The following is a 144,179-nucleotide window of genomic DNA, read 5'->3' on the forward strand; positions in this document are numbered from 1 at the left end:
AATGGTGGGCTGGCAGAGAAGCTTCTGGGGCTCCCAGCAGCCTGACAACCCCTCCAGAGGGCGGACCCACCTTCCTTCTGATAAAGGAGAAGCTGTTCTCCTGGAAGATCATAAAGCCATGAGACAGAAAGCACCTGGAAACTGACGTCAGGTGTCACATTGTTCCTCCAACAGAGGCTGAGGAAGTAAAGCAAAGAAGAACCAGGTGTGGGAAGCAGGGAACAAAATATCTTGGGATACACTTCAGGCCATTCAAGTGTCCATGAATAACTTTCACTCCTCATGAGAGTTCTACTTTCGCAGGGGTTGGGAAAGAATGATTGGATTTGGTGCCGTGAATAATCATCTAGTAATAGGTACCTTCTCCACGAGGGGCTTTCCCACTGGCTCTGCAACCTAGGCTCCGTCCTCCTCATCCTGACAGGAGCTCTCAGGATCATAGCCGAATGTTTGCAGGAGATAAGTGGCCAGCTGGCTGGTCTACTGACCCAAAGCCCATCACAGAAGACCTTCGTCCCAACCGTCCAGGCCAGCCCGCCACCCCAGCCCACAGGCAGCCTTCTCACCCCTCCATCCAGCTGCTCAGAGACATCCTCTTTCCAAGCTTTCCCTCCGGGGTGCATGGCAGTGAGCTTCTGACATTTAGAGCCTGGGAAACCAATGTTGATGGTTTCAAGATTCAAGAATTTCATCTGTGTTTACCTGTGTCCCTACTATTCTCATTTCCTGAACAGGAACCCATGAATACAGGCAGCCTCAGTCTTTCGTGAGAAAGAACAGAGACACAAAGGAACAAATCACTAGTTTGTGTCTTGAAAGATATACCGCCACGTAACATACCCCAATTTCAGCATCCCTGCAGCTAAAAGTGGTGCTGCCTTCCCTTCACATGATAGCCAGCTCAGTTCCTGGATGTCCTCGCGTGACTTAGCCTCAGCCACACCCACCATTTCCTATCACCCCCACGAACAGAACCTGCTCACCTCCAATCTCACTCTGCCACACCGTGTCTCCTTTAAAATTTTTAAATAATGGTCCTTAGACATTTCCCTGGAAAAATACCATTTTTGGCAAATAAAACTTCCCCCAAAATGTTGGCTAAATAAACACAAACAACTGAAAAGTCACTCAAGTATATAGGTCAGTAAGCAAATTGCAACTGAAAAAAAAAATTCAATGAGAAGATATCCTGATCAAAAACATGTTATTATTCAAAAGGATGCCTGGGAGTCCTTTTTCTACATCAGCCTCACTTTATAAAGGAACTCAGGTGATACAAGGGAAAAGTGTGCTCATTAACAGAACCCAAATCAAGGCCAATGTAATTATTCAGGTACCAACTCTGAACACCCAGCACTGCCTCGATAAGCATCTGTTAACCAATGGAAAGACTTGCAATGAAATGACTTTTAGCTGCAGAAATTTCTGACTTGCATAACTAGATAAGAAAGATTAAATTTAATTAATTTTAGCATAAAATGGAAGGACCATGTCCTGATTCCCTTAGATATTAAGGCAGCCATTTTCTAAGATAATTGATTAAGACTACCATATGCAGCTTTCTATGTTTTTCTCAACAAATAACATTCCTGTCTGTCTTTCCAACTACCTGACTAGCCCTCAGTAATGGCTTAAATATATTCTGATAAAAGTTACCTGATATTACTGTAAATAAATATATTTGTGGCCAAAAACTCTGACATGAGTTTTTTTTTTTAATAATGGCTACATTTTAGAAGCTGAGAATTAAATGATAATGAGATTCAAATTTCACATCATAATTACAAGGGTTTATTTTTTTTTCCCATTTCAACTTGGATCTTTACTAAAATAATACAGAATGTATTTCATATTGAAGTACAGTTGACTTATAACATTATGTTAACTTCAGCTATACAGCATTTTTGAAGATTATACTCCCTTATAGGTGACTTTTTTTTTTCCAAAGAGCAAAACATGGCCTTTACACTGTATTAGTTATTATAAGTAATCTAGAAACACTTTAAAGCATACAGGAGGATGGAGGGAGGTAATATGCAAACATGCCATTTTATATGAGCATTTAGGAATTTGGAGTCCTGGAACCAAATATCCTCAGATACCAAGAGATGACTGTACAATCAATCCCCCAAAGTTCCATTTAAATCTATTCTCCATTATCACCCCACCAAAGGGCCCCCAGTGCGGATTTTCAAGTTTTCTTCCAGACATTGATTCTCACCGGCCCACCTCTCCACCAGAGGCATCATGGCTTCTGACCTGGGATGAGGTTCTGCATTTACCGAAACACAATTCAAAGTAATCTTTGAAAAGGTTCTGGAATACCACAGCTGCCCAGTTGAGGAAGCGCTCCAGGAGGAGTTGCTTGTTGGGCTTCAGGCAGCAGGAGACACAGTACTCGTAGGCGCTACAGCAGCCATTGGACAAGCAGCCGCCACAGCAGTACTGATTACGGAGAAGGAAATGGCAATCCACTGCAGTGTTCTTGCCTGGAGAATCCCAGGGATGGAGGAGCCTGGTGGCTGCCATCTATGGGATCTCACAGAGTCGGACACGACTGACGCGACTTAGCAGCAGCAGCAGCAGCAGCATAGGTGATTACAAGATAATGTCTATAATTCCCTGTGCTGTACAGTCAGTCCTTATTGCTTACCTATTTTATACACGGTCGTTTGTACCTGTTAATTCCATACTCTTAACTTGCCCAGTCCCCTTCCCTCTTCTCTTTAGTAAGCACAAGTTTGTTTTGTATATCTGTGAGTCATACAGAACATTTTTAGTCAATGCTATTTGATTTCTTAGAACTCTAGCAACTGGAAATTTTTTTTAGCAGAATAAGATTTCCCTGTGTTTGAGAAAGCCACAGACATCATACGTGTCTGCAACTGCAAGAGGCATAATTATGTTGATTGCTTTACTAGTATTTTGTTTCCATGGATTTTCTTTCTTTTTTTTTCTTATTTACTGAAGGAGTGATTAAGACTCCAGGTTTTGCTCCCGTATATCAGACAGTTCTCTCCATGGGTTTGGCTTTGTTTTATTTCTGTTTTGTTTTGCATTGCTTTTCATAAAGAAGAAAGTAAATGAAACTTTTAAGACAGAGCTTTCTTCCTTTCACTGAAATAGAACATGCTGGTACTGAACTTTTGGAAATTTCCCTTCATGATCTATTACGCAATAAGCCACCAAGAGTGAAAGTTCCAGGACTCTCTGCAGACGTAGTCCCTGGGACTCGGCGCTCCTGGGCAACTCTAAGCAAGGCCTTGTGACTCACACTGTGCCCAGAGGAAGGGGTTTCCTTATCTCTCATTTCTCTCTCTTTTTCTTAGTATAACTTGAGTTTTAAGTAAACCACATTTCCAAACTGTATAAAATCAGCAGGTGCATAATAAAGGTCTCATTTGAAAGAGACATTTAGTCATTTGGGAAGACTGGTTAACCTTAACATCACTACCTATTTACAACCCCTTCTCTGCCAATATCACACAGTCTGTGATTCACAATTGAGCAAAGCTACACCTGAAACTGGTGACAAATACTGAACATGTTGTCTAGTCTTTCTTAAAAAGAAAAAAAAAGGAAAATTTAAATTAGGTTAAAAAAATAAAAAGGTTTATCTTTTCCATTGTAACTTAATGGCCCTCTATATTCTAGGATGAAAAGGCATCTAGCGAAGGGATCATTTTGATTTTCTTTGATCAGTTATTTCAGACTGGTTCAAATTAGTTTACTTGCATTAATTTTTCTAAGACAAAGCAGCCTCTGATGACTGGATTACAGCCTAATTAGACCTACCCCTAGCTTCCCCTTGAGGGCAACATGGGTGGTGGGTCCCTGATTCACAGCCAGGCCCAATTTCTCCAGGATGGCTTCCTCACTGACTTTTTATTTTACTTCTAGATAACAAATATTCATGGGCTTCCCTGGTGGCTCAAACACTAAAGAATCCACCTGTCAATGCAGAAGACCCAGGTTCAATCCCTAGGTCAGGAAGATCCCTGGAGAAGGGAATGGCAATCCACTCCTGTATTCTTGCCTGAAGAATCCCATGGACAGAGGAGACTGGTGGGTTACAGTCCACAGGGTAGCAAAGAATCAGACACGACTGAGTAACTACACTTTCATTTTCAACAAATATTCATCTGGGGAGGTGCAGTGCTTTTGTGTGTCCTTATCTGCAATTTGTAATATATTCCACCAAGAGCAAAAACAGTCATTTACTGAAGTGAGGCCTGGCATGAAATCTGCGGAACCTGCAGGAGAAGCCGGGGGTTTGATGTGACCAGTGCACTTTTACTGTCACCCTGTGGGAGGCGCTGTGGGGGCTCGTGAGCACATGAGGGAACAGAAGCTTGGTGTGGCAGATCCCAGAGGGTCGAAAGGGACTGTTTGTGTTTAAAGGGTAGCCAAAAAAAAAAAAAAATCACTGTCATTTAAACACTGATAATGCCCTCTTGTGATTACCCAGGGGAAATAGCGCTAAAATCGAGAGCAGCCATATTCTTCCATCACAAACTTAAAACTTTCAAAGTCATAGCCATCATCAGTTATCGAATATTTTATTGACCAGATTTTTTTTTAATCTTCAATTTACTGTTTGTATTCTTCTTTCACAGCTGAACAGACGACAGAAGACGTGGAATCCTAGATGGATGATAATAAAACCATCTTGGGATCAAAGTCATACTAAATAAGTCCAGAGGCAAGATGTGCACACATAAATGTGTCCCGTTCAGTTGGTCATTAGAAAATGCTGAAAATATGATCTAGTCACCTTAAAGAAATAATGCAAGACATAAAATTCACTAGAGCCTTTTAACCCTAGCTGAGGTAGGACACAAAATGGCAAGTTAAGGACAGCCCGGTGTTTTTTTTCCCTAGCTTATAAAACTGCCAACAAGCATCACAAAGTTTGGAAGCTAATTTCAGACCAAATGTCTGGATGCTGGGGATGGACCAAGGATGCTGCAGGTGGAGGGAGAAGCGTGGCCTGAGCACAGGCAGTGGGGGATGAACTGGAAACAGTAAGGAAACCAGCTAAGAGTCAGTCTAGGAGTCAGTCCTCCATCTGCCAGGAGCTGGCGTTGCACACAGCATCAGTGATCAAGTCTCAGTCCTGGAGAAACCTCTGTCCGCCCACCCATCACCCACCCCTCAGCCCCTGACCATATCCGCCTCCTGCTCTATAGGTCTCACTGACAGGAGGGAAATCCCAACATTTTTGAAACATTCATCCTCATCATCACTTGCTGATAATCATCAATAGCTTAAATAAATATAGAAACTCTCCCTTAGAGCCAACAGACATAAAATAATACTGGATCACAGTTATTTGATGTGTTGACTGTCATCCCCCTGTAGTTCAGGCTTGGGTCATACATTGTCTAAAGGACTGAAGTAGAAATTGAAGCCGGCATCTCCAGAATGGAAGGGACACCCTGCCATCATCTGATTGAACACATTCAGTATTTCCAAGGGATATGTTATGGAATACACGATCTGGAACACTGCCATGACTTTCTTTTTGGTTTCATTGTCAAAAATAACGTCAGATGGACTTCAGCCACCAAGATTAAAGGACCTTGTATGTTCCATGAGCAGCGCTGTTGAAATCTGCTAACGTAAAGCAGGCCATGAACATTTTTGAAGTGCTATTTTTTTTTTGCAGTTAATTTATTCGCTGCAATATGTGCCAACACACACCCTTGCAGTTCCAACATGAAAAATGAAAGAAAGATGCAACATTCCAGGCACGTCGCTGGGGCCGAGTGAGAAGGCAGATGAAAGAAACACATCAAAAAGGAAGCACATTTCTAATCAGCCTCTGAAGAGAACACAGGATGGAGTGTATACAGTTGGTCCATACACACACACACACACACACACACACACACACAGCCGGTGCTTAGTATTTATACAGATATACAGTTGGTATTTAATAAATGTGTGTAACCAGGCATGCTTAGTATAGATTTATGTATACAGTTGGTACTTAATGTGTATACATGTATAAAGTGAGAGCTTTACCTCCAAACACTGAGGGCCCCAACAGCCCGCATGTAAACCCTGTAAGAACTGAGATGTGGGCTAGTCTGTGAAGAATGGCCAGCAGTTGTTTTTGTTGTTTTCACTGTTGAGAAACAGGAGTGAGGAAATAAAATCACGGATGGACCACACAGGTAAAGCACTCATACTTAATCCTATAGTAGAGAACTTTCGTCATTTGTACTGACTCTCCACGCACTGAACACACCTTGAACTTGCCTCTTCTGTCTTCAGAACAATGAGGATCTTTGCAAAGAGCACACACTTCCCACTATGTGGGACTTCTGGCTCAGAGATGCCCCGATCAGCATGTCCTTCATCCTTGGTCTTCCCCTCTGCATCCCTTACAGTCTTACAGTCCTAGGCATCAGCAATTTGGCTTTCCAAAAGCTGAAGATGACCGTGAAAAGCAAGGAGACCATGAAGGTTAACGAAATTGGTAAATAATGGGCCAGAAAGATGAACACTACTTTCAATTGGGTTTGATCTCTCAAAATGATGAGGAGAAAGAGAAAGAAAAAGCAAAGTGACTAATTTTGTCTTTGAATAGCTCAAAGATTTAAGACTGGAGTAGGTACTGAAGTTGTATCAAATCACTTAGCACTCAATTAAAACAATGAGGAAAAAAAAAAAATCTGCTCCTATTGATACACAGCCCACTTGGTTTCAAGTGGGTAAAGCAGCATTTCTGACACATAGGGAGCAGAATTCTGAGGTCTGGTCACAAGAACCTGTGGCTGGAAATTCCTGGTCACCAGCTGCCACCAGTGACCTCTTAAACCACATAGGCCAGCTGGTCCCACCAGTCGGGGCTTCACATACCTGTGGAAGTTCAGCAAGGAACACAGGCCAGGGCAGGATCAGCACCAGTGCCCTTGCCCAGGCCTCTGCTGGGAGCTGAAGAGCTCATCTGATGTCTGTATTGTTTTCTGAAATGGCTTCCTCCGTTTGCTGCCAAAGGCAGAATCTTCAGACTCTCATTATTTTTGTGACTGCTTCACTCCACCCTTCTCTTAGATCAGAACTTTGAGCTGTTGATGGAACACAATGTCTTCTAAGACGAGTTAAATTTGGAGCCTTAAGACCATGGTCAAACCAGTCAAAACACACCAACTCATCGGCATTACTTTTGTACATTGTCCTCCGCAACTTTGAAAATCCAGGTTGATCCTAACTGACTTGTCATACCAACTGAAGTCAGAAAATGTAGGGGCTTTCATGTTTCAAGGTTGTTTTCTGTGGGGACATGATCAGCACCAGTCATGTCTTCTCATCCTAGACATTCTTATTCATCTCCTATATGTTCTGAAATCATTTGGACCACATACCTGAGTTTGACATCCTTTCGCTGTTGAACAGGTTGAATGACAATTGTGAACTACAAGGTTTTATTAATAGTTACATAAGTATTAATGGGCTTCCCTGGTGGCTCAGTGGTGAAGAATCCACCTGCATGAGAGAGACCTGGGTTCGATCCTTGGTTGTGAAGATCCCATGATGAAGGAAAAGGCAACCCTCTACAGCATTCTTGCCTGGGGAATCCCATGGACAGAGGGGCCTCTGCTTAAGGTATCAAAACACAGCATCATCACAAACAACAGGTGCTTTGCAGGATGGAACTCTTTGAAGAGTCCATCATCATAATCTCATTATTGTATTTTCCTCTATTATTCATTCATTTTTATCTCCTCAATACTGGTCAGATGTTAATTCAGAAACAGATATGAGTCTGAAGTCTGTCTAGAGTTTACTATGTCCTGATGAAAATACTTAACTTGTGACAATTTTGTGCAACTCCTATTTCCAAACATGAGAATTCAATCATTTCCAAAATTGTTCCCAAATCCACAGCTCAGGTGGTGATATTCAGAGAAAATGTGCCATTTCAACCCAATCGCTTGCATTAAGCTACACATCAGGGTATCAAATAAGCAGCTGAAAATGCTTCCTAGGTTCAGCGGGAATTTCATTTCCTCCAAATTTCTCCTCCTGTGTCAGCGATGACGGTGGTGTTTTAGGTCATGTCTAGTTCTAAGGTGAGATGTCTCTGTTTCCCACTTCCATGAGCTGAGATGGCTCTGGCTGGGAGCTTGCCTGCTGCCACTGTTCCTGAAGTGATGGTGACAGTGGTGACTGACAATAAGATACTAATGCCACTTGGGTAGCTCCTATGGGATGGGTGTGTGGTGTGGGCCAGGTGGCCCCTCTGGATGGACATACTTGTCCCCCTGTCCTTCAGGAGCACGGGCAGTTGAGCCAGAATGGCTCTGACCCCCAGGACTCATCTCACCCAAGGTTCCTGTCTTTGCCTGGGGAGAGCTGGATCTGACGACTGTTCCAAAGGGGATGCAAAGGCCTGGCACCCAGCTTCAACTCATGAGATCCTGCAGGGCCTCAGCCCCCAGCTCCTCCCAGGGTTACTACCAAGGACTGGAAGGCATTAGAGTCCAGCTTTTCTGGCAGCCCAGTCCTGCTCCTCACTGCCTCCCATCTGTGATCTTGAGAGTGCACTCACCCCCAAAATCTTCATCTCAGAGTGCTTGCAGGAGCCCGGTCCTTCCTGGACCCTCTGACCACAGCATATGCATCCTGTTCCCAGTGCAGCTTCCTCTCATAGATGAAGAGTCAGACGTGATTGAGAGACAAGAGAAATGAGACTTGAATAGTGTAGGAGACCAACATCAGGGCACGGGTTCAAATCGAGGAAACTTGAATCCACAGTTTTCAGTCCTGCCATGTCCTGGCAATGCCCACCTCAGTCTCCAGGGGAGACTTAGAATCTTTCTCACATTTATCATTCATAAATCCACTTATGGTTCCCAGAGAACTGTTGTATTAAAAAATTAATAACCCACTTAAAGAAGTAAACAACATTCATCAACAGCCACAGAGTGGTCGATCACTACGTTTCTCCCAATTTAACTGATCTTCTATAAAATGTATGCAAGAGTGATCAGATTTTTCTGTAAAATCTGAGCACCCAAAAAGCACAGGTTCCGAATCTCTGGAATAGTCTTTGTTTGAGAGGCCAGCGTGGCAGGGAAGCTGTAGCTCTGGGATCAATCAGCATGGCTACTTCCCAGGCCTTGGTGCCTGGCTCCCGGCCAAGCTTCCTAAACTCCATGTCTTGATTTTCTAACAGGGACAGTCATATCAAATACCTCTCAGTGCCACTGTAGGGATTAAAGTAGATATGTGTTCATCTTTTATTGAGCTTCCCTAGAGGCTCTGCAGTAAAGAATCTGCCTGCAATGCAGAAAATGCAAGCTGATCCCAGAATCAGGAAGATCCCCTGGAGGAGGGAACAGCAATCCACTCCAGTATTCTTGCCTGGATAGTTCCATGGAAAGAGGAGCCTGGCAGGCTATAGTCCATGGCACTGCAAAGATTTGAACATGATTTGGAGATTAAACAACAACAGTCACCCTTAGGTGTCCTTGATGCATCTGTGGTGGGTAAAGAAACGGATCAGTGTTCCATACATGCTTTTTAAAACCATTGATTCAAACTTCTAAGAAGTAAGACAGATGACCAATCATAACCATGTCTGTTGTTAGTAAGTGTTGAGGTATGCCGTGGTGAGTCCTAGATGCGCCCTCAAAAGTTTAACTCAATCAGAAAGCCATCAGAAGGCAGAAGTCTCTCAGGTGTGGGGTCGGTGGGGGGGATCCCAGCCAGCCTCCTTTGAACCACACAGAGAGAATTCCCATCAGGATGCCCCCCTTGTAAGCAAGGTCATGTCACTAAAGAGTAGCAATCAACTCTGGATGTGTCAGCTACAGCAAATAACTTCCACTCCAGGAAGCAAAATAAAATCTCATGGGCTTCCCTTTTGGCTCAGCTGGTAAAGAATCTGTCTGCAATGCAGGAGACCTAGGTTCGATCCCTGGGTTGGGAAAATCCCCTGGAGAAGGGAAAGACTACCCACTCTAGTATTCTGGCCTGGAGAATTCCATGGACTGTATTGTCCATGGGGTCACAAAGAGTCGGACACAACTGAACGACTTTTTCACTTTCACTTTCCATGATTTGTCTTCTATTTTGACCAATCCTCAGTAAAGTCCCGCAGGAAAATGGATGTATAGGTGTGGAGGAGGGCAGAAACTCAGGGTGTGGGGCGGGGAGCTGGGGGAGAGCAGGCAGGCTGTGCATTTTTTATCTGTTTCTGAGCCTTGTCTGGAGCAGGAGATATTCTTAGATCTTTTCCTTGAGGTGGAAGAAAAAGACTGAGAATCTCCTAGAAATAATTTTAGGTAACCACAGCTATTTTTATCTCAATGTTCAGGAGCTAGTGTTTAATTTAAGGACAGAAATGAAAACAGTATTTAAAAAAAAAAAGAAATGTCAGTTGTATGTTTTGATTTCTTTTTAGTTCTCTCTCCAGAGGCAAGATTTGCTTAGTCACAGAAGCCAGAGATGTCTTCTTAAAAGGAGTTTAAATCTGTAGCAGAACATTATTAAGAAAAGTTAAACCCATTGTCAAATGAAAATGAAATCTACAATGATAAAGCTAGAGTTAGCGTTTAAGAAATGGAAACCAGATGCAAGCTAACCAAATGCCATCTGTAATCCTTAGTGATATAAAAGGGGGTTCTGAACCTTTCAGGCCAGGGATGGGATTCTGTGGAATTCCAGATGACCTCGGGTTCACAGGGTAGCATCTGGAAGATGATCCCCACGTGAATCTGGAAGGTCTCTGACAAGGCAGGGGCGGGGTGGGGGGATCAGGATAGGAGTGTCCATGCCTGGGCAGGGGCCCACAACCTAAGGCTTCTGCTCTAGGTCTGCTCTGCTTTAGGAAAATGCAAGTCACTTCTCTAAGGAGAGGAATGTCATGGATGAGTCACTCAGTCTTGTCTAACTCTTTGCAGCCCCATGGACTGGAGCCCACCAGGCTCCTCTGTCCATGGGATTTTCCAGGCAAGAATACTGGAGTGAGTTGCCATGCCCTTCTCCAAGGGATCTTCCTGACCCAGGGATTGAACCTGAATCTCCTGAGTCTCCTGCATTGGTAGGCAGATTCTTTACCACTGTGCCACTTGGGAAGCAAACACCTATCCGTGTTCCTTTTAGAGGTCACATAGGTTCACTGCACACACACCCAATAGCAGAGCCCGGGCCCACATCTGATCAGAGCAGCGCGGGGACCTCCCTCCATCTGCAGGAAAACCCCACATCTTAACATTGCTCCTCTCTCCTTCCCTGGGGACATCAACCCTCCAGGCGCTATTTGTTGCTTGTGTCTGTGTGTGTGTGTGTGTATTAATGATACAGAGGAGATAGAAGTGGAGATAAAAGTATGAGAAAGAGAGTTCATCATTATTTTTCTTTGGTTTCCAGTCACCATTTCAAGTGCCAGTATAGTCTCCAAAACCCAGCATCATTATGGGAGGCAGAGTACATGTCCACCTTTGGGGCGTCCTGTACCAGATGAACAAGACCTGAGAACAATGTGTTGCCTTCAAACACAACCTTTCTCTTCTTCACACAACACGTAAGTTAGATGCTTAGCATTTGGTGCAAAAATTAAGAAAATCAAATATTCTGGGCTTCCCTGGTGGTCCAGTGGTTAAGAACCCACCTGCCAGTGCAGAAGATACGGATTTGATCCCTGCTCTGGGAAGATCCTACATAACTTTCACTGGGCAACTGAGTCAACGTGCCACAGCTGCTAAGACCACGCTCTGGAGCAACGACTGAAGCCCTCGTACCCTAGGGCCCACGCTCCACTACGAGAGAAGCCACTGCGATGAGAAGCCCTCACATCGCAACTAGAGAGTAGTCCCTAGTCCCCGTAACTAGAGAAAACCCTCGTGTAGCAGTGAAGACTCAGCACGGCCAAACAAATATTTCTAAAATCTCCTTTCAAGTTTCTTTAAGACCTAAGATACCTAAAAGTATAATTCCGTAAACATCCCTGAGCATCTAAATATCTAACATCTTAACGTCTGTCTGCAATGAGGGAGACCTGGGTTCGATCCCTGGGTTGGGAAAATCCCCTGGAGAAGGAAATGGCAACCCACTCTGGTATTCTTGCCTGGAGAATCCCATGGACAGAGGAGCCTGGTGGGCTGCAGTCCACCAGGTCGCAAAGAGTAGGACACGACTGAGCAACTTCAGTCTTTCACTTTGATTAAAAAAAAAGATAAGTGCTGCCAGTAACAATGAACTTGCTAATTGTTTTGGGTTCAAGAATTTGGACTGCTATTGTTATTTGTGGTTTTTTAATTAAGACAAAGATCAGCAGCTTTGCTCATCAGATTTAGATGGCAGTGAGATTTTTAGTTCTGGCATCATTGGCTTAGGAAATAGCATCATAGACAAGCTCTCTGTTCTCAACTTATTTACATTTTACTCTGCATTATATGTGTTTTTTTCTTACAAGTAAAATATCAACAACTTCCCAAAGATAGCCCCCGAAGTTGAAAAGGACTATGATTTCATAAATGATTAGACTATAGTCAAGTTATCTCGCTGTTTTGGTTTCTTCCCTATGGCTTAATTACACACCACAAATCTTTTGCAGAAGCAGTCTATTAACTAAACATGTAGAGATCAGCTCCACACAAAAACATGCCTCAGTGTGTGTTTTCTTAATCTGTCTCAGCAGAGGGTATGTATGGCAATAAAATGGTGTGGTCTTTGAATTTGAGCAGTACTGGCTTGTCGTTTAGTCACTAAGTTGTGTCCAACTCTTTGTGACCCATGGGCTGTAGCCCACCAGGCTCCTCTGCCCATGGGATTTTCCAGGCAAAGACAATGGAGTGAATTGCCATTTCCCTCCAGCCTCATGTTAATAGAGCATCATGTTTACTTTTGGGGAAGATGAACATATATTTCCAGGGGATGGGGTGGGTCTGATTTTTCCCAGAGGCAGGAGAGAGGTTGGCACCGTCACGCTCCTGGTGATGCTGTCCCCAAGGCCACTGACCAGCAGACTGTGAGGGGTCGTCCTCTCTCTTACCTCTGCTTTCTAAACTCCAGAGTCACAGTAAGCCAGAGCACCCCTAAGACTCCTGTAGTTCTTCATGTTGCGAACTGCAGTAGGAGGTGGTCTGCACAGAAAGGGAAGTTGATGGAATGCATCATCACCCACACTTCTGATTACTTTGACGGGAGGTGGTGATGACTCCCTCCTCTTGTTCTTGCAGGATCTCTGAGAGGAGTATATGTTTCTCTCCGTCGGGGACCTCTGTCCAACTCCTGAAATGCAGCCCTGAGAACCGAGCTTCCTCACCTGGGAACCTCCTGGGCTCAACAGAGTTCCCGCTTGACTATCGTGTGACAGTTTGTTAAATGTTCTCACCCTTGTTTATTTTCATGGTTTCGAGGGAGACAAACAGAACCACTCACTCTTCCAATCTTCTTCATGGCTTTTCCTATTACGTATATTCAATAAGCAATTAAAATTCCATAAAAACACTTTCCTTCTGCAAACCAAGTTTTCATATTTCCACGGCTTTTTAAAAATTGTATACCCATTGCTTTTGTACATGAGTACTCTTTTAAAGGATGTGTCATGAAAACTATGTACTGTAGCCCTTACTTAAATATCTGTTTGATGGTGATGTCAAAGGAGAAAGAGTGCCACCATGTTGAAAAACATCACTGATAACTTTTGGACAAGGAAAATGAAAAAAAAAAAAGAAAGTTGTAAAAGAAAATGGCATCTGAAGTGGATTTCTGAGGAAAAAAAATTCATAAAGATAGTTACGACTAACAGTTAAAGAAGTGGTACAAATGCTATTGTAATATTAAAGTGACATTGATTTGAGCAATTCTAGGCTTCAGTGCAATACTACTGACTAAGTGTTCACCCTGCTCTTTATTTCTGTGAAGTTTCTAAAAGTTTCTAAAAACTACTTAATTTCTAAGGGAAGATGAAGCCACGTGATTTGGACATGAAAAATGAAGAAAGCAGTATTAACTGTCTGAAATATCTTTAACTTAGGGGAAATCTGACACTGTACCTCTGGGAAAATATGTTTCACGTATTACAGGGTCATCGTTTGGTCTGTCCCAATTCAGGCACCAATGCTTTTTAAAAGCAGAGTGCGGTGAGGCAGCTCTGGTTGGAAGGAGGCAGGGAGGAGGGATTTTCTCTACGTGTCCTTGAACAGGCGACTGAGACGCATTTGTCTCCATTTCTGCATTCATAATGTCAGAAATAAAACACGCTTCTAAAACTACTAAAGGACCCCTGGTAGAAAGGTGAAGAGACCCACTGGCGTCTTTATGGAGCAGTACATCCGAGTATTAAGGACTACAGAGAAAAAGGCCATTGCCAGAGAATAGATGGTTGCAAATGAAACAGCAAATTACATGCAAATTTAAAATTAAATGTAATGTCATTCTACCAGACCCTCTGAAAATCTATGCCTTGGGTATTTGAACCTGGAGGGCACACTCATTTTGCGAGTATATAAATTTCTTTAAAGCTATAGTTATTTATAAATTATTGGTTGTACACTTTAAAATTTTACAATTTAAGCTCAGTGGGTTAAGTGACAAGACAGGAAACCTTGGGAGGAAAGTGAGTTACTTACTGTCAAGGTGTCCAAGTTCATGTTGGAAGATCTACTGGAATTTTACTTTAAATATGAGGCAACAAAGTCATGGAGTTGGCCCTTAACTGGGATGAAATCTTTTAAATTTATATTATCTATAAAGTGAACCACTGTCTCAGAATCAGAAATACAGGGGCTAATAGATGGTTTAGTTGATTTAATTTTCAAGTTTTTGATACATACTCCTTTCTTTGAAAGGACTAGTATGACTTAAGTCACTTTTATTTTAAAACATTTAACAATTTCCTTCATCTTGAGCGTGTCAGGTTCTCACACTTAGAAAATAAAAATTTTAAAGTGTGTGCATTTTTCTAAGATGACGTTGGTTTTAAACAGAGCCCCCAGTCTCTACCTCTGCTTCCGTCAAGACTTAGGGGGCTGTCCACTGCCCTTGAACGTGGGCTCTGCAACTGCCTGATGGAATATAGTAGAGGGGACACTGCAGGTTCTCTGTCCATGCTCTGATGAACTATCTTTTTCTCCAAGAAACCCCTGAGGCCCCCCAGAAAGCTAAGCAAAGCCCTGAGCCCTCAGCCTAGCCAAGCTCCCAGCCAACACCGCGCTCCAGCCAGCCATGTTGGTGCACCATCTTAACAGTGGTCTCTCCAGGGTCACCTCCCCAAATAAGTTCCTGTTCCTGATCTGAACCATTAGGTGTGGAGGTGATTTGTTCTTCAGTCGTAGGTAACCAGGGCAGATCTGGGGACCTGGCCACAGGGTGCTGCCCTAACAAATGCCTAAAAATGGGCATTGGCTTTGGAACAACAGCAGGTAGATGCCACAAGGGCCTGGAGAAGAATTTTTGTAAAATCCTGAAACGCTTCGACATACCAGAAGTGAAGGCCCCCTGCCCTGTGTGCCCTTTCCTACGTATTTTCTAGTAAACAACTTCACTCCCTGCTGGGGTGCAAGTGGGACACGTTACAGTCAGTCGGATGGTGGGGAGTTCATGAGAAAGCTGGGTTTCATGGGAAAGCTGCATTTTCATTCCTTCCGTTTGTAAAAGTTTGTTCTCTCCCTTTTGTTTCCAAGTTCCCAAAATATAAGCGCAGAAAGTCACTTTCAAAGTCTGTAAAAGGAGAAGCGGGAAGCTTTGCCTTCCCCCATCTGACTCACTTGTCTCTCTTCCCCACCTGGATTTCTTGATCTTGCCAGACCCCATCCCTTGCCCTCCAGGATTTGTGAAAGCCTCACCTTTCGCTTCCTGTCAGAATTCAAAAGCTGGGGCAGGCAAGCTCGTTCCGGACCACATTCAGGGCAGTTCAGAGACGCCTGCACAGCTAATGAGATGTCGCAGCCCCATAGGGGCTGGGGGCTCGGGGCAGAGCCGGCTTCAGGGGGAGCTGCAGACGTGACACTGAGCGCTCCCCATGGTGAGCGACCGAGGGGATGAAAGAAGCCCTTCCCGCCTGGCCTAGATTTCAGATGTCTCTGTTCAAACCGGAACGCTAAGGCCTGGCAGGCAGCTAGCACTTTTTCCCTTTTAAGAAATAAAAATGGATCCAGCAAAGGGGGAATCCAAAAATAGGAGTCGGTCATCTAATCAGAAAGATACCCCACCAGCCTGGTGGGGTTCATGTGTAGATGGTGTGCTGGCAGTATTTTTCTTTTTTTTTTTTAAGGAAAAAGAGAAAGAAAAGGTTCTTTTATTGTGTGTTTGGTTCATTTGTTCAGAAGCTCCTTAAAAAGAGATAGCGCTTTGTGTGTTTTAAAATTCACCCAGTATTATTTGAGAGAAAAATCAGCAAGAAACTTTTTCTGCAAAAAAGATGTTTAATTTTATACTCTGAGCAACAGCACCAGCAATGACTAAAGTAACCAGCACCAGATGAAGAAATGATAAACCAATTTGTTTTACAGAGAGTCCAAATGCAGGTTAAATGTGCAGAACCAACCACTCCTTAACTGCCAAAGGGCCTTTCAGCATTTAAGATGTTTTTCTAATTTTTTTTTTTTTTACTCAGAGCATAATTTCATGCAATTTTTATGCAAAGTTCCCTGCATGTTTATTTCCTGAGTTGCCTTCCTCATTCAGGATACTGTGGAATGAAAGCCCTGCGTAGTCAACACTCAGTGTGGAAGACGTTACAGGCAGACAACAAGACATTACACTCAGACTTGTAACACGGACCCTTGCCAGAAGCCATGCACCGTGCAAGCACTTTATATCTGTTACCTGATTTATCCTTCACAGCCAACCAAGAACAGGCACCTTGGGTAACATCCTGACTTTACAGATGAGCAACCTGAGATGGAGAACATCTCTGTCCCTCCCCGAGGACCCAGAGTCAGAAGAGGAAGGGTGAGGGTCCCACTCAGGGAGTCTCTGCAGGGTGTCCCCACCCTGCCCACCCTGTCTCTCCTCCTTCATGATGGTCAGGGTCTTTCTTTCCCTTCATGGCCAAATTCTCTACCTCTCTCCACTCTGTATTCCATAAAGAATCCAACGAATTCTTTCAAAAAAAATTCCTGAACTTCAGCCGCTGAGTAGTGTCTTCTCCATGGTAAGCGCCATACAGACAGGCATTTTGCCTCCTTTTTTTCTAATTGATCTCTGCCACCCTCCTGGTACACAGATGCTAAAATGTATTTGTTAATGTTGGCTTGAGGAGGGGCTGTCTTAGCCTTTCAGATCTAGTCCTTAACCTAGTTCACCTTGTAGATCAGTACATTTGATTTAAACACTCATTCTTAGTGATGTGAAAAGGAAATCTTATTGATTTGGGGACTTTTTAAAAAGGTTTAGGTTTCTACAAAGGTGGTAGAAATCTGTGTAAACAAGAACCTTAAGGTTTATAAATGCATCCTTTTCAATTAAATGAAAGAAATTTTACTCAAAGCTATTCTTCCCTACTTTTAATAGATTACATAACTTCTTTAGATTTGGAAGATAAAATTCCAAATCTGATCGATACTCTCCTGTCTGTATCTAATATTTGAAACGCTGGAGCGTTTTCATCATTATTTTGTTGTTGTTTTGACTGGAATATACAATAAAAGTAGAAGAGAATGAAGGAAGAAAATTTCCAAGTTACCATATATAACAGGAACATGAAGATGACATATAGCTGCTCCCCGCAGCCCACATCCTGGTCCTCAGCCACTTAGAACACGGACTGCCCACATGTTTTCATGTAAATTTTCTTACCCTTATTGGAAGGAAATAAACATGCAGGGAACTTTGCATAAAAATTGCATAGTTAAATTGCTTCAGTTCAGTTCAGTCGCTCAGTCGTGTCCGACTCTTTGCGACCCCATGAATCGCAGCACGCCAGGCCTCCCTGTCCATCACCGACTCCCGGAGTTCACTCAGACTCACGTCCATCGAGTCAGTGATGCCATCCAGCCATCTCATCCTCTGTTTTCCCCTTCTCCTCCTGCCCCCAATCCCTCCCAGCATCAGAGTCTTTTCCAATGAGTCAACTCTTCACATGAGGGGACCAAAGTACTGGAGTTTCAGCTTTAGCATCATTCCTTCCAAAGAAATCCCAGGGCTGATCTCCTTCAGAATGGACTGGTTGGATCTCCTTGCAGTCCAAGGGACTCTCAAGAGTCTTGTCCAACACCAGTTCAAAAGCATCAATTCTTTGGCGCTCAGCTTTCTTCATAGTCCAGCTCTCACATCCATACATGACCACTGCATTGAGTCTAGACACATTCATTTTCTCTTTACCTGGGGATATCTAAGAGAAATCAACCAAATGGCTAACTTTAACATCAGTTGTTATGGCAATAACTGTAAACAAAAGTTTAGCTACTTTCTAAAGAACAGGTTGAGATCTTTTTTTTTTTAACTAGTGAGGTCTGTTAATAAGGCGAGGAGAAGACTCTTCCATGAGCTGGTAGCCAGGAACTGTCAGTGTATTTGTAGCTCAAACATCTGCCAGGGCATGATTAAATGTGTGATTGGAATGTTTTTAGAGTCTTTTGCTAGGTGTCAAGAGAGATGAGTCCAAAATTCTTACAATTCTAAGACCAAGTGGCAACTCTGAAAAGTTTCCTCTTGCACTCATATTTTTCTGGACAATTTATTTCAGGACCCATGGGCCTCTTAAGGTCTAATAACTTGCTCTCTATGACTCAAAAAGCTTCTTCCAACAGTCAGCTTCATAGGTCCTGGGCCTGCTCATGGCATTCTGTTCTTCCCAGAATCTTGTACACAGACACAAACAAATTCTCTTCCATTATTTTTTCCATTATATTTTTCATTATTTTTGTCCATCAGCCTAGCACCTTGTCTATATCAATTGTTCTCTCCTCTATAGAGACTGATGGTGTCCCTTAATTTCCTTTTTCCTGTTGTTCCGTAGAAACAGAAACCCTGGATTTTGTCTTTCACAAATGACTGCCCAGAATAGATCCTCTATTTTGAAACTAAATCAAAAGTGTCATGTGACAGCTTCCAGGAAATGTCCTTTCTGCTTTCTCTTTGAATCTCTCTTTATCCTGTTACTTGGACATGGATGGGATGACAGGCACTCCACCTGCCTTTTGGGGCCTTGCGGATGAGGGCTACACCTCAGGGATGGCTCTAGATGTCTCGGGACTTTGTGGAACTGAGATGCCCAGCTAGGTCTGGGTCACTATCTCCTGGTTTTTATGTGTCGGAATGCTCCATGAATGCCAGCTTCTGGGGCTACAAGAGGAAGGCTTGATGTTGTGGTTCAAAATGCCATGCTATGGAGCAACATCCACCTGTGTGGCTGGTGTTCCCTGGATCTCAGATGGCGCATGGAGAAGAGGGTGCCAAGGGCAGGTCCAAGAACCAAAGACAGAGAGGCAGCTGTCGATTGCATTCAGTCCAGCCCAGGTTCAGGTCAGTGCAGCAAGTTTACATAAAGTTGAAATGGGGCCATGAATTTATTTTTTTTTCTCTTTAAAACTCTTTTTTCCTGCCGGTATTTAACATTCACTGGCACTCATTCATTCTGTTTCTACAAACATGTTCATTATGCGCCTCCTCCTTGCAAATGTATTGTTGCATCTATCTTTAGCATCTAAGCTTTCAAGTTAGCCCTCAGCCTTTTTATCTCTGTGAACTCTTTCAAAGTCAATATTAACATAGAAAGCATCAGTTAATCAAATTGTCTTCTCTTTTTTCTTTTGACCCTGCATTTGATGTATAAAATCTTTCCAGATGAATAGTAACATTTTGTTTTATTAGAGATTAACATCCACTACTGTTTTCAGAGAACGTTCCAACATCTTTCCACATCAACTTGCTTTTAAATTAGCCCTGGAGACTTCAAACTCCAAGGCTCTCAGCAAAGGGCATGTGAAACAGTCTGAGCAGCTGCCACCAAGTAAGGGCTCCGTTTGATGTGGACTTGTTACTGGATGAGCGCATCAAAGCTCTCCCAAACGCCTGCTGGCCTGGGATCCAGGAGCAGAACTGTCCTGGGAGAAACCATAGGGAGACAGAAATCACTCCTGGTTGAAACCATGGGCAACACAATCTCCTTCGTGGAGGAGCCAATGTGTCTGTCATCTGTGCTTCTGGGGACTCGTCCTGACTTGACAACTACCCTTCTCGAGCACACCTCCTAATTTCCACTCAGGCAGCAGAGAGTCTGGTCTTTTAGTAAGAGGGAAGACCAGCACGAGAGCGGAAGTGTGCGTCACTATTTTTAACTTTCATATTTTAAATATGGGATTGTGTGTTTTTGTAGAGATGACAGAGGATGGTGACGGAGACCCTAACTTTGGTGAGGGGCAGAGGTTTGACAAAGCCCTTTCTTAACACAATGACACCCGCTGCGTTCTGGACCATACCAGGGCTCACACATTTAAGATACTTTCCCAATAAACTCCACAGACCCCAGAGGCAGAGAGATGGTAAAGTCACCTTCCAGCTTCCCTCCTTTTGCAGACAGGGAATCTGGGCCCCTGACCAGCAATGGTCTCATCCAGAGTCGGGCAGAGTCCCAATGTAATTGGGTCCCAGGCTGCATCTTCCAGAATCTATCACTAGGATGTGTAAACCCCAAGCCTTTGACACACAATAGGAATGCAAGTCTGGCTGTGATGAAGGGGTCTGTTCCTTACAGACTCTCCAGAGAGTCAGCTCCCTCTGTCACTGGGGCCCCAGGATCAAGGTCAGCCAGTGTGATGTCACAGTAGTTCTGTGAAACTGGTTAAGCCAGGGTTGGCCAGGCTCAATAGGTCAGTTCTTTGCTACTTCATAATATTTTATTTTACTTGATTATACTATACTTTACTTTATTTTATCTTGCATATTTTCTTTTCCTTTGCATTTTTACTGTATTTTACTTTTTAATTTTATTTTACGTTTTTATGGTATTGTATTTTATTGTGCTTTGTCTTTTTTACTTTAGTTTATCTGACTTCTATTTTCCTTTAAACAGTGATGGACCCCATCCCTACATGGGTGCACTGAGGTCTTCCTGCAGGCCCTGGGCTGGACTCTGACTTGCACCAGGAGAGTCGCTGCAGCTGGACAGGCCTCAGGTTAAGTTTCACAGGAGAGAATGTCCTCCAGTTAAGTGATAGCTGAGTGAATCAAGCCAAAGTCCAGCATAGCAAACCTGCCTTTTCAGGGAAAAGAAACAAGTTATGAAGATAACTTTCCCCACAGATCTGCTGGGAGCTGCAGACCTGGCTTCCTAAGATGCAGTGAGAGGTGACCTGTGACAGCGTGTGCAAAGGGGAAGCTGGGGACACACTGCTCTCTAGGAGCAGACGGAGTGGGTGCAGCCTGGGAGGAAGCTGAGGCCCCAGAGTGGGCTCCAGCTGCTCTCCAGATGCTGGAGGGGGCAGCGGGACCAGGCAAGTAGGAAACTGGGGTGATGGGCAGAAGCAGCGGGACCCAGGACCAAGGCAGGGACCCAGACATGAGGCCAAGGGGGAGTCAGGAGAGTGGGGCAGAGGATTTCATTCCTGTCAGGCCCCTTGTGATACCCCAGCCTAGAGAAACCCACGTACAGCCCACAGAGGGCAGGAAACTGCAGACCTCAGGCTGAACTCCAAGGGGGTGAGGAGTAATGGTAAACTGTAAACTGGCCTGTCATCCCCCGTCACCAGAATCATCTAGAGAAATGAAGAGACACAAGCATCCAGAGTACTGCAGCCTGGCCTTCTGGGCATCGCTCTCTGCAGCGCCACCATCGTTGGGGGCGGGGGGTGACTGTTGAGCCCCTGGTCCCTCATCTGTAAACTATGGTCCCTCATCTATGAACCTTGATCCCTCACTTATGAACCCCAGTACTTCAATAGGAACCCTGGTCCCTCATCTGTGAACCCTGGTCCCTCATGTGTGAACCCTGGTCCCTCAACTGTGAGCCCTGGTCCCTCATCTGTGAACGCTGGTCCCTCATCTGTGAACTCTGGTCCCTCATCTGTGAACCTTGGTCCCTAACCTATAAACCCTGGTCCCTCACTTATGAACCCTGGTCCCTCAGTGGGAACCCTGGTCCCACATCTGTGAACCCTGGTCCCTCATCTGTGAACGCTGGTCCCTCATCTGTGAACTCTGGTCCCTCATCTGTGAACCTTGGTCCCTAACCTATAAACCCTGGTCCCTCACTTATGAACCCTGGTCCCTCAGTGGGAACCCTGGTCCCACATCTGTGAACCCTGGTCCCTCATCTGTGAACCCTGGTCCCTCATCTCTGAGCCCTGGTCCCTCATCTGTGAACTCTGGTCCCTCATCTGTGAACCTTGGTCCCTAACCTATGAACCCTGGTCCCTCACCTGGGAACCCTTGTCCCTCACCTGTAAGCCTCGGTCCCTCACTTGTGAACTTTGGTCCCTAAACTATGAACCTTGGTCCTTCATCTGTGAACCTTGGTCCCTAACCTACGAACCCTGGTCCCTCGCCTCGGAACCCTTGTCCCTCACCTGTGAGTCTTGGTCCCTCATCTGTGAACCTTGGTCCCTAACCTGTGAATCCTGGTCCTTCACCTATAAACCCTGTTCTCTCACCTGGGAACCCTGGTCCCTTATCTGTAAACCCTAGTCCCTCATCTGTGAGCCCTGGTTCCTCAACCTGGGAGCCCTGGTCCCTCATCTGTGAGCCTTGGTCCCTCACCTGTGAACCCTGGTCCCTAACCTATGAACCCCTGGTCCCTCACTTATGGACCCTGGTCCCTCAGCAGGAACCCTGGTCCCTCATCTGTGAACCTTGGTCCCTAACTTATGAACACTGGTCCTTCATCTGTGAACCTTGGTCCCTTACCTATGAATTCGGATCCCTCACAGGTGAACTCTGGTCCCTCACCTGTGAAGTTAGGTAATAGCAGCTCCACTTCACAGGATGGGGTCAGGATGCAATGGGTCAACACACAGAGAGCTGGGACACAGCCGGTGTTCCATGAATAAGAGATGACAGACAGGTGTGTGGGTCTGAGGATGACAAGAAGAAGGGAGTCCCAGGGAAGACACAAACCACAGAGGATATTTACTCACTGCCTGTCAGCAGTGACATGAAACCCTCAGCCTCCCAAATAAAGATGTTTGTGGTCTTTTCCACCTCACCTTAAAGCCAGAAAACAGGCTGGACACTTGCTAAGCCATCACCGTTGTTACCACTGCATGTGTAGCTTTGATGAGCTGTGTCAGGGTGCAGACCTCGAGAAAAACAGGACAGGAGTAGGGTCAGTTGGTGACGAACCATGGTCCAGAAAAGCCACGCCTAGGATGGACACATAGGAAGGGTGGCCATAGACGGCACATAGACAGCCGCTGAGTAGAGGGCAGGTGAGTGACGACGTCAAAGCAGGTTGAGTTAGCCTGCGGCTGGGAAGGTGGCCTGCTGGCTGTCAGGATGTGCACCTGCAGGGACGACTCTAGTCCCTGAATGCTGATCCAGGTCTGTGTCATGGAAAGTGTGACCTCATTCATACTTCTGTGGGTCACAGTCTATGTCTCGACATGGTGGCCCTGAGGGATGGTGTGGGGCCTTGGGACCCTGATCTAAGACAGCATAGTGCTGGCCGCCTTAGCCACAACTCAAGCCACTCTCCTCCTCCCAGAGTCTGGAAGCGTCTGGTCCCTTCTGCCCTGATTAAGTCAGAGCTGTCCGAAGGAAGCAACCACTCATGAAGCCGTGCAGGTCAGCCTGCACGTGTGGAGCAAGCCTTGGGCCCTCAGTCCTTGTCCTGGGCCACAGTTTCAGGGCCTGGCTCCTAAGTGTCTGACCCCGGTCCTAGAACCTGGGTCCTGCACCATGAATTCTGTGCCCTGGGCCTGGGTTCTGGAACTTTCTCTTTCTGGCAGTTAAGGGGTCTCAAAGCAAATGGCTTTCTCAAGTCCCCAGAAGCCTGGACTAACTCCTGCTTCATGAAAAGGAGACCACTCTCTCCCTTCTCAAAGAAAAGAGCCTCCTCAGGACTGCAAGGCACTGCCCCCGGGGCCTTTTTTCTCCCCCTGAGGGCCACCTGGGACCCCAGGTCCCCGTGGGTGCAGTCACACGACAGCCCTCAGCACCAGTGCTACAAGCAGCAACTCGGGGGCCCCAGGATTGACCTGAACGAGTATCACCGAACTGATTTTAAAAGAAAACGCTTGATCTTTTTACCCATAGATTGTGATTGATGCAGTGTGCACACAGCCACCTGTATCTTGAAATTTTCAAGGTCCCCTTCCCCCCATTCTTCCCCCCAGCATCAGATGTTAAATGGTTATGGGGCTCTGAAAAAGCCCCTGGGTAGCAGTCACTTGGAGTGAGGAACCACTCAGCAGTGACGACAAAGGGATTTCATAAATGCCTAGATGAGCCTAACGGGATTTCAGTCATCAAATATCACGGTTTGTGTATTTTCCACATTATGGTGGGAACACTCAAGAGCCAGCTTCTCCCCCATTCTGTTCCTGTTAGAATTTTATTCTCAGAGTAAATTTACATCAGTTCCACTTGTGCCATGGCCCAGGTTGTGTCTGCACTTTCATTATAAACCGTGTTTACTGAAGGTTTACAACTTGGCTGCAAAAACCAATTGGCACCAAAACGGGACACTTGGCATGAACTGTTTGGCATCAGCATTGCCCGGAAGCAGTTTTTCTATCTAAATCTGAGAAAAACAGGCTAGGTCATTTTCAAGTTATTTGTGTTATTCATCCATAAATAAAATGAAGCCTGACAGCTTCAAAGCATTGTTTGCTTTGCACTCCTCAAAAATAGACTCGATCCAAGAAAAGTAACATTTGGTAAACAAATACTCCATGATGGACTGTAAAAAAATGAGGGGGGGGAAAAATGTAGGCTGGAGTACATTAACTAGAAAGGGAAAATGGAAGTGTTTCAAAAGTCTCTCTGTGTCAGGGAGTAGGAACTAGGAGAGACATTATTAGATGATCTATGGGTTCTGGAGCTCATTGAGATGCCCAGGGACTCCAAATTAAAAGGGTAAACAAACCAAAGACAGGCTTTCAAATGAAACAAAAATCTGTGAAAAATAGACACAGAGCAACTCAGCATTCAAGGTAACTAAATGTCTGATGAGCAGGCAAGCAACCAAGAAACAAATGGTTTTTAACTGTGTTTTCTAAGAGCAGTGGGCTTTAAAAAAAAAAAAGAAAAGAAAAGAAAAAAATGGAAAAGATGATAGAAAGAAGATGTAAGGACTTCCCTGGAAGTCCAATGGTCAAGACTTCTTTTTTTAATGAAGGGGGTGCCCGTTCAATCCTAGGTTGGGGAGCTAGGGCTGCCTCAAGGCCATGCCTTGCTCCTATGCCTCAAGGCCAAAAAACCGAAACATAAACCCGAAGCAATATTATAACAAATTCAGTAAAAAACTTAAAAAAAAAAAAAAGAAGATGTGAATGACACCTGAAAATGTACTGACTTTAAAAAACAAACATCTATTGTTTGATATCAAGGTCTGAGGTCCCTACGCCCACCTGTGTGTTGTCCAAAAAGTTTAAAATTCAGTTTGTGGGCTTTGAATTCCAGCACCCACAACCAACTCTCTATAGGGGGACATACTGGCCTAGCCCTGTCTCTGAAGAAAGCCTCTGGCAAATTTAAAAGTCAACCTTGACGTCAAGTGAGTGCTGACAACACTGGCTTTGCACTCCGTGCATGTGAGCACAGGGAACTTTCACTCTTGCTGGTCTATCGGGGGAGAAATACAACTAAGCCAAGTCAAACAGAAAGCGAAAAATAAGTCGCAGAGGAAAGAATGCAGATCAGGGAAGAGGACAGCAGAACCTGGGGCTCTGTCTGGAACCACAGCTCTTTGCGGTGTCCCTGAGGGCAAAGATGCTTTGCTTTGAGGGGCCATGACTTTCACATGGGTTTTCAGCTGCTATTACTCCTCAGATCAGATGCAGGAAGATCCAGGGGGTATTTTTGGAAAGAAAATTGGCTTTAGGCAGACTGGGAGTAGAGAGAGAATTCTATCGTTAGACAGGGGAGAGTTTTGACTTTACCCAAAGGACATCTTTTGGCCATCACCTGAGCTGTAGGATCAGTGAGTCCAATCCAACATGCTCACTCAGGCTACAGACACTCCTGGGACACACTCCAACACTATTGGTCCCTAGAACCATCAAATTAACCAGAGAATCTCTGGGCCACACTCACTGTCTTCTGTAGCAGACACGCCTGGCACTCTCTACTTCAGAAGTCTATGAAATCATTCATTTGCCGTAACATCTAGATTGTTCCCAAAGCAGTAATGGGGCATAGAGGATTCCAACTCATTCTGGGATTTGCAAACAACTTTCTGTTCCATGGAGAGCTCACCCTCCTCACTGAGGAAACAAATGTGTGTATTAATAAACACACAGAATCTCCCGATTTACTCTCCCCAGGAAGACATGAAAGATCCAGGGAGTGTTATCTGGGCCCCAGAGGCCAGAAACAAAACAAATTTCTAGCAGGAAACAGGCCTCCAGGAGACTAGAGGGTGAAACTCTAAGTGTTCTCTCAGAATTCGCGATTATTGGGACTTCCTTGGTGGCCCAGTAGCTAAGACTCTGAGCTCCCAGTGCAGAAAGCCTGGGTTTGATTCCCATTTGCTGCAACTAAAAGTTTGCATGCCACAACTACAGATCCTGCAGGCTGCAACTAAGACCTGACACAGACAAATAAATTTAGAAAAACAAAAAAGAGTTTGCCATTATTTCTCCCTATGTTCCTTAAAGGGGCATCATTGGCCTCACCTGACTGGTTCTACCAGCTAATTCCTTGAGACCTGGGATGTATTTTATTTTTGTATTCTCTGGCTTCCCAGGTGACTCAGTGGTAAAGAATGCCTGTAATGCAGGAGACACAGTTTCAATCCCTGGGTCGGGAAGATCCCCTGGAGAAGGAAATGGCAACCCACTACCAGTATTCTTGCCTGGAAAATCCCATGGAAAGAGGAGGCTGGTGGCTAAAGTCCATGGGTTGCAAAAGAGTCAGACACGACTGAGTGCCTTAGCACACGCAAGACAGCTGGGTATCCCCAGGACAGCTCCCAAGCACTTCAGTGGCCATAATCACAGGGATGGAGCAGTTGGCCTGGGACGGATGATGTGACCTTATGAGTGTTTATACTTATCCACAGGGAGAGAGGTCTTTTGGCTTTAAGACTGAAGGAAAATCTGGAGTTTGCAGCCAGATGGTTTTAAAGTGCACGTGTCCCGTATCTACGGAGCTGGGGCCAAGTGAAAAGGGCTTGTTGGCAGGGCACGATCAGAGAGCAGGGACCATCTCTAAAACAGCACCCTCTTTAGTTGAGTCTTCTAAACCTCTGGGAGCTGACAGCTGGAGAAGTAGCCCCCTTTCAACCTTGGATTTGGGCTGCTAAATGGTGAGTGATGGAAACTCCAGCAGAAGTAAGTGTAGGCATGGACATATAGTGTGCACAAAGATTCCGCAATTCAATATAAAAGTTGTAACTGGGGGAAGATGCTGTATTTTTCCTTCAGCCTAGGTGGATTCAAGAGCAAAGCTCAGCGCACTCTCCGAGCAGGATGGGCCCCCACCCCTCGTCATCCTTGCGGCAGACAGTGGGGTTCCGGGGCCCCCAAGAGGACAGTATATGTGCCTTCAGTTCCTCACACTCCACCCCAGGGCCGGGTGCAGCCCTTTGGCCCTTGGCTTTTGCCCAAATGTGTGCTCCTTGTCCACACTTGAAATCAGAGTGTGGGAAACACGCTGTGACAGATGAAGCCAGCCCAGCATCCACGCTCCAAAGGGACCTACGTGGTCCTTTTGTCCACGCTTCCTCAGCACCTTCTGGGGCATCCTGGGAAGTGAAAGGGAAACTAAGGGCCTGCATGAATTCTTGGAACTGAGCTGACAACAGAGAAGAGAAGAAACACAAAGTGGGAAGGGCTGGAGTTTCGCTTTCAGAAAGAACTGGGTTATTCCTACCTCTGTACTTGCCAGACTGTGAATTTGCGCTTGTCAGCTTAAACAACCAGAGCCTTGGCCATCTCAGCCACAAGATAAGGGGACTCGTCCTGACGTGGAGGGGACTCCACAAAGAGGAAGGGTCGGAAGCAGTGTCCGCATGCCCAGCACCTGGAGGAACTAGGCAGGACCCCCTTCTCTCCGCACCCAGCGACTCCATCAGCAAGTTCATCCTGATGGACCCTCACTGCCCCCCTCCCAGGCCTCACAGGCTCCTGTCTATACCACGCCCAGGTGCTCGCACCGCCTCCCTGCTTCCCCTCCAGTGCCCAGAACCAGTTCCCACAACATCCCTGTGGTCCCACAGCATCAGCCCCTTCACCCTCCCTGCCCTCAGCCCAGGTGGCTTCCTGACACTCTGAAGATAAAGGGGCAGGACTCCCCCATCCACTGCCCTCTGCACCCTCCTCAGCCCACCCTGGTTTTCTTCCCCGTTTCTTCCACACCAGGCACCACCTCCTCTGCCCCTGGCTCCTGGGCTGTTGCCCCCATGTGCAGTGCTGCCCTCCAGACCTTCCTTGCCTGGATCCTCCTGATTGTTCTCATGTATGATATCACCTCTTTGGAGAAATCTTAACTTTTCAAGCTATTGGAACCTGGTCACCTTCCAAAACCCTCTGTTCACTTTCTCAGAAACCCTCACCCGAATTCTGTGGCTCCCTCACCCATTTGTTTCTGTCTCAGTCCGCTCTAGCTGCTGTGACAAATAGCACTGAGTGGACCTCACAGACAACAGACATAGATTTCACATGGCTCTGGAACTGTACAAAAAAGATCTTCACGACCCAGATAATCATGATGATGTGATCACTAATCTAGAGCCAGACATCTTGGAAAGTGAAGTCAAGTGGGCCTTAGAAAGCATCACTACGAACAAAGCTAGTGGAGGTGATGGAATTCCAGTTGAGCTGTTTCAAATCCTGAAAGATGATGCTGTGAAAGTGCTGCACTCAATATGCCAGCAAATTTGGAAAACTCAGCAGTGGCCACAGGACTGGAAAAGGTCAGTTTTCATTCCAACCCCAAAGAAAGGCAATGCCAAAGAATGCTCAAACTACCACACAATTGCTCTCATCTCACATGCTGGTAACGTAATGCTCAAAATTCTCCAAGCCAGGCTTCAGCAATACGTGAACTATGAACTCCCTGATGTTCAAGCTGGTTTTAGAAAAGGCAGAGGAACCAGAGATCAAAATGCCAACATCCGCTGGATCATGGAAAATGCAAGAGAGTTCCAGAAAAACATCTATTTCTGCTTTATTGACTATGCCAAAGCCTTTGACTGTGGGCATCACAATAAACTGTGGAAAATTCTGAAAGAGATGGAAATATCAGACCACCTAACCTGCCTCTTGAGAAATCTGTATGCAGGTCAAGAAGCAACAGTTAGAACTGGACATGGAACAACAGACTGGCTCCAAATAGGAAAAGGAGTACGTCAAGGCTGTATATTGTCACCCTGCTTATTTAACTTGTATGCAGAGTACATCATGAGAAACGCTGGACTGGAAGAAACACAAGCTGGAATCAAGATTGCTGGGAGAAATATCAATAACCTCAGATATGCAGATAACACTACACTTATGGCAGAAAGTGAAGAGGAACTAAAAAGCCTCTTGATAAAAGTGAAAGGAGAGCAAAAAAGTTGGCTTAAAGCTCAACATTCAGAAAACGAAGATCATAGCATCCAGTCCCATCACTTCATGGGTAGAAATAGTGTCAGACTTTATTTTTGGGGGCTCCAAAATCACTGCAGATGATGATTGCAGCCATGAAATTAAAAGACGCTTACTCTTTGGAAGGAAAGTTATGAGCAACCTAGATAGTACATTCAAAAGCAGAGACATTACTTGGCCGACTAAGGTCCGTAAGGTCCGTCTAGTCAAGGCTATGGTTTTTCCTGTGGTCATGTATGGATATGAGAGTTGGACTGTGAAGAAGGCTGAGCACCGAAGAATTGATGCTTTTAAACTGTGGTGTTGGAGAAGACTCTTGAGAGTCCCTTGGACTGCAAGGAGATCTAACTAGTCCATTCTGAAGGAGGTCAACCCTGGAATTTCTTTGGAAGGAATGATGCTAAAGCTGAAACTCCAGTACTTTGGCCACCTCATGCGAAGAGCTGACTCATTGGAAAAGACTCTGATGCTGGGAGGGATTGGGGGCAGGAGGAGAAGGGGACGACAGAGGATGAGATGGCTGGATGGCATCACTGACTCAATGGACGTGAGTTTGAGTGAACTCGGGAGATGGTGATGGACAGGGAGGCCTGGTGTGCTGCGGTTCATGGGGTCACAAAGAGTCGGACACAACTGAGAGACTGAACTGAACTGAACTGAACTGGAAGCTAAAAGTCTGAGATCAAGGTGACATCTGCCTCCTTGTCCAGTGAGGACTCTTCCTGGTTCACAGATGGTGTCTTCTGTGTCCTCACCTGGAGGAAGGGCTGAGGAAGGGGTGTGCTCTCCTTTATAAGGTCACTGATCCATCCTGGGGGCTCCACCCTCATAGCCTCATCACCTCCCAAAGGCCCCACCACCTGACACCATCACCTTGGGGGTTAAGAGTCAACATATGCATTTGGGGGGCCACAGACAGTCTATAGCAGTGTCTATATCAATCCCCCAAGAATGTAAGCTCTTAGAAGTGCAGGACCACTGAACATCTCCAGAGGATGCTATTCCCTGGAATCCTGGGAAAGCAGTGCCCCATGGAGGTGTGACGGCCTGCTGGACCCCATCCTTAGTCGCTGGTGCAGTCTGGGTCCATCAAAGCCACTGGACATGTTGGAGGGTTGAACTGATTATAAGACAATTGCATTCCTATGTTGTAAAATCATAATGCCAACTGACTTACTGAGAACAGGGAGGTTTAGGAGAAGTCAAGTCTGCCGGTGGCTGCAGGATGGGGCTCGGGTGGCCCAGCCTCGCAGACACACAGACACCAGTGAAGGGATTTATAGGTGGTTTAGGCATGCGTTCTGGCTGAATCACATTTTTATGCCTTTATAAATTGCTTTATTCCTTTTCAGTAAGAGCATTACTGATGTGAAGAGGTCAGTTAACATTTTTAGTTATGTTTGATTGCATTTTAGGGGAAAATTATAACTTACAGTCGAATTTGCAAAGTTGGGAGTTTTCAAAGGTCGGGGACGACGTGGCCAAGAAACATGAAGGCGACACCAGGCCTGAGATGGTCTACTGGCTGCTGTAAGGAGAGTGTCTAGTCTGCCGTGCATGTTCTATCTCATCCCGGATGCCCAGCCTCACCTTCGCACAGACGGCCGGCAGGTGGGGGTCTCAGCTCAACCCTGAGATATACTGGAGCCTCACGGCAGAGGGGGCTTGAGGCTGCAGGACTGACCTACAGGCGGGACCCCTTCCCCACATCTCAGGATACAGAGAGTGTCACAGGCTCGATGGGCACCAATGCCCAAATGGCTCAGGCTGTGAACGCCTTGGGTCTCATTTCCTGGTAAAAGAATCTGACTGTGTGGGTGGGTGATCAACAAATAAAGTAAAATTTAAAAAGTAAGACCTGTTCCATCTTTGTCCTATGCTTGTTGAGAGGATTAAAGAAGAGGGAATTCAAAGGGAAATAAACGTATCCAAAAATGTATTTAGAAATGGAGGGGGGGGTTGATGTTGATTTATGAATTTACTTGAATATCTTGTCCATCAAGGCACAGTCACCCTGACAAGTCACTCACAGGTGTCTCCATGAGTGCGACACAGAAGGGAAGATAATGAATAGCCGTCTCTTTAATCCTATTGTATCTACAGTCTCTAGGGCTTCCCAGGTGATGCCACTGGTGAAGAACCTGCCCGCCAATGCAGAAGATGTAAGAGATGTGGGGTTGATCCCTGGGTTGGGAAGATTCCCTGAAAGAGAAAATGGCAACCAACTCCAGTGTCCTCGCCCCATGGACAAAGGGGCCTGGTGGGCTACAGTCCCTGGGGTGGCAAAGAGTTGGACACAACTTAGAAACTAAGCAACAACGACAACAACAAGCCACAGTCTAATGTTTTAGAAATTTTGCTATGAAGACAGAGAAAAATCCTGCCACACGCAGTCCTGTCTGAGCGGGGTCAGGCTCCACTTGATAAACACGGTTCATGGTACTTAATCCCACGCCCAGAAATTCTTTGACAAGAGAAGCCATTGGTGAAAATCACTTGCAGCAGAACAGGAGCGTCACCCACCTTCGGGTAAAGCTGGTTAGTTTGTTCTAACACAATATTTGCTTATAACAAAATATAAAATACATGCACTCTTCAGAGTTTGAGAACCGTGTGAGGTATGCTCAGCATTTCGAAAGAGAAACTTCAATAACACTTTCAATGAATAAACATTTTGCTTTTCCTCGTAGAAGGACTGAGTTATGGATCATTCCCCTAACAATCTTTCCCATTCACTTATCCAGTTGCCAGGAAGCACGTCTATTCAGAAAGCCCCTGCTTTGCATGTATGCAGAGCAGATAGCCCCCAGTTACTCCCAATGCTGTTTGCCTATGCTGTGTAGAGCTCCGCTCTGGCAGCCTGATAATAGCAGAGTTTCAGAAGCTTAGGTATATTCTCGGACTGACCCAGTTCACTCAATCACTCTCCAGATACAATGTGGAGCTATTGAAGGGTCCGGACCCTGGTGGATTGAAGCCTTTGTCCTAATTTCAGGATGTCTTTGTCCCGACAACAATGGGTGACATCCCACATAATGCAGGGCCATTTGTACCACTGCTGCCCAAACTTCCTGTTTGGAATGGGGCAGGGAGGTTTCTGAAAAGCCTGGCTGGGGAGAGAGAAAGGAGCCACACAATGCCAGATTTCCAGGACCTTGTCTCGTGGAAGATGAAGGCAAATTTATGCATGGTGTTGGCTGCTTCGTTGTGCCCGTCTCTCTGAGACGTCATGGACCGTAGCCTTCCAGGCTCCTCTGTCCAGGGGATTCTCCAGGCACAAATATCAGAGGAGATTGCCATTCCCTTCTCCCAGGGATCTTCCCGACCCAGGGATCAAATTCAGGTCTCCTGCATTGCAGGCAGATTTTTTACCCATCTGAGCCACTGGGGAAGCCCTTACAGAAATGACAACATCCCACGGGATGGCCAATACGGCTAAAACTGAACGTACACATCTGTGAACTCACCAGGCTGCAGCAGAGCTGGAGGTGGTCGTGAGCTGTTCTCTCAGTTATCCAAGCACCCGCCAGCTCTCCAGAGACACAAAGTCAGGTCTCCCTCAAAGACCATTATTTACCGAAAGACAAGGGAGGGTCTCCTCGAATTCTTGGAAATACCTTTTTGCAGTTTAAATAATTTTGGCATATTCTAGGGCTCTCATCCTAACTGCACTATTTCCAAAGAAAAGGGTGAAACCTGTCAAATGAAGGAAAAAGGCAATGTATCTTCTTAACAAAGTGTCTGTCACTGAAGAACCATGCAAGTCAGGACATTTGCTATGAGACCCCACAGAGATGCCACATTCACACACACACACTAATGCACACACACCAAATCCACCGCTCACCCACACAGCCTGAGCCCACAGAGGGGCATGGCAGGAGGCGGGTGGACCATTGGCTGTAAAAGTCTCAAGTCCCAGTCTTGACACACAAGCCTGAGGTCCTGAGCGAGCAGCTGGACCTTCCGGGCCTCTGCCTCTTCCTGGGACAGGACAGCACCTTGCACTGTGGTCCAAGGACCCAGAATTCATCATGGTTCTGCCCACTGGAAGAGGACCAAAGAGACATTTCTCCACCCTAATCTCCTTGGACTCCTGGACTGCGTTTAAGTAACAGTTTTGTGACATCTGAGTATTTCCAACAGAGCTTTCCAAAAGAGCTTTCCAACAGTCTAAAACCTTTTGAAGGGAGATGTTTATACTACGGCCGTATTCGTTTCTGAGAAGGGTCTCGGTTTCATATGGAAAGCAAGTAGGCCTTATTTGTGGCTTGTTGATGCAATACAAAGAGGTGAAGAAACTATTTGGTAACTTTAAAAAATAATAATACATTTAAGATAAGCATCTAAGAACATGCTAATGGTATAAAATGGACTTTCTTATTTGCTAATAACAATACTAGCTCACAATTACTGAGCAGTTAAATTGGGAAAGGCACAGATCTCCACTTTATATGCAACATTATTTGTCATTCCTTAGAGGGACACAGAGAAGGCAATGGCACCCCACTCCAGTACTCTTGCCTGGAAAATCCCATGGATGGAGGAGCCTGGTGGGTTACAGTCCATGGGGTCGCACAGAGTCAGACACAACTGAAGTGACTTAATAGCAGCAGCAACAGAGGGACAAGCCATTAACTTCTTGATATAACAAATGAGAAAACTGAATCAAATGAGCTAGTAGACCCTTGATCTTGGACAAGAGAGAAGGTTAGATGTGGGTTAGCAGCAGATACTCAGGTGAAAAGTTTTGCTTATGAGGAAATTCCATATAATACTTACGTCACTGATGTGACATCATAAGGTAAGGAGTGAGTCTCTTTGAGTGAACACATCTCTCAGCCTCACCTGGATAGACAGGTAGATGAAAACCTGACTCTATCACATGGTTTGTGGCGAGTGTCTGTGTCCTTCTTCACTGCCATTCTGTCACCTCGCCATTTCAGAACCAACAGTATCCTGGTGACCTTGAGCTGGTGATTAACCTAACTGTTCCTCAAAATGGGCTCATAATAACAGCATCCACTGGAGTGGGTACCACAAGGACCAGCTGAACTGAGTTGATGCCTTCAAAGCCCTTCAAGCACAGAAGGTCTCAATAACTAATAGCCTATACAGTGACAGGGTATGAAAAATCAAAGACACCACTTTGCTGACAAAGGTTGGTATAGTCAAAGCTTTGTTTTTTCCAGTAGTCGTGTACAGATGTAGGAGGCTGAGAGCCAAAGAACAGATGCTTTCAAATTGCGGTGCTGGGGAAGACTCTTAAGAGTTCCTTGGACTGCAAGGAGATCAAACCAGTCAATTCTAAAGAAAATCAACTCTGAATATTCATTGGAAGGACTGATGCTGAAGCTGAAACTCCAATACTTTGGTCACCTGATGTGAAGAGCTGACTTATTGGAAAAGACCCTGATTCTGGGAAAGATCGAAGGTGGGAGGAGAAGGGGACGACAGAGAATGAGTTGGTTGGATGGCATCACCATCATCAGTGGACATGAATCTGAGCAAACTCTGGGACATAGTGAAGGACAGGAAAGCCTGGCATGCTATAGTCCATGGGGTCACAGAGAGTGATACACAACTTAGCAACTGAATAACAACAACATGCATTGATCATGGATGATCACTCCTTCATCTGTTGTGAATGGATAAAGAAGCCCAGAACTCAGTGCTGAGTAAACGGTGAGCTATGACACCATCACACTCCAAGCCCTGCAGGATCTGGCTACCCCCTCCTGCCCCCATCTCCAACGCAAACCGTTGTCAGTCTCTCCTGGACTGCTTTGAATTCCTCTTCCTCCCTGTCGCTCTCCATGGAGGGAAATGTGGTCAAAACCAGCTTCCACACACTGGAGGGCAGGCCGTCTGCTCCATCTGCCCAGCCCCAGCAAACCTAGCCCCTCGGCCACTCAGTGTTTTGTCACTTTCTCTGGAAACACCAGGGTGTCTGTCTTCTTTTCCATTGTTTGCACCTAACAAATCCTGTCTTTTCTTGGACTTGCACTGTGAGGATTTCATCCAAAGTACATCTGTGTGCATTCCATCAGTAAAATTGTATTTTAAGATGTTCCCAAATTTTTTAAAGAACATGTGTCCCCTGGGTACTAACCAGCCGGCAGCAGGCTGGGGCTGGAGATACAAAGGGAAATAAGAAGAGACCCTTCAGTGTGCAGTCTTCCCTGCCTGGCATGGGAAACAGACATCTTCGTGGACAATTGAAATGAAGGGACTCCTGTGACTGCAAACAAGTGTTCAGGGAGTGCTGTCTGGGAAGGTGGTGTCATCCTGGGGCATTGCGACCCCACTGATGCCCACAAGCTGGTTCACTGCTGCACAGAGAACACAGAGATGAAGGTCAAACCCCCCCCCCCCTCCTTTCCCCCATCTTCTGTGAACCCTAGGCCTTGAGCCAGGTAAGCCTGACCTTGAGGAGAAGGCTTGGGAGGAGAACTGGGAGAGAATGACTCTATCTCCTTCTCCTGCACAAAAAAGGTTTTTCCCGGTGAAGAAAGGTCAGAGCAGACCCCTCAACTCCAACAGCATTTCTTCAATCACAGCCCTGTCTCCCTGGACTAAAGAACCCAGGATCCAGGCCTGGAACAATCCCACCAGACAGGTGCATGGTCCCCTCAGGCCCCCTGCAGACCCCCACCTGCATTTGCTCGGCACCTCCGTGAACGGGGGTTGTACCAGAGAAGCCCTGCTCAGATTGTCATTTCCAGCTCCCTGAGCAGAAGGCAGCATGCGAGCCATCAGGAGAGGTGGAGAAGGTCATAAAGGTACCGTCTACATGAGGCCACTCATGTAAGGAAAGAAGAACGTACGTGCTCAGGGACAGAGGCATATGACCGCTTGATGTGTCTTGTTACCTAAAATTTCTAAGAGTTCCCATTGTTGGCCCAGAGAAAAGAGACCAAGAGTCTGTAACACGACCTATAATCCCTGCTCCTGGCCATCCACCCTGACCAACTCCTGAAGAACAGACAGAGGCAAAGTTTGGGGGCACAGGGAGGGGACTATGTGGTTCTAAACTTAGAAGTCAGATGGGGGAGCAAATGCTCCCCAGTTACAAAGGATTAGAACTTCATGGCCAGACTGATTGATCAGTCACTCAGTCAGGTCTAACTCTTTGTGACCCAGTGAACTGCAGCAAGCCAGGCTCTTCTGTCCTCCACTATCTCCCAGAGTTTTCTCATTTTCATGTCTGTTGAGTCAGTGATGCCATCCAACCATCTCATCGTCAGTCACCTTCTTCTCCTCCTGCCCTCAACCCTTCCTAGCATCAGGGTCTTTTCCAATGAGTTGGATCTTCACATCAGGTGGCCAAAGTAATGGAGGTTCAGCATCAGTTCTTCCAATGAATATTCAGGACTGATTTCTTTTAGAATTACCTGATTTTTTCTCCTTGCACTCTTAAGTGTCTTCTCCAACACCATAGTTCAAAAGCATCAAATCAAAGTCAGAGTTCATCTTTAATACATGCATTCGGTGTCAAATTCATACACACCACAATGTTCACAGCTGACTTTAGAACTGAGTTGGGAGAGAAAGCGATTCAGGGAAATGCCCAGGGTGATCCTCCCCAGTCTTCTGAGCTGGTCAGGGTGACATTGTTCCATATTTGAAACAACTTGAGGTCCTGAGAGATGCACAGGTTCACATTCACATGGGGGTGTTTCTCCCTCCCTCCATCAAGAAACTGTGGACCCAGCACTTTCTGTGCAAGATTTCCCCAGCTAGTGGAAGGCGTGTGATGTAAACACGCCCACAAGGGAAGAATGATCTTTTCCTGGCAATCTGTGTACACTGCTGAAAAATGCCTGTCTGTGATCAAATTATTAATGCTTCTACATCAAACCAAAGTTCCCTGCTCATACCCCGGGGTGAATATTGGATGCCATTTTTTTTCTGCTTGGCATTTTGATAGAATTGTGCAATAACATCCAAACGAGTCCGTGTTTACATAGGCCAGGTGACAAGCGGCATGTGTGGAATTACAGCATTTAGGAAGGAATATTAGAAACATCAAAAGCATAATGAAAGCTGTATATTGAAACATAATTTTTCTTCTGCAGTTTTATATGTCATTGACAAAAGGCAGGCAGGAGAAATGACTGTAATGGTGGAAGCAACTCCAGACTCCACTCTCTGCAAAAACATTCCTCTTATGGACAAAGTCAACAATGAACCAAGAAATGGCCAGAGAACCAGGTAAAGGAAAGCGTAATTACAAAGCTACTGTAACTAGTGTTGTAGAACTCATTTCTAAGTTAATATGCACACTCCCGTGTGAAGGTACATCAGACTACAATTTTAAACCAAGCTGACCCCTCAAAGACTAACTAATTAGCAATCTGAACCAAAATAATTACAGTCCCTGTGTTCTGGCCGGATTCTTTGGTCCTGGACTCAGACTGTACACCATCAGAGGGCGTGACCTCACATTCCTTAGGAGACTGGCTTTCTGGACCACATAGGTTTTAAGACAGATGGAGAGAAAGACAGACTGGATCTGGAGTAATCTACCTTCAGCTCTGGTTTTCGTAAGTCACTGTGGAACTCTTGTTTGATCTCTGGATGTGAGGGTAAGTGACATCATTCTGCAAATATGGGAGCAATTCTTAAGCTGAGACTGCAACACATCAAATGATCTGAAGGACCAATTGGGTCGACAGGAAGCTTAAGATGACAGGAAGCTTAAGATGATCTCTCTATCTTGTTGCTGCTTTACTCCCTCTTTTTTTCCTGCTTTTGCCGAAGAGAATTAGTCTCATTATTATGAGGAAATTATCCCATTATGGCCATTTTGGTCAAAGCTGAAGCCTCTGAGGCTACAAAGCTCCCCTAACAATGTCCACTTCCAAGATATGTGGTCACTGAATCACGCCCGTCCCCACACCATAGAGGATGGTCCCCACTTTGCTGTTTGTCCTTGCAAAGTTATTGTCTACTAAGCTCAAGTTATCAGTGAAAGCTGAATCAGAGGCTGGAGCCCATTCATCCACTGCTAAGAAATCCAGGAGAAAAATATTTGCTGAGAAGGGTTATTAGTTATTTCAAACTAGCAGAAATCCATGCCCTGCCCTTTGAGTACTCAGAAGTTAACTGGGGACCAGGGCCAAAGGCCTCTGCAGCAACATGATAGTTCAATCTTTTAAGACTTTGTTTCTGCTTCTGTTTTGTTATGAACAATGGAAGACAGGAATCAGGGAAAATAAGCAAAGAAGGGACTTTCCATCAAAAGGGTTTTTAGAAAAGACTCAGGAGTGCCCCTTTCCCCCAATGCTTACTGTGTGCTCAGTCATTTCAGTCGTGTGACTCTTTGCGACGCATGGACTGTAGCCCATCAGGCTCCTCTGTCCATGGGATTCTCCAGGCAAGAATACTGGAGTGGGTTGCCATGCCCTCCTCCAGGGATCTTCCTGACTCACGGGTCAAATCCACATCTCCTGTGTCTCCTGCACTGCAAGCAGATTCTTGGCCACTGAGCCACCACGATATACCTAATAGCCCCTGCCTTTCAAAAACACTAATGAGAAACCTCCTGAAAGGCCCCAGTGGCTTGTTGGGCTTGTTGAATACACTTGAGCTTCTGACGGTGGTACAATGCACAGATCCCTAAATTCATAGAAAGGATTCCATTGAAAGTTTAAAAGTTCCATGTTATGGACAAGAATACAAACTGCAAACATAAGTCAAGATAACTTCATGGCAAATAGATAGGGAGAAAGTGACAGATTCTATTTTCTTGGGCTCCAAAAATTACTGCAGATAGTGACTGTAGCCATGAAATTAAAAGACACTAGCTCCTTGGAAGGAAAGCTATGACAAATATAGACAGTGTATTCGGAGAAGGCAATGGCAACCCACTCCAGGACTCTTGCCTGGAAAATCCCATGGGTGGAGGAGCCTGGTAGGCTGCAGTCCATGCGGTCGCTAAGAGTCAGACACAACTGAGTGACTTCACTTTCACTTTTCACTTTCATGCATTGGAGAAGGAAATGGCAAGTGTTCTTGCCTGGAGAATCCCAGGGACAGTGGAGCCTGGTGGGCTGCCATCTATGGCATCGCAGAGAGTCAGACACGCTGAAGCGACTTAGCAGCAGCAGTAGCAGCAGACAGTATATTAAAAAGCAGAGACATCAGTTTGCTGACAAAGGTCTATCTAGTCAAAGTTATGGTTTTTCCAGAAGTCAGGAGTGAATATGAGAGTTGGACCATAAAGAAAGCTGAGTGCCAAAGAACTGATGCTTTCTAATTGTGGTGCTAGAGAAGACTCCTGAGAGTCCCTCGGACTATAAGGAGATCAAACTAGTCAATCCTAAAGGAAATCAGTCTTGAATATTCATTGGAAGGACTGATGCTGAAACTGACGCTTCAATACTTTGGCCACCTGCTGTAAAGAACCAACTCATTGGAAAAGACCCTGATGTTGGGAAACACTGAGGACAGGAGGAGAAGGGGATGACAGAGGTTGAGATAGTTGGATGGCATCATCGACTCAATGGACATGAGTCTGAGCAAGCTCTGGGAGGTAGTGAAGGACAGAGAGGAGCCTGGTATGTTGCAGTCCATGGGGTTGAAAAGAGTCGGACAAGACTGAGTGAGAGAACAACAACTGGGAAAGAGAAATCAAAACAGATTAAAAATGTTACAAAATTGAGGAACACCACAAACTTCACAAATTCCAGAAGAATCCATTATGTTTGACTCATTAATGACCTGATGACTCTAACATCACTCTATCAATTTTCTTTTTGACTTATCTCTTCTCAAATTGCCTCTCCATGGCAATAATTTTATAATATAATTTCCTGGAGATGGTAGGAAGACAATCTTGTCTTCCCTCTAGCAAGAGTTAACAAAGCTATTGTTGCTGTTGTTGTTTTTTAAACAGCCTTAGCTTAGAAAAGTTCTTTTCAGCTTTACAACTCCTAATTGATAATGTCAGGTAAATAATTTACATTTCTTGTCAAATTCTGGAGAACCTCTATCAACATCTTTAACCTATAATCTGTAAAAACTTCAGGGCATTTTATGTTTTCTTACAGAATAATTAATTGTACACAATACTCACTGCTTCTTATAGAAACTTACCTCTTCCTTTTAGTGAATGATGGCTTTCAGTCTGAATGAAAAATTTTTATACATCTTACTTCTCAGCCTGAGAATGATTTCTGTCGACATTACTGCTTGTTACTGATTGTTCTTGGTTCATATTCTGTTGATTGTTGTCTGAATTTTCCCTCTCAGTTTTTTTGTAAATAAGTTTAAATATATCCTTTAAATAATGTGCTGTGCTGTGCTCGGTCGTATCTGAATCTTTGTGGCCCCATAGACTGTAGCCCACCTGGCTCTTCTGTCCATGGGATTCTCCAGGCAAGAATACTGGAGGGGGTTACTGTGCCCTCCTCCAGGGGATCTTCCCAACCCAGAGATTAAAACCCATGTCTCTTGCATCGGCTGCATTGGTCGGCGGGGTCTTTACCACTAACGCCACCTGGGAAGACCAACCTTTAAATAAAGGTACTCTTCAAATTCAGAAGTCTGGAATTTTCAATTTGATTGAAATGTTCTCAAATGGCATCTCAAGTGGCTCTTAAAATCGCATATCCCCACCTAACTTGCCCTCAGCCAGGTCTCAGACATTCCCACAGCATCTGACACAGCAGAGAGGCAGCCTGGAGACCCCAAGGCGAGGAGTGGGGAGGGTCAGCGTCTAAACCTGTGCAGTGACACCCTTTCTGGAAACGTTCACAACACGCACCCCTGTGAGCTCACATGGGGCCGGAAGCCTCTTCAGCTTCGTGGAAAGTCCACCTGGGCACAGGTCACCTCTCACGAAACACAGGAAAATTTAAATTACAACAATGGATTCTGCTGCCTGGAGATGAAAAAGGCTAGAGAAACACCACCAGGCTCTCCATTAAAATTCTAGACCCTCACAACACCTTTTAAAACCTATGGCTAATCCAGCAAACTGCCATGCAGTCATCAGAATAGGATTTTGCATAGCGTCTCAGCAGTTCTGCAAGTGTCTTGCCTCCAACACTTTCCAAAGGTGCATTACTAATGGTTTAAAGCAAATACACATATTTCAATCGTTCCTGGATTCACCCAGTTGTTCATCCTTTGTGCCTTCCTCTGGGTCAGGCACTAGATTCCAGCAGATGGAAGCAAAGCAGGACAGGCTCCTTGAGGGGTCAGGCTCCAGCCAGGCTGACAGGGAGGGCCACATGGACAGCACTCAGAGTAAGTGCCTGGAGAACCAAGTGCAGCAAAGTCACGTGGACCTGAGGCCTGGAGGGGGCAGACGGGGTGGGGCTGGTGACAGCCCTGGGCCAACTCGTCAAGAGGTCAAAAGTAAGATATCTGAGCCAGTGCTAGCAAAGTAAGACAAAGGTCATTGAAGAATGCCATGCGTGGGGAAGAAGCAGACAATAAATGGGAACCCTAGAGGAGGACTGATGGCATTCAGTTAGCATTCATTAAAATACATGTGTATTGGGTAACTTGCCCCAGGTCACTTTTTTGATTCGTTGAGTCCACTCTGGAGCCAGATACATTTAATCTGTGAGAGTCATTGCAGTTCACTGTCAGCTTGGCCACTAGGCTACCCTTCTGCCTGGGGGATGGGTGAGCAAAGCCATTCACTGTCTCTTACTTCAGTTAGGCCCAAAAGTAGGGAAAACAGCCGAGAGAAAGATAGCGAATGAATGACATGGAGATAAGAAGTGAGATAAAACACACAATGAAGAAATGGGTCACAGTGCAGATGGAGGGTTAGTGCTGAGAGGATTAAACAACAACTGACAAGCTGCCCCTAGCTACCATCCCAGGCCATTTCATAGTGGCTCAGACGGTAAAGCGTCTGCCTACAATGTGGGAGACCCGGGTTCAAGCCCTGGGTTGGGAAGATTCTTTGGAGAAGGAAATGGTAACCCACTTCAGTACTCTTGTCTGGAAAATCCTATGGATGGAGGAGCCTGGTAGGCTACCGTCTATAGGGTTGCAAAGAGTCGGACACGACTGAGCGACTTCACTTTCATCTTTAGAAGCCGGTGGCAGCGGCCAGTTCTGTCACTTATATTTCCCTTATTTTTTGTCCTATCTGACAACTCTGAGAATAATTTCACTGGTGAACAAGAGTCAACAGACCATGTTTTGTTTTAACAAAGATACTGTTTTTGTCTAATTCTCTGCCATTGTAATCAGTCACCACTAGGAACATCTTCACATTTAGTCTAGATCTGAATATGTATAATCGACATAAAGCTCGGCCTTTCCTATGACTTCAAATCATTTTATGGTCATTCCTTATGCAATCTGAACTTTCAGGGATGATAAGCTTGTGGCTCAGCTGGTAAAGAATCCACTAACAATTTGGGAGACCTGCATTTGATCCCTGGGTTGCAAAGATCCCCTGGAGAAGGGAAAGGCTACCCACTCCATTATTCTGGCCTGGAGAATTCCATGGACTATATCCATGGGGTCACAAAGAGTCGGACACGACTGAGTGACTTTCACTTTCACTTCAACCCTGAAAGCCAGTGGGTGGAGGCTGGAAACTGGGCTCTCAGACCCTTTAAAGGAGACAGTCAGACAAAGTAAGGGCTTGATCCCTGGGTGGAAATACTTTCAGATGATGAGAGCTCAATTAGAGGAGACTGAATGAATCCCAACATTTTCAGGGCAAGAAAGGACCCTCACAAGAGCATTATTTCTCTTAGAAAAATTGAGACAGAAGCCAAAAAGAGAGTTCAGATGGATGGTCTGTTCTCTTCTGTAGGATATTTGGTGAGTATGGATTCAGTTTTCAGAAAGATATGTGTAAGCACTGATGAAGCTACCCCATGTCTGTGATTCTGTTCAAAACCATTGTCCCGAAATGAATCAGGTCACACATGGGGAGGAGGGGAGCACACAAATCAATTTTCTCCTTCAATGCAAATGACTTTTGCAAATTTTTTTTTTAATATTTGAAACTCATTCATGTATGTATATATTCTATTCTAGAAAAATCCTTTTAAAAACTTTGAGAAACAAGACTTCCCTGGTGGTTCAGTGGTTAAGACTTTGCCTTCCACTGCAGGGGATGTGGGTTCAATCCCTGGTTTGGGAGCTTGGATTCCATATGTCTTGTGGCCAAAAAACTGAAACATAAAACAAACAATATTGTAACGAATTCAATGAAAATTTAGAAAATGGTCTACATTAAAAAAATTTAAACCTCTTTAAAAAAGAAAAAAAAAATTTTTTTTGCAAGATGGGAGAAGGGGTGCTGTAAATTGGAAGGTTGGAGCCCTGGACTGCCTCTGGGCCACACCACTGACCAAACTTATGGTCTCAGGTAAGCTCTTAGCCCCCGTGAGTCTCCCGTCTATAAAAGGAAGATGATACAATATCCCTTTTAGAGCTGGCCTGAGATTCGAGACAGTTCATACACATGAAAAGTGCAGAAAAGTCCTGTGTTAAGTGTCACCTGCTAGACCTTGACAGAATGACATCTGTGAACACAAGCCTCTGTCAGGTGAGAAGCAATACCACCTTGCTGCTGGAAAGACAGAGAGCAAGCCCACGTGATAGTAATGGGGAAAGGGAAGTGAATGTAATCTTATACTATCATAATATGCTGCTAATGATTCACCATTAGCAGTCTGGATTATTACCAAAACCCCCGAAGTTAAGATGTCAGGAATAAAATGCTATGTGGAATAGAGAGTGTAAATCCAAATGCCTACACGGTCCAAAAAAGTCACATAGAGAGAGAAATGGAGGCTGAGAGTAAGAAAAACAGACACAGAAGCACAATAATGATGGGCAGAAAGCACCTGGCCTCAGTGGACGTCAACTGTAGGGAATGCTGGAGACTGTGGAAAAATGAGGAGAGCGGTTCCTCTAGAAAAAGGCAGTGATACTTATCTCTGGCCAGTTGTGGTATCAGAAAAAAGTGGCTCTTACCTGGCTAGGCTTCCATCATCTCCAGCAGAAGATGGGAATCTAGGTGTGTAAAGAAAATCTTCCCATTTTTTTAATGTTTGCTCATATTCTTCCCACTAAAAGCACCATGTAGGTCAAACTGGGACCCAGAAAACAGGTAACTTTGGGTTTCCTTACCTATTTCACCCTTTGAAAGGAAAAGACAAGAGGCAGAGAGAGGAGGCCTTGGACGTTGGGTATGTCCTTGTTGATGTCAAGTTTCACTACAACTCACTATTTGGCTAATGTGGAATGTGGATGTTATCAAAGACGGCAGTCACAAGAAAAATGAAAGCTGAGTCATGGTCAGGTCATTGGTGGGAAATGACCGCTGAGATCATCCATCCTCAAGTGAAACTGACCTATTTTATTTTTTTTCCCTCCTGCCAAACATTCCTGAGATCAGCGTAGGTGCCTGAAGATGAAACCAAAAGAGCCCCCTCTGGCCAGAGAGCCCTTGATAACAGGAGAGGTGGGGCTGGCAAATGCCCCAGGGGGGACCAGGTGGTGGGAAGGTGAAGCTCATCCCAGCCAGACCAGCTGAGCCCAGGAAAGGGTGCCTGGTGCTTCAGAACAGACGTCCCCGGAGAAACTTGAGGCCAAACGAGCTTGACTCATTGACGAAGTTTTGACAGCAACATTTTTATGGTATCTTAGATAACTCACAAAAAGGATAATGTGTACAAAAATAAACACCACCATGTTAGAGAGAGGGAAAAAAAAAACAAACCCAGAAACAAAGACACCCTTTGATCCTGGAAAGAGATCCTTATTAGCCTGTTTGATGAGAATCTGTATTCCTCACACTAGTAGCAACCAAACAAGCCAGAAATCCAGAGCTGAATAAAGTTACAGAAAATTGAATGTATCAACCTGTTTTATTTTAAAATTGAACATACGACTGGGATTGTGTGCCATGTGTGCACTAAGGGTGGGAGAGGTGGTTCAATAATCAGAGCTGTTATTTCCAACTTTGCATTAGTTGCAGACTTTTGGGGGTTGTTTTTGGTATCATGCTTTAAAAAAATCCATTTTGATTGAATCAAAATAATCAAGTCGGTTGAGATTACTAGTCAGCTGGTAATTTTCTTCTTACCCAGTTTTAATGAGATCAGCTATGAATGAAGCAGTACAATGGAAATTTGGATATTTACTTCTGATATCAAAAGAAACTCAGTATTTCAGATTCCAAATATAGATTGACAATTGCAAGGATTAATGGAAACATATAATTAAGGGAAATTTATGTCTATCTGTACTTTTTCTGGGCTCCCCTGGTGATTCAGCAGTAAAGAATCCATCTGCCAATGCAGGAGACTTGAGTTCAATCCCTGGGTCAGGAAGATTCCCTAGAGAAAGTGAAGTCACTCAGTCGTGTCCGACTCTTTACGACCCCATGGACTGTAGCCTGCCAGACTCCTCTGTCCATGAGATTTTCCAGGCAAGAATACTGGAGTAGGTACCATTTCCTTCTCCAGGGGATCTTCCAGACTCAAGGATCGAACCCGTGTCTCCCACACTGCAGGCATACTCTTTACCACCAGGGAAGCCCAAGAGAAGGAAATGGCAACTCACTCCTGTATTCTTGCCTAAAAAATTCCATGGACAGAGGAGTCTGGCGGGCTACCATCCATGGGATCACAAAAAACTCTGACATGACTTAGTGACTAAACAGCAACAATATTTTTCCACCCACATTTTCCTAGACTCCATCCCTTGGTCCATCCGTAAAATTGCTGATGGCCATGCAGCTCAGTTTGTCAACATCCTGGTGCACACTAAGCAGATTTCAGTACCTTTGGTCCCGAATCAGGGTAACCATGCCAGGAGATAAGCACCCTGGAAAACGGCTCCCTATCTTGGAGCTCCAATTCATTCCTTATTTAATTCACACTTATGTACAGAGGTCAATGTGCCAGGTGCAAGGATAGGCACACAGACCAAAGCTTGCCAGTCATGACCTTGCCCATAGGGACCCTTCCCCCCTCCCCAACCCCAGCCCAGCCCTCTGACAGTGTGTAAAAACAAAAGTGAAATCACTAAGTCTGTCCAACTCTTTGCAACCCCATGGACTTTAGCCCACCAGACTCCTCCATCCATGGAATTTTCTAGACACAAGTACTGGAGTGGGTTGCCATTTCCTTCTCCAGGGGATCTCCCTAACCCAGGGATCAAGCCCAGGTCTCCCGCATTGCAGGTAGATGCTTTACTGTCTGAGCCACCAGGGAATCCCATGTAAGTAGTCTGTAAATAGCTGCTTAATTCACTGGAGAACTGGCCCTGAGGTCAAGAATGATGATTTTCATCTCCATAGTGACCACTGACCATGAATATTTGAGGTATAAATGAATCCGTAGTGTCAGGAGTGGAAGGGAGGCGGGCAGGGAAGTCTGGGGACACACATCTGTGTCTGGGGCCACCTCGGGCTCTGAGGTTCATCCCTCTCAACGCTGAACTGCCGTGGTCCTCACTGACCCCAGACACTGGCATGCGAGACTCAGTGTTGCCAGGGAATTCTCCTTGGAGAGAGGGGTAGATTTCTTCTAATCTACTACTTTCCCCACCTGCCTTGAATTCACAGGAGCCTCAGGAAATGTCCAGAAATTTGAGATGATGCATAGAATTACATGAGAAACCCAGCAAATCCCTTTGAGCATGTGATAATTGTCTGGTAAGAAGGGCTACTCAGCCTGCAACAGAAGGTGTTTTGGTAAATCAACCGTTCTCCAATAGAAAATTTAAAAGTTTTGACTAATCAAAAAAAAAAAAAAAGTGTTTCACAGTCTGTCTGGCTGAACCAGGACAGGACAGGACACCCCCAGCATGAGGTAAGGCTTCATGGAATTTACTGATAAGCAGAGTGGGGCCTGTCCCTCCCACCCCTGCAGGGATCATTGTTCATTAACTGGTAGAAAAAAAGTCCTTTTATTCCCCTAGTCATGTGGCTCCAGGAGGAACTTTCATCATCTCTTCTTACTCCTCATTTGCTGCTGGAGTTCATCATTAGCAGGAGCTAGCCCTGCTTGCAGTTTTAATCACTCTGTCTCTGTCTTGGGTTTCAAGCTCTGCACAGTTCACCCGTGGCTTGGAGTTCCCTGTGACGTCAGTAATAACTGACTTGTTGATCGGTGCTCCCAGACGCTGATCTGAAAGCAGGGGTTTGAAAGAAAGGACTTCAGAAATCATTACCCTCCTTCGAGCACAATTAGTGATAGGAAAACCCACAGCGAGAGCTAGAGAGACAAGGGAAAGTCCTTGTGAATCCTAGGGAGGGGAGAAATCCCTAGGAAGGTCAGAAAATGCCTCCTTGAAGGCCAGATCAGTATCTCTGCCTGTCATCAGGGTTCCTCTTTAGCTGACATGAACTTCGGTTTGGTTAAAACCTCCATAGCAAGTTAGTTAGGATAATAGAGTCCAGTTCTTTTCACCTTAACCAAAACATTACCTCATTTGCAAAGAACTCCCATTAACCATTTAGACCCTGAGGTCAAATCCTTTTTCTAGGTCTCTGGAAGTTTCTTGCTTTCACAGCAGTTCAGAAAGTGACCCCCTATCTCCAGAGAGGCAGCTGAAAGGGTCACCTACCTGATCAGTAAGAGAAAGGAATATGAGCTCCTGAAAACTTCTGCAAAGTGAGAGGAGCTATCATTTTAGAAAAATACCAACACTGAATTATGCGAGATAAATATGAAAGAAAACAATCAGCAAGTATTTCAAGAAAAAAAGAGAATGCCTAAAAAGACTGACTCATTTGAAAAGACCCTGATGCTGGGAAAGATTGAAGGCAGGAGGAGAAGGGGACAACAGAGGATGAGACGGTTGGACGGCATCACCGACTCGATGGATGTGAATTTGAGTAAACTCCAGGAGTTCACGATGGACAGGGAGGCCTGGCGTGCTGCAGTCCATGGGGTCACAGAGAGTCAGACACAACTGAGTGACTGAACTGAAACTGGAGAAGACTTTTCCTCAGAGTTGATGTTTAAAAGAAGGAAAACAGTTAAGCATCCATCTCTAACACAAGCTACCAACAGGACCATTACTTGGGGGGGTGGACAGGGCATCCAGGTGACCCAGAAGCACAGTCTCACACTAGGTCACCATCTCTTCTCTCCTGCAACAAAGCTGAGCTCACACTTCCTCTTCACCAAGGAAGCTTCATGCTAAATAAGTCCAGTTCCGTGTCAGCCTGGGTGGGGAAGAAAGGCTCTGCTCTTAGGGGGCGGGGTGGGGGGGTGACCATCCCAAACAGGGGATTACGGCCCCAGAAGGAGTCAGGCCTGTAGGAAACACAGGACATGAGTGCCTGAAGGCCCTGACTCGGGCAGCGTGGACAAGATGAGACCCTGGACAGGAGGCAGAGAGCAAGGGACCACCGGTGTCAACGTTCACACTCCAAGACAGGATAGAGGCAAGTGAGGATGGAAACAGTCAGGAGTAAGGACTGACCCTGAGCTGCACTTGACCCCAGTGCAAGTCCTCAGAGATCTTCTGGAGAATGAAACGCACCACTGCTGAGGGCAGCAGGGCCCAGCCTGGGAGCAAGAGTGTCCTTCAGAGTCACAAGGCCAGCATGCACTGAGTCTGCATGGGTGGGAGGAAGTATTTCCTGACCCTTAAAAACCGAAAGCAGTTGTATAATATAGAAATAAAAGACTCTGTATGATCCAGAACATTCAACTGCAAATACTCTTTAATAAAAATGACTTGGTACTTTGGGCCACGTGAACTTGAAAGAGAGCTAGAGGGTAAGAAATCCTTCTTTTTAAGAGTTTTGTGGTCCTCCATTTAAAATTACCATGTTTCTAAGTCCAGGGCACTCAAGGTTTTTAGTGTGAAAACCTAGCTCACATGTGACCTGTTGTGAGTGGTGAAGACTATAACCGCCGAGAACTGGGGTTTCCTTGTGATTTCTTTTTTTCACTCACTCACTCACTCACTCCTGTAACTTCGTCGATCTGTATCTACACATCTTTAAGCATCATTCCTCAGCCTCTCCCCTCAATGTCACTCTGTGCTTTCCTACACAGAGATTTCCCTTTGCCGTCTTTGAACAGCTTTCCCAGGACTTCAGCCTCCTCTCCTTCCTATTTGGCTTCTCCTGCATCTTATCCTTTAGGTCAGAACCAGTGTTATCTCAGAGGCAGAGACTACACTGCACCAGATGTGTGTTCCTGTTACTCGCTTATCTGTCTCCTCCCTAGAGCTGGGCAGCTTACCTTTGTCCTGGTCATAAACCCTCAGTCACTCCCATCACCCGTGCCATGTGATCCCATAGCTTCTGCTCCAAGCAGCCTTGGAAACGACTTTATCAATGGTCAGAAACAGCACCCCAACCCCTCCCAGTGTGTACTGTCCAGGCCAGCCACACCTTGTTTAGGGCACTTCCTTTACTGTGCTTTGTAGACCCAAGTATTTTGCAAACTGGAGGTATGCAGCAACCCTGTGTGGAGCAAGTCCATTGCTGCCATTTTTTCCAACAGTGGTTGCTTACTTCCTGTCTCTGGGTCACATTTTGGTAATGCGTGCACTATTTGCCATATTTTTCCATAATTCTTATATTTGCTATGGTGATTTGTGATCGATGACCTTTGATGTTACTATTGCAATTGCTTTGGCATCTTTAGCAAGAGTACTTTTAAGGTATGTACATTGTTTTTTCAGACATAATGCTGCTGCACACTTAATCAATGATAGTATAGTATAACCATGAGTTTTACATGCACTTGGAAACCAGAAAACTTTGTGGCTTGCTTTATTGTGATATTCGCTTTATTTCAGCGGTCTGGCACTGAGCCCAAAATATCTCTGACGTGTGCCTACATCTGGAATTTCCCCGAATTAGAATAGCCTCTGATCTTTATCTGATTTGCATGCCTATTAGAACCACATTTCAAAATTTCAGCAATTTTTATTAAGAAATATCAGCGATTTCTTTGTAAGACAATCCTAAATCAAAGGTCACTTGAGTACACAGCGAGAAGAGAGCCATCCACAAGGCAGGAAGGGGGTCCTCACCAGATACTGAATCTGCCAGCGCCTTCACCTTAGACTTGCAGCCTCCAGAACTATAAGAAAATAAACTTGTCGTTTAAGCCACCTATTCTGCAGCTATTCTGTTATGACAGCCAGAGCTGATGAAAACAGTTGGTCACATGCTTACTACTGAGGTTATGTTGACAAAGTTAAACCCAGAGTTTAAGAATTATTTCATACCAAAACATCTGGAATTATCTAAAAGTCCTGGTCTTCCCAGCCCTTTCTGCTAGTACCTGACCCATTACTAAGCTCCCTCTAGAATCTGAGATCTTAACCTGACTTAGAAGCTTCAGATCAGCTACATGTTTGCCAAGATTACAGAATCAAAGTGTAAGAAGTTTATAATCAGCTTCAGCCAAATGGGAAGCTACTCATAAAAGCACATTCTATGACTAATAGTCTCCATGGCAGTTACAGGAAACATTATTCACTTTCTAATCACCACTAGCGCGTCTTGGTCACTGGGCAGAAGGCAGTGCTCTAGTCACCCTGTGTACGTGATCTTGCTCCTTCCCACAGTGGCCTTTGCCATCAGGTACCAAGATCCCTGCTGCCAAGATGACCACATCTTACGAGGCACAGAGAGGCGAGTGAGTCTCTCAAAGTCAAGTAGTTCAGCAAGGGTTGAGCTGGAGTATGAACCCAAGATATCCAACCGTTGAGTCCTGGGGCTTAATCATATTCCTCGGATGCTACTTCTGTCTGTTGTCAGTGAGTCACCCCCAGGTTATTCTGCCACGGCTTTGGGGCATCTTTGGCAAACCTGATAACCATCTTGAAGTGTTCATGTACAGGGAAAATCTTCTGAGCTTCACCTTGCATAAATAAACTGCAGAAAAGCCCCACAAAATCATGGAGACTTTGCTTGTGCATCCCCCTTCACATTTGCACAAAACATAGAAGAACAGCTTCATGGTCTCAGCAAGTGAGAACTATCCATCCGACTGAATGTGTGGCCCTGGTGATTTGGAATGGTGGATTGACTTCACTAAACCAACTATTTGCTAAGTTTCCCTTTTCCTTTGTTCTGTGCAAACACCAGTTCAGTGTTAGTGCTTTATAGCACAACCAGAGATGCAATAGGACAAGATGAATGTTTAATTTTAATTAATATAGCCAATAGAAAAACATGCATGCATTTCTCATGGAAATAAATACATTTGCTTGCACCTGTTTCATAGGCTCAGGTTTTTTGTTTCTTTCTTTTTTTTTTTCCTCCACAATTTTTTATTTGGAAAACAGTTTTTTTGTAAATCATGATCATCTATAACAACATTCTATTAACAGAGAATCATGAGAATGGTTATCTGTTTGAATTGAACATTCAAATTATAGTCATTATAGACTTTCAGAGAATATTTGCATTGTTTCCTTCTACTGGACTGTCAGATTTTTCTACAGCATTTGAAACCATCATTTATAAAAGGACATATCTATATGTACATATAACAACATGTGCAGAAGAAGCTGGGGAGAGCTTATGCTACTTCAGTGTTGTTTGTTAGATACAATGAGATGAGAGTCAAGAGTAATAGAACTATGTAATACTTACTGAACATTGTTATGTGCCATGTGCTACTCTAAGACCGTAACTGTTGTGACCTCACGTGCCCCTCACCATGCGAGGATGACACCATTGTCACCCACATTTTTTACATACTAGTTTATCATTGACAATCAAGGAATTTTCCATGGTAAGCAAGCACTATTGGAAAACTGGCTACCTCATTTTCCAAAGAAAACTAATTTTGTTATAATTCTATTGCTATTTTTGAGGAGGGCAAGTAGACTCATTGTGATTCACTATGAGGTTGGTGCCAGTGGAGTGAATGTATTTAATACAAATAAAAATGAAAATAATCTTATGTTTGCATGGACTTATTAGAAACTGCTATCCCTTTGATTCTTGGAAGCTTATACAATCCTCCACAATGAGATCATAAGTAAAGAAAACCCAAGTGACAAAATCCCCTAGAAAGCCCTGGATTCTTTTTTAGACCGTTCAAATACAATTTCCTTTTAAAATATCTCAGAAAAGAGCAAGTTGCCATTCAAAGGTTTCCATGAAAGAAATACTGCTATTAAGATATAACAATTAAAACACCAACAAGTTTCAGAAGTATAAGAGAACAGAAAACCAAGCACAGTTTCGTCTGAGAAAACCTAACTGGATTTGTTATACTGTCTACACAACAAAAGGAAATGAAAACATACTTTCTTAGAGAATTCCAAAACATTCAGTATATTGTATTTTCTGATAATTATGATATACAGCCAGAATCTCTAGTTGTTTGTAGATGAGTCATTGAACTTCTAGTTGGCATATTAAACTATTTCTGATGATCAGTTCAAATTCTATTACACATTTTTCCTAATACAACTGAATCATTTTGATCCTTGGACTCATTGCTGTTCATTCACTAAGGTGTGTCTGACTCTTTTCGAACCCATGGACTGCAGCACACCAGGCTTCCCTGTCCTTCACTATCTCCCAGAGTTTGCTCAAACTCATGTCCATTGAGTCAGTGATGCCATCCTACCGTCTCATCCTCTGTCTCCCCCTTCTCCTCCTGCCCTCAATCATAGGAGAGTCAAATCAGCTGATTTGAATAGATGCCCTTCTGCATCTATCCGGATTTGCCCTGCATCCAAAAGGAAGAGGAGTACCACATTTCGTCTCTGAGACGGACCCAAGAGATTTCAGCCAGCCCAGTCTCTCCATCTCACAAAGAAGTCATGTGCTATGTGTGTGCTACGTCACTGCAGTCATGTCAGACTCTTTGTGACTCTACAGACTGTAGCCTGCCAGGCTCCTCTGTCCATGGGATTTTCCAAACAACAATATTGGAGTGGATCACCATGCGTTCCTCCAGGGGATCTTCCTGATCCAAGGATCAAACCCACAAGGAGGCCAAGTTCAACGAAACTGGATGGTCTGGATCTTGTATTGGAACAGGAACCCCAAATACATCAAGGTAGTTTGGGCACCCACTCTTACAGGAACTGGCCCCTAATTGGGGTCTTAATAAATCTGAGGAAAACTCTGATTTGGGGACTGTAAAATGTGGTCCCTGGACCAGTGCCTTTGGCCTTACCCAAGAATTTGTCAGCCACACAAAAACGCAGTCCCCATGCAGACTTGTGAACCCAAATCCACGTCTCAGCAAGGTCCTGGGTACTTGTTTGTACACGAGAGGCTGAGAAACACTGGAGAAACCACACTTCAAGGGTGGCGAGGAGGAAAGGACCTCTTCTCAGGGGCTTTCCACATAATAAGGCTGCTGCCTGTGGGGGCATCTTTGGGAGGTCTGAATGCCAACCTCCCCTGGGCCGAAGAGTTAAAGCTGCCTGCTGCAAGAGGGCAGGAGCCAGCCCAGTGAAAGCTGAAGAAGCTTGATCAGGGCAGAATGTCCACAGACACATCTCCTTGCAGCACTACAGGGGAATCGGGCTCTTTCTGACCCCAAACTCCAAATTATCAAAAAAAAAAAAAAGAGGAAATGTCAGTAAATCACAATGACCACCTCTTAGCCTAGTCACCATCTTGCTTGTTTGTATCTCCAACCTCCCAACAATGCTGCACACTGGGTATTATTTTCCTGATTTTATAGATGAGGAAACGGAGGCTCAGAGGAGTTGAAATCACAGGCTTCAAATCCTGCAGCTTGGATGTCGGAGCTGAGTTGGGCTAGCTCGGAGTCTGGCCACCCCCAGCTCTCCACCCAGGGTGCAGTGAGTCTCAAGTTTGACATCAGCTTCTGTCATTATTAGGGGCTTTCCAGGGGGCTCAGATGGTAAAGAATCTGCCTGCAATTCTGGAGACCTGTGTTTGCTTCCTGGGTTGGGAAGATCCCCTGGAGAAGGGAATGGCAACCCACTCCAGTGTTCTTGTCTGGAGAATCCCAAGGACAGAGAAATCTGGGGCGCTACAGTCCATGGGGTCATAGAGAGTTGGACAGGACTGAATCGACTAATACTTCTCTGTCATTATGGATGACACATTTCCACACAAGGGAGCAAACCAACTCAACTTTGCAAATGACTAGATTATACCCCTATCTCAGGGCCCTTCCGGCTAAAATTGAGATGGCTTAATTAGGTCCCATTCGTTTATTTTTGTTTTTAGTTTCATTATTCTAGGAGGAGGGTCAAAAAAGATCTTGCTGCGATTCATGTCAAAGACCTTTCTTCCTCTGTTTTCCTCTTAAGGTTTTATAATATCTGGACTTACATTTAGACGTAGGTACCCTGCCACGTGTAAAACAGACAGCTAGTGGGAAGCGGCTGTTTCAGGGAGCCCAGCTCGGGGCTCTGTGATGACCTGGAGGGGTGGGCTGGGCTGGGAGTGGGAGGGAGGCTCCAGAGGGAGGGGTACAGGCATACTTAGAGCTGATTCCCTTTCTTGTACAGCAGGAACTAACACAATACTGTAAAGCAACTCCACCCCAATTAAAAAAATCTTTTTAGATTGAGATGGGAACTCATTTAAATGTGTTCTTCAAGGAAGACATATTCAAAAGGAGAGTGAAGAGCAGGCTTCTGAAACACCATGCTAAATGAGGCAGAGCTCAGAGCACTAAGATGCAGACGTGCGCAGCCCAGCAGCCTTTTACAAACATCTAACAGGACGTCGGACACGACTGAGCTACTAAACTGAATTGTACAGGACATGGCGGCTACAGGACTGTTAATGCAGCTCCCTTAAGTTGGGTAAACAAGAGCAACCTTCCCCGTTCCTCCACCCTGCAGATGGGCCACCTTCTCCTTCAAGTGCCCTGAGGCCCTCTCTGAGGAGGCAGACAATTCACCCAACTCAAGCAAACTGGATAAGCTGGGAGCTGGGGGTGGCCACAGTTCCATTTCTGAAAGAGTCCAAATGACTTGCGTCTTAGAGAAGAAGTTAAGGGTAATGATGAACCAGTTTAAAAGCAAAGATCCAAAACCTACTAACTTTTCTCTTTGGTTTCAATCAAAGAGAACGGAAGCCATAAATTTCCCTTGAAGTCTGTTTCATAGTTGTTCCTGAGGGGCTGTAAAATAAAAAGGCAAAAATGGGTAGAAATTACTTAAAATGCAAAAATGGCAAAAGGAAATATTGCTGTGGGTGACTTATAAATGACTTTAGAGATTTAGGGAAGCTGAATTATCCAGGCCAACTGAAAAACAGTCACTTTAATCTGAAGATGGGTAAACTCCTGTATATTGTTCACATATTGAAACACTCTCTTATTAAATTATAGTGTTTTATAACTGGTGAATAAAATTGGTATCATGTTTGCTATGCAGAATTCCCACTATTTTTCAAACAGATATGTATTTTAATATGAAATTGAAATTTAATATCAAAAGCACTAAACAATAAAACCAACCCACCTAGCTTCAAATCCTCCTTATATTATTTTTTGAATTTTGTATCTAATAACATTGCACAATAACAGTGAAACAAGATTAACACTGTGATAGTATTTGTTTAGGAAACCAAGAGTGTTGCTATGGAAACAGTCGTTCTGCATAACTATGGAAACAGTGACAGTGTGGTAAATAATGACACTGAAAAGAGAACTATGTAAACTTAACATAAGAATTCTAAAAAGAATAGAGAATGAGGAGGTGGAGGGAGGAGGAATTATATTTCTTTGAAAAAAAAAAAAACCATAGTTCTATTTTTGTCTTCTGGTAGGACTTTTAAGCTAAGTTTTCAAAAGCTTCATTTGACCTCCTCGATCCATTAGTTTCTCTCATATTAACTGACAAAATCTAACTTTATGTTTTTATTTTGTTTTCTGTAACCTATTTATACTTCGTAAGAAAATTCACTAAAAAGTGTCTTTGATTCAATTTCACTTTGATAACATTTTATAGACCAAGTTACTTTTCATAAAAATGTTAAAAAGAAAGGAAATCACAGAAAGCATGTTTAATTTATTATACTTGGAGATTCTAAAATCAGAGAAGGCAATGGCACCCCACTCCAGTACTCTTGCCTGGAAAATCCCATGGACGGAGGAGCCTGGTGGGCTGCAGTCCATGGGGTCGCTAAGAGTCAGACACGACTGAGCGACTTCACTTTCACTTTTCACTTTCATGCACTGGAGAAGGAAATGGCAACCCACTCGTGTTCTTGCCTGGAGAATCCCAGGGACGGGGGAGCCTGGTGGGCTGCCGTCTCTGGGGTCGCACAGTGTCCGACATGACTTTTTTCTAAACATATGAATGTCTGAAACCATGCATGGGAATGCACATTATTCTTGGTTGACTTGCAGCTCATTCCCCGCCTATATTGTGTCCCACTAGAAGGAAATGATTATGTCTTACTCACCTCTGCAGTTCCCCGGATATCAACTAGACAGCCAGGTGACCAGGAAATACCCACACACTGTGGAATGAGTGTGTATGCCATTATAGAAGCAATCGAATATAAAGTAAAACAATATAATGCCCTAAAACAGCAAAAGGCAGGATGATGCCAACTTCCTGGAGTGATTCCATGAGTCTGCCCAGTTACAAAGGTGAGAGGCTGACCTGATCTCACTGAAAAGGTAATGATAGTAACTCAAAGACCACTAAACAAGGGAAGCAACTTCAAGAACGGAAGGAAGCTGAAGCTCAGCCATTAAAAGCAGGTGAAACGTACACAGTCTGTTTTTACCGGGCAAAACCCAAGACTCACGGGGTGTCCTGAGATTTCATTATCTCATGGGTTTGCCACCACCATGAAAGGTGAGACAGAGACGGACATAGCCATCCCTTTGGATCTGAGAGCTGTGTTTATTCCTAAACTGTTGTTCCCTAAGTCTTATGAGAATTTAAGTTCATGTTCAAGCACTCCTATATATCCTGGCATTTTTTTTATAACTCTAGAATAATGATTTTTTAAATTTGGAATTCTGTCATTTTTGATCTAAATTACTTCCTTACTCCAAACACAGACACAGTATTAGTTAGGACTTCTTTGGATTTGTGGGGCGAGGGGGGAAGGATGGCATAGCAGTGTTACCCCTACTTTGTTCTTTACAGTTTAAAGAACTGGAAAAAGCAATATAAAAATGCAATTGTTAGTTAAGTGCTGGTATAACCACTTAATAGAGCATTGCATATTCGTTCAATATTTTTCCAGGTTCTTCAAAAACACAGAAAAGGCCTTGGATATATGATAAGTAAAAGAAGTCACATATAATAGTGTATATGTACACAGCATATTGACAACCTCTTCCCAGAAAAGAGGGCCGTACGTATACTTGATTATCTTTTCTGGCCTGCTGTTCTGTATTTTCTAATATTGTATTTTCCAATATTACAATTGGAAATATTATAATATTATTACAATAATATCACAGTAATACAATACTATATTTTCTAATATTCCTTTATGCATATGGGTTACTTATTTTTTAAGGATAAAATAAATATAATCATTTCACAACTTGTACATAAACCATACCATCATGCCATGTGCCTTAAATACACACAATTTTTATCTGTCAGTTATATTTCAATGAAGCTGAAAAAAATGTCACTTTTTCCTGAGACAAATGGTGAGCAGTAGCACAGTATGCACCATGAGAAATGGTGTCTGTCCTTCATTTGTATCGAACCTGTATTTCTACTGAGCTGCAGACAAGTTTTGAGAGGCTGAGTGTGTATTACCAAAATGGGGACCTACGTATTGGGGAAAAACAATAATAATTTATTGTTGGCCTTCTAGACAGTACAAGCTGTCTCAGACAGACAGCTGTACATTGGCTTTTATTAATTTGAAGAGCTCTACAAGCAAAGTAAGCAGATTGTTCTTTTATCAGTTCTCTATCCAATTACTCCAAGGCTCGTTTTTAAATGTGACACCAACCTTTCCTTTTGTACTTTAATTACTGCAATAACATCATAGAATTGCTCACTTTTAATTTTTAATTCAATGAATGATATCCTTAATAAGCACACATGGCCTAGATAAACCTCCTCTGTTCTGATTGGTGCAGGGAGAGATGTGTAAGAAAGCATTGGGAGGTGGTTAATGTCAACACAGGGCTCAATAGCTTACAGCAAACCAAGGGTTGAAAGAAGGGTGAGTTAACTTGCAGTGCATTTCCCAAGTATAGAATATCCAAGAAGAAATCTTGCCAGGCAGTAGGGATGAATAATTATTTTTAGTAGCGCATTGCAATTTTGAAGTTTCAGAATGAGTCAAATTTCCATTGTGGTTTTAAGCAATGGCCTCTGTCTCACTGTCTCTAATATTTAAACTTATATTTCAGGAATTTCCTCAGAAGAAAGTAAAATTATGATGGGGTTTTATTCTGCACCATAAAAGTAGAGTTTTCATGAGCTGTTGAAAAGAAGGTACAGTTATGATATGTCATAGCAAATATGAGCACACAGTTATGCCTACTAATAGAAAATAAGAGAAAAAACTCACAAAACAGGCCAAAGCTATATTTAAAGACAACTCAACTCAATGATTAAATAAAGTTTCTTTTCACTTTCACTAGTGATTGAACATTGATAATGAAGTTGAATTTCATAAGCTCTACAAATGGCAAGAAATGTTTCCATCTTTAAGTATAAAATCCAATTTTTCTTTAATGATTTTAAATGATAAAGTCATTCCTAGGCAATAAGGACCTTGCCATAGGCATGTCCTATGTGTTGACTTTTAACAGCAATTATAGATTTCTATGGAAGTAGCAAAATTACATTTTGCAGTTTTGCTTTTCTGTTGTTGCTTGAAATGGTACGTAAAGAAACACACACCCTCCTGAAAATTTTGAGCCTGGTGATGACCTTCTCCTCCCTGACACCACTTGAGACTCTCACTTACCAGGGGGTCATTTCCACCAGGCTGAGTCTCCTGGGATAGCCAGTGAGAACACAGGACATTATTAGTCAGAAAAGAGATGGGGTCTTGGCTTTTGGTCTTTCTTTTCTTAAGATTTTTTTTTTTTTTTTTTGGATGCAGACCATTTTTAAAGTTTTTATTGAATTTGCTTCTGTTTTGGTATTTTGGCCACAAGGCATGTGGAATCTTAGCTTCCTAGCCAGGCATGGATCCCATACCTCCTGCATTGAAAGGTGAAGTCTTAACCATTGGATCACCAGGGAAGTCCCTTGACTTTTGTTCCCAGCGTCCATCCCCCCGGCTACCGGCTCTGGGTTCTTCCTCTAGATTCATTGGCACCCTTCCTCTTTCTTTCACTCTAAGCAGTGGGACTTTTTGGAGGTTTCAGTCTCTGTTTCTCTCAGTCCTCTGATTTCTGATAGCATTTAGAGTTTGAATGACTCTAGGGCCTTCCCCCGAGGATGTGCCTGTGGTTGCTCAGTGTTTCAGGGGGATCACTCACTAAGTTCACTGTAAGCGCCTGATGGGTGTGGATTACGTCAGACATGGTTTTGACTCTCTGGGTGTCCAGCGTGTTTGTCTGCTGGGGCTACCATAATAAAGAAGCACACGTCGCTCGGCATCAGCAACTGACATCTAGTGTCTCATGGCTCTGGAGCAGCCCCGGATCTGGGTGTCAGGAGGTGATTCTTTCTGAAGGTTGCACAGGAGAGTCTATTCCAGGTGTCCCTCCTGGTGCAGGTGCTGTCGTGGCAACCTCTGCCATCCCTCGGCCTGTAGACGCATCCTCCTGTGCTGTCCCATGGCCTTCTCCCCCTGTGTACGTCCTTGTCCTAATTTCCTCTTTTTAGAAAGACACTGGTCTTGTTGGATTAGGACCCTCCCCACGACCTCATTAACTTAACCTCCCCCTGCCAACCCCATGAGACCCTATCTCCAAATCAGGTCACATTCTTAGATAGTGGGGTTAGGATTTAACACAGGAATTTGACACAGTTCAACCCATAAACGGAGGAGCCTGATGGGCTACTGTCCATGGAGTCACCAAAAGTCAGACAAGACTGAGCTGCTAAGCACAGCCCAGCCCATCACATCTAAGTGAAGCCTGCAAATGACTGAGCTCACACTCGCAGAGCCCTCAGCATGATCAAAACGCTGACATTTTAGGCTGAAAGGCAAGAGAGAAAACTTGTTTTCAGCAACGTTGAAAATTCTAGCTTGTCTACATGTTTGGTTTGTAAGTTTGGGGGACTTAATCAAGCATCTTTCTTGTTTCCCCTCATCCCCTCACTCAGGATGACAAAAGCAGAAATCATGACCTTCGATTTCACATTCATCTGTTTGACTCAAAGAGAAGACAGATGTTCCTTTCTCTGTTTTCATTTTTAAATCTCACAGCCCATCTTAATTGGTCATTCTAGCAAAACCAACACTAGATCTGAAGTCAGGAGAATTCACTTCTACTTCTTTTTCCTACTCAAAGTCATCATGAGAGGCAGAATAAAATCAAGTCCTTTTTTTTTTTATCCAATTTATTTTATCTAAGAGTTAATGAGTTCACCTGGGTTTAAGGAGATTTGTAATGGATATTCAAATCCTTGCTATTATTATTTTTATTATAATGTTGGATTATTAATACCAAGCTAAAAATGTCACTGGATATGCAAAATGAAGTGAGAAGTACCATTTGGCTTTTAAGAAGTACATTCTAGAAACAGTCCATTAGGGAAATAATCTCAGGTTATAGCCAGCTCTCAAAAGGCCTGGGAAATAAGGTTTTAAAATCAAGGCACTTGCAGCCCATTATGACAACTGAATTGGTAAAACATACTAAAATTGCAGCATAATAAGTGCTCCTCAGAGAATACTGACAAATTGTATTAATAGTGTATTTCCCAAAAAGTGAAAAAAATCAGAGTCGGTTGAGGCTGAAATGACCACTGTCCAACAACATTAACGAGGATGGATGCAGCATCTGCAAATGTTGCAAAAAATAGGCTGGAGGGGATGCTCAGTCCTAGAGTGAGGGTTACCCAATGGCCATGCACTGACCTTCCAAACAAGTGGCAAATGTGCCGAGTCATCACCCAGGGCTCTGCTCACAGCCTCAGGAGCATGAGAGCAGGCCCTCTCCTGTCTGCAAGAAGGCAGGCTCCAGGTGTCTGCAGGGGTCAGTGAGATGTGGGTCAAGGGCAAGAAGAAACCAGAAATCCTCACCTGGAAGCCTGGAGACAAAGTAGGCCTAGGACAGACACAGCCAGGCAGGCAGGGAGAGCCGAGGTGAACACTTGTGCACAGGGAAGGCTGCGGTCATGCTACCTCTGGGATATACAGTGCTCCCGCTCAGACAGACACAGTGCTCCCGCTCAGACAGACACAGTGCTCCCGCTCAAGCAGAGGCAGTGCTCCTGCTCAGACAGATGCTGACAGCTGAGGATCACAGCTCTGTCAGCCCACAGAAGTGGGAGATGTGGGTGTGGGTGAGTACCAGAGGGATGGAAAAGGAAAATAAAGTGAAGTGAGCATGACTATCTGCATTCACAAGCATGTTTCCTCTGGCTCGGACATGAAGTCCTCTGAGCACCTGCGTGTGTATGAAATCCAACTATACAGAATCCCGAATGTACTTCCTTCATTTTTACCTTCATTTTTTCATTGAGTCACACAGTTTCAAATTCAAATATAGAAAGAAAAAGAATTAAGAAATTTCTCTTTTGGAAAGGTTTTGGGATTGAATTTCAGACACAAAATGACTTCAGAGTCACATTTCAACTTCTGTTTGTTTGTTTTTGCTAGAAGTCAACATTCCCTCAGTGAATCACCAACTACCACTAAGAACCATGCAAAGACTGGGCTTCAAACAAAGGTCATTAATTCCCAAGTCCTGAAGGTTGGGAGGGCTCTAAAACACCCACAAGAGAGTTCCAAACTGTTTTGAGCAAGCGAGACATCCCTGGCCCAGGATGCAAATTTTCTGGAATATTCTTAACAAGTCTGAAGATTCAGGCAAAAGATGTCATAAGACTTAGAAATTTAGCCTTTGGCAAATCTATCACTCCATTAATTCAATTAATTGTAGCTGGCATTTGTATTATCCACTGAATTGCTGGGTTTTTTGGATGATTGTTTTGATTGTTCAAATAAAAGTAAAAAAATAAGTACTCTGTGGCTTTTATTTGCTCAGAGTAAAGTTCAAAATTGCTCATCAGACTGTTCATATCAAAATAGAATTTTAAACCCAATTGTTTCCTTCCCCATGGCTTATGACAGTGGAAAGCTTGGGCAAATACTCTCATGAATTAACCTGTGGAACTTTGCTCTCATCAGTGTGCAAGATGACAAATAGGTGGTTCCTTTAGTGATATAATCACCTTTTTCTTCTCTGTGTTCAATGAAACCCCCAAAAGAAAAAATCATTATTAAGGATTCTTTTAGGGAATAATAATAGAGTGGAAGTGACAAATAGATTCAAAGGTTTAGATCTGAGAGTCTGCCTGAAGAACTATGGACGGAGGTTTGTGACATTGGACAGGAGGCAGAAATCAAGACCATCCCCAAGAAAAAGAAATGCAAAAAGGCAAAATGGCTATCTGAGGATGCCTTACAAACAGCTGTGAAAAGAAGAGAAGTGAAAGGCAAAGGAGAAAAGGAAAGATATACCCATTTGAATCTGGAGTTCCAAAGAATAGCAAGGAGAGATAAGAAAGGCTTCTTCAGTGATCAATGCAAAGAAATAGAGGAAAACAATAGAATGGGAAAGACTAGAGATCTCTTCAAGAAAATCAGAGATACCAAGGGAATATTTTATGCAAAGATGGGCACAATAAAGGACAAAAATGGCATGGACCTACGAGAAGCAGAAGATATTAAGAAGGGGTGGCAAGTATACATAGAAGAACTATACAAAAAAGATCTTCATGACCCAGATAATCACTATGGTGTGATCACTCACCTAGAGCCACACATCCTGGAATGTGAAGTCACGTGGGCCTTAGGAAGCATCACTGCAAACAAAACTAGTGGAGGTGATGGAATTCCAGTTGAGCTATTTCAAATCCTGGAAGATGATGCTGTGAAAGTGCTGTACTCAATATGCCAGCAAATTTGGAAAACTCAGCAGTGGCCACAGGACTGGAAAAGGTCAGTTTTCATTCCAATCCCAAAGAAAGGCAATGCCAAAGAATGTTCAGACTACCACACAATTGCACTCATCTCACAGGCTAGCAAAGTAATGCTCAAAATTCTCCAAGCCAGGCTTCACTTGTACATGAACCATGAACTTCCAGATGTGCAAGCTGAATTTAGAAAAGGCAGAGGAACCAGAGATCAAATTGCCAACAACCGTTGGATCATCGAATAAGGAAGAGAGTTCCATAAAAATGTTTACTTCTGCTTTATTGACTATGCCAAAGCCTTTGACTGTGTGGATCACAACAAACTGTGCTTAAAGAGAGACTGAGAAATATCACTTCCAATTTTTTTTTTTCCTTTTAGTGGCATTTCCCTAAGCAGTATGACCAACCTAGATAGCATATTAAAAAGCAGAGACATTGCTTTGCCAACAAAGGTCCATCCAGTCAAAGCTATGGTTTTTCCAGTGGTCATGCATGGATGTGAGAGTTGGACTATAAAGAAAGCTGAGCACCAAAGAATTGATGCTTTTGAATTGCGGTGTTGGAGAAGACTCTTGAAAGTCCCTTGGACTGCAAGGCGATCAAATCAGTCCATCCTAAAGAAAATTAGTCCTCAATATTCATTGGAAGGACTGATGTTGAAGCTGAAACTCTAACAGTTTGGCCACCTGATGCAAAGAACTGACTGTTTGGAAAAGCCCCTGATGCTGGGAAAGATCTAAGGCAGGAGAAAGGGACGACAGAGGATGAGATGATTGAATAGCATCATCAACTCGACGGACATAAGTTTGTGTAAGTTCTGGAGTTGGTGATTGACAGGGAAGCCTGTTGTGCTGCAGTCCATGGGTTGCAAAGAGTCAGGCATGACTGAGTGACTGAACTGAACTGAACTTGAGCTCAGGGGACAGAATACCACTGGACATCCTGGCTTCCATCCCTGACCTACCATTTATTTCAGTCCTGTGATTGGAGGTTGATATAACTTCCCTGTATCTGGTTGCATCATCAATGAAGTGGGGAAAGTAAAACAACATTCCCTTGCTTGGCTATTGGGAGAAGTCAGCTGAGTACCAGATGCATAAGCACAGTGTCCGGCACATAGGAGCCCTAGATTCATGTTAAGTGGTTTTATCCTTTTGCTTTAGATCAATCAGTTATGTCTTTTAATCATGAAAAGAGTTTTCTATTAATGCATTTACTTAGGACCTTTTAGAACATAGGTCATTGTAGGCTTGTGACCGCCATAACAATTGACTGTTCCATCAACCTCAGAATGAGTTTTCTTGGGGTATAAATTCAGTTAATTTGCTTGCAGGCCTCTGTGCAAAGAAGAAAAGCATTTGCTCTGGAATAAGGCAACTCTGGCATCAACTCTCCATCTACTGCCAACCAGAGAGGCAATATTCCACAGATCAGAGAATTTCTCAATTTCTTTCTCATCCTGGGTCCACAGGATCCTTGGGTCCAAGTAACTGAGGATAGGATAGAATTTGCTCATAAGGTTATTGTATGGATGAATTTTGAAACTGTCACCCCCAGAACATAAAGAGCTCTCAACAAATGTCAATTGATAATTTTTTATTATTAAATATTTCTCTCTACTCAAGACCTTGACCAAAAGATACATTTTCTGTGATGCTTCCTCCAAAAACCTACATTGATTCCTTGAGTGTTTACTTCTGAAATGACTCTGTGTTTTGATGCATTTAGAATATCATTCAGTTGCAAGTTACAGAGAGTGCAATTAATAGAGGCATTTACGATTGAGGCTATATTTAACTCGCATAAAAATAAGTACCGAGGAGGAGAGTTCACAGCTAATGAAGCTTCACAGTTAATATCTTCAAGGATCAGCTTCCTCCTCTCATTTCTGACCCCTCCTCCCTGCCCTCTAGGGTTATTCTCATGGTTCTAGGATGCCTGAAGCTGACATGGCAGAAGTTTTTAAAGCAATTATCTAAATAATCAATCCAACAGCCTGAGCAATGTTTTGCCCTGTGTTGTGGAGGAGGAGACTGTGGCCAAAACCACTGAGTTGATTAAGTCTTTGCTTCTCCTACCTGTGCTTTGCGGAGATGCAGCTGACAGCATTGGTCAGGTGGGGCTCAGGCAAGTCACACAGCCACCAACTTGTGATGTGGCCTTTTCACTCAGATGTCATAATTTAAAGTAAAAGCGGCAGAGCAGTTTTTTAAAATATATTTGCAAAGTATAGATACTGATAACATCACAGATTATACATTCCTGAACATGAGTGTTGATTAAGCAAATGTCCCCCAAATATCGTCTGAACTAAAACTGATTTTTACACGTAAATAGAAAAGGTAACTCATGATTCCGTGACGTACATCTAGCATGTTAAATTAAGCAGAGGGTCGTTTTAGGTTAGAAGAGTGAATGAAAAATCCTTTGGGATTATTTTTTGACACACAGTCTTGCTGTGCAAAGAATTAAAAAGTAATAATCCCTTGGAGCTTCAGTTCTTGTGGCTTGACTTTCTGATCAAGTCCAAGGTATCATCATTAATTGAAAATCCTGCACCACTTAAATCGAGTGGTCCGGAGTAAAGAGTTTAGCATATTTCACCCAGAGCGAAAAAGGGAACACAAAGTAGAAAGGAGTCATTTCTGGTTCAAGGAATTTTCCCCATTTTCTACAAAACAGAGATTGAATAATTATAAAGAGAATAGCATGAAGGCACTCTGATCTAGTATCAGATAATTTAATGGATTGTAATATGATTGATAAAATGGCCTTCGTTCAAAGACAATTAAGCCAGCTTTTAGTAGACTCTGGTGTCCTGGGCCCCGTTCTGTGTCCACATGCAGACTAAAGGGCAGGGCTGAGGTAACCCTCTCTGTCTAGATCATTCCAGGAGAAAAAGAAACTGCACATTAATATCACCAAATAGAAAGAAATTTTGTGCACAATTATCCCCATGTTTCTTTGCCAATTCTGAAACCAAAGTAAAAACAAACTATTGCAACATATCAGGTCCAGTTTAGCTCATCATCTCTCAGACTAGTTAATCAATCAGCAAATATTACACTTTATAGTGTGAGAAATGTACTTGGCTAGTACCCAAGGGGTGCAAATCATGATACGGCCTGTTACTGGAGTCTTGAGCTTGGAGCTTCTAATCCAGGTGGAAGGCAGGAACGCTGTAGAAGGCCCAGAGCACTGCCCAGCAGAGGGCAGGTGGGGAGGGCAGGGCTGGCCCCTTGGAGGGAGAGGCCCTCCGTGTGCAGGTGGGCAAATGGGCTTTGTCCCTGTCAGCTCGTCTGGCTTAGCTGAGTCCTACAGTCCAGGTGGCATAAACAATAGGACTTTGTCTCTCAGGGTTTTGGAGGCTGGAGGCCTGGCCGAGTGCCGGTGAGCCGTCTCTTCTGGCTTGCAGATAGCTGCCTCCTCACTGTGTCCTCATTCACAGACAGGAGAGAGACAGAGGGAGGGAGACAGACAGACAGAATGGGAGGTGGGAAACGAAGTTCTCTGCTCTCTTACCCTGAGGACTCTAACCCTATCACGAGAAAATCTCTCTGGTCACCTCATTTAAACTTCGCCACCTGCATAGAGGTCATTGTTCAGTCACTCAGTCATGGCCGACTCTTTGCAACCCCATGAATGGCAGCATGCCAGGCTTCCCTGTCTATCACCAACTCCCAGAGCTTGCTCAAACTCATGTCCATCCAATCGGTGATGCCATCCAACCATCTCATCCTCTGTCGTCCCCTTCTCCTCCTGCCTTCAATCTTTCTCAGCATCAGGGTCTTTTCCAATGAGTCAGCCCTTTGCATGAGGTGGCCAACAGATTGGAATTTCACCTTCAGCATCAGTCCTTCCAATGACTATTCAGGGCTGATTTCCTTTAGGATGGACTGGTTTGATCTTCTTGCTGTCCAAGGGACTCCCTACCCCCAAACACAGGCATCTCGGTGTCTGGGCTCCAGGAAGATGCTCTCAGTCAAGAGAATCCTGAGGAGGACCCACCTGGACCAGCACCTCATATCACCTGAGCCCCAACCCAGCTTCTCGGCTCAGTGACCACACGAGGAGGCACCAACCTGTTCCTGGGCTCGGCTTTGATGGTCTCTTCTAAATAATTTATCTATTTGTGCTCCGATGAGCTCTTATAGGAAGGCAGATCAAAACAGAGTTGTCCAGTTTGTGAAACAGATGAGGGGAGGGAAAATGAGGAAGCTTAGCGTCTACCTGGTGCACTAACTGTCCTGGGGATCAACGCACTGCCTCGGCAGAGTCTCAGATTCCAGATAGGGAGTAAGAGCGCCATGATTTGTCAACAAGGAAGGAAGACATGCAAAGTGACAATTCTCTTCTGGGCCCTGAAGTATATTTGAAATTACTCCCCCCACACACGCCCAAAACGCACACACCATCCTGTTAATATTTAGACCGAAGTTCACCCGAAGAAGTCATTGCAAAGCATAGAAAACACCTTTAAAAAAGAAAGTAGAGTCCCATGGATTTCCAGAGACTTAAAAATTCCAATGGCCTTTTATCAAGAAACCAGAGTGAAGATCACTAAGACAAGCTCTTGCCCTGAATGCCCATGTTGACCTCCTGCAACCTGACCTCTGCCATGGGAAGGTATGCGGAGTCCCGCTGCCAGGGGTGGTGGCAGGCCTTGTGATGACCCAACGGTACCCTGTTGGGAAGTGGTTGGCTGATGTTCTGGAATGTCATCTGTGGCTGTTCAATGAATTCTTTCCTCCGGGCAAACAAGCTGGCTCTAGAAGTACTCTACACGTGGCCATTTATTCCCATTAGCAACCCCAAACAAGCCAGTGGCCTTTCCCAAACGGCAGGGAAGCCTAGGTTATTTTTAAATGCACTCAGTTTAATGTTTCATAATTCGTGATTTCCCAACGACAAAAAGAATTAATGGCACAGCTGTTAGAGTTACAAGAGAATTCAGAAGAAGGAACGCCAAGTAGGGAGAGAGGCAACAGAGAACAAGTGACATGTTATTACAATATAAATGAGTGAAAATAATGAAATCCTAGTTAGACGAGCCTGTTTCCACTGCTGCAAAGTCCACATGGCATTAACAGACACACACTAGTACATACAGAACAGGTAAACAACAAGGACCTCCTGTATAGGGCAGAGAACTGGATTCGGTATCTCGTAACAGGCTGTAATGGAAAAGAATGGGGACAAGTAGCCAATGACTAGATAGACAGATGTATAACTGAATCAATCTGCAGTGCACCTGAAACATTGCAAATCAATTATACTTTAATTTATACTTTATTAGTTTATACTTAAAAAAAAAAAGTCCTCGTAAAATTTAACCTGAGAAATGAGCTACGACTTTGGGTGATATTCAGAGGATTGTGTTGATCTAATGTTTTTCTCCCAACAAGGTTCTCGGATGTTAAAAAATAAATATACTCCAAACAGGCTTGGAGGAATGTGTTTGTAAAGGCAGCCTGATTGTAAAACAGATAAAAGAGCTAAAGACAGCCAGTCAAGGAGAAGGAGTGCTTTCCCAAGATGTCAGTGGCCTCTGAGTCAGTTCAAGTCCACCCACCTTGGCTAGAAATCCCCCAGCCCCGTGAATCTAGACTGTCCATCAATATGGAGGGGGTACCCCACACTTCCCACACAGATGTCCCCCAGATGTCCAGAGTAACAGCTGTAATGTCACCAGCAAACATGTCTGGTGGAAAATAAAAAGGAAAGTTGATGTTGATTCTACATTTCAGTTGATGGGAAAATTTCCATCGTCTTTACTCCTGATTCCGCCACAGGAATTCTTTCTTATGAGTAGCATCTGAAATCAGCAATGGTTAAGGATAAAAATCGGAGAAGGCAACAGCACCCCACTCCAGTACTCTTGCCTGGAAAATCCCATAGATGGAAGAGCCTGGTGGGCTGCAGTCCATGGGATCTCGAAGAGTTGGACACAACTGAGCGACTTCACTTTCACTTTTCACTTTCATGCATTGAAGAAGGAAATTGCAATCCACTCCAGTGTTCTTGCCTGGAGAATCCCAGGAACGGGGGAGCCTGGCGGGCTGCCATCTATGGGGTCTCACAGAGTCAGACACGACTGAAGCGACTTAGCAGTAGCAAGGATAAAAATGGACCTGACTTTTGACATTATTTCATAAAGAAATTTGCTTTTTCATTGTCCTCGTTGCTGACAAGACAGTGTTACAGGTCAGTTTTGCTTTGAAAAAACTCGCCACATATTACCTGAAGGAATCATGACTTACCTGGGGGATTGTTGTTTCTCGGACAATCCCTTTCATCTGTAAATGAGGAAATGAGTCAGCTTTACTAAGTGCTACCTCATCACTAGCACTCTGTCATTCATCAGGGATGGGAATGCATTTTGTTACTCACAGAAGCCTGGATCACCAAGCGTACAGGTCACTGTGGAAATCTGCTCTTCAAACAATGACAGGTTCTGTTGTCAGAGATCTTAACAGTCCCTCTGATTGGAACAGTGCCTGGCTGGTCACAAGACAGCATGACTCATTACCGCTCCGCAACTTTAGCTGTACACAAGGCTAAAAGAATAAACCACCTCCCTGATGTCACCTCTTTTCTATGTATCTTTAACATAGTTTAGATAGAGGTTGTTGAGTAAGACGCAAAGCTTTCAGATGAGAATGCATCTGAAATACTTAGGGAGAGAAAACACCAGACATGGCCCAGGAATTCTGGGTGTGTGGTCTTTGCTGATACACAGCCGTCCACAAGGTTTCAAGACCTAAAAACTAGTCACCTGGTTGGTCAAAGTTTAACTCAATTGAAATATTTCAGGCTTAAGTAACCATTCAAGAATGTCGAGTTTCCAGTACAGACTGAGGTACTTTCTCATTTCCAGTCACTGGGTACCTACAAACTTCATATATAGAGACTTCCTAAATGTGCTTCAATGTCAAGGAATGTGCGAACAGTGGTTGTATGTGAATGGTGAGGATGATCAGTAACTTCTTGTCTTCTATTCTTTCCCATTTCTTTAAAGAGCAGGAATTTCTTTCATGGTGACAAAAATTAGACAGAAAAAAAAAAAAAGCTTCACGTTTCCTCAGAGGTGGCTCCTTGAGACAAAAAACACAAAAGCTAAAACAAACAAAAGAAGTAAATTGACGACTACCTCATGTCTTTTATTACAATGTCAGCAAAACTGCAATGACCAAAAATGAGATCACTGTTTACCTCATTACACTAGCGGTCCCTGAAGAGCAAGAGTGAGAGGGGTCCTACATCCATTCGCTGTTGTAATGCTGGCAGCAACCTCTTCGAAGAAGCTGGATCACTCATTCTGGTAAAAGTCAGCCAAGAAGAATGTGTACAAGTCACTGGACAGCCAAGATGAAGGAAGTATTTTTAATTAAGCTGATGACACCACTACTTCTTCAGGGTGGCTTTATTTAGAAAATGAGAGAACAGCAGAGAAAGGGGTGTTGCATTAGGATGGGTTTGGTATCACGTGGAAAAGTTATGTTTCTTTCACACTTAGCCAAGCATTGTTTAACTTCCCTTTTTTCTTCTTTTTTCCAGCATTGCCTGTTTGTGTCTTAAGAAAATATAGAAGCTTTGTCAGATGCTCACAAGGAAGTCCAGAATTGTAATAAGATAGCACTGCCCACTATCAGAGGACATCCTGAGCCATCTCTGAGGTTCTTCCTCTGTATCTCGAGGGTGAGTGTCCCGAGCTCCTGATGTCTGTGACCACGTCTGTTCTCCCTGCCATGTGCCTCACAGCTTCCTGAGCTAATGGTTATTTATCCTCAGCTTTCAGCTGCCATCTTTACGTCCACAGAGTAGAATGGATGGTTTTAACCTTGAGTAATTACCAGAAAAGAAACCTTTGCAACCAAAGACTGGCATCAAGAGAGGCCAGGACCGTTCATATTGACTGCATAAAAAACAATAGAAGGGCCCCAAAACAATAATTAAATGTATATTGACAAATATGTCCGTTGTTTCCTGTGTATTCTCTCCTTCCACAGAGATTCCAAGAGTTAAAGATGACCAGATAAAAGTGTTTTTCAATAAAGACAAAATTTAGATTACTCTGAAGCCTAGAAAAGTGGTGCCAAAAGCCTAAACCTTATCTTAAACTTGTAAAAACTGAAGTTTTAAGGGGTCAAAATGACAAATATAAAGTCGCCTTTTTTAACATCTTGTTTAAAATGTGTCTATTATTTAAGACTAACATAACAAGGTATTTCCCATAATTTAATGACTAAGTTTTATTTTATACAAGCTGCAAAGGCCTCTTAAGATACATTCCTCTCCTCTGGGTGCTCATTAGTTGGTAACTTCATTTCCTGAAGCCCCCTTACATCCTATTAATGGTTCATCCTGAACTTGCTCCTCCAAAGCCAACTGTGTACACAGAGTATTTTATCTTCTGTAAAACAGAGGATAAACTCACTCAAACTACAGTGGCTGTGACTATCCCCTCTTCCAAGTGTGTTAATGTTTTGAAAAGAACATACCAATGAAAAATAAAAGAGCATCATGAACAGAAGTAGGCGGCTCCTTCCACAGCCCCAGAAATTTAAACACAGACTTAGCCAGTTTCTTCTGTTCTGTGAATACACACACACACACACACACACACACACACACACACCCCTAATTAACAATTGAACAAATGAGTTTTTTCAGGTTAGTAATTTTACATAGATATGAAATTCTTACACAGTTAGAAAATTTTAATTACATGTATTGAGCATTCAGTAGCTTTCCCCCACCAAATGGAGCAAACTCACTGAAAATCACTGAAAACATAAAACTCCTAGTGGCCACACTGACCAGTAAAACCGGCCGGTTAAAATAAGGTGCTGGTAGGAATTATCATCATTAGCAAGAGCACTTTTCTGCCTTTATTGCCCAGCAGTAAAACTATCCACCCTCCTTGTTTTATCACAAACTTCAATCCCCTCCTCCCTGACCACTCCCATCAGAGTCTTTTATTTCATAAGTGCTAATAGTTTTAATAAAAATTTAATAAAAGCATATAACTACAAGCCATTTCAAGTCTTGTTCAATTTTTTTGTATTGAATAAATCGAAGTGTATGCTCAGTCACTTCAGTCATGTCCAGCTCTTTGCAGCCCTGTGGACTGTAGCCCACCAGGCTCCTCTGTCCATGGGATTCTCCAGGCAAGAATACTGGAGTGAGTCACCGTGCCCTCCTCCAGGGGATCTTCCTGACCCAGGGATCAAACCTGGGTCTTCCACATTGCAAGCAGATTCTTTACCCACTGAGCCACCTGGGAAGACCACCGAGTAAATAAAAGCAGGATATTGAATGAAGATTTGCAGATATTTATATATATGTGTGGATCACAATAAACTGTGGAAAATTCTGAAAGAGATGGGAATACCAGACCACCTGACCTGCCTCTTGAGAAACCTATATGCAGGTCAGGAAGCAACAGTTAGAACTGGACATGGAATGACAGACTGGTTCCAAATAGGAAAAGGAGGACGTCAAGGCTGTATATTGTCACCCTGCTTATTTAGCTTCTATGCAGAATACATCATGAGAAATGTTGGGCTGGAAGAAGCACAAGCTGGAATCAAGACTGCCGGGAGAAATATCAATAACCTCAGATATGCAGATGACACCACCCTTATGGCGGAAAATGAAGAGGAACTAAAGAGCCTCTTGATGAAAGTGAAAGAGGAGAGCGAAAAAGTTGGCTTGAAGCTCAACATTCAGAAAATGAAGATCATGGCATCTGGTCCCATCGCTTCATGGGAAATAGATGGGGAAAGAGTGGAAACAGTGTCAGACTTTATTTTGGGGGGGGTCCAAAATCACTGCAGATGGTGAATGCAGCTATGAAATTAAAAGACGCTTACTCCTTGGAAGGGAAGTTATGACCAACCTAGATAGCAAATTCAAAAGCAGAGACATTACTTTGCCAACAAAGGTCCATCTAGTCAAGGCTGTGGTTTTTCCAGTAGTCATGTATGGATGTGAGAGTTGGACTGTGAAGAAAGCTGAGCACCGAAGAATTGATGCTTTTGAACTGTAATGTTGGAGAAGACTCTTGAGAGTCCCTTGGACTGCAAGGAGATGCAACCAGTCCATTCTAAAGGAGATCAGTCCTCGATGTTCTTTGGAAAGAATGATGCTAAAGCTGAAAGTCCAGTACTTTGGCCACCTCATGTGAAGAGTTGACTCATTGGGAAAGACTCTGATGTTGGGAGGGATTGGGGGCAGGAGGAGAAAGGGACAACAGAGGATGAGATGGCTGGATGACATCACCGACTTAATAGACATGAGTTTGAGTAAACTCCAGGAGTTGGTGATGGACAAGGAGGCCTGGCATGCTGCGATACACAACTGAGCGACTGAAATGAACTGAACTGATACATGTACTTCCAGTTGACACTTGGGTTCCATAGTCTCAAAGCATTTGTCATGTGCTATATATATGAATAAGTGAGAAATTTTAGAAAGGAAAAAGAAAGGAAAGAAGGAAGAAATTCACTCCCCACCCAAACAAGTAAGAGAGAGAGGTTAACCACTACAGGGAATGCCAGATAACAAATTTCAATAAAGTAAACAACCAGTGTATTTCAGAGAAGGTCCTGATATGATTTAGTTCATTTTTACTCATCAGGGAATAGTTTGAACATGTCAATTTGAAGTGAAATTATTTAGAATGTCCATGACAACTTTTCTAGATTCAGGCTGCCTTATATTTTTATAGTTATTATTTCATTTAGTATGGAAGAAAGAAGAGAAATGTGTGTGTGTGTATGATTGTAAAACTATATATATATAAACTATATGTATAATGTAAAACTATTTATAATTTTACATTTTTATACTCACGCAGAGAGAGACAGAGAGGCAAAGAGGACAGAGTCTGGGCTGTAGGGTTATTTCTTCTCTTGATTTAAAGATAATATTATCAGTATCTTTATTTCAAGAAAGACCATTCTCTCATGTTACAACACCCATTAAATATTGTGTAATTATTTGAGACGTCGGATGATTATTGATCTCCTTCCAAACATCCTAACCTCAAGAGCAAACCCAGCTGCAGAGGCAATGATCCAATTTCAGAGTCTCCTATACGGCTGAATCTTCTCTAGTTATTTCTAGACTGAATCACCACCGTTGACCCCAGGCAAAACGGTAAGTTTTCAATTTTGAGTGTCCATTGATGTTTTCAAAGGCAGGTTAGCAGAGAGAAAAATAGGCTTAATGATCATATACAAAGTTTGAGGTATTTTCTCAAATATAGTTCTATTTCAGGAATTAGAAGTTCCTACTAATTTCCAATGAGCCATAGCACCTGATAATGTAACATTTTGTAAAGCAGAAATCACAGTAATTGGTTATTTGGCATATCTAAGATAACCTCCAGCCCCAGCAAATTGACACCTACAGCTAGCACAGTAGCAGACTGGGGTTATTCTAGTGAGTGTTTTGTTTACCCAGATATGTCCCAAGAAATGAAAGAGAAAGAAGAAAAAGCAACTAGAATGAAGTAACTCTCAAGGGATTGATTGCACACAAAAAGTGTGTCAAAATTTCTGAGTAAAACAGTTACTACACTATTCTAAGCTTTATAAATCTGCCTAATGTACTGAATAATTCCACTTTAAAAAAAAACACCATCAAAGAAGCAATAAAAGAACAGATATTTTTCAAATGATATTCCAACATCGCTGGAGGTCATGTCATATGGCTTCAAGCCAGTGACCATTTTGGATGAAAATATTCAGACAATTCTGTATCCACAGTCATTCTGAGGAGATGATATTTGCAAACAAAATTTTAAATGCAAGTTCTATAGTACCTTTAACAAAATCATGTAGGGAACTTGTAAAAAAGCAGATACCTGGGTCTTTTCCCCAAATTTAGTCAAGTTTATCTCTATGCACACTCAAAACTCCCCTGGTGATTGGTAGTGTGAGAACCTAAGGAGTTTCTGGAGTAAGTCATAACAGTTCTAAGTTCATATACTTCCCTTTTGAGACAAAAGTGTGTGTGTGTGTGTGTGTGTGTACTTATTCTCTAAAAATGTTATGTATGCATATGCCAAAAGTGAATAATTTTAATCTTAATCTTTGTGGATTTTTAAATAACACAGTATTACTGTGCTTAGTTGCTCAGTGATGTCAAAGGCTTTGAAACCCCATGAACTGTTGCCCACCAGGCTCCTCTGTCCATGGAATTCTCCAGACAAGAATACTAGAGTGGTTGCTATGCCCTCCTCCAGGGGATCTTCCCAACCCAGGGATTGAAGCCAGGTCTCTTACATTGCAGGCAGATTCTTTACCGTCTGAGCGACCAGGGAAACCCACACATTATGACAATTTAACTTAAATAATACAATGTCGTGATTCAGAGAAGGAAATGGCAATCCACTCCAGTATTCTTGCCTAGAGAATTCCGTGGACAAAGGAGCCTGGTGAGCTGCTGTCCATGGGGTCGCACAAAGTCAGACATAACTGAAGCGACTTAGCATGCCTGCATGCATTGGAGAAAGAAATGGCAACCCACTCCAATATTCTTGCCTGGAGAATCCCAAGGATGGAGGAGCCTGGGTGGGCTGCCGTCTATGGGGTAGCACAGAGTCGGACACAACTGCAGCGACTTAACAGCAGCAGCAGCATGTCATGACTGGGGCTTCCCTGGTGGCTCAGAGGTAAGGAATCTGCCTTCAGTGCAGGAGTTGCTGAAAACGCACATTTGAACTCTGGGTCAGGAAGATCCCCTGGAGAAGGAATTGGCTATCCACTCCAATATTCTTGCCTGTAAAATCCCATGGACAGAGGAGCCTGGAGGGCTACAGTCCACAGGTTCCCAAAGAGTCAGACAGGACTAAAGCAACTTAGCACATACACACTTATGTCATGATTACTGTGCACACACACAAAGATAGATAGATATAGAGATTTGATATAAATATAGATAATGATAATTTTCAGATTACAAGCTTTCTGGAGGGGGATGTCACTTCTGTCTTACCACCTGTTCCCAACAACTAGCAAAATGCCTGGCACTTGGCTGGGAATCGTTGAGCATCTTGAAGTGAATAATAATGTACAAAGAATGCTGTTATATATTCCAGCCGGTCCCACAGGGAGATTGCATTGCCCTGGAACCAGCACAGAGCAAGACCCAGGAAGCCCACCCTCCCACACCCTCCTTCATGGACTCTCTGGGTGACTGGCCATGTGCTCTAGCTCCTTGGTGGCCAGAGCACCATGGACTGTCCCAGGGGTCATCCAGCCAGGGTCACCATTTCACTGAGGGTTCCTTTTAGGTGTCTGATAAGAGCCTGATAAGAGCTCAATGGACCTCAGGTCTTCATTTGTTTTTGAACCAGATCAGATTGCCACGGGGTCAGTCCCCTGGACTTGGGCCTGACCCTCCAGGACAGTGACCACTCGGCCAGTTCCTCTCTGCAGGGAGCCAAGTTCCAGACTGTGCCTGTATGACTCAGAGCAGAGGAGACTCAGCCATGGATAACTAAGTGTCCTCCCCAAGATCTACAGTTAAAGACACAGAACCTACACTGTGATCCTGGCTAGAACGTGTTTCCAGCACAACAGTACACTTAAGTTTATTTTTCAAAAATCAGCAGTACTTCTCACCATAACCAGCAGCTAGTGGGCCCTCTCAGTGAACGATTGTGTGGTATCACCCCTCCACTCCAGGTCCCCTGAGCGTCACAGACAGAACCAGTGCCTTCAGAGTCTCCCTGGTGGAATTCACGGCCCAAACACCACGGCCCAAACATCCATGTCCAACTCTTTGCAACCCCATGGACTGTAGCCTGACAGGTTCCTCTGTCCATGGGATTCTCCAGGCAAGAATACTGGAGTGGGTCGTCATTCCCTTCTCCAGTGGATCTTTCCAACCCAGGGATTGAGCCCAGGTCTCCTGCATTGCAGAGAGATTCTTCACTATCTGAAACAACAGGGAATATATATATATATATATATATATATATATATATATATATATATATATATAAAGTTTTCTTCATCAGTCATCTGTTGATGGACACTAAGGTTAAGTTTCCATGCCTTGGCTATTGTAAATAATGTTACAATAAACACGAGGATGCAGATACCTTTTCAAGTAATGTTTTCATTTTCCTTGTGTAAATACCAAGCAGTAAAATTGATGGGTTATGTGGTAGTTCTATTTTTAATTTTTTGAGAAACCTCCATGCTACTTCCACGGTGGCTGCATTAATTTTCATCTCCACTAACTGTTTATAAGGGTTCCCTTTTCTCCACATCCTTGCCAACATGTCTTATTCGTTGTCTTTTTGCTGATAACTGTTCTGACAGGTGTGAGTTGATAACCTCTAGGTTTTGATTCTCAGACACTCATCTTTTTTTTTTTTGTCAGAAGCAGACCCAGAAGTAACCTAATCTACAATTATTTTTCCTCTTTCTCCATTCAAATACTCAAATACATCTTTTTAAGCATATGGTCTAGTCGGTCCCTTAATTTTCGTATGAAAACATCAATTTTGTCTGACATTTTGATTCACATAAAAACAAAGAGTTCTTATTTGCAAAAGAGAATTTGGGCTTACTGATTATTGCCAGATCAAATCATTGTAATTCTGTTGGCTGATATTAAAAACACTGGGAATTCCAGAAGGATATGGAGTCATTTTAATCCTCTAGAGATTATAAATCATGCTCTGGTTGGAGTGTATCAGAAAGCTATACACTAGAGAAATATCATTTAAACCTGCCCTTTCTTTACTAAATTACCCTTGATATTATTTGTTGCCTATATTGATGCATGAAAAATAACATGCAGTTCACTGACAGGTAAATGGAAAATAAAATGTGGTATATTAATACACCAAAATATCATTTGCACAGCAGTGCAAATAAGTACACTACAAAACACTCAGCAGCATGGATAATTATCAAAAACATGATGTTGAACAGATAAAGCAAGGAGCAGAAGAACACAAATACACCAATTCCATTTAGATTCAGAAACTCTCAAAAGTAAATAATATGTTGTTTATGGATGAGTGTGAAAGAAGAGTATAAATCAAACCAGGAAAGCAATAAGTACAAAATTTTAGCAAGTTTAATACTATGCTGTCAGAGAAGGGTTAGAAGGTCTCAGAATTATTGGTAATGTCATTTAATGTATAGAGAGGTTCTTTATTAGTATCTTCTTGCCTTTCATATTTCATGTCTGTCAGTCAGTCAGTCAGTTCAGTCGCTCAGTCGTGTCCGACTCTTTGCAACCCCATGAATTGCAGCACACCAGGCCTCCCTGTCCATCACCAACTCCCGGAGTTCACTCAAACTCATGTCCATTGAGTCAGTGATGCCATCCAGCCATCTCATCCTCTGTTGTCCCCTTCTCTTCCTGCCCCCAATCCCTCCCAACATCAGAGTCTTTTCCAATGAGTCAACTCTTCACATGAGGTGGCCAAAGTACTGGACTTCCAGCTTTAGCATCATTCCTTCCAAAGAACATCGAGGACTGATCTCCTTTAGAATGGACTGGTTGGACCTTCTTGCAGTCCAAGGGACTCTCATGAGTCTTCTCCAATACCACAGTTCAAAAACATCAACTCTTTGGCATTCAGCTTTCTTCACAGTCCACAGCTTTCTCTCACATCCATATGTGACTACTGGAAAAACCATAGCCTTGACTAGATGGACCTTTGTTGGCAAAGTAATGTCTCTACTTTTGAATATGCTATCCAGATTGGTCACAAATTTTCTTCCAAGGAGTAAACATCTTTTAATTTCATGGCTGCAATCACCATCACCGTGATGTCTGTAGGAACATGTATAAAACTTGTGTATATGTAATGTTTTATAACAAACGAGAGTACCAAGGTGGCCCCCCAAAATCTGCCCCTGTATGGACACATGGCGGTGTGCTGTGTACTCAGTCACTCAGTCGTGTCTGACTCTTGTGACTCCATGGACTGTAGCCCACCAGGCTCCTCTGTCCCTGGGATTTTCCAGGCATGAATACTGGAGTAGATTGCCATTTCCTACTCCAGGAGATCTTCCTAACCCAGGGATCAAACCTGCATCTCTTGCGTCTCCTGCATTGGCAGGCAGATTCTTTACCACTGAGCCACCCAGGAAGCTATAGGGGTGTGGTGGGGACCCCGCTTTCAGGAGGCCTGTTGGAAATTCTCCTCACAGCTCTTAGAACCAGGAAAAGTTTGTGATTTGACTGAGCAACTGGTTTGTTTTAAACTTTTGAACTCTTGTAATGAAGCTAATTGCTTCTTTGTTCTAATCAAAGGGAAGTTCAGAATCCAATTTACAGTCCATCATGATGAGCTGAGCAGGGTCAGGCTCCGAGCGTGTGATGCTGACCTAACTTCCCTGGGCCGTCTGCCTTCTCCTTCACTGTCTCAGCAACCCCCATGAATCTGACACTCTGGGACCTCCTGTCTTCTGGAATACAACCTCAGTGGTCTCCTCTTCCCCACTGTTCTTCCCCTCCCTCTCCTCATACCCTTCTTCTTCAAGGTCGAATTATCTCAGGCTCTTTAGAAGCTCTGGGATAGTTGTCAGATAGGCTGGGGGAGGGGCACCAGCAGATTCTGCTGTTGAAGGTAGGTGTGGCCTTGGCTGAGCTTAACTCAGATGAGATTCAGTTCAGTTCAGCAAATGAGATTAGCAATAGCTTTCAGAGTCTCTGACTCCCACTCACCTGCTTGGTGGCTTGCATGTCCATTTCTGCTGCTTTTCTCTAAAGTGCAAGTCTAATTATGCCATTTCTTTGTTTATAACCTTGCAGAGTCCCCACCCCCACCCCTACCCCCATCCCATCTCCTCCAAGGTGTCAGCCTGGCCTGGACACCTTTCTTCCTGCTGGCCTCTGGGTTGAAGACTGCCAGTAAAGCACAGATCCAACCACGTGGATGCTGCCCCACTGCCCTGACCTCCCAGACAGCTCCCAGGTCTCCCCTGGAGGCTCCATCCGGGGCATCCTCACCCCAGAGGAAGATGTGACTCTCAGCCCTGTCCACCCCCAGGCCCGCTAAGTGTCCCTTTTCTAGCCTCTTCACCAGGTAGTGTTAACACTTAGTTTCCATTTCAACTCCCCTGGATGAATCTTACTCTGTTTTTATCTCAAATAGGCAGGCCATTTTAAGCACGCACATCCACACTGAAGGAAGAAATGCAGTACAATATCCAGATCGGCAGCATTTTAATTTTCAGTCCATTAGGGTAGATACTGCCAAAATTGCATTAATGCCGTTTAAGCACCCTGAGTTACTAGAAGCCCACTGTCCTCTTATTACACTAATGTCACCATTACTTCCCATCTAATGGGTATCAGCTGGCCTCTCACTCCTCTGAGCGACCTCACAAGTCACTGTGGGCATTTGTGATGCATCGTATTCAGAAGGAGTGATTTTCAATACAGGGTAAGAGACAAGACTGGCTCTGCTAAAGGAGGACAGAAGGATCGATCTTTCTAGAAGAGAAATCATCCCAGAGTTGGGCCCTGAGATCCATTTGCCCAGCCTGAGCAGAGAGGGTAGGTGACTTGGGACTCCTGAAGTGACCTGTGCATTAGATGCCCACAGAAAATTGCTGCCGAGCTGCAGAGGTGGAAGAAATGTCAAGAAACTGCTATTGAACAAATAAGGGTGCTTGAAGCCACTCACACATGTTAGAAAGATACCATCAGCCACAAAATCTTTCACCATTAAAAACAGAGCAGATACGTTACATAAGATTTGTTTTTTAAGTGATATGATCAGAATTAAATTTTAAGCCATCCTGGATAATTTTGACAAAGTGAGTTTTCTTATTATCACTATTATTATTATTGTTAGGGAGATGTACAGCCAATACAAATACAAATGCATACCAGGCGCTGTTCAAATTGTTTTAAACATATTCACTCACTTTATCCTTGCAAGAACCCTCTGAGATAGGTACCACATCCTGGATAAATACACTGAGACGCAGAGAGATTAAGCACAGACTGCTGAGACAAGACTCAGAAACAAACTTCTGGGCTTAAGAGTCTGTCCCTTTTCTATGGAAGGTTGGCTCTCAAGAAAGAAGGGAGTAGAAATAGTTGGATTGGCAGCTTCCTCCTATATTTAGTTCCAGGTGGCTAAAGCGAGATTGATGACCTGTCAGTCATCTGGTGAATCTGGTCTGATTTGCTCTGATTTGTGCATATGTGTCTACACAGGCCTTATTTTGTTGGGGAAGGAAAAAAATACCAAATTATTTACACCGAACATTAAAAAATGTAAAATACCAAGTGACTTAAAGCAGCCTTTTAATATTGTTAGAACTGAACTAAAATTTCTGCATGATTTGGAAAAATGATCTTAGCTATGGACAGCCAGCCAGATTCTGTTCCAGGGATAGATAAACCTCCATAAGCATGTATGTAGGAAAACATTTGAACCAGGGTTTAATTTCCATGGAAGCGTAAAGAATGTGGAATGGCTACATCGTGAAGGCCTTGACTTGGTCTTGGTAACACTGAGGAGTTCACAGAGAAGGGCATTCTACAATCTATAAACTGTTATTTCAGTTGTAATCAATAAACCTACTGCTTCCAACTGTGAGTATAGGATAATTTGACAATCTGAGTGGCGCCAATTTTCAATTTTGTATATCTGTATCAAATCCATAGAATTTAGAAATATTATTTTTCAAGAAGTTGAGATTGAAAACATTCCTACATAGACACAATGACATAACAAAAACAATAAACATATAAGACAATTTCAGTGCTAATCTATTCCTAGATATGAATGCTTTAAAATCAAATATAACTATGGGTACATATAGATCAGTATAAATACAGGTGACTTAAAATACAGGTATGAGTTTTCTTTTAGTTTCTTTTTAGTCTTTTTTCTGCCATTTAAAAAAATTTTTTTATTGAAGTGTAGTTGATGTACAGTATTATATGTTAAAGGTGTGCGATATAGTGATACACAGTTTTTAAAGGGCATACTCCATTTGCAGTTATTATAAAATACTGTTTAGATTCCCTGTACTACACAATTAATGTGTATGTTGTATGTGTGTTAACTTGTAGCTAATTTTATGTATAATGGTTTGCATGCCTTAATCCCCTGCACTTATATTGACATGACTTTTCTAGAGGGTATTGGGTATAGTAGAAAAAACAAAAGCCAAGCTATAGTCCATGTAAATGCATAAGAAAAAGTTAATGCCATATTATAACCTGCATCCATTGATGAGCTTGTTGCTGAGGTAGATTTAAAAGACTGTAAGTCACACACTCTTTAAGAACCTAGTGGGATTGCCAAATATGCTAAACTCATTAAGATGCTCAAGAAGTATCAGTAACTTCTACATCAGTAATTTGCCCCAGGGGCTGCCCAGCCGCTTCATGTTTTAACCAGCTTCACAGTGCTTTTAAAAGTTATGAAGCTGTAACAGTAAAACTGAGCCAGACTGCAGTAGTTCCGGCAGGCAAATCCTGGGAAGACAGCAGTGAGCCTCTGAGTGCATCTTCTGCTAACAGCTCACCTCTGCTCTATGTCTCCAGCTCCTCTGCCAAGGGCAGCTATTTGCAAAATCAGCACAGCCAAGGGTCCACAAACCAGCCTGCCTTTGACAAGCAGTTGACTGAGAAGTGACTAGCTTCATTGGGGTGAAAAATTATGATTTTTAACTGACCAATCTCCAAAAAAATTGACTTGAAAAATCAGAAAGTAGTTTGGTTTTAAAAAAAGAAAAGAAAAAAACCCACAAAGACCTACCATATAGCACAGGGAACTCTGCTCAATATTCTATAATAACCTAAATAGGAAAAGAATTTGAAAAACAACAGATATATGTATATGTATAAGTGAATCACTCCGTTGTACACCTGAAACTAACATGACTTTGTAAATCAACTGTAGTCCAATATAAAATTTAAAAAACTTTTTAAATTCCATATATCGTATGTACTGGAGCAAGGATGAGGGAATTTTTTGCTTAAACTTGATTCTCCTCAGACTTTAAAGGATTACAATTGAGTCAAAGGTATTTTCAAATCTCTCAGAGAAATTAACATGAAAAATGACCTAATATTACACAATAGGTGAGTGTATTTATAGGGCTATTAACATTTATCAATGGAGTTAATAAATGTAGGCATTTATTAAGAGATTTAATGAATAACTGAAAATGTCTTAATTATTAATTTGAACAAATTTTCAAATTCAGTTTTACAAATGTATCACATATTAGAATAAACAACAAAGATTCAATTCTCATGTATGCATTTTCACACAATAAGATTTTATTAAGTAGATAAAACATTCACAAAAGGAAAATCCATAGGAGGAGGAGTAATGTCCATATCATGGGCAATTTTCAACCAAAAGTCATATATTTTTAAGACAGGTTTGGCTCATTAAAGTTTCTCTTTTTTTTTTCATTGAAGTTTCATTCATTGGAATTAAAATGAAAAACAAAAAACAGTGCATTTAATTCCAAGTAGTGTGATTAATTCAACCAACTACGTACAGAATTAAGGCAATTTTTACTGTTTTGTCCACATAATGCTGAAAACTTTTGACTAAATATACCAATTATTTTGTCATTCTATGCCTCAGTCAGGTCTTCTTAAACTTTCGATCTTCATTTTCTTCAAAGACCATCCTCTCTGTTTCTCTTTAATAGCTCAAATTTAATCTCATAGCGGGAAGGTTGTTTAAAGATCCGTATGGAAAAGCACTGTGTGTGACAAACACTTTGATGAAAGAAAGATGAATAAACCTAATCACTTCCCTCCAAGAGAGTGCAATCTAGTTTACAGAAATCAATGGCTCCAACCTATAATAGATTTGATGATTATCCCACTGGGGATCTCACTTTTTTGTTAATCTGTACCTTGAATCCTAAACAAATATTTTTGGACTTGATCAAGGTCCAAAGGTATGACTCTAGAAAATTGTCTTTATAGTAGCGAGAAGACTGAAGAGCCTGTAGCCGAACCAGCACGGTCCTTGGTGTGCAGATACAATGGGAACAAGCTTGGTCCTTCCCCATGGGGCTGAGAGTATAATGGGGGAACAGAACCAGCATCAAAACCTTCTCCACCTCAAACCAAAGAGCTAGAGCCCAGCTTTCTGCTCAGCGGGCGCACATTTCACACAGAGGGGTCCGGAGTGGCAGAGGAGACGTAAGTAGAATTCAAAATCGTGTGCCTTCAGCCATTCTCAAAACCTTTCTCCTCTGTGTTCCCACAGCATGAAGTCCACCTGCCAACCTCAAGTGTTCCTGGTTCACTTCAACAGCTCTCTGAAAACTATCCTCCATCACCAAAGCGGGGGGCTCCATCCAACCCAGGTCCTCTCCCACCAGGCTAAAGTGGAAGCACGTCCTCTGAGACAGTCAACTCTGGACTGAAGATGCTTTAGCACTCAGCTCCTCCCATCAAAGATGATCCACTGATACAAGGACATTCGAAACAGAAGCAGCTAACAGTAAGCACCTATGCATCACATGGATTGTCCCCTTTTGTTTTCACAGTAGCCCTGGCAGGGAGCTGTCCCTACCCTCCTCATTTTAAGTTGGAAACCAGAGTTTGGATGGATTAAATCTTGAACCCTCGATTGAGCCACTACTACCAGCCAAAATACCACTTCCCCCTGGACAGCCTGTCTGCAGACCTCAGGATCTGGGCATTACTCTCAATTAGACACTGCAGTTAAACCCTGGAAAGGTATGGGACACATGGTAGTGTTTCAGAAAGTTCCCCTGATAGCATCCTCTTTCATACAAGGGGTGGCCTGGTATGCTTTGGAACTAATCTGAGCCAGAGTTGGGATATCTGAGCACCCCCACCAGCCCCATCTTGGGTCGTGCCCTGGGGAGGCTGCACTCACCCCAGAGAAGGCAGGTGTCTGCCCTGCAGGACAGAGATCCCCCCAAGAGCCTTTCCATAGTCAGCTCTCCAGGACCATCCTATCTGTTGGCACAGGGTGTGAATATCTCCCTGACTGTCCTGCTCACCTCTGCTCTTCCATTTATAAGCCTTTATTCTTCTGCCTCTGTAAAGATTCTCATTCTCTTCCTCAGAACCAGCCAGCCACTGTCTTCAGAAAAAAAAAAAAAAAAAAAATATATATATATATATATATATATTTCCATTGATTTCAAATGATGCTTTATACTTTGATAAGCAGCTTAAAAAAAAAACAAATAAAACCCATAAACCAGACTCCAGGCTCTACAATAGCATCTGGTGTCTAGAGAAGAAAAATCCCAGCAGAAGGAACTTTCTACTTTAGTGATGGGTGATAGCTATGACCTTAAGCTGCATTCTCATCCATGTGGCCACTGGTAAAATAATTTCCATCTCTTTCGTTGCATGAGATGTGAATATTTAATCAGGTGAAAGCACTGAACAAGAAGGCACAACACTTGGGTTGTTGTCTTCCTCCTGAAGACTCTAACCACAGAATGCTAAAGTCTAAGCATCCCATCCTTCATTCATGAAATGAGAGTTAAATACATCAGCATCCTTACAGAGTGATGGTGTGGGAAATGACAAGTTTATGTGAAAGTTAAGAAAATGTAAGCACGATCACCACGTTGTTATAAATAAAGCTTCTTCCTTCCCTTATTTCTGAGGAAATTGGCTATAGCATCATTTTACTTTAATTAAAAATTTGTTCCCCAGACTTATGGTTGCCAAGAAGGGGCAGGGTTGGGGAAGGGATGCAGAGGGAGGTGGGCTTAGCAGATGCAAACTATTATACACAGAATGGATAAACAACAAGGTCTTGTTCTATTGCACAGAGAACGATATTCGATATCCCAGGATAATCCAGGATGGAAAACAATATGCATGTATATGTATAATTGAAACATTTTGCTGTTACAGCAGATATGGTGGGAATTAACAGAAATGAACACAACAGTGTAAATCAACTATACTTCAGCAAAAGAAAAACATCAAGAAAGAGAAAAAAAAAAAAACACGTTTTTAGGTACCCATTGCTCAGGCAGTTGCTAGCAAGTCCACAGTAAATGTTGCTGAACAGAGCAAAGTGTCAGGGTCCTGTGACCTGCAAGACTTTTCAGACACACACAAGAACACTGAGGCTGCTCCAATCAGTTTCTCCCAAAGCACAGGTTCAATTCAGGTGCAATTGGCAATAAGGGCAAACAGGAGTTTTAATTTTATCATCATCTGAACTCTTTCTGCAGGTACATAAATTCACGACAGTACATTAGGACCCAATAAGAGAAAATTGCACTTCCTGATGTGGAGGGGTGCAGACCTCAGTCACAAGACTGATAGGATGCTGGTGTCCCTCTTCACGAATTCAAAGAAATCACTCTTGTAGCCAAAGTACTTCTCCATATAGAAGCCATACACCAAAGGCATTTCATAATGCAAAGCTCAATACCATTCAGAAAAGGTTGAGGCTTCATAGAAAAATAAGGAATTCGCTCCTTCTACTTCCCAAGTCTGATACCTTAACCACAGCCTCTGTTTTCCATGTGTCATGTTACAGCTAAATCATGTTGGTGTGGACATAACGGAAGTGTAATTGAATTAACTTCCCAAAAGAAACCTGATCTCAAGCAGAATAATCACTTTTGCAGTACAATATAGAGCTTATCTTTCCAAATAAATGGGGAAGAATAAAGCTGTACATTTTTTCCATTAATGTTGCTTTGCCCCACTGCACCCCACCCCCTACCAACTCACACACACACCATCATCTCCTGTCACCAAAGCCCAGGAATAGCATTGAAATCGGCTCAAATTCCAGGTACATAACACTGTAAACAGCCCATCTTCAAACCCTTGTTTAGAATGCAAATAAAACCTCTATGGATACAATTTTAAATAGAATTGCTTATACATTTTGTGCGCATCTTATGGAAAAAGCTTTCCTTTTATGGGGAAAGTTATTTCTGTTGCACACGTTTTGAACACACCTCAGTCTTTTAGAAAACAGATTAAAATCTAGTCTTTCCATTGAAAACATTGATGACCTGATTTGCACATTTGCCATCTTCATGTTTGACTCACAAACTGCCATCAGCGTCTTTTCGCCATCAGAATCTTCTGTGCTCCAGCCACAGGACAGAATTTCTAACTAATGTGCTGTTTACTTTCCAAATGCGTTGGGACCTGTGTGCTGGAATCCTCTGTTAGTTGGCTTAGATGTTTATTTGAATCAATGAAAGAAAACCAAATAATTGGCATATTAGCGTTTTTCAAAACAGCTGAAATTAAAATCCAGATCTGGATGTTGGTGATTAAATGATGCTGTTTGGACAGCCTGTCTGAATGCCTTCATACTGTTGTTGTTATTTAAAAACAAAAAAACAAAAAACAAAAAAAACCCTCTTTGCTTCATTTGTCACATAAGTTTCAGCATTTTCTGAAGCCCTGTTTCGCCCTCAGTCAGTCAGTTCAGTCGCTCAGTTGTGTTCATTTCTTTGCGATTCCATGGACTGCAGCACGCCAGGCTTCCCTGCCCATTCACCAACTACTCACTGTATTGGACAGTTGCTGTGTTTTAGGCACTGTGCGAGACAGTATGTGTGGTCTGTAAGTCTGGATTATATTCACATTTTAATTAAAGGAAACAGGCTTAGAGAAGTTATGTGTCACACAAGATCTACTCCTTTAAAAGCCTATATAAATTTATCCTTGGACTTTATATTGAAACTAAAAAAAAATCAAAACAGCCTTTGATGCTAGGTTGTGCAAACAGAAACTCTTGTCTAGTTTCTTGATAACAATGCTCAGAGTTGGATGGTGTCTCTGAAGGGCTTACGGGGCTAATTCTGAAGTCCTTCTGTTTTTCCTCATTTCAGTTTCCATTCTGATTGCTATTTAAAAGGAACTGAACACTAGTACAGAAAAAAGTGTATGTCATTAAATACAAGGCCAAAAGACTCAGCAGTAATAAAAGAAATGGACCAGGGTGTGGGGAGCGTCCTGACGTCGGAGCGCTGAGAACAGTGTCTGCCTTGAAGCACTTTGTTGAGGCATAAAGTGCATCCTTTCCAGCTGTGCCTGTTAACTGTTTTTGAAGTCATTTCAGAACAGGTTTTGCGAATGTTCACGAACTCATTCTTTAGTCAAAGTGGTGGATCTTTATGCCATGGGAAGATCTGTGCCCATGGGCCCTGAGTGGGCCCAGCTTTCACTTGTTTGTGCTGAAACACAAGGTGGGGCAGATACCCTGGAGGGTCAGAGAGCTTTGTGGCCAGTATGCAGAGTGTGTGTCTGTGTGTTTGCTGGGAACATACCAGTACTCAGGCAGCAAACCGCATAACCTCGCTCCAGCCTGTACCTCCTCTCCTGCCCTGTGTACTTACACACACACACTCACATGCACACATAGATACAGATGCATATATATATGGGCACACATAGACACACACACACACATAGACAAATACACATGTGTAGACATATACACAGAGACATAGACACACAAATGCACACATAGATACATATATACTCCTACACAGACACACACATGCATAGATATACACACATGCACTCACATACACATGCATGTACACACAGAGATACACATACCTATGGGCACACACAAACACACAGACACACATATATACACATATACACACTCACATACAGACATGCGAATTGTTTTCTGGGTCTAGGTGGGGGCAGCCTCTCCTTCCATCTCCCCTCCCCACACTCCAGCCAAGGCTCACTCAGGCCCCACCCCAGGTGGGAGGACCACTGGTCAGGGTCTGGACGAAGACCCTGGGCTGGCGTGTTGGACCAGCAGCGAGGCAACCCTGGGCAGGCATGAGGAGCTGGGCTCGGGCATCAGATAAAGATACTTGCGAGCCCGGCCCCCAGGTCTCCTCTGGCCCAGACTCCTGGAATCCTGCCCAGATTCTACAGAAATCCATCTGGAGCCACAGAGCCAAGGATGATCAGTTAGGAGGCTGTGACCTGACACAGGGTAGGCTGGCACTCTCCTCCCACAGGAGAGGCCGCATCCCTGAGGCCACCTCCTCCAGGGGCACACAGAGCCTCTCCTTTGCAAGAGAGAGGACTGTAGCTTCTGCCCACACTGCTTCCCAGGGCGGCCCCCCACGCCCCCTACCAAGTGCCCAGTGAACCCAGCTTCTCCAGCACAGCCACTGGCCAGCCTCTCCTGTGACACTATCCCATCCACCAGGGCGGATGGAGGGACGGAGTCTGTGTTTGTGTGTGTGTGTGTGTGTGTGTGTGTGTGCATGCGTGCGCATGCACTGGGACAGCGAAGGGTGGAATGAGAGGGTGCTCCTCCTGCAGCCATCTCGAGAGAACATTCTGGAAACGCCCCTTTGTCCTCTTCCTCATTATTGTCCTCAAAATAGCAGCCAGTTCCAAACATTCTTTCCCTTATTTTTCACGATCCTGTTGGGGCAGGACCTGTCCTCGGGGGGCCTGTGGGGTTTTCCTGATTTTCCATAAGATCTGTGATACCAGGGGCTCCAGGGCAGGCTCACCCTTGCTGTTGGTTTGGGGCCTCAGCACCCTGTGAAAACCTGTTGACAAGACCATTTACATAAATCTATGTACTTCTGATGTCACCGACTCAGTGTAGTTTTCCTATCATTAAATTATTCTGTTCTCAGCTTTTAAGTGTTTCAGGTGCACCCCCCCCCGCCCCGCCCCCATCAAGTGTACTCTTCTCTTTGTAAGACCAGGGAGTTGGGATAGTTTGTTCAGCTCCTTCTGGAAGGCTGTTTCAATTTGCAGGTTTTCTCCAATATCCACTTGGTTTTATCCACTTTATTTGAGGTTAAACTGTGCTGTCCTGATGTAGCCTGAAGATAGAAGTTTGCTGCTCTTCCAGTGCTCAGGCTAAATTCCAAGGTTTCTCATCATCTCATACCACACAATCTACAACCTTATCTCTCCTCCAAGTAACCAGTTTCTTATTTTCAGAGCAGAGTCTTCCCCATTACCTCTGCTGTTACATTCTGCCCCTGAGGCTCTGGACACACCATTCAAGCCTCTGCTGACCCGTAACTGTTGACCCTAAATACAGGTGTACTCACAGTCAGACTTCCCTCTCTAGTTATTTTATTAAATGCTTTTTAGCTTTTACATAATAAAGGAAACCATAAAACAAGACAAAAAGTCAACCTTCAGAATGGGAAAAAAATATTTGCAAATGAAGCAGCTAACAAGGGATTAATCTACAAAATATTCAAACAGCTCATGCAGCTCAATATTAGAAAAAAAAAAAAAAAGACACAAATAACCTAATCAAAACCTGGCCAGAAACCTCAATAGGCTTTTCATACAGATGGCCAAGAGGCACACAGGAAGATGCTCGGTATCACTAATTATTAGAGAAATGCAAATCAAAACTACAATGAGATAACACCTCACACCAGTCAGAATGGCCATCATTAAAAAATCTACAAACAATAAATGGTGGAGAGGGCTTGGAGAAAAGGGGACCCTCCTACACTGTTGGTGGAAACGCAAATTGATACAGCCACTGTGGAGAATAATATGGAGTTTCCTTTAAAAAAAAAAAAATCCTTTTTTTTTTTTTTTTGCTTGGGGTTCCAATACCAATAAGGCAATATTTCCAGCCCAGAAACAACACAGGAAAATGCTTTGTGTCTATATGACTTATAGCAAACCCATATATCTATGTTGTTTGTATATGTCTTTCACTTAATATTTTTTCTGAATTAAAACTTTTTTCCATAAAGAAAACTCAGCCGCCACATCTACCAGACAACTGTTATCCAAAGAAAGGCTCAACTTGGACCTAAACAACAAAAAATCAAACAAAAATGATCAACAAAAGATCTCTTCTCTCAGAAGAGATTTTAGACAAAATCTCTTCTAAGAGATTGAGTTATCAAGTGAAAATAGACTTGTGGGGAGGTCATGAGAACCACAGAGCAGTATTTTACTCATTCTGAAGACTTCTTCACCTTAGCAAAACAGTAAAGTTTTTTGGTAATGGTGTTCAGAGTTGTAAAATTGATTGAAAAAAACCTAAACATACTAGATGACTACTCTGGATATTGTTCTTATGTAGAATATCTAAGCATCTAAAATTGTGACTTGGATCCCAGGAATACTACAGATTCATAGTCACTGAGATCCACCATGTGAGATAATCATACTAAGTATATATTTCATTTTTCAAGCATGCATTTCAAATGTTTCATTCTTAATATACCAAAGTGAAAAGGCAATTGCCTCTTTTTCTGATACTGCATAGAAACAAGCAGAATATACACTTTAAAAGTTATTTGTTCCCTATGCCACTTAGAGAAGAGAGAATTAGCATACTGACTAGCTCTAACCCTCAAATCTGTACTTCACTAGCCAAGTGGCTCCCCAAGGAAGTTATTACATTTCATCCAGTTCTGAGTCTTCTTCTGTTTTAAGAGACATTGATATCTCTACAAAGGCCACACTGGGCTTGGGAATGTCAGTGATATAAAGTGCTTGAAAGCACCCTGATCATTGTATTCCAACATTTCACTTTCATTCCCACAAACCTTAGTGCCACACCTAGAACAAGGGTTCTAGGACAAGAACTACAGGCTTTTCCTTTCCTTTCCTTTCCTTTCCTAATATAAGTTAGTATCAGTGGAAATCAGATGGGTTACAAGCAAAAGATAATTCTCAGTATCTGTTAAGACTCTCCATTGTCAGCTACTTTCTCCTTCAATTCTATGGCAGCATCTTATTCCCAGTCTATGTTGTTTTTCGTCCAGGTTTTCTTTCTCTTTGAAGATCATGGGACATAGCTGGGGCTGGTCTTAGGCACATTTGCCAAGTATCTAATCAGTGTGGCTGATAGCACTTACTCATCTTGTTGATAAACAGGAGGGAAGAATAGCCGAATTTCCCAGAAACCAAAACGAAAGTGCTCCACTTTCTTCCTCCTTAAACAAAAGAGCTAGCTAAAGAAACAGTGTCCTTAGGGAGAGAAGTCACATCATGTTTCATGTGCTTCCTACAACATAACATTATTCTTTTTTTTCTTTAATTTTTACAGTATTATGTTGGTTTCTCCCATACAACAGTGCAAATCAGTCATTTGTCATTGTTGTTCAGTCTCTCAGTCGTGTCCAAATCTTTGCGACCCCATGCACTGCAGCACACCAGGCCTCCCTGTCCATCACCAACTTCCAAACCTTGCTCAAACTCATGTCCATTGATTTGGTGATGCCATCCAACCTTCTCATCCTCTGTTGTCCCCTTCTCCTCCTGCCTTTAATCTTTCCCAGCACCAGGGTCTTTATCAGCCATAAATGATGTATGTATGAAAGTGAAAGTGTTAATCGCTCAGTCATGTCCAATTCTTTGTGACCCATGGACTGTAGCCCATCAGGGTCCTCTGTCCATGGGATTCTCCAGACAAGAATGCTGGAGAGGGCAGCCATTTCCTTCTCCAAGGAAACTTCCTGATTCAGGGATTAAACCCAAGTCTCTGGTATTGCAGGTAGATTCTTTACTACCTGAGCCACTGGGGAAGCCTGATATATATATATGTATAATCAGCCGTAATTGTACATATAACCCCTCTCTCTTGAGCACCCTTCTCTTCCCCAATCCCACTCCTCTAGGTCATCATAGTGTCAGACTAGACTTCCTGTGTTACACAGCCACCTCTTAGCAGGCATCCATTTCACACATGATTTATACAGAATGAAGTAAGTCAGAAAGAGAAGAATAAATATCATATATTAACACATATAAATGGAATCTAAAAGGTTGTATTGATGAATTTATGTGCAGGGAAGGAATGGAGACCCGGATGTAGAGCATGAGCTTGTGGACACAGTGGGGGAGGGACAGAGTGGGACAAATGGAGAAGGTAGTAGCAATAATGTCATTCCTGACTGAAATAGTATTCTTTTCCATGGTTCAGTCTTAAGGATGCCACGATTAAGGGCCTTGTAGATTTTAATTCACACTAAATACTGTGTTTAACTCACCAAATGTAGATCAGGGGACAGAGTTGCTATTTGAGGGAGAAAATGAAATGAACAAAGAATTCAGTTAACTTCACATGTTTTCCAATAACTTCTGATGATTTCAGAAAAAAAGAGTGTGATTTTTTTTGTTTGTTTGGGATGGAAAAGACTCATGTATTTTCATTTAATTTAAACAGCTGACATCTCTACCACCTCTGACTGCACCATCATAGAAAACAGAGAGGCTACCCTCCTAAGCTTACATCTGGATGACAAACATGTATTCCTTGGAAAAGGTGCCATCCTTAGATACTTTTAGTAGAATTCTTGAAACAAATGCATTTTTTTCTGTAAAGTGCAATAGATGCTGAAGACACCACAAAATTGCAGAATGCCATCTTTCAAAATAGGCTAAGGTGATATCCTGCTTTAGAATAAAAAGTGCTGCAGTAAATTATCTGCACATGAGCATGAAATAATTGGTCCTATGACTAAAGCTCATCTGTGTGGGTACATCCTGATTCTGTGTCTTCCTTCCAAAAGGAAGTTGATTTACAAAAACATCATGTCAGCATCCACATGTTACACTATCTGAACATGTTCTTGGAGAATGTCCAAAGATTAGTCATGAGAAAAACATTTTTATCTTATTTATTGAAAGCTTATTGTAAAATTTTTGCTTACCAAAGTCCCCATTGTGGTATTTATATATATGTATATGTATGTATATATATAATAACACATACAAAGGCTTCCCTGGTGGCCCAGCTGGTAAAGAATCCACCTGCAATGAGGGAGACCTGGATTCAATCCCTGGGCCAGAAAGATCCCCTGGAGAAGGGAATGACAACCCAGTACTCTTGTCTGGAGAATTCCATGGGCAAGAGGAGCCTAGCAGGCTATAGTCCATGTGGTAGCAAAGAGCTGGACATGACTGAGCAAATTTCACTTTCACTTTCATAATAACCTATATATTATATACACATAACATATATAATACACACAACTAGATCACCATGCTATACACCTGAAACACTGTAAATCAACTATACTTCAACTTTAAAATAGATGTATTAGTAATGACCCCCACAGCCTTCCTGATCAACCTTAAAGGAGTGGGTTGACAAGCAGAATATGAACTGAACCTGTGGTGTTTACCGTCTATTGTACAGCTTTCTCTCACCTTGTATCACACTTTCATTCAATGAACCTTCTCAAGACAACCAACCCTGCACAGTCTTTGCTACTTTCTACAAATTGAGTTGTGGGATAGGAAGTAAATATTTTTAAGCGCTCCTAATGAGCTGTAGTGTATATTTCCCCGAAGGATAGGAAAACTTGAAGAGGGACTTCAGACCTCCTTGTGAAGAAGTTCACAAGCAAGTGCAAAAGACAAGGACGCGGACACACTTCAGCCACGCTCCTACGTAGGAGTACGAATGATATGGTCACGAGTGTAACTTCCCCAAGAAGGCTGGCTATTTCCCCAGCCAATGGAAGTGTCCCTTGAGCCGTGTTCTTTTACTGAGCAGTGGAATCTGTTACCTTGCTGTGTGTTTACAGATGGGTCCACTGATTTTGATGGGGAGCAGTCACCCTTTATGTCCTGAACCTTTGAGGTCACAGACAAATGGGGACAGTAAACAGTGAAGTCCCCTGTGTGCAGGTCCAGGTTTCTGTTGGGTTCATTTGGACTCATTCCTGCACTGAGATAGGGAGGAGCATCCAGGATGGAAAATGATGTCACATGGCCTCAGCCTGCTTGTCTACCTTCCGCTTAGGAAGCTTGGCTTGGGGGTGGGGAAGTGCTTAATACAAACACAGATGAACCCTTCTGCTGGGTCAGAAGCCTGCCCCAAATGCATTTTCCCCTGGGCTTACTTTAGCTCTGTTGTTTTTCTCACGAGCTTCCTGGAAAACAAGATTCTCTAGACGCAGCCACAAGCATGCGCTTCTTAGCAAGAAGCATCGAGTGAAGCGCTCTGGGCTGGTGGAGTTCAGAAGCCCAGCTCTTTCCTTCCTTCGCGATGGAGAAAGACAGAGAGCAGGCGACCAACTGCCTCCTTCCTCAGAACCCAAGTCTAGAACTGGACAAATAAGTGAGCCTCAGGGCCAGAACAGTCTTAAATGGATGTATCAGAAGACATGTAGGGCTGGCAGGTCCCACTTTCAAGGTTATATCTCCACAGAAAATGAGGCTAGAGCACCATTAGAACCTTCTACATAGCTAATCTATTTATATGTGCAGTCAGAAATATGCTACACAAAATCTAATTGTGATCAGCAAATACTGACCCCCAGTCTGACATGCTTGTCACATCAAGATACTGCTGTGTTGCTCTTCTTTGAGCAAAATGCCTCCATGTTGCACTGTGTCATTTCTAAGCAGGCCGGTGAGAGCACGAAGGACCCAATGTCAACTTGCTCCCAAAAATGCGTGATTGAATTAGGGACGAGCATAACATAGATGACAAATGGCACCTCATGTTTTGGGTTTTCTCCCTTCGTGGGGTAGGGCCTATGTCCCTCCCCATTGACTCTGGTTGGAGGTGCGTCAGCTTCAACTACAGCTTATGGTGAACGTGAAGCCTCGGTGCTCTTGGAGTGTGGTCAGGGAAGGCTGTGCACCCAGATGTAGTTCTCTCAGGATGCTTGTACATCCAGCTCCGCAGAGTCTGACATCATGGGGGTCACCTGCTGGCACTCCAGGCGGTATCTCGGCCAAGCACATAGCCAGCAGCACCAAGGCACACCATCCTCCAGCCCAGGCAGCCTTTGGGTGACAGCAGCTCTGGACAAGGTCCAGCTGCAATGGCATGAGGGGCCCCATGTGGGAACTGCATGCTTGAGCCCGTCCCAAGTCCTGGCCTGCAAGGTCACCAGGAAAAGTAGCTACAGGTGGTAGTAACCTGCATGCAGCAGCAGTGATGCGCTGCTGCTGCTGCTGCTGCTGCTGCTAAGTCGCTTCAGTCGTGTCCAACTCTGTGCGACCCCATAGACGGCAGCCCACCAGGCTCCCCCGTCCCTGGGATTCTCCAGGCAAGAACACTGCACACCCAGGAGCACAGGAAGGGAGCTCCTTGACCCGAGGTGATTCCAGAGCCCTGGGGAGGGTGCTGGAGTATCCAACTCCTAGACGTCTTTTACAAGATCCTAGGAATAGAGGATGGGGGGATAAAAGTAAAGGCAGTGAATGAAGTGCTGTTACTAGGAAGTGACAGCCTGACCCAGGTTTAATTCCACAGCCACACATCAGGGTCAGAGTGATTTGTCATATGTGGGGTGGGGAGCTCTCCTCTCTATCCCAAGGGTGACAGTTGGGGCAATCCACTTCTGAAGGTGTAATAGTAAACTCAGTCACCTCAGCCTTCTGAGATGGCTTGCCTACAGAGGCTCACGACACTCACACAGATGTGCCAGTTTCACCATGTGTACCGCACTACACCCAAGAGAGGAAGCACAGATTAAAAACCAAATTCATCAGGACTGTAAAATAGTCCCCTTTCCCCCCTCTGTATCTTTGCAGAGCCAGAAGGGGAAACAAAGGAAAGTCTTCTGTTCACTTGTTATACACGAGAAGACTGTCAGGCAGCAGAAGATAAGATGTCACTGTGAAGAAAGTATCAGAGGATTCCCGGGGATGCCTAAAGTGTGGACCTAAAGCCATATTCAGAAAGACTGGTGGATTTCACTTCCTGTAGAGTACTGGAGAACATTCACATTCGGAAGCCTGTGACGCTCCTCATGTAGAAAGTGAATATCAGGATAGTGTTTTAAGTGCTCCGTGAGTCTAGTTAACAGAACGAAATCAAGCGGGTGGATTCTGCACAACCACGAAGGGCAAATGGCCCCCGTCTCCATGCGGGAGCAGCAGGCAGTTCCGGATGTGTCCTGGCGGTAGGAAAATGTCAGGGACGAGACATGACATTAGCCTCCCAGACTGGGGAGTCAACTCAACTTAGACCTAAATTCTGGCTTTGAAAGTTACCAGCTATGTGATTTAGAGACTGACCAAATTTCATTAGTTAAGCTCTTGGTTTCCCTCACATACAAAGGAACCACACCAGACAAGGTGAGAATGTCATTTAGTGCCAACAGAGTCTGTCTCTACCCAATCCTAGGGAAGCTGTGACTTAATGAACACTGTTGTGTGCACCTTCCAATTGCTTAAAACCTGGAGTGGAAACATAATGGTCAGATGGAGGCAGCACAGGAGATGGATGTGGGAGGATGGATGGGGTGGCCGGCTATGGAAGGAGAAGTCAGGGCCACAAACCAGAAAGGAAACCTCTGCCCCATGCAGGACATGCGAACACATGTCCTTTAGCTGCCCGCACAGTATTTTCAGGCGGTTCCATGTGAATTATGAGAGAGAGTGGCAGAGGTAGGTATCTTTGGGAGAGTTATTTTGATACACGCTCTAATCCAAGAAGGATGATGAATGGTCACTGAAAGGGAACCCAGCATGGTGGATTATGAGTGTTTATGAAATCAACGCCATCTACAAGGAACACGCTGACCGCCAGGAAGCACTCAGTGTGAGCTGGGGGAGAAGAGAGCTTAGTCATGGGTCCAAACCACAGGTAAGCACATCAAAGCCATAGAACAGGGGTCCTGGAGAATCCGTCTTTGGGTTTTGTATCAACCTTGTGCCCATTCTGGAAATGAAGAGCTCAGAAACATTTAGGGCTTAACTAAAAATGGAAAGAAATGTTAGCTCTTATACCTGTAAGTTTCAGATTTAGGGAAAAGGTGTTTTTTTTTAAATTAATGTCTAAAATATATTTATCTTAAAGGACAGCAATAGATGTGAGGAATATGAAGTACTATATCCTATGGAGTAGAGTCTCAGCCTGACAAAATTTGGGGGAGGGGTGCCTTCTCATGTCCCAACCTGAGTCCCGATGGATTCTGTTCGGCCCTCCTGAAGTACCATACTATCTTGGAGGGGAATTATGGCAGGAATGAGCAGTGTTACTATGGTGATATGGGATGTGCGTCAATAAAGGGAACACAAAGCCCTGATGGAGAGGAAGATGGTATTTGGATCCCCTGATAGCCATCTGCACAATGGCCCAGTGAACAGCACCTGAGGACTGCAGTGTTTACCAGCACAATCTCCACGGCCTCGCAGGTACTCAGGGGCCCTTTGGGATCTGCAGTTTTCACTCATTCAGAAACGCCCAGGTCGTGTCTGCTGATGGGTCAGTGTGATCGATTTTTGTCTTTCCTCTCCAGGTGGAAAAATTGATGAGGTTATACTGTACTCTGTTAATTCTCACAAGCATTATTATAAGTCAGCACTGCTTTTGAAAGTGTATACTACATATCTACTAAGAAGGTCCAAACTGATCGCTTCGTGACTCAAATTTCAAAACCGCTTATTTCTACATTAAGGAGTAAAACTCCTTACTGTATTACACAGGTAATATGCATCATGGTAACTATGGTTAACAATACTGCAATGTGTATTTGACAGTTGCTTAGAAAGTAGAGTTTAAGAGCTCTCATTGCATGAAAAAATAATTTTGTAGCTATGGATGGTGACAGATATTAACTAGAATTAATTGCAGCCATCATTTCACAGTATATACATGTATTGAATTGTAATGTTGTACACATGTAACTAATATATAATAGAGTATATATGATCATTATATCTCAATTTTTTTTAATTTTAAGCAAGAATAAAAGAAAAACTCCAATTCTCAGAAAAATGTTTAAAGGCCCTGCCTCTTGTAGAATCAAAGAATATGAGGGAAATTTCTCTTTTGTTAATAAGGAGGTTTTCTGTCCTGTAAGTTGTACATTTTACCCAAGACAGACCTCACTAGCCACTTGACCTGCCACCATCTTGGATGCTCCAAGCAGGAGAAGTGGTTTAATTAGAAGGTGTGTTGGGGGCCCGGGGGAGCATGATCTTTGTAGGTAGACTGTCCTGGTAGCCACAGTTGACACAACTGGGGAAAGGGTCAGCAGAGAGGGGACTAGTGGAGGACCCTCCAGAGAAAAGAGGTTGGAGAGCCAGGTGGCTTCAGACTAGACTAGCCTAAGGCCCTTCTCCTGACTCCAGGTAAAGACAGCAGGTGTGGGCAGAGGACACAGGTTGGAGATTAAAGTCCTCAAAACATCCTCAGGTCTCCTGATGTTATCAGAACTGTAGCCCTGGAGGCATTTCCGAGGGGGCAGGGGATTGATCTTCTAAGGGAAAGGTTGCTGAGTGGGTTAGGGAAACACTCCTAAATGCCCAAAGTCCACCCCTCTCTCTTCCACCTAGGGTGCCTCCAAACAGATGATCCTGCAATATTTTGACTAAACTGATGGCATGGACGACAGCTGGGTGCTGAATGGCATAGCCCTATGGCACACCTAGACTGCGAAACCTGGCTCTCCCTGAAACGCAACTTCCCAACTCACAGCCGCCGCTTCACCTTCCCACCCCCCACTCCAGCCCCTGTAGGTCCACTGGCTGTCTGGAGGCTGAGCCTGAACACAAGCCCTGTAGAAAGATTATTATTATTTTTTTAACAGTAAGAATAACAGCAACTCTCTTGCAGAGCCATTCTTCACCCAGTTTAGCATTCTGAGGTTACTCAGATTGGACTGTTCCTTGATGGCTGTCTGACTTTAGGATTTTCTTACACAGAGTTTCCGATAAAGAGAGCACCTGCTTGAGGGGCTTCCCTTAGCTGCTCTTCCACAGTGGAAATTGACCAGCCCTTCAGGGTGACCATTAAACAGCAGGGACCCCGCCTTCAGAACACCAAGTTTGGAACAGCTTCTGGAGTCTAACCAGCTCCAGGCCTGACAGTCAAGGATGTCAGTGGATGAGAGTTTAGATGATTGACTCAACTGACCGCATGCCAGGAAATGCCATATTTTATTTATTTTTATTATTAAAAATTTCTGTTATTAGAGCATGGTTGTTTTACAATGTGATGTTAGTTTCTGCTGTACAGCAAACTGAGTCAGCTACACACATAAATACACCCCTGTTTGTCACCACAGAGCATTGGCCAGAGTTCCCTGTGCTATGTAGGAAGTTCTCATTAGTTATGCCATATTCTAGAATTTAATCTCAAGGCCACTCCTAGACCTGTGAGGACGGCAGCATGTGTTCCAACAGAAATGCCATAGAGAGACACTTGGTGACGAGCACTGAGGAACCCCTCTTGAAATGAGATCATTTCCGTGCATTCCTTGACATATTTGTATTTACACTGAAGCATCAAAAACACATTATATTCGTAGGAATTTAATTTTACTCTTTGAGCAAAGTAAGTTATGTAACTAGCTAAAAGGAATGCAAAAGCAATTTGCAAACATGAAATTGCTTTAAGGAATAAATGTACGATGATGCTATTAAGATTATCATCAAAATTCAATTAAATGTTCACTAGTTTTTAGTTATGAGAAGGAGCACATATACAGAAGGGAAATGCTAGCCAACTGTTAAATAATAATTAGTGGAAGCAACATTTCCTGATTCCACCCTGAAAGTTAGTGAAGCATTTCAAATAAGTTTTATAAAAGCGAATTTAAAACCTACCTGGAGTCTCATTCAGCATGCCTTGGGAATTTGAACACCTTTTCACGGATGAAAGTGTAAGCATTATTCTGTTGTGTGCAAAAAGTTTTCCTTATTTTTTTTTTTACTTCCTGTTGAAATGGCTACTTTCACCCATATATGGCTTCAAACACACAAACCATTTCAAAGCGCCTGTCGAAATTTTTCACTCTTGTCCTAGAGCTAATTTTGGACTTTCAGTCCTAACAATCTCTTCTTGGAACTTTGTCAGTGAAAACAGCATAGTAAGGCACATGTAAATACCATGTTGCATTCTTGAACACAAACCAACGTGTTTTTGTATTTGGTTTATTTGTTTCTGGAACATCTGTTTATAAGTTGCCCATGACAATTGGGAAATACGTTTTCAGCCCTGTGTACGGGAGGACTTTGAAAGTGCTTGCAGATTTCAAAGCAAGGCAATATCTTTTTGGTGACGTCAACTTCCACTCCCTTGTACCGGGAACTCACCGTCCTCGGAACTGAAAGTTAGGAGTGGATGCCAAAGGTCTTTCACCTGTGAGTGTTTTTCCTGAAGCCCGGTTAACCAGGCAAGCAGAGCTGCCAGATCTGGGAGCGAGATAAGACTCTTCGGTTTGTACAAGCCTCAGTGTCAAGGCTAATTCCTCACTTGTCCCCAAAGCATGGCCAGTTCCAAGTAGAGTCCCCATACCTCCTGGCTGGCCCCTGTCCTCCTCAACTGCCTGGGTCCGGCACTCAGAATTAAGCTGAAGATAGACACAAAATACTGTGACCCTAGTGAGCACAGCACATGCTGTCAAGTGCATGTTACATACCTGCAGCCGGAGCGCGTTGTGCCAGCCCCTGCATGACTATACAGTCACACACTGAAGTTTTCAGGGACACACGTATCTACAGGCTGTTTCAGTGAGACTAGAGAGCCTTGGTCCTGGCGGCCCAAGAAGCATGTCATTCAGAAAACAGAAGAGCAGATGAGGGATTTCATGCACACACACATAACACACACACACATACACACACAGGTGCACACGCATGCACACACTGTAGACTGGTCCTCACAGCCCATCTCGTTCCCCTAATTCACATCACTGGGTAAATCTGACTTCCTCAACTTCACGTATGAAAATGAAAATGTTCTAAGATGTCTCTTTTGCTTTGAAGTGTTTAAAAACAATTCTGCATGGAAGATCGTGTTCTCAGGCTCTCACATTTCTTTTTTTCCTTTTGGAGGTGGCATGTCACCACGTAAGTTTGGACAAAGATGTGGATGAACCCTTGGCCACGACAGAGCCTGCCGTTTGGGAGCAAGGCCGTGCCAAAATAGACGGCAAAGGAAAATGAAACCCTGAGTGAACAATACAGGCCCCAAAATAGCAGCAGGGTTGACAACCATAGCAGCAGGAACCGCTGCTCATTGCCTGCCAACAGCTCTGATCCTGGCCTCTTGCCCTGGGAGAGGAGGAGGGGGCCGGGGGACGTGGGGCCCACCAGCAAGCCAGCTGACAGCACTCTGTTCTGAACCTCAAATGTGAAACACTGTTAACAGATCTGGGGTAGAACCATCCTTGTGAGAAGCTTTCCAAGGAGAATGAATAAGCTAACTTCCCCAGGGTTGCTGGGAGCTAGAAGGAGACAGCCTCTATCCAGAGGACCAGGAGATGCCCTGAGACAGGTCAGAGCGTCCCCAGGCCATAAGGGAGGGAACTGAGACCAAGGCAAGACTGGCACACAGTCCCACAGCTGGAAGCTCTGTCTAGAAACCACGCATCTATGGTGGGCTGGGAGCCAGGGAAAAAGACATCCCTGACCCTCATCTGTAACTGAAGATGCTGTGCAAATGAAACCATAGTTGTCAAAGAAACATTCTAGCATCTCATGGGGGCACAGGGCACAGCAAACGCACAGAAGAGCTGCCGCACCACGGATGGGGGACGATGTGGTCAGGAGGAGGCAGGATGCTTCCAGGAGGGAAGAGAAGCCTGAGTAAAGCCAGGGCCTTAGGGGAGAAGGTTCATGGCGGAAATAAGCCAAGGGAGAGGAGGCGGGCTTGCAGGTCTTTACCACATCCTGAGCTGGAAAGTAGAGTGGTGAGAAGCCAGTAAGGAAACCCACAGGGACTGGGGACTGGGAAGCTTGCAGCTAGATCCCCAGGTAAGGGAAAGCCTAGAGGAATGATTCTGAGACCGACAAATGGGGAGTGAGAGACCAGGTGGATTCTGTCCTCCCAGGTAGGAGGATCCACATCCCCATGACACTGCCCACAGGGGACAGGCTGGAGACCATCGATGACCCAACTGTTGCTTTAACATGAGCGGAAGCAGGAAATTACAGCCCCAGTTCTTGCACAACCCACAAGCTCTTGATAAGCAGAAGCAACTGAGGAGCGGACTTTGTATTTCCTAGGTTCTGCCCAGGACCCAGAGATCCAAATTACTTCTAAACTCAAGGAGTGGACCACATCACTCCTGAATAGATGAAAACCCTGAATGAGCCCACTTGAGGCTTTCCACACAGTGTCTGATCAGAACCAGAACCAGGACCCGTGGCCCATAAACACTCTGTGGGCCCAACTCCTGAGGGTGACACACTTTCCCATAGTTCACCCTCTCCCCAGGAATACCAGGCTTCCAAGGAAAAAGTATTAAGACATTTTCAGCAGCATCTTAAACAGTGTGCATGTGGCCAAGTCCCACATGGAGCACAGAGGGAATAAGGAGCGTGCACGGACCAGAGATAAGTGGGGTCCATGCAGGAGGCACCAGGCTGGCGGTTACAGCCGAGTCCGACCCAGCTGTGTGCAAGCATTGCTCACACACAAGCCACCCTGGGTTATCAGTGACAGGAAAGCAGGGTCTTGCCCATTTTACTCATTTTTTACAACCGAGAACAAATATTGACTTAGCACTTATAGAATACCTCCCACCAGATTAGAGGTCAGTGTAGAATTCTAGTGAATGAAAATAAGATGTTAATTATTATAGCTTCATGGTGTCTTTAGAAGGAAACTCAGGATGAATTTTTAGCCTACAATCGAGAGAGCCATGTCGTCAGGAACGAATTCTCTTGGAGGGGATTGAAAGAGAAATGGTGAGTCCAGATTATTCCCTCACAGGCAACGGGATTCTTAACTGGGGCACAGCCATGACTGGGGGTTGGTCTGAGGCTCCCTCTGATAAGATGCTAGGTCACCCTCACTCAAGGGGGTGGACACCTATGGCTTGGCCAGGTGATTTCCTGCAGATAAACCCAGCAGGTCCTTGACGTGGGTCTCCGTGTTGAGAATCTGAGCCAAATCACATCAGCGTCCAAGACAGCCCGGGGCAGGATTTCAGAAGCATGAGGACTAGGGGCCTCTGTTCCCCACCCATCCTCACCTTTGCCCTCAGAGCCCCAGACAATGTCGTCTACCTGATCTGACTCGGGGCCAGGTCTGGACTCCTCCAGCTGCCGAGTTACAGCAATTTTCACAAGTGGTAGCACCAAGGCATGAGCCATCCTGCCCTGGAGGTAGCATGGTGATGAATTACAGACAAATCACCTTAATGAGCCCCGGGGGTGGGAGTGGGGAATCTCAGGGCGGGGGGAGGGGGGCATGTTCTAAACTCAGCAAGCATCAGACACCCATATGTGAAGAAAGCCAACTCGATTTCCTGATTCCAGGAAAAGAGCCATTTTTGCTGGAAGGAGGCTCTGAGACTGTACACTTCAACACTGCTGTTTTGTAGAAGTGGAAAAGCAAATCCAAGCTCAAATGGCCACTTGGTAGCCAAGCCAGGCAAAAGCTTGGTTCCCTGGTGTCCAGTCCCTCTGCCACGCAGCTGGAGCACAACTCTCAGTCTTCGGAAGCCACTGTGCATTCATGTTAGGGCTTTGGTGACAGGAGTGAATTATGATTTCCCTGGGCAAAACTGCAGCTCCACTTAGGCTGCTGGGCAAACACTGTCCCTTCTGTTAGGGAAGGTTCGGATAAAGATAAATAATAAACAAGGCAACAGCTGCTGCCAAAACCACTCGCCAGAACTTTCTTTCTTGGTAATAGAGCAATGAGTGTGTTTTCCCTAAGAACTTGTTTCTGGCAACGTGTACAAACAAAGCCACACACACGGTGACAAACTGTGCTGCTTACAGTTTTGCTAATGACACTCTTGTTATTGAAACAGGAAGTGACTCAGCCACGACCAATCATATATTTTATTCCGTTGTGTTGGCTCACTTGAAAAAAAAAAAAAAAAACCATCGCAAGGCAACAGTGTTTGTTTTCCAAATAATACACTTTCTTTGAGGAAAAAATGTATCAGAGACCACTTTGAGATTTTAATGAATGTTTTCTAGGAAATTAGGGGAGAGTTCCTCGATAGATATATCATCATCAAATTACTACAAAATAAGCTTCACAAGTATCATACAGAATCAAGTGAGTATTTTTTAATGAAAGGAAATGTATGCTTAATATTTTTAAGGATATGGAATCTGGTATTTGCCATTCAGTTATAAAACCTTTTACACCTCTGAATAGTAAATGACTGCTACTAACTGCAAACTTAAAAATGGTTATGGACACCCTTGGAGACATTGGAAGGTACTGCATTTTTAGCTTTTACTAACTTCACTATGACCAGGGTTGAACTGAATTTTGCCTTTGTCCAATACAGCTTTGCATCTACACAGGGCAAATGAATAATATAAAAAATATGTTTCAAAGTATAAGACATTTAAACAAATTGCCACATAAATGACTAAATCTGATTGCCTATTAAATACTGAGTGTGTGTGTGTGATAGTTCATGGGGGTGTTCAAGAACCATGCCTTTTCTACTAAAATGTGCTTCAAATGAGGAATGAAGGATTAAACAAATTTTGATCTTTAGTTGCTCACGAAGTCCCCCACCCAGCCTTTAAGTGATTCAAATAGAAAAGCTTCACTGACAATGGAGTTAGACGCCTGACATTTCTTGTTAATCACTGACTTTCATAGTAAGCCACACTTCCACCTGTGCACTACGTATTTTCTATAAACTCCTTCTACTTCGAGGTTTCCCTGGTGGCTCAGACAGTAGAGTATCTGCTGCAGTGCAGGAGACCCACTTTCCATCCCTGGGTCCTGAAGATCCTCTGAAGAAGGGAATGACAACCCACTCCAGGATTCTTGCTGGAGAATCTCATGGACAGAGGAGCCTGGTGGGTTACAGTCAATGAGGTCACAAAGAGTCGGACTCACACTTTCACTTTCTCCCACCTTGGGATTGTGAGGGGAGACTGGATGGCTCGGTGGGGGACCTTCAGTCCCACTGTGGGCCTCCTACTGCTCAGGAGACAGAGGGTTGGCTGGAGACCCGGCCTGGGTCACAAGCAGACCCAGAACCAGGGCACACAGGCCCTACTCGTCCATTCTCTCAAGCCTTGCCCTCTCCCCTCATGGGAGAATCAGGACTGCCCTGGTTCAGTTCTCTATAGCATGCTCAAGTGTTCAAAAGACATAGGCCCTCTCTCTCTCATTTTTTTTTTCTTTTCCCTCCTTAAATCTCAGAATGAATAGTTTCCATCTGTAATTGTTGGTTTTATATTTTTAATAGTGAACCAAAAAACTTAATGTCTCATTATCTCTGAAATGATTCGTGCATTCGCTACACACAACTCTGCTGATAATGGCCCAAGACTGTCACTTCGTCTGCTCAAAGAAAGTTCTTTTTTTAATTTTTCTTGACTGGTCTGTGGATTGCCAGATATCTGCTGTTTCCACACTCTGCACAGATCTAATTTAAGTAGTATTTAAAAAAAAAAAAAAAGATACCCTAGACATTATCCTGGATTGGCAGTTTCAGAAACACATGCGGTTTCAAGCCATCATTGCAGATCTGAAGCAAATTATTTCTGTAAATGTGTGAAAAATTGACTTTTCTCAAGAATGGCTCGTGAAATACACAAGCCAAGACCTATTCAGGAAAACCACAGCTCCTGACATTCCCTCTCCATGATTTTCCTGGAGACGAGAAGTCCTGAATAAATTCAGTTTTTCTAAAATGACAGATTTTGTCAATTTGCTTTTTAGAGTCCTGTGTTTTCTTGGGCTCTGTCATGTAATATTTTACCTTAAAGCATTAAGAAAACATCTCTCTGCTCTGACATCTATAAGGGATCCTGGGCTCAGGAGAGCGACATGATTTCTCACCCCAGAAGTTCAAGGCTTTGTGGTTGTACGCTCACTGCACAAAGAAACAGTCACACCGCAAGGTTTTCTCGCTACCATGACAACATGTGATTTCCAAGTATCAATTTTTCTGCCAGGCAGCTCCAGGATTTAACTCCCAAAGAGATGCTGCCTTTCAAAAAGGTAAACTTTTAAAATAGTGCTATAAATAGCTCATCATCCAGAGGGTTTTCTTTCCATAGCAAGGTGTCTGAGGATAGGTAATTCTAGACAAATATTTGCAACCGACTCAGACCCTAAAATTAATTATTGAAACACTCTGAAACCTGGCATGCTTTTATGAATTAGATTATCACAACAATACTATATTTTGAAAGTAATCTAAAGATATTCAGGTTGTAATTTGCCTTAAGCCAACTGGAACAAGAACATCCCAAGAGAGAACTCTGCTCAGTACAGCCAGGTGACCATCCTGTGTGTGTGTATCGTTATGTAAGCATGCCTGTGAATACACTTGCCTGTAAATGTCTGTGTTTTTGTGTGTGTGAATGTGTGTTTCTGAGTGTGTCTGCAAATGTGAGCATCTCTGAATATCCTAGTGTCAAGGTGTGTCTACTCCCAACCAAGACTTTTGGAGGGAAATAAAAGCCAAGCAAACGAAGAAATGAAGGAAGACTGATTGTGCTGGGACCAGAGTCACAGGGCAGGCTGCAAAGAGGTGTCTCCGGCTCTGCCCACTGCACACTGGCCCTCAAGGACCAAGAAGACATCCCAACTTGGGGCCACTCTGGAACAGTCCCGCGGTCTGAGGCTGGGAGGAGGGCAGGGAAGGAGGATGGAGTGTGGCCTGATGCCTCTGTCACTGAGCAGAGGGGAGACGGTCACCCTCCACCATCTTGCCCTTCTCCCCATGCCCACCACTGTGCTTACCGGGAGGAAGGGCCTCTGTGGTCGCCGGTTGACATGACTCCTGTCTTCTCTCTGCAGAATCCTCCCAGGAGTCAGGCTGAATTTGTCCCTGGGCCCTAGACAAAATCCTACTTATAATTAGCAGAACTTCTACTATGAGCTAAGCATACATGAGCTTGTTTCATTGCCAACCAGTCCTGGAAAGAAAGCATGTTTTTAACTGAAGCATGTTGTTAACAGCCTTTGTTGTAAGAATTCCAGTTGGGCCCTGACACCTGCATCTCTCACCTCAGACACCCCTTCCCAGAGTCCTTCGCATATACCCAGGACCCCTGGGTGATGCCTCCTGACTGATGAAGCCTCAGTGTGCAAGGCGGCCATTGGGCTGGGAATGCCACAAGGCCCCCACACTGCCCAGAGCTCCTGTGGGATCCTGGAGTCAGAGAGAAGGAGAGGACCCCTTCCTAAAACAGAAAGAAACCCCTCCAGAAAACCGTGCAAATGGTGCACTCATACAAGGGACCCAAGCAAAGATTTTTTACTGGAAGTGAAGCCTGCCTTTGCTCCACTCTCAGCAGCTTTGGCATCACAGGAATTAAATCATAGAGAATGACCACTGCGAGGTGTTCCATGTTCTTAATCAGATCAACTGGGTGCAGAAGAGCTGAGCAAAATCATTAGTCAATTGAATTAAAAGGCCAATTTTATGTTTGTTTCCTAACATTAGAATATACTACAGCATTAACCTGTAGATAAATCCCTTGTGCATGCAAAGGTCACTCAGGTTACCAGCCTTCAAAAAGTATTTATTGAGCAGCTGCTAGATTCTAGGCTTTGTGCTAAACACTACAGACAAATACACCAACCTATACGTAAAGCCCTGAGACACAGGGCTAACCAATCTAACACAGAAAACTAACCAATCTAATCACATGGACAGCCTTGTCTAATTCAGCAAAACTAACCCACGCCATGCAGAGCCACCCAAGATGTACAGGTCAAGGTAGAGAGTTCTGACAAAACGTGGTCCACTGGAGAAGGGAATGGCAAACCACTTCAGTATTCTTGCCTTGAGAATCCCATGAACAGTATGAAAAGGCAAAAAGATAGGACACTGAAAGATGAACTCCCCAGGTCAGTAGGTGCCCAATATGCTACTGGAGATCAGTGGAGAAATACCTCCAGAAAGAATGAAGAGATGGAGCCAAAGCAAAAACAACACCCAGTTGTGGATGTGACTGGTGATAGAAGCAAGGTCCAATGCTGTAAAGAGCAATATTGCCTAGGAACCTGGAATGTTAGGTCCATGAATCAAGGCAAATTGGAAGTAGTCAAACAGGAGATGGCAAGAGTGAACGCTGACACTTTAGGAATCAGAGAACTAAAATGGACTGGAATGGGTGAATTTAACTCAGATGACCATTCATTATATTTACTACTGTGGGCAGGAATCCCTTAGAAGAAATGGAGTAGCCATCATAGTCACCAAAAGAGTCTGAAATGCAGTACTTGGATGCAATCTCAAAAACGACAGAATGATCTCTGTTTGTTTCCAAGGCAAACCATTCAATATCGTGGTAATCCAAGTCTATGCCATGACCAGTAACGCTGAAGAAGCTGAAGTTGAACAGTTCTATAAAGACCTTCAAGACATTTTAGAACTAACACCCAAAAAAGATATACTTTTCACTATAGGGGACTAGAATGCAAAACTAGGCAGTCAAGAAACACCTGGAGTAACAGGCAAATTTGGCCTTGGAGTGCAGAATGAAGCAGAGAAAAAGCTAATAGAGTTTTGCCAAGAGAACGCACTGGTCATAGCAACCACCCTCTTCCAACAACACAAGAGAAGACTCTACACATGGACATCACCAGATGGTCAACACCGAAATCAGATTGATTATACTCTTTGCAGCCAAAGATGGAGAAGCTCTATACAGTCAGCAAAAACAAGACCAGGTGCTGACTGTGGCTCAGATCATGAGCTCCTTATTGCCAAATTCAGACTTAAATTCAAGAAAGCAGGGAAAACCACTAGACCATTCAGGTATGACCTGAATCAAATCTCTTACTACTGTACAGTGGAAGTGAGAAATAGATTTAAGGGACTAGATCTGGTAGACAGAGTGCCTGATGAACTATTGATGGAGGTTCATGATATTGTACAGGAGACAGGGATCAAGAGCATCCCCAATAAAAAGAAATGCAAGAAAGCAAAATGGCTGTCTGAGGAGGCCTTACAAATACCTGAGAAAAGAAGAGAAGTGAAAAGCAAAGGAGAAAAGGAAAGATATAAGCATCCGAATGCAGAGTTCCAAAGAATAGCAAGGAGAGGATAAGAAAGCCTTCCTCAGCAATTAATGCAAAGAAATAGAGGAAAACAACTGAATGGGAAAGTCTAGAGATCACTTTAGGAAAATTAGAGACCAAGGGAACATTTCAAGCAAAGATGGGCTCAATAAAGGACAGAAATGGTAGGGACCTAACAGAAGCACAAGATATTAAGAAGAGGTGGCAAGAATACACAGAAGAACTGTACAAAAAAAGATCTTCATGACCCAGATAATCATGATAGTGTGATCACTCACCTAGAGCCAGACATCCTGGAATGTGAAGTCAAGTGGGCCTTAGGAAGCATCCCTATGAACAAAGCTAGTGGAGGTGATGGAATTCCAGTTGAGCTGTTTCAAATCCTGAAAGATGATGCTGTGAAAGTGCTGCACTTAATATGCCAGCAAATTTGGAAAACTCAGCAGTGGCCACAGGACTGGAAAAGGTCAGTTTTCATTCCAATCCCAAAGAAAGGCAATGCCAAAGACTGCTCAAACTATGGCACAATTGCACTCATCTCACATGCAGTAAAGTAATGCTTCAGCAATATGTGAACGGTGAACTTCCAGATGTTCAAGCTGGTTTTAGAAAAGGCAGAGGAACCAGAGATCAAATTGCCAATGTCTGCTGGATCATCAAAAAAGCAAGCGAGTTCCAGAAAAACATCTATTTCTGCTTTATTGACTATGCCAAAGCCTTTGACTGTGTGGATCACAATAAACTGGAAAATTCTGAAAGAGATGGAAATACCAGACCACCTGACCTGCCTCTTGAGAAAGCTGTATGCAGGTCAGGAAACAACAGTTAGAACTGGACATGGAACCATGGACTGGTTCCAAATAGGGAAAGGAGTACATCAAGGCTATATATTGTCACCCTGCTTATTTAACTTATACGCAGAGTACATCATGAGAAACACTGGGCTGGATTAAGCACAAGCTGATATCAAGATTGCCGGGAGAAATATCAATAACCTCAGATATGCAGATGATACCACCCTTATTGCAGAAAGTGAAGAAGGACTAAAGAGCATCTTGATGAAAGTGAAAGAGGTAACAAGTTGGCTTAAAGCTCAACATTCAGAAAACAAAGATCATGGCATCTGGTCCCATCACTTCATGGCAGATAGATGGGGAAACAGTGGAACCAGTAGCTGACTTTAGTTGGGGGGGGGCCTCCAAAATTACTTCAGATGGTGACTGCAGCCATGAAATTAAAAGATGCTTGCCCCTTGGAAGAAAAACTATGACCAACCTAGACAGCTTATTGAAAAGCAGAGACATTACTTTGCCAACAAAGGTCCATCTAATCAAAGCTATGGTTTTTCCAGTAGTCATGTGTGGATGTGAGAGTTGGACTATAAAGAAAGCTGAGTGCCTAAGACTTGATGCTTTTGAACAGCGGTGTTGGAGAAGACTCTTGAGAGTCCCTTGGGCAGCAGGGAGATCCTAAAGGAGATCAGTCCTGAGTGTTCATTGGAAGGACTGATGTTGAAGCTGAAACTCTAATACTTTGGCCACCTGATGGGAAGAGCTGACTCACTGGAAAAAACCCTGATGGTGGGAAAAATTGAAGGCAGAAGGAGAAGGGGATGACAAAGGATGAGATGGTTGGATGGCATCACTGACTCAATGGACATGAGTTTGGGTAGACTCCAGGAGTTGGTGATAGACAGGGAGGCCTGGCATGCTGTGGTCCATGGGGTTGCAAAGAGTTGGACACAACTGAACGACTGAACTGAACTGAAGTGAGTATTCTACTGCTTAAGGTTGGTACAGACATCCTGGAAGGATCAGTTGGTGTCATGTATACAGAGCAGTGCAGGTGCTCAAAACCTGATCATCTCTAGTACTTTCCTCCTTTGAAATTTAATTTCTTTGGGAAATTTCTACTGATTGCTAAATTTTAAGATGGCATTATTGGTGGTTCATTTTTACATAGGACATAGTTGATCAAAATAACATGAAAGGGCTTCACCAGCAAAAATAAACATAACATTTATTTTACAAACGCAGACATTAGTCTTACTTACTTTTGCAGATCTTCTGTTGTTTTACTCAATCATAATTTTTTCAAATTCTTTTTAACAATTTAGTGCCTGATGACAGGCTTTGCATTCATACCAAGTGTGTCAATCATTAATCTTTGGCAATCTTCCCTTTCTTTTTGCCTTCTTGTAAACTGTAGCTCTGAATCTTAATTATCAGAGGCTGCCTTACATGCTAGTCAGCAACATTACCTCCTTTAGAAAATTCTCCTGAAATGGGTGCCCACTGATGTTTCCAAGGAAGGAAGGGTGGCTGAAGACTCAGATAAGAGTTCCTCGAAGTCTAATAAGGAAGACTGGGATTCACAAGTTACACAAGACAGCAGCAACCTCCAAACAGGGGAACATGTGGAAAGTTGGCTTCCCAGGCACCATTTTGCAGGAAGTTAATTGAGTTGATGAAGCATCTGACTGGAACTATAAACCCTATCCATCTTTGAATGCCGTGTTGTGGTGATGAGATGTGAGGATGGGAGTCAGGGCCTCTTTTTAGGGAGCTCACAGGTCTTGGGGATGGAAAGAGCACAGCACAGAGGTGACAGGGGGCATGGCGAGGGGACTGGCACTGAGATGGACTGACGGGGAAGCCTTCCAGGGGTGCACTGGGGCTGAGTCCCAAAGGACAGGTGCACTGGGCTCTCAATATTCAAAGATTGGACACACATCTGGATGACCAAATCTGGGAGGGCTGGAGGAAGCAGGGGCAGCAATGCGACAGCCAGTTTCAGCAGCCAGGAGGACGAGATAACGTGATCAAGGCCAGTCTGCAGGCCCCCAGCTCGTCACTCCAGACTTGAGATGGATTACAAGTTGCTTTATTTCCCTGGTACCAAATCCTGTTATCCTCAGAATGAAACCTGCCTTCTTTTCTCTCATCCCCATCACTAGCACCACACATCTCTGTGGTCCTACCTGGTGCTCAGACTGCCCTGGTCCACTTCCCAGCCCCATCACTCTAGGGCATCCCCCCACCCAGCTCTCCCCACCTTTCACCACGGGCCACAATACACAGCCAAGCAACCCCAGGGAAGGGAGCACTTCACCTCTGCTTACTTCAGTTTCCAGGTCTATAAAATGAGATTATGATAGCCAAGCTTGGGCTGCTAAACATTTCACTGTGTGAAAGTTGCTCAGTCATGTCTGACTCTTTGCAACCCCATGGACTTAGTCCATGGAATTCTCCAGGCCGGAATACTGGAGTGGGTAGCCTTTCTCTTCTCCAGGGGATCTTCCCAACCCAGGAATTGAACCAGGGTCTCCTGTATCACAGGTGGATTCTTTACCAACTGAACTATGAGGGAAGCCCATAAAAAATGTCATGTCTCCTTATTCCTCCTGAATAATTTTGAGCATGTTATATAAACTCTTGTGCCTTTATTTCTTCTTCACTTAACTCCTCAGCAGTGGCGTGATGGTAAGGATTCACATGGATAATCCACAGAAATCCTCAAGCATAGTCATTGGTAAAGGATGCGGTGTCCAGCTCTGTTTCTGTTCGGCCCACCTCATGAGAGCCACTTCCTGGTTATCATCACTGCCCAGCTCCTTCTTCCCTCTTGCCTGCCTGTTGTGCCATCTTCCATCCACTGGCCCACACTCCTGCTGGAACTGCTTTCCAAGAAAAATTCCCCTCGTGTCCTCCAGTGTCACCCTCCCAGTGCTCACCTCCTTGTAACACTGGGCAGCAGGCCAGCATCGCTTCTGGTCCTTCAATCTGCTTGTCACCACTGTCAAGACCACCATCATGGCACTCCCCATTCCTAAGTGAAATCAACACCTCCCTCCCACATTTCCGCTGCACCGCCTGCCTCTACAAAAGGTCTCCTCTGCCTTCTCCAGGCTGATGACTTGATTCTGAAATGCTGGAAGGAAGGGGGCCTTATTCCAAATCCCTCATCCACTGGCCAGAAGTTCTGTTTTCCTCTGCTTTCAGCATAGGCCAGCTCTGCAGCCTGGACACACCACCCTCAACATGGGTGGCCCCCGTGTCTATCAAGTTTTTATGGGAACACCGAGACTTGTGCCCGAAAGGGCTGATGGATACTAGCTTTTATTTTTTAGAACAAAAGGATTAAGCTCTGTGTGTGTATGTGTGTAGTCACTCAGTCATGTCTGACTCTTTGCGAACCCATGGACTGCAGCCTGCCAAGCTCCTCTGTCCATGGGATTCTCCATGCAAAAATACTGGAGTGGGTTGCCATGCCCTTCTCCAGGGGATCTTCCTGACCCAGGGATCGAACCCAGGTCTTCTGCATTGTGGGCAGATTCTTTCCTGTCTTACCAGGGACCCAGATTAAACTCTAAAAGTGACCATATTATCCTTTTAAAAATTCTAAAATTTTAAGTAACGTATTCTTTACTATCCAAAAATGTTAAGTGTTGACCATCTAGGAAACTAATGGAGTCCATCACATTCCATTATTCTACTACTAAATACTATTTAATACAAGTTAATTTATATTGTTGTATGGACTGCACACACACAAAAAGACCTCCCAGAAGATAATCACATTAAGACCCTGGAACCTATTAGCATGATCTTATTTGGAAAATGGGGCTTTGCAGATGTAGTTAAATTACGTTTCCTGAGATGAGATCATCCTGGATTATGCAGGTGGGCCCTAAATCCAATGACATGTGTTTTTAGAAGAGACGAGAGAGGGATATCTTAGACAGAAGAGGAAGAGGCCATGTACCAGGGAGGTGAGATGAGAGGGATGCGGCCACAAACCAAGGAAGCCAGGAGCCACCAGCAGCTGTTAGAGTGGGAGGACCCTCTGTCAGAGCACCCAGAGGGACTGGGCCCTGCCAGCAGCTTTGTTCAGACTTGTGGCTTCAGAACCAGGAAAGAATAAATTTCAGTTGTTTCAAGCCACCATGTTTGCAGTTACTAAACTAAGTACAAACATCCATACTACATCTATACTAAACTAATATATGATAGACAAATATGAATTTTATATTCTGACTCACTAGATGCTTTTAAATCAACATCCTTTCTGTCTCTTTGTCTTTCTTCCAAGAAGACTGCATACCTTAGTACACTTCCCTTCGGCAGCTTCCCCATTATTAACTAGTTCAAATTTGTTTATGGTTCTTTGTGTGCATGTGTGTGTATGTGTGCATGTGTGCATGTGAAATTTACAGAAAGTGAAATATGGATCAGTAGGGACAAATGCAATCACCTGCATTGCCGGCACCTCCATCCAAACACAGAATAAACCTGTCACCCATGACCGTGACCCATCACTCATCATGAAGACAGCTTCCTTATGCCCCTTCCCAGTCAAACTCCAGTCCTACTGGCCAGAAGCAAGCAAACATCAATTTTACATGCTGCGTAAACCTTAATGTAACCTGAATCTTGCAGTAGGTATTCATCTGTATAAGGCTTCTTTCACTCATTCTAACATTCCTGAGATGTGTTGGCATTGCCATACGTGCAGTAGTTTGCTCTGTTTGCTGACAAGCAGTACCACACTGGACAAGAATACCACATCTCTTGTGATGGACACCAGGGCAGCATCCAGCATTTGACTATTCAGGATAAACTGCTATGAATGATCTTGTACAAATCTCTTTGTGAACACATTCTTTCAGAGCTTTTGCTTAAACACATGGCAGATGGAAGAGCTGAGTCACAGAACACGTGTATGTTGCACTTTATTAAAAACAGTCAGACCATTTACACAAGTGGTTGTAACATTTTACATCCTCACCAAATTGTAGCAAAGTTCTGGTTGCTCATCATACTCAGGGCTTCTTAACTGTAGCTATTACAGCGGGCTATATTTCACATTTTCCTGATGATGAACAATGTCAAACACATTCTCATGTATTTACTAACCATATATATATATATATTTTTCTTGTGAAGTATCTGTTCCAATATTCTGCTTATTTTTTTATGTTCTTTCAAAAAAACGTTGTACATCTATGTTTTCCATGTTGCTTCTTCCCCTCAATAACAATAAAAAGCCAGACCATCTATAAAATCCTCATTTTCTTTGGCCTGTTAAAGAGCGGAGGCAGCAGCCACCACAAGTACTGAATCTCAGAGTCTCAACACTCGGCGAAGAACAGCCACGCACAGCAGGCGTGAACATGGACGGGTGCTGAATTCACGAATGGATGAATGTCTGAATGCTGCTTTCAGCTTACTGAATGACCACTCTCTGCCACGAACCAGGGACTGTGATGCACACTCTTCAATTCTACCAAACTAATTTTCAACTCCATTTAAAAGACACGACCCAGGGTGCACACCTAACACAACTAGAGTCTACAATCCATCTTTCGTATGGTGCCATGCTTCCACTCTCTGAATGACTTTCACCTTCTATGATTCTTCCATGTTGTTTTTTTTTTAAATCAGCTGTAGTATTGCTTAGGATGGAGGAGCCTGGTAGGCTGCAGTCCAGGGGGTCGCGAAGAGTTGGACACGACTGAGCAACTTCACTTTCACTTTTCAGTTTCATACACTGGAGAAGGAAATGGCAACCCACTCCAGTGCTCTTGCCTGGAGAATCGCAGGGACGGGGGAGCCTGGTGGTCTGCTGTCTCTGGGGTTGCACAGAGTCAGACATGACTGAAGCAACTTAGCAGCAGCAGCAGCAGTATTGCTTAGATCCCATGCATACCCTTTTTCATGTAGGAAGCCGACATTATTTCCCACCAAGAAGGCATGTGCACCAGGAGTGGTAAGTCCATTGCTTCAAGATAACGACCTCCCCATGCATCTCCTGCATCGTCCTCTGTCTCAGGGAGTTTTGCCTGCTCTGCGAACAGTATGAATCCCAAATACCTAGCCAGTCCCTAGGACGTGAGTAGCATGTTCTGAAGGGCTAATGGATACAGAGGGAAATCATGACAGTTATTCTCTTTGAAATTCAACCTATGTATTCTGTTTCTACACCTTCCCCCCACCCTGAAAATTACCACTTTAAATGTATCTGTATTGTGTCCAATTCAGTTGACTATTTTAAAAATAAACTATATAATCTAAGCACTGAGAAATGCACGTACAAGACAATGACAAACTTATATTCTACAGGAAAGAAGAGAGAAATGCATTAAAAACAATAAATGATTACCCTGAAGAGATGCTCAACATCACTAACCACCAGGGAAATGCAAATCAAAACCTCAGTAAGAAATCACCTCATCCTGGTTAGGGAGGCTTCCCTGGTGGCTCAGATGGTCAAGAATCTGCATGCAATATGGGAGACCTGGGTTCTGTCCTTGGGTTGGGAAGATCCCCTGGAGGAGGGCATGGCAACCCACTCCAGTATTCTTACCTGGAGAATCCCATGGACAGAGGAGCCTGGGAGGTTGCAGTCCCATGGGGTCACAAAGAGTCAGACACAACTGAGAGAGTAAGCACACCCTGGTTAGAATAGCTATCGTTAAAAAGTCTACAAACACTGCTGCTGCTACTGCTAAGTCACTTCAGTTGTGTCCGACTCTGTGTGACCCCATAGATGGCAGCCCACCAAGCTCCCCATCCCTGGGGTTCTCCAGGCAAGAACACTGGACTGGGCTGCCATTTCCTTCTCCAATGCGTGAAAGTGAAAAATGAAAGTGAAGTTGCTCAGTTGTACTGTATATGAAATAGATAACTAATAAGGACTTAGTATAGAGCACAGGGAACTATACTTAATATTTTGTAATAAGCTATAAGGAAATAGAATCTGAAAAGGAATATATATATATATTTATATATACACACACACATACATATACATAATTATATCCCTGTGCTGTATACCTGAAACACAAGGCTGTAAATCAACTATACTTCAATTTTTAAAAATTCACAAACAATAAATGTTGGTCAGAGTGTAGACAAAAGGGAATCCTCTGACATGGTCAGTGGAACTGTAACTTGATGCGGCCACTATGGAAAACAAAATGGAAGTTGCTCAAGAGACAAAACACAGGACTATCATATGATCCAGCAATTCTACTTCTGGGCATATATATGAAAAAAATGAAAACACTAATGTGAAAAGATTCATGCACCCCAACATTTATAGCAGCATTATTGACAATAGCCAAGATATGAAAACACACACACACACACACACACACACACACTGGAATACTATTCAGCCATAAAAAAGAATGAAAATTTGCCAACAATATGGATGGACCTGGAGTATATTATCCCCAGTGAAATAAGTCAGACGGAGAAAAAAAATAAATATATTATGACTTATATATGGAATCTAAAAAATGTAAAACAAACAAATGAATATAGCAGAAACTGACTCATAGATGATGAGAACAAACTAGTGGTTACCATTGGGGAGAGGGATGGAGGAAGGGGTAAGATAGGGGTAGGAGATTAAAAAGTACCAACCATAATGTATAAAAAATAAGCTACAAGGATATAGTGTACAACATAGGAAATATAGTCAATACATCATAATAACTATAAATGGAGTATAATCTTGAAAAATTGTGAATCACTATGTAGTACACCTGAAATTTATGTTTTAAATCAGCTATACTTCAATAAAATATTACAGGAAAGCAAAAGAAAAATTGTCCAAAAGGTGAATAAGAATACTGTAACCATGACACCCACATGCACTGCACAGAGAGTTAACATGGCGCCTTCACAGTGTCTCTCTCCCTTCACCTAACTCTCCTCCTTACAGTTCAGGGTGCTGTTTCCCTTGCATATTTACTGGATTCTTGCTTCCCTGGATCATTGCCACCAATTACTGAGAAAACCTACTCCCTGATACAAGCTCACTCTCAGACCCACGTCCCAAATACCACCAGCTGCTAGGCAACAATGGGTGGGCACAATCTGAAGCTGGTTCCAGGCAAGCCAGTCCCAATCCATGTCTCCTCTATGGAGGGCCAGTCATGACACTGTTTCCAGGATAAAAGACCACTGAACACAAGCCAGTGATCATTGTAATCAGCTCACCATGAATCATCTTTATAGACTTTAATACAATAGATACAATAAGATACTATCCTTCCCTAACTTTTGATTGACAAAGGTCCCTGCCTACAATCTCACAGGGTCATAGGCAAACTCAAGTCTGCCAAAATCTAACATACAAAATCCTCTCAAAAGTCTTTTACATACTTCATTAAAAAAAATTTATTTAAAAGATGTCTCATTAAACTCTGTTTTGAAATAAAAATGGAGGTAGTAGCTATAATTCAGTTTTCTATTTCAAATTTTAAAAGGCATATTCTTCTTGGTCTTGGCATTTTGCTAGAAAATGAACATTATGGTATATTTCAGGAGATAATTTATATAGCAAAAAAAAAAAAAAGACACACATTAAATGTCAGCTCAACATAACTTGAATTGTTTTCACATTCACTAGGGACAAGTCTAGTTGTTAATCTTCATGAGGGTCTCCAAATGGGTCTTGGAATGAGACTGCTCTGTGGTAGGCGACAAGTACAATGACAATGTCTATATCCCTGTAGACAACAAGTACAGGGACAGTGTCTAGAACCCCCATTTCCCACACTTCAGTGGCAACAGATTCACCTGGAGAGCTTGATTAAAACACAATGGCCAGGACTCTGTAGGTTTGGGATCAGACCCTGGGTTTCTAAAATATACACAGCTGGTGTGGATGGGGGACCCTACTAAGATTGGTTATAGGCTCCCTCTATTTATAACCCCACCTGCCCCAACAAGATGCCCTCTTTTTAAAAATAAAAATGTGTTCGGGAGAATCAAGAGTGCACATAACCCCCTCAAGAGCCAGGAGATCCAACTTGGGTCTTCCAGGCTACTCTGCTCCTGCAGGTTAGGCAGGCAGCGGGGGTGAGGATGTAGCACCGCCGCCGTGGTCCCCCAGGTAAGTGCCCTGTCCTTGTGAGGGAGGCTGAAGGGGGAAACTCAGATTCATATACAACACAGCCCTGCGACTAGGGCCCTCCTGTCCCTTAGCACACCTGTAGGGCTGGTCAGCCCCCCACTCCGGGGTCACAGGTGCCACCTGGGGACAGAGGGGGATGGAACGGGGAGGGAGGGGGACACAGCGCGGGTGGTGGGTGCAGATGGAAACGGGGCAGGTACAGAGGGATAATGGAGCGAAAAGGAGGGGGGAAAGAGGGTGACAGACGGGGATGGGGACGGGAATCTACAGCTGGGCAGGAGGGGGCACCGAGAGGGTGGAAGGACGGAGGGGGATAGAGAACGGCCGGCCAGCCCGAGGTCGGAGCGAGGGACAGAGGAGACCCAGCCGCGCTCCCCTCAGCTCGGCGGAGGGTCAGGGGACCAGGGCCCGGGCGACAGACCCGACGAACGTGGACCAGGGCTGAGGGGACAAGGACGGGGACACGACGACGGGGAAACCAAGGCCGGGCCCGGGCGATCAGCCCGACGGACGGGGACCAGGGCTTCGGGGACGAGGGCTTCGGGGACGAGGGCTTCGGGGACGAGGACGGGAAGACCGGGGCCAGGACCGAGACCGGGACGAGAAGGGCAGGGACACCGGGTCCCCTCGGCCCGACCGGCCGCGGCGCACGCAGCCTCTCGGCCGCGCACCTCCCAGCTCCGACTCCTCCGGCGCGAGACAGCCCGCGCCTTATATACCCTGCTAAAAATAGCCTGCGAAACCGCCTCCCAATCAGAACCGGCCGAAGTTCGAATTCTGCCAATGGCGAAGGCGGTGATGGAGAGGCTCGGTCACGCCAGGCGGGGCCGCGGTGAGCCGCCGCCCGCGATTGGCCGGAGCTGACATCATCGCCGCGCAGCCCCCGGGCCGGGAGCGGCGTGATTGGGCGGCGCGCGGGGCGGGCGCGGGCGAGTCACGTGGGGAGGCGGCGGCGGGGGGAGCTGGGCGGGGAGGAGGGGAGGCTGGCAGCGGAGCTTTGAATAGGGAAGTTTTGCAGGGGTTACGTTTGCAGTCAGTCCGGTGTTTGCAAATATTGTGCGGGCTCGCGAGCGCGTCTCCGGGCTCCGGCCAGGACCCGAACCCGTGGCGCCTAATCGCTGCCCACTTGAGTTTGCATGAACTTCCCCGGCGCTGCAGGCACGGCCGCCGCGCTCCCGACTGCAGACTGCACGCCTCCCTGTTTTTACAGCAGCGGGGACGGTCTCTTCCAACCCGACATGGATGTGCTCCCAATGTGCAGCATCTTCCAGGAACTCCAGATTGTGCACGAGACTGGTTACTTCTCGGCGCTGCCCTCCCTGGAGGAATATTGGCAACAGGTAAATAAGGATTTTCGTGAGCCAGGTGTCCCGGTGCGCCGAGCATGGAGTGCGTGCATGCACCCGCAGGACGGTGTGAGCTTGGAGGTGCAGTTCTTTTTCTTCTTTTTTTAATGGTTTGGGTAAATTTTTTAAAAAAAAATTAAAATAATTATTGTTAAAACGTACTTTTGCCTCCGGCGCAGAAGGCACTTTAAAGGGGCCTTTCAGAGCGTGGAGCGGAGTTGTCATCTGAGTGGGGCGCAGCGGCGCCGGGCGCTCCCCGTGTTCTTGCTGTTTTCTGGGGCTGCTGAACCGTCTCCCGAGCGTAGACCCAGCTCCGCGGCCTGATCTCGGCCCCAGCCCTTGGCAGAAGTTTGGTGCTTGTTCCAGCTCCAGGCTCTCCACAGCTGGACCTGGTCATATGAACCCGCATGTACTGCCAAGGCTATTTTTTCTTCTTCTTCTTCTTTTTTTTTTTTTTAGGGATTTTGTTTTCGTTTTGCTTTTTTGGTGTTTGTACGTACAGGTTTTTCTTTCTTTCTTTTTTTTACTTAAGAATTTCACCAGCGAAACACCCACAAGCTCCTTTTCTCTACCAGGCCATTTTTAGTTTCTTTACCTTGGGAATCCTTAAGATTTGCCTCCATCTGCCTTGTTTTTCTTACCTGCTTCTTTTGTTGACCAGAAAAAAAAAAGGGGGGGGGACCAATGTTTGCACAACCAGTGACTTATCAGTCATATGACAATGAGCCTGTCCGAATTGCTTCTAGTCTCAGTTTGGGAAGAGGAGTCTGTTTCCGGCATTTTTTAGTGGAATTGGAATTTGGGGCATTGGACATTTGAAAAACTCAATTTTTCCCCCTTCTCCTGCATTAGGATTGCCTGAAAGGAGAGAGATTCTGACACTTGTCCCATTGTCTTTAAAAGATAGGAGGGTTTGGGGGTTGTCTCTGCCCTACTAGGCTGTTTGCTTTTTGTCACAAAGTGAATTAGCAGATCGCATATATTCTGTGGGTTTCAAAGCTTAGAAGGCTTTTAAGGGGGATGAAATACAAAGTGGAACAACCTTCACATGCCTGCCTCATTGTTCACAGCCCTCCCTTCCCTCTCCCCTCCCAGCTTTTCCTACTAAAGAAGCTTCCTAGGATGTGATTGAAATCGATCTAAGTAGTTTCCTTGGGCATTTGGGATTTGGGCCACAAGCCAGGCTGAGCTCTGGGTTGCCTTCAGAGGCTTTTAAACTCTCCCCAAGAGCTTCATTCTGGTCCCCAGTGCTCCTAGGCATAATGGGGATTTTAAATTAGCCAGATTATTAAAGTTTAACAAGGTCTCAGTAAACATGCTTTCCTTTTTCTTTGGAACATCCATAAGATACCTCGCCAGTCTCTCCTCAGAACACTGGAGGGTGCTTTGTAACCTAGACGTCTAATTTTAGGGGTAACAAGAAAACAATGATTGTTTTTTCCCCCCTCTGCTTGCTCCTGCTTGCGGTGTGAAGAGTCTGGTAGGGGGAGGGGGGAAGGATATATTCTGATTGCAGACACCCTGCTAAATAAGCAAGGCTGAGCCCTTTGGGTGGGCTTGGCTAGCCCTGAAAATGATTTGCTTAAAAAAGAGAGTGGCGTTTGCTGTAGCAATGTAAATCTGTAGACTTGCAGTTGTATAGACAACCTTATATGGACATGTAGGCAGTTGATCCTAGTGAAGATAAGGCAGACATAATTTAATCCTAAAATGTTTCCTACCGTTTTTCTTTTCCAGTGGCTAGAAAGTTTGAGATGGTGGGGAGAGGGGATGCTGGTGTCTCGGCAGTTGTAGCTTCTGGAAAGGTTGGTTGTGGGGCTGGGGGGGGGCACTCTGTCCATGACACACTGCATGTATATTTGAACCGGGTCCTTTTTTTGGCCGCTGGTCAGAATTTCAAAAGGAAGTCTCCTTTGGCATTGCGTGAAAGAAATAGAGTGATGACTCATACAGTTGTACTCTTGGCCAGCAGATAAAGTTCTAGTCCATTGTGGGACTCCCAGCAGGGCCGGGAAAGGAATTTCCCCTCCCGCATCCTTTACAAAAGCAGATGGCCATTCTGGAACCATTTTTCCACTCCTGTTGTTGTTTTCCTCTGACCACTGTGGAAGTCATTTAAGTTGTGTGCGCACATGGCCCTGCACTTGGGAATGGCATTCTTTGAAAGCCTACTAAGGTCTGGGCTCCTCCACAGGAAACGGGTAGCTTCTGGGCAGCTCGGTTGATGTTCCTGACCCTAGACGTCCCCCTGGCTGCGTCTGCCCCGGCTGGGCGCGGCCTGTGCTGTCAGCGGTTCTCCAGAGGGGACGCATGGCCATGTCAGAGCTCACCGTGCTGCGGGCAGCAGGCCCGCAGAAGCAGGCTGCCTGGGTGTCCTTCATGCACAGGGTTCTGGAGGCTGTCTGATAATCTGGTTAAACCTGTTGGGTGGGGGTGGGGGTGTCGGAGGCTGGTGTCCTTTGTGTGGCTAACAGAAACTCATTAGAAACGTCAACACTGTAACTCTTAACAGAAGCCAGCTCCTCTGTGGCCATCAGCCATTCGTGGCCGTTGCGGTCCACCTCGGGAAAGCGGGGAGAGGCTTCGCCCTGGTTTTCCTTCTGAACGTGTCCCGTTCTTAGAGATAGCTCTCCTCTTGCTCTGCCACAGACACGGAGTCCTATAGTGGCAAGGCCACAGTTGATCTGCCCTTGGCTCTTGCATGTTTTGGTTTTTTTGGAATGGTGCTTTCGGTTCCGTTTTCGGTGTGGTCACAATCACGTGCCTCCCTGTGATTGTTTCGAACAGACCTGCCTGGAGTTGGAGCGTTACCTGCAGAGCGAGCCTTGCTACGTGTCAGCCTCTGAGATCAAATTCGACAGCCAGGAAGATCTGTGGACCAAAATCATCCTGGCTCGGGAGAAAAAGGAGGATGCGGACCTGAAGGTGTCCTCCTCTGGCCCTCCTGAGGACGCACTCCACAGCCCCGGCTTCAGCTACAACCTGGAGACCAACAGCCTGAACTCGGATGTGAGCAGCGAGTCCTCCGACAGCTCTGAGGAGCTCTCGCCCACCACCAAGTTTACCTCTGACCCCATCAGCGAAGTCTTGGTCAATTCGGGGAATCTGAGCTCTTCGGTCACCTCCACGCCTCCGTCCTCCCCAGAACTGAGCAGGGAGCCCTCGCACCTGTGGGGCTGTGTGCCTGGCGAGCTGCACCCCCCCGGGAAGGCGCGGGGCGGGACCTCAGGGAAGCCAGGCGACAAGGGCAGCGGGGACGCCTCCCCCGACGGCCGCAGGCGGGTGCATCGCTGCCACTTTAATGGCTGCAGGAAAGTTTACACCAAAAGCTCCCACTTGAAAGCACACCAGCGCACCCACACAGGTCAGTCCCTCCTGCGACCTGGGCGGTGGGGCGCTGCTGAATTTCACCCGCCCTGGGAGGGGGCTGGGCAGGAGGCTGTCGGAGCAGACACATCCTCACCTCCTTTCTTCCCCCCCGAAAGAGTTGGGTCTCTGGGGAGGACAGAGTTAGCGCTGAAAGACTGGACTTGTATGCCCGATGAATGGTCTGTCGCTTTCTGATTAAACACACAAGAGGTAAATCACATTCTTTGTCTACACCCAGTCCCCTGCCCATTCCCAACCACCGGGTTACAGAGGCCCCACTGTGCCCAGTCGGCAGTGCCCATGCATCATGTTACGTGAAGTTGCCTCTGACTTGTGGACACAAAGTTCGAGGGTTGGGGCGGGGTGGCCCGGCCGTGTGGCACACATGGGTGCCAGCCACCATGGGGGGTCTTCTTACCTGACCCTATCGACTGCGAAGCGGTATCGTCAGCCGGTGCCTAGTAAGGATTTCTCTGCATGTCATGCTGCCTTTGCTTTCCAATGCCAGTTTTTAAAACGATATCTTTCTAATGAAATATCACAATCTGGAGAGTAGTTCCGTTTCAAGTTACCGTGACAGCCTAGGATAACTGCTGGAACGTCACAGACATCTTAGAGCTGAGAGGGGTCTTAAGGGTCACGTCACACAGAATCTCATGCTGCCAGTAACGAGAGGAGACGGGAATCCCCAAAGCAGCTCAAGGCAGAGCTGAAATCAGGACCCAGGTGCCCTGGACCAGCTCCCAATGGTCCCAGCAGCACACTCAGGACTAGCTGTGGGAATTTTTTTTTTTTTTTTAAATTTCTCAGGTAGCACTTTTAGTGAAATCCTATTTGTACAATGGCCAAAGGATGAAGTCAACTGGGTGTCTTGTTGGTCCTTTAGAAAGTGCTTTGAAGGCTTTGGGATGGGGCTTCCCAGAAACTCATGACCTCGGTTTTAGAGAAATGTAGTTTCCCGGAGGAAACTACAGAGCCTCATTCCACGGGGAAGTGAGTAAGGAACAAAATAAGTGCTTGAGAGAAACCGTTTCCATGGAGAAAGCAGTAAAAACCCAGCCCTGGCCAAGGCTGTGGGTCCAGTGGCCTGACACATCACCTCGGAAGTATTTCTCCGGTCTGAGTAATTGTCATTCTTCCATGTTGGCTCTGGCCACGGTCATGCGGCCCTGCCAAGCCTGGGTCCGTCCCCCAGCACTGGGAGTCCCCAGGCTAGGTGAGGAGAGAGCCCCTGCCTGGTAGCTCGGGAGGGCCAGCTACTAGCCCTAACAGGTGTGTGTTCTGAGTTCCTGAGGGCAGTGTCTGCCTAGCCTGCTCCTGAGAGGACTCCCCGGCCATATGTTGGGGTCGCGGGGCCCCTCCCTCACTGCTCAGTGAAGTAATGGCGTGCCTGTCGTGTGCTCTCTTCCCAGGAGAAAAGCCTTACAGATGCTCATGGGAAGGGTGTGAGTGGCGTTTTGCAAGAAGCGATGAGTTAACCAGACACTTCAGAAAGCACACTGGTGCCAAGCCTTTTAAATGTTCTCACTGTGACAGGTACGTGCATGAACCACAGGGGTGGGGGTGCCATCCCTGGGAGCAGGCATGCCGTCACCCCGCAGCGGGCAGCCGTCCTCCAGGCCTGCAGTGGCATTTCTCTTTTCAGCCCAGGATTTTTTTTAAAAAGGCTCTTGTTTGCCAGTTGTCCAGGTTAGGAAGCCCCAGGTATTTGAGTGCCTGAGAATAGAGTGATTTCATTCATGCTTTCCGAGCAACAACCCTTGATCAGATTTCAGATTTGAAGGCCCGGTAGTAAAGTCGAGTGACATTCCCAAGAACTCACTGGTGGCTTCTTTGATGTAGATATTTCTGTCAGTTGGAATTTCCTGCCCCACATGAGGATGGGGTGGCTCAGGGTGTGGGTAGTGCGCCCTCCTGGGGAGAGGCTGAGGCTGGGGAGCTCGGGGCAGAGGTCTGTGACCGGCAGGGCAGGAGAACTGATGTCTGGGAACCTGATTCTCTCCACAGGTGTTTCTCCAGGTCCGACCACCTGGCCCTGCACATGAAGAGACACCTCTGAGGGGGCAGAGCGGCAACTCCTGCGGGCTAAAAAGGCTTCCAGGCTGAGACGGCCGCGGAAGGAGGGTGCGTGTTCCAGCCAAAGCCATTTTGCACCCTGCCCGGTCGCCTCCAGGACCTACTGGGAAGGTCTTTCGAGGGCGAGAACAGTCACGTCCGAAGCGGCAGGGCACCCGGGGTGTGTGGTGTCTGGGTGGCCCCGGCTCGCCACTGGTTACCTGTCCTCTGAGTGGTCCCTAAGCCTTTGCCGTGAGCATGTGCACTGAGAATGTTAGTGGTGGGTGGGCTGTATGTGGATGGTCTCCTACGGACTGGGTGACGAGGCACGTCCTTTCCCTGGCGAGACTGCAAGAGACAGAAAAAAAAAAAGAGTTTGAATGTTCTGTGTGTGAGGCGTGTTCCGTGAGACGAGATGACCATCCGTCACTTCCTGAGGGGGTGTCTGCGCCTTAGAGGAGAGAAAAAAAGGTCAAGAAGAAGGGAAGATGTGGAGGGCAGGCGTGGGCAGTCAGGACCCCGAGTGACGAGTGGGTGTTGGTGGGGAGAGCCCCTTCCCCCCCGGTGTGTGACGGGAGCGTTCGGTGTTCGGTTCAGCTGTGTGAAGTGAGTAGCTGGCGCTGCTTGCTGCGACAGAGTTCATTTGTTACCTGTTGTATACGCTGTGTACCTACAAACATAACACGTGGATAACTTTTCCTTCTAAGACAAAAGTAATGCATGGTCTGGGGAATTATCTGCTTTTCCATTTTTAAATCAGGACTACCGTTTTGATTCCAAGTTCACTGAGCAGCTAAGATAACGATTGGTCGAATCAGGTGACCCCCTAGCCATCTGGGCCTGGCAATACGTGATGCTTTCCCCTCCAACCCCACCTCCCGCCCCTTGGATTTATTCGTAACACTCCCCTTCTAGAGAGGCGTTGTGCAGTGTAGGACTATTTTGTCAGTGGTTCCGAATTCGTATTACCTTTTTGGAGAATTTCAAGTTGCCCTTAGGAGACATTGGGCACGAGTTGGGTGTCCGGGACACCAAGGCTGGGAATTGCTGGTCTAATGTCCCACTAGACTCAGAACCTAAAATTTTTCTCAGTTGGGTGGATGAAACCACTAAAGCTTAGAAACTGTTTTCTCATGCAGCTAAATTTCTCTTATTTATGCCTTGAGGACTCATTTCTGGTTTTCTAGCTGTTAATGCACTGTAGATCTTAATAATGGTGCCTTACGCAAGTGGCCCCTCCTGTGGGGGTCTCATACAGGGGAATGGGTGATGCATGCTTTATTAAGGCTCTTTTTTCACCTGGCTTTGTACTGTATCAATATTTAATACAGAAAAAAAAAATCTCTTTAAGGTCCTACTTCACAAAGTCAAATAGATGAAAACTCCCCAAACAAGTCAGTATTTATTCAATAGCTTAGACAACTTGACTGTCAGTGTTCAAGTGGGAAACACATGATAATTGGAAAATCAGACCATTTCTGCCACCGTGAGGGTGAGACTTCAATATAGACTTTGCACAACACTTGTACAGATCATACACCGGCTGTGTTTAATATGTAACATTTTCACACGTATTAAAGATACAGAAGTATTAAAAAACAATGTATTTGCTTAAAAGGCACAAGTTTCTCGCGTATCTATCTAGCTATCTGTTGGTAACACAGAAGGTATATTACTTTTTTAAAAGTGGGCGAAATTCTTGTGTATGTACATTTGTGTGTATAGTATGTGTATGTGTGTGTGTATATATATATACATATATATGAATAATATATAAATATTTTTTTAAGGAGAAATTAGAATGTATAGCTAGAAAATTCCACAGCCTGTAAAGACCTATTTCAAAATGGCCATAAAGGAGGTAAAAATGAAAACTATAACTTTTATAAAGGCTTTATCTTTCATTTAACTATTTGCCACAGGCCCTTGGCATCAGATCTCTTCCAGACTGCCAAGTCACTCATCGTAATTGGTGGGTCTGGGATAGGGTCCCTTGGCCATTCAGAACTGCCATGAACGGAATACTAGCCCGCTGGTTGTTTGGTCTCAGACACACTAAGGTTTTGATTTCAAATGTCAGCCTTATTGAAGATCTAACCTAAAAGTAAGCTAATCACAGAGATTCTTTTTGAGAGCATTTTTTATGCAGATGAAGCTTTTTTTCCAGCACATAGATTCTTCCAGTTTTTCCAACAAGTAATTTCCCCGAATTGGCATACCACAGCGTGGACAGCTGATCCTCCATGCAGCTGCTGGTCAAGGGTGTGGATCTTCTCTTTATATATATTTATATATATATATATATATGCACATAAGTCTGGCTGGGCTGGTATTTTGTTTGATCTTCCTGAAAATGAGCAATGGTAAAAGCTCATATAACTGGTTTGTTTGTTTTGTTTTTTTAATCTGGGCTGATGGATACACTTACCTAAAGAAATTATTTTGCTGAGGGGGAAAATGCACTTTTTTCTTTTGGCAGTTCCAAATCCAGACACTTGATTTGCTGGATTTTGGAGAAAAAAAAAAAAAAACTCCTTTTTTGGCCCTGCTGTGTGCTTAGCCATAACAGTTCCATTAAGCAAGAAGGTAAACAAAAGACAAAAAATAAAAAACTTGCACTGGCTTGTCTCACTTATGAAACACCGTGGAGTGGTTTGATTGGGTGGGGCTGGGTGCCATGTATGTCAATGCCTGTAATTTTCATAATAAGCAAGTACATAAAGAATTACAATTCTGTTCAGGTGATAACTGAGCCTCAATCAAGCAGAAACTTTTTGCTTGACATTAAAAAAAAATTTCTATTAGTGAAATTTCTTTCTTTTTATTTTGAAGCACCCTGTTATCTGAAAAAAAATCTTTGTAAGATTTTTGTAAAATTTTGTTTTACAAGATTTTATTTGAAATTGTTTTTTGCAAGATTGTTATATTTCTGTATGAATGTATTTTTTATTGGAATAACATAAAAGAATTCTTATCAGCATCTTGAGTCTGGCTGCTTTTGTGTGTGGCGGGGTGGTGTGGAGGGAGGGAGTGTTGAAACAAATTCCTGCCAGATTAATCACGGGACTCCTCCTTGGGAAATCTTCCTTATGCAACCCCAGCAGCCACTTGCCTGTCTCCCTCCCACTCACCGTCCTGGCAGCAAAGGTGGAAATAGGAGCCTGGGGTTGGTCCCCTGATGCGTACTGGGTTCTCCAGGGCCTGGCCACCAGGCTTTGGGGCTCAGGGGGAAACTCTGGCTGTGCTTTCACTTGTCACTCCAGCCTGGGAATAAACTGCAGAGGCTTCCGAGGAACGAGGAACGTGGAACAAGCACCTCCTGTTCACTTCCGATGTTCCTGGGGACCTGTTCAAGGTCAGATGCTCCTCGGCACCTGTTCCAGAGATGGGGGCCACCCCCAACCTGGCCTGAACACCTGGCTGGGTTGTCACCCAAGAGGGTGGAAAGGACACAGTGGGGACAGCAGGCCCCAGAGCCATCCCTCTGGCCTTCAGGACACCCTCCCTTACCTCTCCTGCCCCACCATCACCTTCTCTGGTCAGACCAGCAAAATAGGGCAGGAGGTGAAAGATTATTTACCTGATAGCCCAATTTTTTTGTTGTTGTTGTTTTCCCTTTAGGCAGATGGGATTCATTCAACGCAAATTTTTTTTTTTTTTTTTAAATAGGGTAGCTTTTGGTTTTCTAGAAACATTTCCCAGCATGAGATCATAATCCTGCTGTGTGATGAGTGGCAAACGAGTTTGTGTTCAGATCATGTTAAGCTCCTTAGTGGGGACAGGGTGGAACTGGTGTGTGCCTGCTGGAGGGGGCAGTGGGATGCTGGAAATTTCCGAGAGATTGAGCTTAAGCTCGTTCTTAGTTTAGGGAAGTTCTCTAGTTGTTGCAGGAAGGGCCCCCTGCGTCTGTAGCGGTTCTACATTTGGCCTCATGAGCAGGGTTTACACAAGCTGCCTTTTAATTTGATAATTGGGGAGGAGAAGCTGAAGTGCATCCCCAGATTAGGAATGTTAAGTAATTTTCTTTCTAGAACTGCGGTAAAAATATCAGCCATTCGAAAGGAGTGTGGTGTGGGAGGGTGAAGGAAGCAGATGCAGTTTTTGCCAGGACTCTTGGGTGTGTTGTGTTCAAAGCACATGTCAGGATGACTAATAGTTGGATTGCCCCGACTGTAGCGCTAAATAAAGGCTTGATAATGCATTCTCGACTACTAGCGAGACTTGACCACTTTGTCATGCGAGGACTATGCCGAACAGCCCAGTTATGTTCAAATAAGGCTGCTAGGAGAACTGCCATGCAAGGAATCAGCTGTAAACCAAGGATATTTATAGAAGGACAAAAATTTTCACTCTGCTTAACAAAAGTGTTGAAACCTAGCTAAAAGAAAAGATCTGTTCTGTGTGCTTTTGGACAATTTGCTGAGCCACACTGGACCTCAGCTTTCTTATTGCTGAAATATTTTGGGCTTAGTCACATGTATCTAGCGTTTTGTAGAGCACTGCAATTCTGTGGTCTGTGAGTATAGGGTGGACTTCAAATTACACGTCCACCCTCCTCGGAATGCTCCGCTCGATCTAGAAAGTTCTCTAACGCCACAGTAGACGGTATTGTTGAGAAAATTGCTCTGACTTAGAATGGAAAGGGGAACGTTCTCAAATATCCCTTTGCCCCTTTAATTACAGTTAAGTTATTTAGACATTTGGTGCCATAATACATACCATTTTTTAAAATTCAAAACAAAAACAAAAAACAACTCTTTGAAAACAGCCATTGTAGCCACGGCAGGCCCAAAGCCTCTAAGTTCTCCCAGCTCACCAATCCCATGGCACAGGTTCCCAGCTGACCTGTGTGCCCAGAGGGCGGGGGAGGTGATGGAGTCAGGTTGTTTACTTTTATATTTTAATTGCTGTGGAGAAAGAACATAGCTTTCCTATGTAACTTCCTTCTTAGTTTTTAACCTTATGCCACCATGAGCTATTTTTTTTTCTCTAAGTTTTAAAAAATTGCATCTATGTATTATTTTATTTTTTTATCTTTGGCTGTGCTGGATCTTCACCGCCGCAAAGGCTTTTTTCTAGTTGTGGTGCCACAGTTCCTCACTACGGCAGCTTCTCTTGTTACAGAGCACAGACTCTCAGATACACAGGCTTCAGTAGTTGTGGCTTGTGGTAAGCTAGGCTTTTTTTTTTAACAACTTTCCTTCCCAACTTGAAATATTCCCCTCCTCAAACTGGGTGATGATGAAAGCGATAGTATCTACCATTTGTTATGTCTTAACTACGAACTGGGGAGGGAATATGTTATATATGTGTGTCTGTGTGTGACTTCATATATATTTCCCAGTGTACTTCACATGGCAGACTTTATCCCCATTTCACAGGTGAGGACTACTGAGGCACCACTAGATGAAGCTGCTTTTTCTAGGTGGCTCAGTAGGACGCATCAGGCCTGGCATCCAGGCCACGTCTCTCAAATGCCAAAGACCAAAGGTTTAATCACCCTCTGGCACTAGTTTCTGTCTCACCAGAGCCTTCCACTCATCCTGATGGATTTACCTTAAAATGAAGTTACGTTTAAGAGAGGGAGACAGAACTTTCTTATAATTCAGAAACACTGAAGCTATAAACTGTGCTGTAATCCTAAGCAAACAAAAGTAACCATTTTGAATTGCTTTCAAGAAATGAGACAGATGGCACGTATTTATTTTTAATGTTTAAGAAGCTCAAGAAAGCAATCGGGGATGTGATATCCTACATTAATTGGCAAGCATCACCTAATGTACATAGTTAAGACACAAAGAGAAGAAAATTAGGTCCATGCATCACATAAATGAGGCAATACAGCAAAGTGTATTTAACCAGATTTATTTTATAACATGGTCTCTCTGTTTCACTCTAAGTAATTTTAATGAGAATTCTCTAAATGTCTATGAATGGTAAGAGACAAAGACGAGATGGAGTCTGGGTACTGCATGTCCTCATAGGAGCCATGCTGGATTGAGCAGTAAGCACAGAATTTTCAATAAAAGTCAGATTTAACTAGAATGCCCTTTGTCACTGTGAGTTCCTGCACATTCATGTTGCTAAACCTTGTGCTGACTTCCCTTTACATAATTGTACTAAAAAAAAAAAAAAGATGTCATATGATCTAGAACTCTTACTTAAATTCGTAGCTCCCATCCAAAGGTGACGTGAACAAACAATTAGTAACTTTTTACAAGGCTTAGCTGCTGACAGTGGATCGTGTTCACCATGATGCAGAAATCACATCTTGGAAGCTCTGTAATTGCTTGCTTTCCAAGCACCCATGCTGGTGACTTGCATGTATGGATTGAGCCTAGCTCTGTTTCCCTTGATTTCTTAAGCTTCATGTTACCACATTTCATTGTGGTTGTGCAAGACTTGCTTCTAGATGCACAAGATAGGTGATGACAAGCATGGGCTTTATCAATTAACTCACCGTAAAAAAAGGCGGCCCTGCCTGGGTGTCGTTTGCCGACTGCATGGCCGTGGAGATGGCAGAGTGGTGACCCTGTGGGAGCAGGTGAAGTGGCAGTAAGTAAGCTGTGCCCTGTCTTCCCTTTCAGCGGGAATTTGACAAAATCTTCATCAACTGTCACCTCTATGTTCACTCAGTTTACCATCCTCCCCAAAATAGGTCATTTACTTGAAAGTTCAAAAGCTGTGTGACTTCCCAAGAGACATATATGTATACATGTGTGAGTGTTTTAACTGTAAAACTTTAACTCTTTGTGGTAAACTTGCCTTTGGGCAACATTCAGATAGAGAAAATATTTAGTTGAAGAAAATGGAAGAGAATCTCAATGTTTCCTAAGGACTGAACTGTGATGATACGGTTTGGAATGTCTGTCTGTCGTCCAGCTACATCAGATGATGGAGAGGGGGTGACAGGAGCTGAGACCTCTGAGAGTCCGGCGTGGGTGAGGCTGCCCCTGCCACCTGAATGAGCCCCAGTAAAGCCGGGACGGGCCTCTGCTCGGTGAAGAGTAGCCCGTGAGGATGGCCCAGGGGATCACCACCCACCTCCTGGGTTTCTCCAGCCCCTGCTGCAGGGCGCATTTGACGTGACTCAGGAGGAGGGGACAAAGGGAGCAGGTTCAGTCCCATTTTGGCCAGAAATGTTTATGGCGTTTGAGAGAGGAAGGCTTACTGGCAGCTTCTGGTTCATCATTAATCAGTCATGACCCACCCAGTGGGCACTTCCCGTAGGTAACAAGGAGCTTGCCTTTTAAGGAGGTGAGAATTCCAGCAAGTAGTCCAAATGGCACCTGGAAATGAAGAGACAGGACGAGGATGGGGAAAGTCGTTCAGGGAACGTCGTTCACCTTTCTTTATGGTGACTTTCCTTGGAAATCCTTAACAGCAGCCTATGCTAAGAATTGTGTGTTTTTAAGGGAATCCTATTAATTGTATTTTGCAGAGACTGGGCAGGTATTACCCTATTGTGTTCCTAGGAGGCAGCGATGACCGCTCTCACCTGCCGCTCTCGAAATGAATCACTGATCCCTGGCTTGGAGATGGTTACTAGAAACCCTTTCAGCTTTGTTTTCCCCCATCTCTGAAATGAGAATAGTGAGACCCTTTTCAGATCATTGAAAGATTAGAGACAAGGGATATAGGGATCAATAGTAGTCATGATCATGTCCCATGGTGGATATTTATCTCTCAATTAGGAAAATAATTTTTGTCTTCCTGTCGAATTTGTCTAGCAGTGGAATTTAACACACAGCATTAGGAAAAAGTCAGCCACATTTAATTTCCACAACATAATTTTGCAGTGAATTCAGTGAAGGGCAAGCCCATGTTTATGTTGCATTTTATGATCAATAAAGCAGCTTCTTCGTGAAATGCTTGCTGCACTGCAATCTTACAGGAAGGGAGCTCTGCAAGTCTTTGAGATAGATGCACTTTCCTGCTCAAAGCTGTGAGCACTCTGACCACTGAACTGACCAACAGGCTCAGTGAGCTGAACTTACATTGCTTTTGACGAATGACACAGAACCCAGAGGTCTTGGTTCTGACTGCCATTTTTAGAAGCAGCTGTAAATCCTGAGAGTGTATGAGTCACTCAGCCATGTCTGACTCTTTGTGACATCATGGACTGTAGCCCACCAGGCTACTCCGTCCATGGGGTTCTCCAGGCAAGAATACTGAAGTGGGTAACCATTCCCTTCCCTAGGTGATCTTCCCGATCCAGAGATTGAACTCAGGTCTTTTGAATTGCAGGTAGATTCTTTACCTTCTGAACCACCGGAAAAGCCCTGAGACAGGTCTGATTCTTCTGAGTCAGGTGGGCTGTGCCTGGCTGGCCACTGAACCACAGTCTCCTCATGGTTCTCTGGAATTAGTGCATTATTTGACTTGTTACTTTCTTCCTGATTAAATGGATTCTGTGTCTGGAATAACTCATCCACGAGCAGGCAGCAGCCTAGATGCTAGAAGAACTTGAATTTGGCATACATTCTCTCCAATTAAAATTTCTGCACTTACCTTCAGATACACTTGTTGGTTATTTTGTTTATTTTGTCTTGTTTTGAGTTAACCAGTGTTTGTTTGCTTCTTTTTTAATTTTCACCACCCATTTTTCTTACATGCTAACCCCCATCGACATGCATTCGACATCTCCTTAGTGTAAATAAAATGCCGTATATCTGCAGAGGTTTTGTTTGTTTTGGTGTCACTGCAGTCTGTGTGTAAAATCATCTCATGGCCATTTCCTTCGAGAAGCAAGCACTGGGATGACGGGATGCAGGCTGCCCCTCTGGGTGACAAAGTCGACAGCGAGCATGTGAGTCAACCCTCATTTGCTCCGCAGGCTGCCAGTGGTCAGCAGGGCAGCCACTCACATTCTCCTCTTGCAGGGAATGAACCCAAAGCCCAGTCAACCAAGCCATATGGTCAGTGGGAGGCAGCCTGAGAGATAAGCCAGCCCATCTCTCTCCACTGTCATAATAGGTTCTGCTTTGCTACCTGTTGATGTCTCCAATTTTTAGGTGCTGTAGACATCACAGATGTCCACCTCCATGTAAAGTGTGGGGCAGAACCACGTCTGCATCCTCCATAGTCCAAGGGAGTCAGTGATGGAGCATCAGGGGCAAAGCCCATTCATTCATCATTCACTCACTCACTCAACTGGAGAGTGTTGACGAGCTGTCGGGCACCTTGCAACAAGCCCCTCTGGCTGCCAGAGCAGAAGACTGAGTCTCAAGCCTTCTCTTCAAACTGTAGCTTATACACCAACCTAGCCCCCAGCCTCCCAGGCCACGCCAGCCACGGAGGGTCCCCTTCCTGAAGCTCCTGTCCCTTGCCTCCTGCTTGTCTCCTCTGATACCAGTGGGAGGTGCCTGGTTTCTCATTCGTGATGCTCAGCTAGAGAGCTGAGCCTTTCAGACCAAAGCTGGCTGTGTGTGTACCAAGCCGTGCCAATGGCAGTGCTCTCTCTGCACCCATGGTCCTTCGCCATCAGCTCACAGCCCTCGACTAGGGATCCATTAGACCTGCTAAGCAGTCCCCAGGGGCCCCCATCTGACCATACAGCCCAGCCGCAAGGTTGGGAGTCATGCCTGATGCCCCCCTGACTTCTGCAATAGTGCTGAAGCCTCTACACCTGACAGCCTGGGAGCTCCCAATCAGGACGCAGACGTGTTTGTTTCCATCTGTGCTGCAGAGCATGAGTACCTGGTGCATCCTCCCCAAGGGGTAATCATCAGAAAGGGAGGAAAGTGTCCCCGCTCCCCAGGCCTTGTCTGCTTTCCAGAATCTAGATCCATCACCTGCCTCTTTTCTCTGGGCTTCCTTAGTCTCCCTCTCCTCTCTTTCTGTCTCTCTGCTTCCCTCCTTCTCTCCTTCCCTCCCCTTGAGTAGGAGTCCCTTTCGGCCAAGACTCTGTACCCACAGTTTTACATGTCCCCTGGTGAGGGTACTCTAGTAATGCCTCTTCAACGAATGAATGAAAGGATGACCCTACCACGACTTTCTCCTGGGTCCAAAGCACAGAGAATTTAATTCCAAGGATAAGCACTAAATAAAATCCAGCTGCCCAACTTATCCACTGTGTGAGGACTCTATGGTACACCTATTCCTGGATGTCTATCCCTAGATAGATGTCTATCCATCAGTGGCCAGAAAGGCTGAGCATGCCTGATGCTCAGCCCATTCTTCTCCCTTGTCGCCTTAAATGGAAAAGTTATTCAAGAAGAGGAAGTATCTGAAGGTTAGAGGAAAATGATTGCGGAAATCCACACACTGGTGGGCGTGGCTCTGTGTAAATGATACCAGCTGGATCTGTGGCCAGTGGGCGTCACTTAGCAAGTGCCCCTGCCTTCAGCTCGTGTGAATTGAATAGAGGCACCCTGAACTCTCCAGAAGGAGCCTCATGCCTCTGAGTGGAGCTGCTCGGGGAAATGAAAGCAAAGCTGTAGGAAAACTGGCTTTCTGGACTTGTTAGTACAATTTAAATATTCAAGAGTTTTGACGTATTACTTCCACACTGAATACAATGCATTTTTGATTCTGGTTGTGAGTCTTTGGCACAGGAAGAATAAATGGTGGGCTTCCGGGATAGCTCAGAGGTAAAGAATCCCCTTGCCAACACAGGAGACGTGGGTTCAATCCTTGGGTTGGGAAGATCCCCTAGAGAAGGAAATGGCAACCCACTCTAGTATTCTTGCCTGGAGGATCCCATGGACAGAGGAGCCTGGCAGACTACAGTCCATGGGGTCACAAAGAGGTGGACACAACTGAGCAATAGGTATAGAGTCCCTGATGACCAGTTAAAATACCTGCAAGTTCCTCTCTCACAGCCTGCTCCTACATCCTGCCATGGGATATCGTTTTTGCTGCTTGCAGTCCTGGGGGGTCATCCTTCCTTCAAGGTCAAGTGGGTGACTAAGCTGTCATCATTACGTAACTCATCATATGTTGGATGTGATCACACACTACAAGGGCTTGCAGTCTTTTCCCTGCTGAAAGTAACATGATCCGGTGAGCTTTTGAGGTGAAAAAACTGACTTTGAATCGCATCTGTGTAACCAGGACGAATTCCAGAAGCTTTGAGCCTGCTCTCACCTGGGGAAGGGGCCCTGCTCCAGGGGCCACAGGTATTGACTAGTCACCTGAGCAAGGGGCTCTTTCTACATGGGCTGCAGGCATTGACTAGAAAACCCACACCAACATTCCTGATTCTGTCCCCAGCCCCAGGAGACCTAGAGGAAACGAGGCCTCGTCCACTTTTCTCTTAGATAAAAGGCTGTTTTTGACTCACATCCCTTGGGTAGAAACTTTTCTCACATGCCATCATTTTTTTTTTTAGCAACTTTCCCAGTTGATTGATTTTTATGAGCCACCCCAGGGAAACATCCTTTCAGGACATCTCAGCAACAAATAAAATGCTCCGGTGCCTGAAGGCTGGTCCCCAGCCAGGGTCCACCCCAGCTCTGTCACTTCAGTCAAGATGTTCCGTGTCTCCGAGGCACAGATGCCAGTCTCCCTGGATCGCTGAGGCTGGTGCCACAGCCGTCAGGAGCAAACACACAGAAAAGACACCCCAAATGGAGTTGTTGTTCAGTCGCTCAGTCGTGTCCGACTCTTTGAGACCTGATGGACTGCAGCATGCCAAGCTCCCCTGTCCTTCAATATCTCCCAGAGTTTGCTCAAACTCCAGTCCATTGAGTTGATGATGCCATCCAACCATCTCATCCTCTGCCACCCCCTTCCTCCTGCCGTCAATCTTTCCCAGCATCAGGGTCTTTTCCAATGAGCTGTTGCCTCTCATCAGGTGACCAAAGTATTGGAGCTTCAGCATCCCTGGAAGCCTGGGCTCAAATACTAGGATGCTGCAGCCCACTCACCTCCCTTTTTCTTACCTCCTTCTGCTTTGATTCTCTCACCTGTAACACTGGGGATGACAATAAATAGCCAAGGCACTGACTGTCGTTAGGACTAGAAATGATCCACGGAACGAGCTCAGCTTGGGACCTGGTGCCAAGAGGGGTGATTCCCATCAGAGTTCGCTCGACTCAGATTCAGATGATTGCTGTGCTTTCTTTTTTGTCATCTGGGAAAAATAATTTTAAAATACTCTCCTGAAATTCACAGATATAGGAAAATGTCAGTTCAAGATAGCGCATACAGATACAGCTACTATTCTCGGTATGACTTGAGCAGCTAAGGCTGTTTGTTGAATATGCCTATACTTTTGCCAGCTCTGCTCCAGCAAGCTACTTAAATGAAAGGCAGAAATCAGGACTGCAGCTGCCTGCTTTCTGCCTTACAAGGAGACGCTGCTGTAGTTTCCTGTCCTGGATATGCATGTCACGTAGATAATATTCATCTTTGCCTAACAATCCATCAGTTTCTACTATGGGCCCACTACTGAGAGTTCTCTTCGTATAAAGAGGACAGGCGTTGCTGGTAGAGAGAAGGTTTTCTGAGATGGTGGTGTTGCTAAGCACTGGTTGAACTGACTGGCAGCCGCCTGGTTATGAAATGGTCAGATCACCCTCATTTGCATAACTCAGAGCATGCTTTGTCTACACTTGACGTTGTCATCCTGAAGGCTCGAGTTTGCTGTGCTTTGTGGTTAGAGAAAACTTTGGGAGCAAAGTCAGCTCAGGACTGGAGGACAACAGAACAGTGACCAGACTCCTTCACCGCCCACCCCCCCAACTCCTAGCAAGTAACAGCAGTGACAGTCACAATCAAACAGTATCGGCTCCGAGGGTACAGACCACACTTGAGGCTTGCACCTGCAGAACTGATGGGCTGGTCACTACCTTGGTGAAATTTCCCCTTCAATTCCTCAACATCCCTTCCGAGGCCCGTCACAATGCATTAGTCAATGGCCAAACTCATCCATCCATCCCCTTTCTGCAACCGCGATGAAGTGAGTGAGGGACCATTGGGGACGAGTCTCTGCACAGACCTTAGGTCAAAAAGTGGAAGTGCTTTAGGATCCAGCAGACCTGAGCCGAAGGGCAGCTTTGGAAGTTTCTAACCATAAGACGAGATCTCCTGGAGTCCCTTACACTCTGGAATGTCCCCTCCTGAAATAGAGGACATCTCCCTCTCAGGTTCCCCCGTCCCAGGAAGCACAGCCCAGATGGGAGGAATTTACCTGCTGGCAAGGGCTCAACAAACCTATAAAAGCTATGACAAACCTAGGCAGCATATTAAAAAGCAGAGACATCACTTTGCTGACAAAGGTCTGTAGAGTCAAAGCTATGGTTTTTCCAGTAGTCATGTGTGGATGTAAGAGTTGGGCCATAAAGAAGGCTGAGTGCTGAAGAACTTATGCTTTTGAACTGTGGTGTTGGAGAAGATTCTTGAGAGTCCCTGGACAGCAAGGTGATCAAACCAATCAATCCTGAAGAAAATCAACCCTGAATATTCATTGGAAGGGCTGAGGCTGAAATTGAAGCTCCAATACTTTGGCCACCTGATGTGAAGAGGTGACTCATTGGAAAAGACTCTGATGCTGGGAAAGAGTGAGGGCAGGAGGAGAAGGGGGTGACAGAGGATGAGATGGCTGGATCTCATCACTGACTCGATGGACATGAGTTTGAGCAAACTCCGGGAGACGATGAGGGACAGGGAAGCCTGGCATGCTGCAGACCGTGGGCTCACAAAGAGTTGGATATGTCTTAGCAACTGAATGACAAAGGGTTCAACACATGACAGACAGTATAATCTGCCTCAGCTTTGAGCTCAATCCTATAACGTCTTGTAGATACGGAGCCCAGGCTCCTCAAATGTCACACGTCTAACTCCCACAGAGTGTAGCTTCAACAAGACCAGTTTCAGAGCCGCAGCTTTCTGTTCTCTGCCTGTTATTCCCTGTGTGTTGCTCCCTGAGTCTGAAATACAAATGCCTTGGACTCTCATGTAGCAAGACCTTAATGTTCGGCCTATCAGAACCCAGGCCTTCTGTCTCCCCACTCTGTCTGCTTCCTGCTGAGTCATGGTCGTGGCAGCTTCCTTACCTTGGAGGTCGTGGGCCGGCCACAACTGGTGGATGGAGAATGGGTTGCAACAGCACCCATTGCAGCCTGGGCTTTTGGACTCCACTGCTGCTTTTCAGATGGCATGTCTGTCATGGGGCTGAGAGAGCATGCCCACGACTCCATGGTGAATACTTTCTCACTTCACTCTCCCCCAAACCCATGAGAGCAGGCACCCCCATCCCTGTCTAAGAAAGGGGCCCCTAAGGCTGCAGCAGCCAGTGTCCCTGAGCCCAAAGCATCATACAGACCTTTATTCAGCTAAACTGCTGGTGACCCCTCAGCACTTCAGGGTAACTGGGGTGTTATTCAGGCTCATGGGGTGCGGCCCTCTGGCAGCTGCAGTGATTCAGGTCTTCTCAACTCGCCCCCAGATGGCCTGTGAGTCAGGAAGGGGCTCTGGGGGTGGGGCTGTCGAGCAAGATTCTGCACTTTCCTCACCCATCCGTACCTGTTCTGGGAAAATCCGTCAGGCTTAGGAAGGTCGCCTGACGCATCTCACCAGGATTTAATCTCCCGGGCCTGAGTCCAAGTGGCACCGCGCCCTCAGCCTCAGACCAGAAGGAAGCACCTGGGTGAGATGCCTGAAGAGATTCGAGGTGTGTCCTCACAAAACTGGATAGTGGGGTTGTGACTTGTGCCCTGGGAGGAGGCCTGGGACAACAGAATGCAGGGAGATTTAGAACCATTCTGCCATGCCTGAGCTGTGTGACCATGTGTGAGTCACTCAACCTCTCTGAGCCTTCAGCGTGACATCTGTGAAAAAGGGACAATATCTTCCTTGCAAAATTCTCTGGGAATCATATGAAACAGGCATTTTCAAATATTAATTCCCTTTCCTCTCAAATGAAGGGAACTTACCTTTTCTAGAGGCCAAGAAAGGAGTGGTGCAGGAGGCTGGGGAGTAGACGGTGAAGCAGAGCCCAGCTTAGCTCATGGCCTCATGGTTGTGGGTTCAATTCAGCCTGTAGAATCAGGTGGGGCAGCACGCTGTAGACTCAGAGATGGGGGATGTACTAACCTTACAGATGACTATTGCTTAAAAGAATTTATTTCCAGAATAATTGGTTTTGGGAGTAATTTTGTGTTAGTTGATATAGAAGGTTACTTTATCCCTATAGTTAACCCAATGAAGAAACTGTTTCTATCCTTATTTGCTAAACATGCTTGTGTCATCTCAGGTTTCCATCCTTCTGTCTGCCACATGCTCCTGCTTCAGCAAGAATGACACTTAGGACAAGCTTGGAGGAATCCACTTGCCCTTAGGTACCTCCCATTAAAAATATAAAATCTACAGACTGAAAAAAAATAAACTCTAAGGTGTTGCCTAAAGGCTCTCAGGTCCAATAAGTAGTGCATGCTTACTAAAATATATTGACGTGGTATATTTACAACAGAAGAGCCTGGGTTTGCAAGTCACTTCCCATATGAATCCATTTGCTGTGTTCTTATGGAGAGAAAAACAAATTTTAACTCAACTGTCACTTCCAATGAGCAGGTGGATGGGAGGGGGTCCTTGTGAGCTGCAGTTCTCTGAAGGTTTCCTGAGAACAAATGTTGGAGGACAGAGTCACTCGTCAGCAATTTGAGCTTCATTATTCGCCCACAAGAGGATTCTGAAGGCTGCTATCAGATCAGTTCCCTTTTCCCTCAAATGCAAAAAATACACCCTTTTGGTCTTTTAACACTTTGCAGAATGGATCCAAAGGTAGACGCTCAAAGAATGGCAAGCTTGTTTGCATACGAGTCCCAGTTTCTAACTGCGGATTCAGTAAGTCAAAAGCAAGAACCCCAAGGATGAAAGGCTTACACAGTTGGGGCTGGGGTCTCGAAAAGATTACTTTGGCTTATAATTGCAGCGCATTTAGTCTTCAGTTTTTCATAGATGTGTCCAACTTATTTATTTATTTATTTATTTTGGCTAACACACCTTTCCACAGGCAGTGATGGCTTTATCTCCATGCACTTTTTTCTAAGTTCCAAATATTTGGCTTAGAAATGAAACAAAGAGTCAGGGTTTGAGGTGCTTCTCTGCTGCCTCAAGGATGCCCAGAGAGTAGATCTAGCCGAGCATGGTGAGGCTGTGACAGAAGGATGGTCCTTCTAGCAGGACCCTGGGTGGAGAACACCCCCGAGTGCAGAATGTGCAGAGCAGGGAAATGAGGTGTTTTACTATTGCTTTGCTTTCAGAGTCAAACCTAAATCAACAGACGGAAGTCAAAATGACTCAAGATATTTTGGACAAAAAATAAAGACAAGTCTCCTATAGAATTGTGTGCTTTTATACAATCTGAGCAGAGAGAAAGTTGTGATTAAGGATCTGTAATTTTTATCTGCAGACTTTCAGTTCTGCTGTCACTTGGTTGAAACCATTGGTTCCGTCTTTCATTTCCTGTATCAGGCGTATCACTAAGAACAGCTTCTCTGCACCCCTACATCGTCCAGATGGGCATTTGGACAAGCCAGGACACACTGGTGTCTGCTGCCTGGATGGGTTGGAGGTCCCTGGCTCATTCTGAGCTCTTCTTCCCATCACAGAGAAGTGCTCTGATGCTGGGCCTCCTTGAAAGAGAGCATGGCCTCATTCCCGAAGCCAAGCACATAACCAAGGACTCGATACCAAATGCAGAAGTCACAAATGGGAGAAAATGCCCTCTCAACTGCACGTGGAGCTTTGGTTTTTGAACCAGAGTGAAAATCAGAAGATTCAGAGGAACTTGAAAGTTACCCGAGGCCTTTTGCTCAGAAATTAAAAGCTCAGCTTCTCTTCATCCTAAATATTATGTAGATTCTCACTCCTAAACATGTACTAAAAAAAAAAGAGAGAGAGAAAAGACGTGTGCATGTTTTGGGGCCGCTTTGTAAAAGAAGAGACCGGTCATTACCAGTGTTCAGTGTTCTCCTTGGTGCTGAAAGTTAAGCTCAAGTTTCTCTAAGGATAAGGCATAAGGATCCTTCCTAAGCATAAAACTGTTTT

The 144,179-nt window shown here is 44.5% G+C and overlaps 1 protein-coding gene and 1 long non-coding RNA gene across 3 annotated transcripts; one reads left to right on the top strand and one right to left on the bottom strand.

Moving 5' to 3' along the window:
• Positions 1-16,365: 16,365 nt before the first annotated feature.
• Positions 16,366-101,414, bottom strand: LOC138416998 (uncharacterized). Its single transcript, XR_011247931.1, has 5 exons — positions 101,121-101,414; positions 70,830-71,038; positions 23,106-23,198; positions 22,849-22,973; positions 16,366-20,009 (listed from the first exon to the last, which is right to left on the bottom strand). It is a non-coding gene; the product is annotated as an uncharacterized lncRNA (long non-coding RNA).
• Positions 101,415-121,310: 19,896 nt separating this feature from the next.
• On the top strand, positions 121,311-127,663 carry KLF6 (KLF transcription factor 6). Of its 2 annotated transcripts, none has more exons than XM_069546556.1 (4): positions 121,311-121,754; positions 124,548-125,124; positions 126,542-126,665; positions 127,137-127,663. In XM_069546556.1, the coding sequence occupies exons 1-4, from the start codon at positions 121,551-121,553 to the stop codon at positions 127,186-127,188; spliced, it is 957 nt and encodes a 318-aa protein (XP_069402657.1). In that variant the 5' UTR covers positions 121,311-121,550; the 3' UTR covers positions 127,189-127,663. The 2 variants fall into 2 exon arrangements, 1 of the variants encoding a protein (XP_069402657.1); XR_011247933.1 differs by having other exon boundaries at positions 121,363-121,754; positions 124,548-125,339.
• The last annotated feature ends 16,516 nt before the right edge of the window (positions 127,664-144,179 follow it).

The sequence above is a fragment of the Ovis canadensis genome, chromosome 13, assembly GCF_042477335.2.
Source record: "Ovis canadensis isolate MfBH-ARS-UI-01 breed Bighorn chromosome 13, ARS-UI_OviCan_v2, whole genome shotgun sequence".
Lineage (NCBI taxonomy): Eukaryota > Metazoa > Chordata > Mammalia > Artiodactyla > Bovidae > Ovis > Ovis canadensis.

What these genes read in the sequence shown, in the direction of transcription:
- KLF6 (XM_069546556.1), top strand. Translation starts at nt 121,551, where the DNA reads ATGAACTTCCCCGGCGCTGCAGGCACGGCCGCCGCGCTCCCGACTGCA. An exon ending in TGGAGGAATATTGGCAACAG is followed by an intron (nt 121,755 to 124,547) that starts GTAAATAAGGAT and finishes TGTTTCGAACAG; the next exon opens with ACCTGCCTGGAGTTGGAGCG. An exon ending in AAATGTTCTCACTGTGACAG is followed by an intron (nt 126,666 to 127,136) that starts GTACGTGCATGA and finishes TTCTCTCCACAG; the next exon opens with GTGTTTCTCCAGGTCCGACC.